This window comes from Centroberyx gerrardi, chromosome 12, assembly GCF_048128805.1.
Source record: "Centroberyx gerrardi isolate f3 chromosome 12, fCenGer3.hap1.cur.20231027, whole genome shotgun sequence".
NCBI lineage: Eukaryota > Metazoa > Chordata > Actinopteri > Beryciformes > Berycidae > Centroberyx > Centroberyx gerrardi.
Window position 1 is genome coordinate 28133366 of NC_136008.1, and position 114335 is coordinate 28247700.

Here is a 114335-nt window from a genome sequence, read left to right on the forward strand (position 1 = left end):
CCCTAATCTAATCTTAACCCTAAACTAAACCCCCGTGTAGACATCTATCTTTCTGTCTGACTTCTGTTGTTCGTTCTTCTGGGGTTGGCTGAGGAAGGCGCGGCAGCTCCGCCGTGGTCCTGGGAGGCCGCAGGGCTTCGAGGGCTTCGGTTGGTTCCCCTCATCCTCTTGCTGGCCCCCTCCTGGCTCTTCCCAGAGCTGGCCTTCCTCTTGCTCCTCCTCCTCTCTGCTCCCGCATCCTCCACCAGTAGGTTGCTGGGCTTGTTGCACCTGTTGATGACTGCTGGGCTGCTGTGGTTGCCTAAAAATGGGGGGAAAGAGTTGTAGTGTTGTATGGCACAGCCCTCCTATCACCTTATCATGATGAGAAAAACAGCAAAACAACAGGAATCACAGCTGTAACTTGAGGTACTGAACTGGGATTAGTGCCCATCCTACCTGATAAATCATATGAATTAACATGTAAGAGGGACTGCAGGTTTTTGCCAGGATGCCATACTCACCTTGATGTCTCTCGGAGCCCAGAGACTTGAATTCCTGCATAGACCGACAGGCCATGGTGCAGTTGATGCCTGTTACAACAGGACTTTTGACAATATCGACGGAAATCCAAATAAGCAAAGCTTGTAGAGTGTATTTCTCTGTGTGTCTTAGTCTTGCAGTGTTCTCGTTCGTGCTCTGCTGTCTGCAAACGGTGACCAGTGGCTCCAGACCTGCTTGGATTCTATGATGCCAGTTGTGACTTCACAAAGCTGACAGAATGTTCAGCAATCAATACAATTAAATACTAAACATACTAAACCTGCCTAATGGCAGGTTTAGTATGTTTCTCTAGATATTTCTAAGATGTTTTGACCCAAGTTATTTTTTTTTTTCTTCCATTTTTGCAGCTCAGTCTTGAATAAATCAATGGTTCCCCCCTGATCCCCCCTCTAATCTATGGCACATTGAGCATGTTAAAATGCACAGTAAGCACATGTTTACATGTGGATATCCTGATTACAAATATACCCATATAAATTAAATGAATTAATGAATTTAAAAAATCAATGACCAAATGACCATGGAAACTGGGCTTACACTGACTGCCATAAAAAACAGTTCATGAGTTCAGGACCACACCATCAACTGGCTGAAGGTTCAGATCTGACACATTGGTGCCATCTGTCCCGTTCCAGAAGGAAGTTCTTGTTGACAGGCAGGTTCCTGGGTGGGCACTGTCAGACACAAGCTTCTCTTCCTCTTACTTCACCCAGGCATGCACAGCTTTTGTTTTTTTTTAGCTAACAGCCAGCTACCCACTTTTTCTCCAAGGATTTACCTTGGGATGGCAGCAGGCAGAGCTGTAGCAGACAGTGCTGCAGGATACTTTCTATAATGGATGTGCACAATTGTACCAGGATGAGTTGTGGCACATTGAATTTCCTCAGTTGCCTCAGCAAGGTTTCCGAGGATCCTTAAATCCTTAAATTTAAGGCCTTAAAAAGTATGAAAATGTCTTAAATATAGTAAATAAAGTCTTGTTTATTCACCAAGTAATGCTGGTTAATTTGCAATTACTTTATACCCCTTGCACCCTGAGTTTCCCCTTAAATATCCTCTTAAGTGGGTTCAAAGTTAGAATTTCTTTTTTTTTTTTCCATACTGTCACATACATATTCTGTATCTGCTCGTTCTACCGCTTCATTGAAGCTATGGCACGCTTATATTGAGTGAAATATTCAAACCCAAGATGCCATTTCTTATGGCTGCACCATTACATCAAATGGAAAAAATGTAGATGTCTTGTGCATCATTTTATACACATTTAACTGTAATTCAGACATGTTTGGTATCTTTGGAAACCTTGGGATCTTGACTAGAATTTGAAATAAAGTTCTGAGGCTATTTAGCTTGGCTGGGAAATGTGTTTGTATTGATATATGCGGTACCGACATGTTTTATTGTTTTGCATGCACCACATGCATGGGACGGGATTAATAGAGAACAGGGTTAATACAGTAGGCCAAACAGGTTTTGTTATTATCACATGTGCTTAAAGGTTCCATATGGTGTAAAACAGGATTTCCCTTGCCTCTTTGATTCTAAAGGAGTTGGATGTGCTATCTAAACATGGTGAAAGTATCAAAACGCACTTCGGTCGGCAACTAAATCCACACAGTCCATATTAGAAAAGCGAGCCTCTAAACGAGCCGTTTGGACTTCCGTAACTTTGTGGCGTCACAAAGGTTCGCTCATTATCATTTTTGTAAGAAATAATAGACTAACACATTTTTCTTTTCAAAGCGGTTGAGCGGTTGTCATTGTTTATTACCGGAGAGTTTTCCCTACCTGTAGCTGCCGGGCTGCGGTGTCTCACATTTCACTCTTGAAACGGTTAGCCAATCAGAACAGAGGGTTGTTAATATTAATGAGTCTTAAAGACACAGCGACAGAACCAGCCTGTTCTTGGTAAGGCTCAGAGAGATGCTGGAAAATGAACGTGTAAAAATAGATTGAGAGTGTTTTTGGTACATGACACCACACACACAGCTTTGAATGGACTTCAAGACAGAAAATAAAACACTGGAAAGTGGAGAATATGGGACCTTTAAATAGACATAATTGGACATCATATCCCTGAACGGTTCATTTCCTGGTGTCCCTATTCATATATTATCCTTTTACAGTTGCAAAACCTTCATTAGCTATGTTCAATCAGAAACAGCATTTTTATTTTAGTCAGATACCCTGCTCAAGTGAAACTCATGTTTTGGGTGCTCATGATTAAACAGTTTGTAGGAGCTGCTGCTTCCTAGGAACTTGAAAGACTTGGCCGTGTTCACAGCGGCACTGTTGATTTCAAGAGGGAGGAGAGCAGGCAGGACCATGCACAAGTCAAATCCTCATTTCCTGTCCTGAGGGGGTGTGTGTGTGTGTGTGTGTGTGTGTGTGTGTGTGTGTGTGTGTGTGTGTGTGCGTGTGCTCTGAGGCCAGACCTATCTGAATAAAGATGAGTCAACTTACCTCAGAGGTTCAGCCATCAAAATCTATCTCTCCCTCCAGACTTTCTTCTGTCCAACTCTCTCCATTTCTCTCTTCTCTCTGTCTGTCCTGCCTCCCATCCCCCCCCCCCCCACACACACACACACACACACACACACACAGCAATCAAGAGTTCATTTAACAAGCGTTGCACTCTGACACCCACTACAATTGAGATCTTAAGTTACAGTCTCACTTTGTTCATGTATTAAGATCCACAGCCTTCATATTCTTTTGATTTTTTTTAAATTTAGCATTAGGCTAATTTATTCATTTGAAGCAAAAAGCATGTTATTCTGAAGCCAGTTTAGATTGAGACGTCTAATTGGCTTTTTCTCTGAATCCATTCTCCTGTTACTTTCCATTTCCTTTTCATTACAGAAGTAGAGGAAATCATAATCTCTATTCAAATATTCACATGCTGTTTTTGAATATGCATAATGGAAAAGAATCCTTGAAATGAATGGGATATGCATGGTAGCAAATGAGATATCTGTGTTGGAAATTGTGAATGAATATATCAAGAAATAGCACAAGTGCGTTGTATTTCATGTGTATCTCTCTCTCTCTCTCTCTCTCTCTCTCTCTCTCTGTCTCTCTCTCTCTCTCTCTCTCTCTCTCTCTCTCTCTCTCTCTCTCTCTCTCTCTCTGTCCATCAGGAACTTCACCATTCGTTTCATGCCCATCCCTATCATTGATGCCTCCCAGGCTCTGAAGGCCAGTCCTGAGAAGACCGAGGACGCGTTGCTCAAGGTTTATTCTTTATTCTTTATCAGGATTTTAAAAATAAAATCCTTCTTTTGGGTGGAACAACAGTGCAGCAAACATATAAAAAGTATGAAACCTACAATGGCTACACCTATAGTACAGAAAAAAAATGAAAAACTAAAAAAAAACACAATTGGATCTATGATCTTAGATTAGTAACACTGTTTTACATCATTATATTATTTATGGTTATGAAAATGAACTTGTGTCCCCCCCCCCCAGATTGAGAACTATCTATACAGGAACCATGAAACCAGGAAGTACCTCCAGGAACAGGCCTATCGGCTTCAGCAGGGCATCGTCACCACGACCACACAGCAGGTGCACGCACACGCACACGCAAACACACACACACACACTCACACACAAGCATCACCGTGCGACAACAGATTTACATTTTCTGTCTCTCTCTCTCTCTCTCTCTCTCTCTCTCTGTCTCTCTCTCTCTCTCTCTTTCTCTCTCTCATTAATGACTTCATTTGCACTTCAGTTCTTGTGTTTTTGACCAATTATTAATTCATTATTAATTCATTAATTATTGACAAATACATTGTGTAGGATATTTGATGAAACCATTGTTTTTTTCATTGAAGCCACTTTGAGGTCCCACTGTGTTGCTTTTCTTTCTTTTAAATGTTTTTCCTCTGGAAATAGACAGGGAGATTTGCCTTCTGAGGAGGTATTAAGCTGTTCTATATTGTGCCCATTTCTCACTTTGGCATATCTGTTAAACTGCATTTATATTCTGCCCAGAGGAAAACATTTTTCACTAACCAGGGCTGAAATGTCTAGCCACTAAGCCAGTGGGCTAGTAAAATGTTCTATTCTAGGCAGGGAGTACACTGTAAATGTTACTGTTTAGGTAAAAACAGTAGTTTGCCTCCACAGTGTCAAAACGGTGCGAGTGCCTGGCCATAGAATTGACATTACTTCTAATTTGACTTCTAGCTGTTGTTGAATTTTATATTAGGTATTGAAGTTTATGTCCATTGATGCCAAACGTAAGGCAACCCATAAAACCTCCTGCCACCCGCCCTGCCTGTGTGCCTGTTGAGAAGTGTCACATCCACATTCTCATGCCTTGTCGTTGTCTCCCAGATGATTGACAGGATCTGTGTGAAGGTGCAGGACCACCTGAACTCTCTGAGGAACTCGGAGGCAGACGCCATCATGGAGGATGTCAGGTCAGCAGAGAACCTCATCAAAGACGCCAGGAACTCTAAAACGGTGAGGAGAGACGCATCAGACGTCTGTACCTGTATGTCATCGAATACATGGTTCAGCCAAAGAATGATTTTCCCTTTTCAGGTCGCTTCATTTGATTCATTATCAGAGGCCTAGATGAAAACGTTTCAGTATTTCAGAAGGAAAAAAAACTAAAATTAGAGAAGAATCAGAAAAAATAGGCATGATAATACATTCGTATAGTAGAAATATGTTTTTGCCTATCTCAAAAATCATCTCGGGACCCCCCAAAATAATCTTGCGATACCCTTGGGGGTCCCGACCCCCAGGTTAAGAACCACTGATCTAATAGACTTAAAGTAACAGCCAAAAAATAGTTTTAATATATTGTGAATTTCTCTCAACAAGATTATTATCCTGGGATTGTATTGCTGATGAATGCAAATGAATATGGTCCATCATTTTTTATATTTTGAAGTATAGTTTTGGTCTCTATACCCCACCTGGTCCAATCTCAAAGGTTTTACTACAACAGAAATATATGGACATGCATAGAAGCACAAGTAAATGAATTATTTTAATATATATAATTATCATGATGAGCTTTGCATGCACGACTTTGCATGCAAACAGAACTGTAATTCTGTATGCCTTCCTGTTTCTCCCCTATAATTGTCTCCTCATCCTCCTCCATGTGTCTCCGCAGCTCCTCCCTAACCTGTACCACCTAGGAGCCGCTTCCAGAGAGGAGGTGAACGGCTCCTCAGTGGGACCCATCCAGGAGAAGCTGGAGTCCATGGCCGGGGAGGTGACTTCTGTCATGGACCAGCAACTACAGGTGAGCTGATCATTTCTACTTCAGTGACGAAGTGGTCAAATAAAAGATGGCTAAACTATGAATTGACATTGATAAAACTTTCATCAAACATTAGTTGAATGTCCTTATACTACCAAGGGTTCAAAGGTTAAAGTAGCTGTGATATTTTCAAATAAATATTAAATTTCACATGTTTTGTTACACTCTCCCTGATTGATATAACACAATATTGATTCATCCTATATCCAGTTCATGAAAGCTTTAACATTTGCTGTTCTAAACAGCTGCTGTCTGGTAGCTCTTTCCTCTGGTGCACAGGAAGTGATGCATTTTACGTTTTGTTTGGAATAAACAGTAGAAGAACTGGGTAGTCAGCATGAGCAGTGATAGCCACCATGGCTGAACAGACAAAGAAAAGAGAAACTCAAACTGCATCAACAGAAAATCCAAGCTCCGCCCACACTGTATGATTGACAGGTGATCTCTGGGAAGTGTGGTGCAGCACTAAAGATGTCAACAAAATCAAAATGCAAGGATTTTGCAGATTGCCACTTTAAGTGTATGACATATTTATGAACATTTTAGATTTCATACACACCTCATGTACTGCAGGTGGGTTTATGTAATCAATCCTCTCACACACACACACACACATAAATATCTCAGTGACTCACTTTTACATATACATAGGACCATATAACCCTCATCCCCACCACACACACACACACGCACACACACGCACACACACACACACACATATCCACTCAGCCCTTGTCTTGTCTCTCCTTCCAGACTCTGTTGGAATCGATGGTGGACGCAGCAGAGGCTCTGTGTCCCCATGTGATGAAGAGGATCAGCCTTCGTCAGGAGCTGATAAAGGCCAGCACCACCAAGATGGTCGTACCCAGGAGCTTCGTCACCAAAACCCTCCTGGAGCAGTCTGGGGTGGATATCATCAACAAGATCAGGTGCGTGTGTGTGTGTGTGTCTGTGTCACTGTCTCTGCCTTTACAGTGATATGCTGCCCATTCTCTCTCTATGTTTTTCCCATGAGCCAAATTCAGGTCAGTCAGTCAGTCAGTCAGTCAGTCAGGCAGTCAGTCAGTCAGTCAGTCAGTCAGTCAGACAGTCAGTCAGTCAGGCAGGCAGACAGTCAGTCAGTCAGACAGTCAGTCAGTCAGTCAGACAGTCAGTCAGACAGTCAGTCAGTCAGGCAGGCAGACAGTCAGTCAGGCAGGCAGTCAGTCAGTCAGTCAGACAGTCAGTCAGGCAGTCAGTCAGGCAGTCAGCCAGTCAGCCAGTCAGACAGTCAGTCAGGCAGTCAGTCAGACAGTCAGTCAGTCAGACAGTCAGTCAGTCAGTCAGGCAGTCAGTCAGACAGTCAGTCAGTCAGTCAGGCAGGCAGACAGTCAGTCAGGCAGGCAGTCAGTCAGGCAGTCAGTCAGTCAGTCAGTCAGTCAGGCAGTCAGTCAGGCAGTCAGACAGTCAGCCAGTCAGACAGTCAGTCAGGCAGTCAGTCAGGCAGTCAGTCAGTCAGTCAGTCAGTCAGTCAGACAGTCAGTCAGGCAGGCAGTCAGTCAGTCAGTCAGGCAGTCAGGCAGTCAGTCAGACAGTCAGTCAGACAGTCAGTCAGGCAGTCAGGCAGTCAGGCAGTCAGTCAGTCAGTCAGGCAGTCAGTCAGACAGTCAGTCAGTCAGACAGTCAGTCAGTCAGTCAGGCAGTCAGTCAGACAGTCAGTCAGTCAGTCAGGCAGGCAGACAGTCAGTCAGGCAGGCAGTCAGTCAGGCAGTCAGTCAGTCAGTCAGTCAGTCAGGCAGTCAGTCAGGCAGTCAGACAGTCAGCCAGTCAGACAGTCAGTCAGGCAGTCAGTCAGGCAGTCAGTCAGTCAGTCAGTCAGTCAGTCAGACAGTCAGTCAGGCAGGCAGTCAGTCAGTCAGTCAGGCAGTCAGGCAGTCAGTCAGACAGTCAGTCAGTCAGTCAGTCAGTCAGACAGTCAGTCAGGCAGTCAGGCAGTCAGTCAGTCAGTCAGTCAGTCAGTCAGACAGTCAGTCAGGCAGTCAGGCAGTCAGTCAGTCAGTCAGTCAGATAGTGAGATGTCGCCTATGGGCTAAATGCCACTACACTGCAACTAAATACAGTTCACACCTCATTGGAGCTTATGCTTGTTATGCTTGTTAAATTCACACAGTTCAGTTATTAAGGAGAGAACCGCATTCTACAACCAAGCTCACTACCTGAAAATTCAGGTATTGACAACCGAATTTGAGAGCGGATTCGGTTAGTCCGAGTAGTGTGAACCAGAACTGGACTAGACACGCGCAACACTCGTTACGCTACATAAAAATTAGCACCATTAATTTGAAAGAGACGGAGGTAAGTGTTGTCGACATTCTAAAATTTTCTATCCAGTCTATTTCCTCAACATTGCGGTTGTTCCTACCAGTTCTGCTGTCTTGGGCCCATTAAAAGTATCAAGTCCATGCGGTGGAAAAAGAGAATATGACGCCGCTGTCAGTGGTGGTTTATTAAGATCTTATGGATACATTGACGACTCTGGTTACTGGTGTTACTGGTGTCAAGTAAACCGAAAATACACAGGTGAAACACAGGCGATGGTAGTCGCCATGTTGGTCAGAAGTAAACGTTACAATGGTTACAGACATTATTTACAGCCATGGCAAGGTTGGAGGAGTGGACTGACTCCTTCCTGTACATACAGTTTGGTAATTTTACTCCGCTCTGCTCCAGTGTAAACCAGACATATGCAAATTCACTCTCATTCATCAATTCGGTTGGCACTATGTATTTTACTAGTTTGCATCAAGTCCCACTCTCTTCCGTTAATTTACATAGACGTCTTCTGTGGCCCTATAAACTTTATGGTTAGGTAACGTTATTACCTGTGGTATTTAAATGACGTTCGTGGAATTATTTAACCAATAACAGTGTCATGATGCTTCAGTGCATTGGATTGAATTGAACACACGCTCCGTGGGTCATCTCTTTCCTCTAGATTTCAACTGTTGTATAATGTTTCTTCCCTTTCTCCTTCCCCCTCTCTCTCTCTCTCTCTCTCTCTCTCCCTCTCTCTCTCTCTCTCTCAGTGAGGTGAAGCTGAGTCTAGCGTCCTTCCTGTCCGACCGGATCGTCGATGAGATCTTGGAAGCTCTCTCCAGTTCACAACACACTCTGGTAAGACTAGAATCACTACAGCCCTTCACCACTGGTTCAGTGTGTGTCTCAATCATTCATTCTTTCATTGATCTCATTTGTTTTCACTCATTCGCTTACTGATATTTGCACATTTGTTCCTTCATTCTCTCAGCTGGCCAGTCACTTCATGTTGTTTTTTTAGCGTTTTGGTTAGATCTAGACCCGCTTTCCTTTTAGGCTTGGGCCGATGTTCGATAATATAGAATATTGCGATATATGGTGAATGACGATATTTTCTGCAGTATCGAATATCCCCCCTTCCCCCACCGCGCCCGGCTGCTGCACTATGTGTTGCTTAGATCACAATTGTACAAACTTTTAAACTTATAAACCTATAATCTATTAGTGGTAAAAAAAAACAACAACAACACCCCTTCTCCTCTCCTTTCCTCTCCTCCTGGTCTCCTCTCCTCTCTCCTCCCTCCAGGCAGACCACCTGGTGCGTCGAGGTCGCCCCCTGGTGCAGCAGGAGTCTGTGGATCTGGACGTCCCAGAGGAGAAGGTTCCTAAACGGGCCTCGACCGAGATACTGGAGGCCGAGAGGCTGGAGGATCTGGAGTCATGCATGGTACAGTTGGGGGCAGGAGTGTGTGTGTGTGTGTGTGTGTGTGTGTGTATGTGTATGTGCACGCACTTGGAGTTGGGCCTAACCTATGTGGGATTTTTCCGTTGATACAGGTAATTGGGAGCTTTATTTTCTCATAACTGATACATCTACCAGTATATTCACTGGGTTTCATAAGTTTCTGCACATCTTTTTGGTGTTTTGGCGCTGTTAAATTACACAATGAATATGAAGTTAAATTACAGACTGTCTAAACTGTTATTTATAACCATTCCAGCAGTTTGAGAAGTGCAGCACCTTTTGTTCCTGATCCCAAGCTTATATCAAATGAGGCAGTCATCCTTTTGACAGATTTTTGGTTTTCAATGTGTTCAGCTGTGGACTACACTAAGCTCTAAAATGCTCTGGTATAGTATGGAGGGCAATGGGTTAAATGTCAACAGGTAAACAAGAACCTGGTTAATCACATCCGGCATGAGTCATTGTGCTCTTGCAACCAAACTTGAAGATAGCAAGGATTGTTTCAGCAGTTGTTTTCTTCCAAATTTATCCATAGAGCTCTATGGAAAGTTAGCACTCACAGCTGGATTTGACTGTCCATGATTTATATTTGGAAAGAAGAAGAAGAACTGTTGTGTGAAAAGGTAGTAACCTAGTCAGGGTGTTGGAGTGATTCTGTTTTGTGACTTGTAAACAGGCAATCAGATTAGTGACATTAAAGACATTTGATTGTTGACAAGAAAAAGTAAATGAAAAGCCCAGTCATATTTAGTTGCATTATACATACTGGCAAGCAATTCACTCTGGCCATCACTGAGCGAAAAATGTGTTTACATCTGACTTAATATTACCCTCTGCTGGACAAATCAGTTATTGCCAATTCTGAAAATGCCACAGACGCTTCAAGGCTTGATTGTGTTGGATATTACAAAATAAGTGTGTCATATTGAATAGAATCCTGTGATAGAAGATTATCAGAAGAAAAACATGTGCCATTAACAATATTAGTAAGCTGTAGGGTAAGTTCTATCCTCCAGGACTAGGAAGATGACGGAGAGTGAGATGGTTCAAAATAAAGAAAGGAATGGAATGAGAAAAGGATGTAAAGAGAGGTTGTTAAGACGGTTGGAGGGGAATATGGTGCAAAATCATTGAAAGAAGACTGGAGGGAAGATGTTGGGGCGGGGAGACTGGAAACGTTTGGGGAAAGAGAGCAAGATGGTTCAAAAGAAAGCTTGGGTCGGAATGGTATTTTATAGAGAAAGGCATAACCAGGAATATAGAAATATTAGATTGAACAGTAGAACACAGCTGCCTGTCAGGTGTGGTTAAGTTCACACAACACGCATACACACACATTCACATAATAGCACAAATACACTCAGGCACACACACATGCATCTGCACAAACACAAACTCATACACTACCTGTCAGGTGTGATTAGGCTAGACTGGTATGTAATTTTAAACCGGCGAGACATGGGAGACATCAGGGTCTCTGTGTCTGCACGCAAGGGTGTGTGTGTGTGTGTGTGTGTGTGTGTGTGTGTTCCAATACATCTGACTAACCTCTTGTCCAGACCTGGACATAAACAAATTAAGCATTATGTAATATTTCACCAACTTGAGTGGTGCTTAATTTAACCTGCCACAACATTTAAACAACCTTGGAAGTGCTGATATCACTATGAGCTGAGATGAGCTAAATCTTGCTCCTCAACTCCTATTTGGCTATACAGTACATAGGGGAGAGTGGGGTAAGATGAGCCAGTTTTTACTCAAAATGTTATCTTGGCAAGGAGAAATGAGACAGAACTAAAACAAATGCTTCCACCCATATTTCAGGATGTTGACTTTCAAATTAACTGGTAAGAATACAGCTAAACAGAAGAAATACAACTTAAAAAAAAAGTGGTCCCTTGGCTCAGTTTGCCCCAGGGTAGGGGTAAGTTGATCCTAGCAAATGTACTTACTACTTGTCCTATGTGGCTGGTTCCATCACAGCCATGTTGAAATGAAAGTCTCTTCCTAAATGCCTGGTCACATGACACATAGTGCTTACCATTGCTGGGATACAGGGGGCGGCTCAACTTACCCACTGGCTCATCTTACCCTGCTCTCCCCTACATAGATATTTTCTAGGCACGCTTTTTTTTTTTTCCCTAAGGCTTTTTTTGAGAGGGAGGACACAAATGTTACAAAGACTCTAGTACATATTGGGCCTTAATCAGTGACCGTCTGTACAATAATCCCAAAACTTGCTCAATATATTTCACAAAAGTGTTAAACGATGTCTGTATGTTTTGGGTTTTTTGTTTTTTTTTACATCGGCCAATAAAATGCATGAATGCAGCAGTGAGATGCATCATTCAAGTTTAGTCAATATTTGATCAGTGGTGTCTGAGATATCAGGCGTGACAGCACACATGCAAACACACAAAGATTATACTCTATAATACACAAGCATGGGTATCATAATTTACAATGATAAGCCCAAACAATGACTGCATCATGTTTGGGGGACGACATGTTTACTGTTGCCTTGTTTATAGGGATGGGACACAGCGAGACACAGTGTGATGGATAGGTGTTGTACAGTAAATGCAGGCCACAGTCAACAGGAATCTGCATGTTCTCGTCTGTGTCGCTGTTTGTTTCTCTGCTCTTCTTTGTCCATTGGAACTGCTGCTCCTTTCTTTTCATCTTTTACCCTCCTCTAATGTCTATACCTCCCTTTCTCCTGTTTTGCATAGGCTGCTTTTAGAGTACGTGGCTGTCTCTTTCATTTCCCCTCTTTTCTCTCTTCGTTAGGCCTCACTGTGTGTTCTCTTTCTTTTCTCTTCCGTCTTCTTTTCCTCCGTTCCTCCTTCTCTTTCGACATGGAGACTCTGTGCTGCACCAGTGTAAGTAATTCTGGACTGCCCCTCTATCCTCTCATTCCAGTCCACTTTTCCTTCTGTCTTCCCGTACTTTTCCTGCTCTCTCTCTCTCTCTCTCCTCACTGTGCCTGCCTGCTGTACTGTCCACTGTGCTGTAGCTTTATATAAAGAGCCTCATGTGTTCACATACTTGATTCCCTACAAGACACTGAAAACCCCTTTGGAAATGTAGCAAAAGGAGTTTCAGTTATTAGACAAAACTATAGTATGAGAGTATAGTAGTGCTTTATCTCTCTCTCTCTCTCTCTCTCTCTATCTCTCTCTCTCTCTCATTCCATCTCCTTATTTCACTCAATAATATTTGACACTGTTGAATGTATAAGTTGTAAGTAAAATACATCTTTCCAATTGCATCCAGCCACACTGCACTCCTCCTCCCCCTACTCAGTGTGTCATCACCACCTTGTAAATATGGACCAAAGTCCCATGTAATATAAAAGAAATGTGTTAGGATGATATTATGTTTACTACCATGCGGACACTAGAATCAGGTGGTATGCCTTCATAACCCCAACAGGTTTACCAACACTTTACATTTTAGGAGAAAATGAGGAAGCTGTAACTCCACCATGTGCCTTGTTAAATTTGAACAAATCAAGCACTGTTTAAATATAATGTCTATGTCATTCTGAAGTGGTTGACCCCTCTAGCTTATGGGTCTAATTAAGTGTTGCTGCCATGCCTGCTCACACAGCTTCACCAGGAAGCAATTTAAAACCTGACATCCCAGATATTACCTCATTACTGTCCCTGCAGAATCCTGGGAGAATTTACTGACATTATCTTATTTATTTACCAGCATATCGTTTTTAATGACCAGAGGAGAAAGTACTGCAAGAAATAGTGTATGTGATTGTGGAAATAAATAGAGATCATAACCTCTTCAGTGTGCTAAGAATTCACTTTGACAGCATGTGAGAAAGATTGATTTTTTTTGTCTTCGCACAAACTGGTAGGCTTTAATATTCACTCCTATGCAGGTACAAGTAGACAGAATCCGTGTGTGTGTGTGTGTGTGTGCGTGTGCGTGCGCATAAAAGAAGTGCATTCATGCCTATACAGTTCATGAAAACCTCAAAATTCATCCAGTCCTCTCCAGTTAATTGAGCGGTGATGGAATGGCAGTCTCAGGATTATGTTAACAATTTCATTTGAATTAAAATTTGATTTGAATGTCTCTGCTCCTCTCTTCAGATGACTCCTAAATCCAAGAGGAAAAGCATCCACAGCAGAATGCTGAGGCCAGTGTCTCGTGCCTTTGGTGAGCGATTTAGATGTTTTTTTCACTTCACTCTTTGTATGACATTGTCGTATGCTGTCTTTCTGCTTCATACTGTAAGAACCTTGCTTGATGATCTTGTTGCATGTTTTAGATATCCTGCATTTTGTCAGTAATAATAGTAATAATTCTTTAGTTTTGATGCAACGTAGACCTGATCAAGGGTGATACTACACAAGAAGGAGTGTTGTTATACTGTATATCAGTATAACAGCAGTATAACCGTTCTATAAACAAAGCTATTTATCAAGTAATGGTAATTTGTGACAACAGATTAGGATTTTTGTCTTTTATTCGTCTCCACCAAACAAAAACAGTGATGAGTGATCAGCACTCCCTCTCGTGTGATATTGCTTTAAACAATTGCAACCCTCCTAATGACCCTCCAACCAACAGAGATGGAGTTTGACCTGGACAAGGCCCTGGAGGACATCCCGGTCCATATAGACGACACACCCACTTCATCTCAAACCCCGCCCACCCCGTCTCAGGCCCCGCCCAAGCTGGAGAAGCGTCCGTCAGGAGCGATGGGAGAGCTGCCGTCTGAGGAGGGAAAGAAGCTGCAGCACTTCACCAAACTGCGACCCCGCCGGAACAAGAAAACACAGTCCAGCAAAATACCTGTGAGTAATGCTGGGAGGCAAATAAGGTGGCAAAGCAGTTTCCGTGAATACAATAAGGTTAACAGGGGGAGTAACTCTTGAGTATGCGTAGACCAGAGTGGTTTTGGGCAATGATCATGTGCTTAAAGATGGTGGCTTCCTGGATGAATGGATGTCAGTTAATCCTCCCCTTACCTAGATGATATCCCAAGATGCCCCTGGTTTATTTATTTGTCCTTGGCCTACCTGAGTGAAAATGGATTTTAAAATGGACTCAAATATTTGATCTACTTGAGGAATAAATGTAATTTGACAAACAAATGAACAGCCACAAAAGATAAGATAAAATAAAAAAGGATGTCTTTTTTCCTCAAAATAATATATTCCGTTTTTTGTTTTTTTTCAAAGATTGGTACTTATTGGATTGGCAGATTTCAAATTCATATGAGATTTTTTCTACACATAGAATCAAGGTCTGAAACCTGACATGACCACATACCAAAGGTTCACACTTGCATAAAAAACAGCAGATCTATGTCAGATACTAGAAAAAGTAATGGAATAGAAAGATTCCGGCTGGTCTACGCACAGCTTCAGATTCTCCAAGTTATACTGGATATTTCTTGATCTTTCTTAGCAAATTAGCAATGCCCCATCTCAAGATGGGGAGCAGAACGGCCTCATGGGAAGAGTGGATGAGGGTGTGGACGAGTTTTTCTCCAAGAAAGTCACCAAGATGGAGTCCAAGTAAGTATTTTAATTTTTGTTCCAGTACAGGCATATTCCAGTATACTCTATGCTCCATAATCCACTCACTTGTTAAATCTGACTCTCTTTCTCCCTTCTGTCCCTCTGTCTGTCTCTCTCTGTCTGTCTCTCGTCTCTCTTCTCAGACGTTCTTTCATGAGGAGCTCGGACTCTCAGGACGGAGAGAAGAAGAAGAGTAAAGGAGGATTCCTCAACCTCATCAAATCACGCTCCTCCAAATCTGACAAATCGGATAAATCGGACAAATCGGACAAATCGGATAAGTCAGAGAAAAGCCAGGGTGGTCCTCCGTCCTCAGGCCCGTCCTCAGCCTCGGCCCCGGCCTCCACCATCCCAGAGGAGCCCTCCTCACCCAAGGTGGCAGTGAAGAGCCCAGCGCCCGAGCCAAAGTCCAGGTATAGCTGAGCAGGGTTTGGCGCCGTTCTGCTGCCCCGCAGAAGACATTTGTCTGTTTGAGAACAATACATTTTCCACCAATCAAATTGAAAGTGCTCTTACTCCAAATCCAAGAGATAGTCCAGAGAAACATGCACCAGCTTAGATTTGGGAAAGATCCAAGCCTCCCTATAATATCTAGACACACAGTGGGACACACCTCACTTTTCTTAGTAAAATTCTTGAGAAGGTTGTATATAAGCAATTGGATTATTACTTAATAACTAATAATATATATGATAAGTTCCAGTCACACTGGATCATAACACTTTAATAGACAGGCATAAGACCTGGGTTGGTCATGTGGCTCAGTTCTTACTTTGAATCCTATTTGCAAGACCAGAATTTAATTGTCTCCCTTGGTGATATATTGTGTGGAGTGGGTCAATTCTTGGGCCTCTTCTGTTTAATCTTTACATGCTTCCCCTTGGTTATGTTATCAGTAAACACAAGATCTGTTACCGCAGTTATGCTGACGACACACAACTCTTTATTGCATTGTAGTTTAGTTCACTAGTATGTCCTGTCTCCACTCCAGAGAGTCCAAAGACGCCTCCAGTCGGTCGCAGCCTGCGGATTACAGCAGCAGTTCGGACCGGTCGGAGGAGCTGAGGACGCCGGACTCCATGGACGAGCCCTGGGAGGGTTCGGACGGCAGGGGCAGCCCCCAGGGGGGCAGGCGCTACCCGGGGGTCCAGGTGATGGGCAGCGGCCTCCTGGCTGAGATGAAGGCCAAGCAGGAGAGGAGAGCATACAAGGTGAAACCCTGGAGTCACAGGAATCGTGGGAGAGAGGGAGAGATGGGAAAGCGTGACATTCAACATAGGTCATGTGCAAAATTTGAACCCACAGTGTATATGTTTGTATGTGCACACTGATTTTGGTTGTTTATTTGCTTTTAATCTAAATGCAAGTTTGTTTTGCAAATAGGTTTTACACCATAATCTTCAACAACCTTCAGGGAATTTGAGGCAAATTCATTATATTTATGAGAAGAAGAATCATCATAAGAATTAGAATACTAAACTTTATTCGTATAGCACTTTTCAAAACTAGGTTCCAAAGTGCAACAAACAATTGACCCTATTGGGACTACCGGCCACTCAATTTATATAGCAACATCATAATATTTGCAGTTAGACTCAAGTTTCTAAAAATGATTTTTTAGTTGTGCGTCATAGAGAGTTCCTTCCCTTTTCAGATTTCCTCAGAGTTGTTCCAAAGTTTAGGGATTGCAAATGCTCATCACATTTTGACTGTAGTCTAGATATGGGAACAGTCAAAAGAGCCTCATCTCTAGATCTGAGACTGCACTTTTGTACATCAGGAGATAAAAGCTCCATACTGTGAGCTGGGGCCAAGCCATTTATTGCTTTAAAAGCAATCAATAAAATCTTAAAATCGATTCTAAAATCAACTGGAAGATGATGTAAGTTGGCTAGAATGGGAGTTGTATCATCTCTCCTTTTAGTTCTAGGTAAAAGCCTGGCTGCTGCATTTTGGACTAGTTGCAGACGACAAAGAGTTTTTTGATTGGGACAAGAATGCATGAGATGATATGAATGAATAAAAGCGCTGCAGGTGTTTAATCTCCACTTGTCAAAGCTGTTTTGAGAGAGAATAGGAAGATTGTCATGTTTTTTTCTTTCAAACAACAGGTTTTATATCCCATAAATCCACCCAGCACCACCCAGTGTTAGTGTGATTCTAGGGGAAGTGAACACTTATCCCCAGGGTTTAATAAGCGCAATTTGTGTGTGTGTGTGTGTGTGTGTGTGTGTGTGTGTGTGTGTGTGCGTGTTTGTCTGTGAAATGTGAGTTAGTGTCTGCATTTGCATGAGTGTGTGTTCACTACATTAGTAGCTGTTCAGTAGGACTGACTATTCTATGTAACTGGTCACCACCCTGTTTACTGTGTGTGCGTGTGTGTGTGTGTGTGTGTGTGTGTGTGAGGGTGAGAATGTGGTAAGAGGTTTATGGTTTTTGCAGCATTGGGCTTTTTCTGACCTTGTATCAGTGGCCCTAAAGCTTCTACTGCCATCTGCTTGTTCTGGCTAGCTGCCAGGCGTGTGTGTGTGTGTGTGTGTGTGTGTAAATAGATCGATAGAGAGAGCTACGCAGGAGGCAGGCTATGAATACAAGGCTTGAGTGCGCAAGCTGCGCCTAAGGAATTTCTAACACAAAAGTGCCCCCTTCTGTTAAAATGTTGTCTTGCAGTTTACACTCAGTATCACAACTGCACCTCTGCTCTCATTGTTGCTGCTTCAATCTCAAACGAAAATTATTTTTTCAGAAACAAAGAGCAAACTGAGTATCTAGGTGAAATCATGAATTTTTCCTGTTAAATTTTTAATTGTGAAGGGGAGGAGATGGGTTAGACAATTGAGACATACTGTATATAATATTAGAATAATATTAGGAAAGTGGTCCCAACACTTTGTACACTCTGGCCCAGATTACCTAAAACCTTTAATGGATACAAAAATCTTTGCAATGTTCAAAGTCAGTAAGACAATTTGTTTGGCCATGATATGACATGCTAAAAGGTGTTGACTGACTATTGTTTCACTCTTCACCCATCTGCACTGATGCATATAATAACCCAACATTTTCTTGTATCCTCCAGTCTTCCAGCCCTGACCGACCTGACAGCAATGCAACAGGTGAGCTGATAGGATTTTTTGAATTTTTTTTAATCATTTTTATTTACCCAGGTTAGTCTCTTAGGATAAAATATACTAGAAAAATACAGAGAGGGAAACTACTTCTAATGCAAAAGGAGCACTATATTTTTTTCAACATAATTGTCACAAAGATGACAATGCATATGTAGGCCATGAAATAATAAATATGGCTGTGCAATACATGCACACTTTAGATACACTCTTCCTCAGGCAGCAGTGCATTGGAACATAATGTTCTGCAGCCTATGTATGCACAGAGACAAGTTTAGTAATGCTATAGCTACTGTGACTGTGCATGTTGTCTGGGCTCATGCCTGTGTGTGTGTGTGTGTGTCCCTTGGACGGGTGCATCTCTGCCTGTGTCTTCCTCACTCTGTGTGTGAGCAGCCAAGCCCCAGCCCGGCCCTGCAGAAAGCAGGTCTCCCAGCGGCTCCACTAATAAACCCGACCCTCCGACCTGCGGTTCTCCGGAGAAGACCCCGCCCCGCGGCGAGGCCAAGCCTGACACGGCACCTCGTCTCCGGGCCACCTCCTCCTCGACTTCCCCCGGGGGACCGGTCGGCCCCAAACCCCCGGTGCCCCAGGGAGCGAAGCCCGCCCTGGCTGCCCGACCCTCCATCCCACAGAAGCCGAGGACTGCCAGTAGCAGGAGCATAGGTACTGTCAAAGCCTTGGGTCTAAACCAGTTGGTACACTGAGTTTTTACCTGCTGGATCTCAAATATCTCTAGAGTATGGTGCTAGATGTTTCTGGTAGGATGCCTAGGCCTAGATATTATGAGAGATAAGACAGTATAGTTCTGAGTTGTTTGTCTGATCGTCTCCCTGATAGACGAGAGCTCCGACTCCCCCAGCAGTGGCGGGGTGTCTCCCAAGGTGGCAGTTCTCCCTCCCACCCTGAAGAGGGCGCTGTCAGAGAAAGACAAGGAGGGCTCTGCCACCAAGAACACTTCAGCTGCTCAGGAAGGTGGGTTACTAGCTCTATAATATTTGAAGTGAATGGTTTCACCCGTGTGTGTCTCTGCTGAGACCTTGTAAGCCTACTCATGCCATGGTGTAAATAAATACATTGGATAGTGACTAAATGAACCAACCCATTTCATTGACATCCACTGTATAAGCTGTATCTCCTTTCCCTGGTGAGATTTTTACTTTGAATTTAAATCAGAATTACTTTCCCAGTCCTTCCTAAGTGAGTCCACTATTGCAGTGATGCTTTGGCAAACTTGGATTCCCCCGTGGTTCGATGGTTTTGCATTATTCCCATAGAAGCTGACTGTTGTCTGTCTAGGTGTGTAGTATGACAGAGCTCATACTGACAGATTGGGGTCACAGCTCTCTCTCTGAGCTCCACAGTCTGTCATCTATTATGTAACAGGCAGACTGGCAGCTCAGTGATTTATTTATTTGTTTATATGGATCCAGCTCTTTTGAAATCCGAGTGCTACAAATGGACGGTCAAAACAGTCCTGGAGCCTCGATGACGTCGGGATTACCTTGTGACTAGCCGGCTCCCTGCCCTCCCTCTTTCCCAGTTGGCTGTTTTTTCATCATCCGTCGGTCCATCCCCAAAATTTGTGCTGCTTTTCATCATCTATATCTATTGATCCCAAAGTCATACTGACATGAGTGATGGTTCCTCAGACTCAGGAGAGAGTTTCCTATTAATTGTTGATGTTATATGGCTGATGGCTGGTCAGACTCAAGAGAGAGTTTCCTATTGATTTTCTATTTCTGTTCATCCCAAAGTGGCATTGACATGAATGATGGCATGACTCGGGACAGGGATTCGTTTTGATTGGACAGGGAGTCGTTTTGATTGGTGATGTCATTTAAGCCTCTCTCCCTCTCCTGATTGGCTGTTTTTCCTTTCTTTGTTTTTATTAATCTCAAATTCACATTAAGATGTGCGATGGCTCATTGAACTCAGGAGAGAATTCCCTGCCCAGTCGTGATGGTTGGACTCAGGACAGAGAGTCCTATTGATTGGTGATGTCATTTAAGCCCCTCCCCCTTTCTTGATTGGCTGTTTTTTTAATCTATATCTATTGATTGTGAAACTATATTGAGATGTGTGACGGCTCATTGGACTCAAGAGTTTCCTGTCGACTGGTGATGTCATGGAAGCCCCTCCCCCTTTCATGATCATCTTTCTTGATCATCTATATCTATTGATCCCAAAGTCACATTGAGACTCAGGAGAGAGGTTCCTATTGATTGGTATGTCATTAATGACCGTCCCTCTCTGATTGGCTGTTTTTCATTGTCTATATCCATTGATCCCAAAGTTGTTCATGATAACTCTGATGAACCCAGTATGCAGGACTTCACTGATCACTGTATCTTCATGCTGTATCAAAAAGTTGAAGAGCTAACAGTTATACGATGGGAGTGGGATGCATTGTTAAGTAACCAATAAGCCGTATTAGACTTTTGCACTTCATAGAGCCAAGCTTATCACGAGTGTGTTTTTTTTATGTGCTTATTATTTTCACTGACCAATTGACTTTTACAATGTTGACTTTTCCAGTTAAAGTCAATATATTTTAATAAATGTCAGGACAAACACCACAGACAGGATGTTGACCAAACAAGTGACCAATCGATCTAGGGAAATCACCCCTTATCTGTATAAATGCAAAAAGCAGCATAAAATACACTAGCAGGGTACACACTGGAACCCTTAGTTTTCCATCCAACCCCATATTTTTAGATGGCAGGTAAGTCTAAACACCTCCTGAATTTTGTATTTTTGTTCTTCTTTCCTTCTTTCACAATGCTAACCATGTTGACCTTTGCACATTTGGTTCTTCTGTCAAGAGACTTTGAACAGACATAATAGAGACAAATAGCATCACTAATGAGTTTGCTGCATCCACAAGTATCAGGATGACTCATGTGTGTGTTATCTAGCTGGTAGGTTGGCTGATTGGGTAGGAAGCCTGTCTAGTAGTCAAGGGCTGCTGTTTGGATCCCCAATAGTGACAATGCCCAGAATACCCAGAATTACACTCATCCTCTCTCTCTCTCTCTCTCTCTCTCTCTCTCTCTCTCTCTCTCTCTCTGTGTCTCTCTCTCTCTCAGTGAGGACGGCGTCTGTGTCGGAACCGGCCCAGCGGCCCGGCCCCCTCCGTACCAACTCCGAGGATCACGGCCCCTTCAGGACCAAGGATCAATCGCCCAACCCAGACAAGGACAAGGGAGCGGGCACTAAATCGTCGGACTCTGGGGAAGAGGTGGACAAAGACTTCATTTTAATATGAGTAAAATGAATTTACAGCAAAAAAGGCCTGTGGACAGGCCTCATGTGTTTTCCTGGGAAATAGAATTGTTTTCTCTCTTTATGTTGAGGTATTACATCTTGAGGTCTTTACGTAGGTCTGGTATGACCCACAAACCTCAAGGTAGACCTCATGTTTGGGTCACAGCGAGACCAGCTGTGGTATCAGGTAATATCATACGGATCCTAATTAAATTCAATTTGATTATATACAGTATGGTATACCCTCATTCAATTCCCCTGTAAACACTAACTGAGCTAGAGCTTCCTTCTCACAAAGAGCCTTTTTCTCTTCGTCTAGTATCCACCCTGTTCCTTCTCTCTGCTGTCAGGTGAAAACCTCATATCTCCAAATGAATCATCTTTTCAGGATTTAAGAAAACAGAAAGTTCAGATTGGGCATATATTTTTGCAATACCCATAAAACCCATAAAAAACCCATAAAATGTCCATGGTATCAAACCTAAAAGACTGTGTGAAACTCTAAAGTCACTTTCTCTAACCTAAAGAAACTAACTTTTCGTCACCTACAGCCTGCAGTAGCTTGTCTCCCAGGGGCCAAACACATAATAACAACACCACTATCACTGTACTGTACTTGAACTCTAATATACAACCAGACCTGGGCCCAATAGGATTTTCCTTCCTTCTATATATTTGTATAGAAGTTTTCTATTGCTATAGAAGCGTCAGTTCCTTTTTGCTTTGTATACTCTTTTTCTTCTGTCTTCGGGGGTTTCTGAAGCCATTATGCAATTCATCTTTTTTACAGGAAAATACAGGTTCAGCTGAGAATCTCAGTGCTCGCAGAAATCAAACACACAGATGAAATCCGTTTGATATAGCTTGCCTGAATCGGAGTCATTTGGGGGGTTGATTGGACTATTCACTCCAGGACTTTTTGTTGCCAGACCAGCAATAATGTCCTCATGGACACTGTTGGCAACTTTTCTGAGCTTCTGCGTTATTTCAAACAGGTATGTTCCCCATTCATGACCTTTTGAATGGAGTAATGAAAACAGTGCAAACCCCACCCTTTGGCTCTCCAGGCAAACTAAATCAAACACCCCTATTGGACTCAAGTTTGTCTGTCTTTCTACGTGTGAGGGAGTTGGAGTGACCATATGAAGTGTTGCTTTGAGAGGACTGTGGTACACCTGAACTGACTTTATAGAACCAATCAATAAGGCTTCAGTACTGTTAACTCGCACTCTTCTCTGTGTTCAGACACTGTGGAAGAAACAACCTTTAACCTGTGTGTTGTGTTAACCTTTAACTGCTGGGGTCCGTCTAACAGAGAAACATTAACATATTAAAATAGGGTCAAGGAATATATGTCTGTCGTTAAAGTGCAATACAGAGTGCCAGCACTCAGTATTTCTCTGATGTCATTGGGTCAGTGGCCATGATGTCTGCCTGTATATGTGGCATTTCACTGTAGCGTACTAAATCGGTTTTGCCATAATTTGCATAACAGTTTAATTGGCTAAACTATGCATGACACCTGTTGGTATCTTCCGTATTTGCTGCAGCGTTCAAAGTTGTTCTAGCATGCCACTGCTTGTCATGTAGGCACACAGACTCTGAATTGCTCTTAAAGACAGGTGACTTCTCTGATGACATCACACATGTACGAATATACCCCTAATGTACTGATGGTCCAATGAAAGCAAGGAACCTTTTGACAGCAGCCTCTTCAGTATGTTCCTTGTGTGAAAGCAGGACACTGAGGGAACTCCAGCCCGAATACTCTTCTTCCTCTGCATTCCTTAATCTACTGTATAACAAAGGTGATAGAGACTGTCAATCAGGGCTCTACAGTTCAATTCACTTTGCTCGATTCAGGAAGAGAGTTTTCTTCAAAAATTCAAACGGCAAAATAGGGATGGGACGATATATCGAAATTCAATGTATCACGATACAAAAAAGCGACGATACGTATCGCGGGCCAGAAAATGAATCGTATCATATCGTGAGATAAACAGATCGTCCCATCCCTAGTAGAAAACTTTCGGCATGAGATCATAATCATATTGCATCCATAAAGAAGTCATTGAGAATGCATTGACTGAGCTGAAAGTGAATTGAGGCCAGCCATGTCCTCTGGGTTGTACTGTAAATACTACTTTCAGGACCTGAATGCTTCATTCAACGCAGCTCTCTGATTCCTCTTCTATTCCTCTTTAAGGCCAATAAATGCCCTTTTCACACTGTGATACAGACCTGCAGCCAGTTTCTCAAAAGGATCTTGACACCAAAATCATCTTTATTTGTCGACAAAGGTAAAAAATAATAACCTGAGCGCTGATTTTGGAGTAACTCACACCCATATCTACAGTCAATATGCTAAGTATTGGCTTAGTGGTCTTCTTTGATATAGATTCATACATACTATACATTCTGTTGTTCTGTGCCAATCTGTACTGACTTCCAGCATTAATGGTGGATGTGCAACCAGCCCAGTAACAGTCCACCTGCAGTGTGAAGGGGGCACAGCTTGTATTGAACTGGGTCTAATCCAAGTCAGGGCCAAAGGTCTTACTGTTGCACCTTTTCCTGTGGTGTCTATCAATGTCTGTCTGTAGGTTTTACGATTCGTTTTTTTCTGCTTCTTCAGTAATCACGGCTTTGAAAAAAAAAAAAACGTTCCTGTTGTACATAGTTTACCTGTCTCTGATGTCAATGAATGCTTAGATTTAACAAAACTCAGATCACTTTTTGTCGGGAAATGATGTTCCGGGACACTGAAATAGTTTGCCATATTTTGCAATACGTTTAAAGCAAACATCCATGTATGTTTGTAGACATTTTGAAGCATTTTCCCGATGTGAGGAAATGATCCGACACACTCCTTCCTTTCTCTCTCTGCTTTCCCTGTGGAATTTTCAAAGCAGCTGGCTGTGTTTCTGTCGTGTGAAAGGCTAGTTCCAATCCTGAAGAATGACAAAAAACAAAAGAAAAAAAAAGAGGAGGAATCCATGTTCTTGTTCATATCCCGATCCTTTGCTTTGGCTTCATGACGCTGCTCCTTTCTGTAACCAGTCCTGTCCCTTCTTCATTTTTGGGGGGGGGCGGGGCAAGTGAAAATAACCAATAGCATCGAGTCCAGACTCTTATGTGTGTGTGACTGCATGATACGACTGTGAGCTGTACTGTTATGTATATATGTGCTTTCATACATGTAGGTATGTGTGTGTATATATGTATGTGTAATATATGCACATGTAATATATACACCGTGATATATTCACACGCCTATGTGAACACAGCAAATCCTATATTGTTTTGGTACTAAGTACACTACTCTACTAGGGGTTTGTATGTAACTTATTTGGAATAAAAAAAAAAAAAATGCAAACAGTGAGCCGGTGACGTCTTGATCCTTTGTTGGCTTTTTCCATTTCCATGTACATTGTGTTTATAATAATACAGAAATTAATTGTTTTGTTAAAGTTGGTTTGTTAAAAAAAAAATGACTCAAAACAATGACTAATTTTTTTTTACTCATCATCAGTCTTGTTATGCAGTTTATTATTTGTTCCATTTTGTCATGGACCGACATGTTTTCACTAAGTCATTCTACTGGTGTTGGACATTTCTTCATGTGAATATTAATATTGATTAAAAATAATTTTACAGGCTTTAAAACGTCTGGATTGTGTGTTTTCTCACATCTTCAGTATAATGACTATACTAGAAAGTTTTTGCACTTGTTTGCAATGTAATAATACAGCCACCAGATGGCAAATACAATGTCTCTCTCTCTCTCTCTCTCTCTCTCTCTCTCTCTCTCTCTCTCTCTCTCTCTCTCTCTCTCTGTCACACACACACACACACACACACTCTCTCACACACAGAGTAGGTGGGGTTTCTACTAAGTCAGGAGGAAGCATATGTTAAACAACCAGGCAAGTGAGCAGTGCACAGCAGGCTGTCACCAGAGCCTTTATTGTATTTATGAGTAAAAGTTGACAGCATAATAGGCTTGTGTTTATTGCAATGGAGAGCGCTTTTGATAACCTGGACGCAGCTGGTTTCCTGGAGATCTGGCAACACTTTGATGCAGACGGTGAGGACAGTTGATGACATGATCATTAGATATTTTTTCCATAAACATGCAATATAGAGAGATAAGTCTAGGGACACATGCAGGATTTATGGAGTTATGTTTTATTTCCCTGTTAGTAGGCCATGTGTAAAAAGGCCATGCATATTTGCGATGAGAACAAATTGGTGTCTCATGCGTGTCTCAAGTAATATGACTTTTTTTATATTTCATTACAAAAGAAAGCATATATCTGAAAAAAACAGTATTTCTATGTGTCTAATGACTAACTTTTAATCTAATTCATGAGTAAAAAGGTGTCATTTCACATAACTAATATCTCAGTATAATAAGCAGCTATGGTTTCACACATATCACACAGCAGATCAGGGTCGACATGTAAAAAGATACAGCATTCATTCACAGTCATTTTTAATAGGTTGGGTATATGACAATTTTTTTTCAGTACTGGGATTTGAAAGAAATTCCACTTCCTAAATTGATTCAGATTATAAATTGAATCCAAACTTAGACAACCAAAGAACTAGTATGAATGTGATTTATATTTGACAGATAATGGCTACATTGAGGACAAAGAGCTTGACGACTTTTTCCGTCACATGATGAAGAGACTGGGTCCACAGGTGAGTCAATATTTTATATGTGGATGAAATCATCCATAACTTGACGTGGAGGTTCACTGAACTCCAGATGACAGATGACAGCCAGGAATAAAAGCACACATGGCGACATCATTTCCATTTAAAATTGACAATAGATGATGTTATTGGAAAGCTACATGTCTATAATCTGTACGCTGCATCAATGATGACACTAGAAGAAGAAATCCATGCACATCTGCAGCTCTACAGATAGTGTATTTCTTATTTGGTGTATTGTACTGCAGGTTTCTGCATAGGCAAGTGCAAGTGTTTCTTCTTCCTTTGCAATTTGACACTTTTCTTATTGTTTCTTTATTATTTCTTAAGTTGCTGTTTTCATGTCTTCCAGCAAGTGCAATTGGCTTTGGAGCCAGACTTTGTGCCACTATGTTTTTTCTCCTTTGTGTGTAACTGAGCCTTGTTTAGCCTCTATGCAGTTATCTGGATGGGTGGGGTGACGCTAAGGATGTTAGATACAACGCAATTAAAGAGCTCTGTTCACTGTCAGAGTGGGTGGGCAGAGTGAAAACATTGCACACACACTGTTCTGGAAAAACCTGTGTTGTATGTGTGTGTGCTAATGAAATGATGATGATCATGCTTTTTTTAAACAATGTTAAAATATTAGGCTGTTTAAATGTATCCTCGACCAAATGTACACACGGTCATTTGTGTGTGTTCTAGTGTGTTTTCTAGTGTGTGTGTGTGTGTTTGTGTGTGTGTGGACTCCCTAGGATACTAATGGGGTTGTAGTAAAGCAAACAGACCACCGACCACAGTTCACTTTGTCTTTCTGATCTGTAATCTTTGCTTTCTGCACCACTCATGCCCCAGGATACGTATTGTTTTCATTAGGATTCTATTCTATTCGATTAAATTCTATACCATGTATTCCTACCTACTTAAATATGTTCCATTAAAGCTCAACCACTGTATGTATAAGAACATGTTCCTCCATGTCATTTCCCAGCTGATGTGAGTTTTGTCCCCTGTGGGCTCCAGTATGTCCCTATAGTAAAAACCAATTGTTTAACTTTGCTCTGAACTGTTTATACTGTCTATTTTGTTCTATTCTATTATATTCTATATTGTAAGTATTCTCTATTCAAGCTAAGTGCAGTTAGCATTCACCAGATGCTTGTTCTCTATTGATTCGTCCTTTTTCTCCTCTAGGGCATTCTGCTTCCCCATCATTTAAAATGCTATGAGGAAATACATTAGAGGCTGTTTAAGCCAGTGATGGCTTGATCTGAACTGGCGGACCAAATTTATGCATCACCAGTATTTATGCAGATTTTTCCTACATGAGCTCACAATTATTAGATCAATTACTTCTAATATGATACATGCAGGTTTCATATGCGAGCTGGACGTCCCGGCCCCTTTGCAGAGAATACATAGGCTTTGTGATGCCAAAGCTGTCCATCCCATGGGCGAACTGTACATGCTTCTCAATTTGTGAATACATCAAATCAAATATTAATATGTGCTTAAACAGTCTTTGCTTAGCAACAACAGCGTCAAACATGAGCGCATGATGACAAGGTGATGCTAAAGACAAACACTTGTCTTTCTATAATGAGGCTCTGGCACCTTATAGTCTGCGGACTGTGTGCTCTGTACTGTATGACATGATGCTTCAGACTTCAGCACCGTAGATCAACAGGTTACTATAGTTACAGTGACCGGGGATGAACAGAGAGACAGAACAGAGAGACACGGGAAAATTAGCAGCTGGATTGATTTTGAAGTAAAAAAACAAACAAACATGAAAAGCTCAGATTTGAAAACCATGTTGAGGCTGAGGCCTGGTGGAGAAAGAGATTGATTGATTCGTACATGCAAGAAAATGTCATCTATATTGCCAACTGCATCCAGCATCATGTACTATAAAACTAGTTCCTAACTCTACATTGCAGCTACAGTCAAATGTGCAGCACAGTGGAGTAAAATGTGGTACAGATCAGCTCAAGTTGCAGACCGGAATAGACAAGATTCCTATCTTTCTTTCTAGAGAGGCTTTCGTAGACTGCTTGCATCATCACTCAGCCTGTTACAGTCAAGTGAATGACTGCTGCTGTGCATGTGGAATGGGAAAGTACCACTAATTACTTTGCTAGTGGGGATAGCCAGGGCTCGGACCAACGCAACATGGCAACAACACACAGGATCGTGACACCATTCATTAGAAATGACTCTGGCAAATGTTGGAGGCAAAAAGGATCATACATTTTGTTTTGGCTTGCAGACTTGCAGTGTCAGAAATAACGAGTAAGCCCTATCCAACACAAATTTGACATGTAGCGTCAACCAGGCAATTCATTAACAGTTAGCCTGGAGTTGAGAAAGCAGACTTTGAAAGAAGGAAAAAGAAAGAAGTAGTATCCATGGTGACCATTGCCTAAAATAACTGTGATTCAGCTAGTATTGCTCCGTGAATATCATGTTACATTTTTCAAATAGAATCATATGCTTGATTTTGAAAATAAATAATGCCTGTTTGTGTCTGGTGTCGTGTTTTTGTAGTTGTGGCACTGAGGTAAGAAATCAATGTTCTGTTCTATTCTATTCTATTCTATTCTATTCTATTCTAGGAGAAAGTGACAGAAGAGAGAGTCCAGAAACTGAAGCAGAGGTTCATGTCAGCATACGATGTCACTGCTGATGGAAAGCTACAGATCCAGGAGGTACAGCACAGTCTCTTTTACAGTCTGTCTCCTTCTATCTGTGTGTGTGTGTGTGTGTGTGTGTGTGTGTGTGTGTGTGTGTGTGTGTGTGTGTATGCACATACTTACAGGTGTGTTTCTTTTACACCATTTTATCCCCCAAAAATCTCTCCTGCCCTATTTAAACTGGCTCATCTCTATACTCTTAACCTGCCATACTGGACTTTTACCCTATTTTTTAAGTGTGGTCTCCCAACACATTGTCATATCAAATATAGAAGGGTAATTTCATTACACGCAGCATCACATCAGACTGCTCTGTAGGGGAGAACGGGGCAAGTTGTCACATGAGTAAGTTGTCTCAGTTGCTTTATTTCTGAAACTAAATATTTTACAGCCAAAAGTCCAATCCAACACTCTAACATAAAAGCAATTTGTATACCTGAAAGTAAACAATAAAAATCTTCTTCTTCTTCTTCTTCTTCTTCCTCTTCTTCTAATCTTCTGATCCTATAATCATCATAAAACATCAAATTAAATGAGTATATAGTACATATAGTATTTATACCTCAAAGGAAATGAAATTGAGTGCATAAACACAGCACACTTGACACGTGGGTCAAATTGTCACAAGTTGTCAAGTGGTATTTCATCAGTAATAACTAAATTATTCAAAATGAAAGAGAGAGGACCTTAGCTAGAAAAATATATATTGTATCTCATTGCTCTTTCTCCTCCTTCCCCTCTCTCCACCTCATCCTTTCTATCTCTCTTCTTTCCTCTCACCTTCTCCTCTGTCTTCATCTCCTTCCCCTCTCGCTCTCCTTCCGCTCCCTTTCTCCTCCGTCTTTTATTCGTTTCGTGTCACCCATGACAATGATGCAGCGAGCACCGTCTTCAGTGGAGAATGAAAACTCATTTCCGAGGCGGCCGGAGGTCATGCTAAGCTGTCCTGCTGCACAGAGGGGATGTGAAGGGAAGCTGTCAGCCAGAACAGAGCAGCGCTCGGCCCGCTCGCTCAGCAGAACAGACCTGTTGACATCATGCTCGGATCTGTCTGCCTCGGATCTGTCTGTCATGAAATAACATTTTCAGGCAGTCAGTCCAAAAAGGACCAGGCTCCTAATTTGAATCTTTGAGGACTGAATAAATCCCCTTGTGCTGTTGGATAATGATCCAATCTGAATGATCCAGCAATCCAGCTGAGTCTTATAGGAGACCAAAAAGTCCTCTTCAGTGAGAAGAATCTAATGGTCCTATTGGATTGTCTGATGGGACTCTAAAAAATTTAGGCACTTTTTGACTAGAGTCAATTTCTTTAATTAAACCAAACTTGACTGGCAGCTTAACAGGCAGTAGCTCTTTAAAAAAATATACAGTATATATATATTTTTTTCTTTTTTGATGACATTGCATTCTCAATCTCCACTGTGGAATTGATGAGGCTCTTGGCTGAATGAATCATAACTGGCACAGTGCCAGCTGTGCTCCATCAGAGCAATAGCGTGCATTTTCTTCAATTCTGGAAAAAAAAAGAAACTTCACCCATTCATTTGGCCAAACCCTCAATGCATTACATCTACAGACTCAAAATCCATTGGTTTTTATTCATAAAGCAGAAAATCAATACACGTCTCCCAGTAAGTGGCCTGCTGAACGGCACTGATTTACTGCAGCTGATGTAGGAGTGGCCCAGTGCAGTCAAAGCACTTTCATTTGAAGCTGCCAAGCTCAGCCTACAGTGGGAATGTACGCTTTTTATAGTGAACCTAGTAATGGATGTGTAGTAATGACTGCAGAGAGGGACCAAGGTGCACTACTGCACTGTACAGTTAGCCAAGAGAAATCAGAACTAGCATGAAATAATATGTCCCTTTAAGTGTGCTTATACCAACACAATGACCATAGATACATGTTTTACTAACAAATTGTTGACATCAAAAGCAATTTGTATTGCAGCTGCCTCATACATACTCTACAGTTGGTATAAGGAAGGAAATCAGCGAGCCTATCTGAAAGCCACAGTATCCTGTGTGACTGCTGCATAGAGTGCTGCTGAGTTCAGTACGATACGGCTGCATCAAATTGCAAATTGCATCAACTGGTGTATTTAGCATCGGCAATTCTAACTTTATTCACTATTGCACACTTATCACTGAGTAAGCAACCCTGCAATGTGTTTCACCATGCATTCATTGGTCATTGGTCACCCATATTTTTACTGTACATACTGTTCTGTACATAAATGCTGTAGATCTGACTTTTGGCCAGTGGACCTCCATCTCGATAATTGACGATTGATAGCAATGGGGAGAGTGAAACCATTATCAGAATGTGTCTCTCACTCAGTGGCTCTCTCAAGGATCTTGGGGTCCTGGGTCCCCACTTTAGGATCTTCAGCAGGAGAGCAATGTTCTTGTTACAATAGCTCAAACGGAGACGTGCACAGCCCTCCAATGGTAAGACATTTCTCTGAGTTTGATGACCGTGATTTGATTCCTGAATGCCTTGCACTTTTGCTGTTGGCATAGCTGCTGCTGCATTGCGCTTTTTCTGTCTGTTCTAGCGAGCTTTACCTCAGCTTTGTGGCCCACATGGCTGCAGTGTCGTCTTGTATTTTAATAGGATTGCTGATGGGGTTCCAGTTTAATCTTCTAATGTAAGGCTGATATCATTAAAGGGGGAGAGGTGAGGGGAAGGCGGCAGAGAGGCGTGGAGAGGAGCCAGGAGGAGCTGGTGTTTATTTGGCATGTCTGATCGAGAGACATCGCAAGACTGGACTGGACTAGACTAGATTACACTGGACTGGACTTGGGTGGCTGGGGTTGGCTCGGTGGTTACTGCTACTCTCAGTCTACTGTCCACAAATGAGATTGGCTAGACTAGACTGGGCTAGACTGGAATAGAATGCACTGGACTGGCATAGACAGAACAGGAATCAAATGTAGTGGGTAGGATTAGAAAAGAACTAGGTCTTGACTGGACTACACTGGACTGGACCGGAATCAGCTGGACTAGACTGAACTAGACTTGACTGGACTTTGTCAGGGATGCAAGGGCTTCTCTTGCACACACTCACAAACATTTACCCTTTCTTTACAAATGTGAACATTCTTACAAACAACTTGCCTTTTGCCTTTATGGAATCCTTTTTATCCAAATGGCAGGATTTGATCCAAGGCCAAGGGGACAAGAAAAATGTATCACTCAACTACCTCTGGGCATACATCATTATTCAATCACTGCTCTCTCTCTCTGTCTGTGTTCCAGTTGGCCAATATGATCCTTCCTGAAGATGAGAACTTTCTGTTAGTGTTCCGTAGAGAAGCTCCTCTGGACAACAGCGTCGACTTCATGAAGGTGAGCGGTTACGGTTTAGGCTATACCAAATCTTATTAAAAAGGTTGCATGAGTTTACCCTCTTTTCCCTCTTATATGATGAGATAAGATGAATTGTCAATGAAAAGTAAGAGAAAAAATATGGATTATGGAAAGAATGTTCTCTCTGTGCAACCTTTTCTTCCATATCAGTCAATCAATCAGTCAATAGTAGGGTTAGGGTTAGGTTGGACAGTAAGATCCGCGTTGTGCACGGTCCTTCACATTGGCTTTACAGTCTGTAAATACATAATTAGCTGGGTTCATGTTAATAGGAGGGCAAAGGTGGGTCCCCTATAAAACATTTAATCCTAAATAAAGACCAACAAGGAGATGTTGAACCAAACAGACCGATGGTCAGTTATTTATGTCAATTTATTGGTAACAATAGGCCTATTCATCCACCAGTTAGGATTGACATAAGTACAATCAGACAGAAAAATAAAACAGTCTGTATCTTTAAGGGCCAGTCCATTGGCAAAGTCCCAATTACTGACTTGTTAAACCCTTAGAAAAACATGTAAAACCAACGAAGAATGTCCTGCTTTAACATAAATACAGTTTAAGTAGCAGGTGAAAAGAGGTGCAAAATTAAATGGCTATCTTAGCCATAATAACAATATCCATCTAAACAAAATTGTTTTTCTCTAAACAATGAACTCAAATTGGCAAGATAAAATATGCTGCTCAATAATTCAAGAATAAATTATAAATTCTGATCCAAAAAACCTGGAGGCCAACAGAATAAAATAAAATAAAGCAGACAGTGACCTGTATATGGGGCCTGGATGGATTAGGTTGTGGAGGTTGTGTCTCCTCATCCTCCACCCAGGAGATGGAGAAGGCTGCACCTACAGGTTCAGGCGAGGTCTGGATCGCCACATCCTAAGGTTTGGAGTGGACGTGTTTGGTAGATGACCTGGAACCAAAGTGGGTCTCCAGCATTATCTTCACTGAATCGAGGTTCTGAGATTCCTCTGAGCCCATCTGACCGCCACCTCGTAGAGGGCCAGTCTGCAGAGTCCAGTGAATCCAGTTGTCAGAGTAGCTGCTGGATGTCGGTGTTGTAATGGTCAACCAGGATCTGCTGCGTGGAAGATGCCCAGTGTTTGGCATTATCTTCCAGTCGTTGAAGCAGGTTGGGAGTAGGTAAAACCGGTTTGATGGACGTACTCAACAGCTGAACAAAACGCTGGAGACCGTGGAAGACCAGCGGTTGGGACCGGCCGAGGCTCACACGTCTGGTCGAAAGGCTGAACGCTCTCTTCCCGTCCACATTTGGGGCAGCTGGAGTGTGAGGTAGATGTCAGTCTAGATTGACTCACGTTTGATGGTGGTCGAAACCCAGTATGGTTCCCACCGGAGATCGCAGGTCCTTTATTCTGGTTTGGTAGGCCTGCCTTCATCGGTGGTTGAAGCCCAAACAGGTTCCCACCAGGGTTCGGTTGAAGCCCACTCCGGGGACTCGATTTCTCGATTGGTAAATCCCTCAGATCCGTAATCCATCATAAAATCCGGGTAGATTATCGGCTGCAATTAAGATCCAAATATTCAACTCCAAATAGGGTGTGAACATTTCGGCTACAAGCTCTAAAGCAAGGAATAAATTATAAAAGTGTTATATGCTAAGAAGCCACAAGCTATCGGTGATGTAGTTACTAAATAAATAGTTAATAAATGTCTTTTGAAAACGCTGGAAATCGAACGCCGGTCGCTGGCGTCAAAGGCAAACGTATAAGCCCGTCCACCACCCCGACAACAAAACCGTTACTGGCCACCGTGCTACTTCAATGTCACACTAGTTCCTGTTTATAGTTGTGTCTCCTTCATGTAACCGTTTCCTGCTGGGAAAATGTAAATTTAACACTTTACTTTACGTTCCACCAACACGTAATTAGCTGTTAACAAGTCGTGTTCATTTCATGTTTTTCTGTGAGATCAGTCTGGCATTTTGCGTTAATTTAACAACAAAGCCCAATTTATAGGCCTGTTATGGGTAAATTAACATGTAGAACGATCAAATTATATGGATCAGAATAAAATAGGGAATGTGATTTCCAAGGGTTAGGGTTAGGTTTATATCTGTGTCAGGCTGAAAATAATTACCAGTTCTGGCTGTTTTTGACCTTGTTTCAGTCAACTGCATTTTGCACCTGAAGTAGTTTTTTTTATTTTGCACCTGTAGTGAAACTGGATCAGTACATCAGCGTTGATAAAATGATTGTAATACAAGACACTCTGCGTTAACCTTTTCCTGCCTAGTTAGTCCAACCGGACAGGCTGGCAAGCAGGAATGAGGTTTCTCTACATTGACTCTGCTGCTACTTCCTTGATGATGACTAGGAGAGGAGGAGGAGGGGGCATTTCTATCCTTTAAGCCCAGAACTGGGGTTATGACACATACAAAATATGAAGTAGTCTTACAAATAACTCAGAAGTGTGAATTTTCAAACTTGAGAGCAGGACAGCATCATTCTGAGAGCCTGAACTGCTCTGATGAAAACACTGTCCTCTGCTTGCGCTTCCTTTTAGCTTGGATAGCATTTTGACATTTTGAGAGCATCTTGCTTCCTTAATGTGATGTATTTCCTGTTGAAACAGGATATTGGGGCGGGGCATTACACGGAGGGGATCATTCAAAAGTGTAAAGCAATGAGAGATCAGGAAGAGATAGACAGGTTTATTGGATGGGAAGGACAGAGGAGCATTATTCAAAAATGTGTGATTTTATTGGTTGGAATTTTTATGTACACCTCCTGGTGCAGCATGAAGTTACTGCTATAGATTTCTCATTTTCCAGGAAGTAAAAGTAATGAGATGTTGAGATAAAAATAGAGGAAAATATTTTTTTTGTCATTTTTTTGGCATAATTTGCCAAAGGTGTATGGTATGATAGAACAAGCAAAAAAGGGGGGAAATTAATTTTTCATTTCAGTGTGACTTTAGATTTGAGTCATTTTAATCCATTACTACATTGCATTTAAACAGTCACTGATTGTTGCCCTCTCCTTCCCACTATAGATATGGAGGAAGTACGATATTGACTGCAGTGGCTACATATCAGCTCAGGAGCTCAAGGTAAGGTTGTAAGCACAAGCACACACACCCATGAAAACACCTACACACACACACACACACACACACACACACACACACACACACACACACACACACAAACAAATACATACATCTCTTTTTTGACAAAGGAACAGCCTTCACTAGTGGCCTTCAGTAGGTTTGGGCAAAGAATGAACCGTACAGTATGAGTCAGATGTTTTGCCCTTTTGAGCTTATGTCAAGAAAAGCTATTTTACAATGAAAAGTTCTCAATTGGTGTCGGGGGAGAGTGTTCTAATAAAGTGTTAATTATTGTGGTCAATGTGGGTGAAGAGAGTATTAGGAAAGTTTCCTTCATTTATGCTTAAATTTCACAGTTAATAGGAATGCATTTCATAATTTGACTATTGTCATATCCTCTTTTATCCCCTCTAATAACATCCTGGTTGAATAGATAAGGTGTTAGAAACATAAATTCTATAGTTGACATGGAAGATGTATTTCCAAGTTAGTTTTAACAAGCTGGATGCCAGTGTAGTGTGCACCAGTGGAATATCCTTTCTAATGATATAAAAGAGGACATTTGTCTCCCTTGGTCAGGCTGGGTCTTTTGTAGTATTAATAAATTCTGTGTAACAATAATGTGTCACACGTTGGAAACGTTACACCATGCTGTCTTTCCTCCCAGGCTTTCCTGAAGGACCTTTTCCAGCTGCACCACAAAGAAGTATCGCCGGACAAGCTGGAGGAGTACACTGACGCCATGGTAGGAACACAGCTCTGCACACACATTCTATAAAACTCTGAGTAAAACTGACACACACAGACACATATATATAACTAAGGCATAACAGTATGCTAATTTGTGGTAAATCCAATAATATGAGGGGGTTATGTTTTCACCCCATTCTGTTTGTCTGTTAGGTACAAAGTTTGAACAGCTTCCATAACATTATATTGTTTTGATGAGTTAACATAGATAACTAGCAAGCGCTATTTAGGTAGCATTAATTGAAAATCAACAGAAAAAAACCCAACCGTTCTCCAAGCATCGTTTTTGAGAAATGTATTCCTGTAGTCTTTCAAATACAAGTTTTGAATGGCTCTCGTCCATTTTGCGCTTGCCAGGTGGAAGCATGCTTCATGAAAAGAAATTGGTAGGGAAACAGGAAAGCGCGGAAATCTGATTGGCTGTTGGTGGCTGATTACTGCGAAAAGTTCAGCCGCGGCCAACTTTTCTTGGCCGACAGGCTTGTTATGCCGTCTGCATATCAGCTGAGTTTGCCTGGTCGCTCAGCTCTATAGGAAATGAATGGAGTTCTAGGGACTTGTTGACTTGACAGTGTGGAAGCTTGGTAACAGTGCCATGAGTCCATACATTTTCAGTAGGGAATGGCTGCAAACCAATAGTCTTAGCAGTGTCAGTGCCATGTCATAGTCAGAATTGTAGAAGTGTTCAATTCCTCTTTTTCAGTGTATGCTCTGTTTTTGCTCCTTTTTTGAGGTGCTATGTCTGTCAAGATGCTGAATAAAGCACAACTCACATCGTTCAATCAACTGAAGTCATAGTATTCAAGGGATTCAACAGATGTAACTTGTTGCCGCAGCTGTCAAAAGCAAGAGAGAGGCACAGAAGGCAGCTCTGATTTCCAATTCATCGTCCGTCTGAGACTGGCTCGATTCTGTGAAAGCTCCTAACTTCAGACAGGCTATTCACACTGTGTTATAGATTTCCATTTGGAAGAGATTGGTTCACATCTCCAGCGAGATAGCATGATGGGCTGGCTGTAGAGTCGCAGGTGGTGTGAGGAAATTGCGATCAAAAGGATGACACTCAACTGCAAACAGTAGAGAGAGAGAGAGAGAGAGAGAGAAATTCAAATTGTCTGCAGTTCTTTTCACGCTTTTCAATACACCCTCTTTTTCTTGCAGATGAAAATCTTTGACAAAAACAAGGACGGCCGTTTGGATTTGAACGACTTGGCCAGGTATTTTTCAAACTGCCTGCAGTTCATTCTTACAATTCATACCAAAAAATAAAAAGGTTGGTGTTGAGCAATACAGGTAATGGACGTTTGAATACCTCAGAGAAAAAGGAATGTCTGGAACTCATCTTTGGTCAGTGACTAGACCCACAAATCAAAGTATGTCTTTGTAGGTTTTCTTTGAGCGCATCAGAACATTATCTTTTTTGAGAAAAATTATTATCACCTTAGAGGCTTATTTGTGTTGTTGATGTACCTTTATCTGTTTGGTACTCAGTTTTCTGTCTTCTAAAGTAGGATTGTGTGGAGGGAGGAGAGTTTTCACAACTAGTTAAACTCCTCTTTATAATGTTCCTCCAAGAAATAAGCAAGAGTTGCTTTAGGCAGGTTTTAATATGAAAGACTGTGAAGCTGCAGTATGCAAAGGAGAACAAATATGTTTCAGGTGGATCTTCAACTAAATGGAATTAGGTAGGCCATAAACAGGTAAGTATTAGATGTAAGGCAGACAAATAAGCCAGTAAATGTGCATTAAGTATTCAATAGTGCCGTTGTACAAATTCAATATTGATCCATTTGATAATGTTGACGAGTTAAAGGTCCTGGAAGAACAGCTGGAAGAACCGTTTTGTGCCGTAAAGCAATCCAGCAGATTTCCCATGATTTCCCAGATTTCCCACAAGTAAAATCCAGTTTAGAGGCCAGTAGAGACTGCCAATAATCTCAACGATGGTCTGGTTTGTTTATGGTAATTATACTAATATCTCCAAATTAATGATTTATTGATGTTAAAATACTACATATGGCATCTTTAAGCTTGTAGCATGCTTGAATCATATGTTCCATCAGACTGCACAAAATGAAATAATCGGGGTGTATAATACTTCCAAAACTTTCAAAGAACTGTAAACGAAAACTTGGCAGTGGATTCACACTAAGATATCTAATTACTGCTAAAAGGGAGTCTGTCTCTGCCACTTCTTTAATTTGACAGTTTAATAATTTAATGCAGTATCATTACATTACAGCATTTTTTTTTGTCTATTAGAATCCTGGCTCTACAAGAGAATTTCCTGCTCCAGTTCCAGATGGATGTGAGTGTATTGTTCATGTTGCAGTTAATAAAGCTTTTGCAGATGACCAACCGTTAAATAAGGTCTCCTCTGCTGTTTTCATCTCATTTCTCTCCTCTTCTCTTCTTAACTGCTCCTCTCCTCTCCTCTCCTCTCCACCAGGCCTCCAGTAAAGACGAGAGGAAGAGAGACTTTGAGAAGATCTTTGCTCATTATGACGTTGTAAGTACTGCACTGGGAGGCAGATGGGGATTTGATCTCATAATATCAAAGCTGATTGTTCACTAACAATGAGCATTTCCTCCAGGATTTTATGTAAGAATGAGGACAGAGGATATTTCGGTTTAGGATCCAGCTCCAAAATGTAGTCATCATCCCATTTCCAGTTGCAGAGACTGATGCACTTCCAAAACACTTAGCGTCATTGATGTGGGTGGTGATGATAGTCTAGTTATCAGAACAGCTGGCTTGTGACCAAAAGGTTGCAGGTTTGAATCCCCAGCCTGCCTGGGAAATTCAATGTTGGGGAGATGATCAACTAACACTGGGTGGTAACACTTTACATTAAGTGTTCATGAACTAATGTTAACTAATGCATTTACTAACATAAATTACACATGAATAGCAACATTAACAAAGATTAGTTAATGCTAAATGCACATAAACAACTGCGTTAATTAATGTTGTTATACATCTTTATTAATAATGTTAACTAATGTGTTGACTAACATGAATTAAGCATGAACAGTGACATTAACAAAGATGAGTTCATATTAAATGCACAATAAACAACTGCATTAAGTAATGCTGTTCTACATGTTTGTTAATGCCAATGTATTGTCTAAACTGAAACCCTAACTCTTCATGTATAACTGAAACATATCCTGACATTAACTAAAGTGATTAAGTCACAACAAGCATTATGTAACATGAATAGAGTGTTATTCATATAATTTGGTATGTTGTTTTAAAGTGTGAAGTCTTCATGTATTACTTAAAGAAACATTACTTATTAATGCCAGGATATGTTTAAGTAATTCATAAGTTAATTCATGTTAGTAATTTAAGTTAATTCATGTTAGTAAATGCATTAGTTAACATTAGTTAATGAACACTTAATGTTAAGTGTTACCACCTGCTAAATAGCAGTTGAAGGTAAGAACACATCCTTAACACTGACCCTTTGTTTGTTTTTTAGGGGAAATAAAATGAGATAGGGATTAACTTTTATATTGTAATGCTTTTACAGCAGTAATGACTCTCCAGCCGAGGGGGACATCACTTCTGCTGCATGTCAAGGAAAACCCTTCTAATAAAATAAAACATGAGTTTCAATAGCCATGCACCAATGATAAATGTTGTTTTTCCATTCCATTCCATTATGTGTATCAGAGTTTATTAGTGTGTGTGTGTGTGTGTGTGTGCGCGTTCGTGTGCACATGCTTGATGTTTGCATGCATTTACATACCTGCGTGTGTGTCAGAGGAGATGGTACAGCAACAGCCAATCCAATTAGCTCCCTTGCCTCTGTAATGAAACATAATGAAATGAAGCGGCCATTATGTTGTCAAGTCACTCTCTGGGATGATGAGTTAACACTGACCAGCTTAGTCACTATGCAGCTCTAGAGAGGAGTCAGTAATTCTGATCAAGAATCACTGACAAGCTCCCTCTAGTCTGTATAATCATATTTATTATCTTGCCTATACTGTTAAGTAGTGTCTGAAATGTCAAAGTACTAGCATGGTTTACTGAGAAGAGACTATACACTTCCCATGTTGGGGCCAAGCTCAAAAAGTTTAAGAACCTTTCTAGTCAGTTCAGCATGACAGCTATCTTTCTTTCTTTCTTTCTTTCTTTCTTTCTTTCTTTCTTTCTTTCTTTCTTTCTTTCTTTCTTTCTTTCTTGTGCAGAGTAAGACGGGAGCGTTGGAGGGTCCTGAGGTGGACGGCTTTGTCAAAGACATGATGGAGCTGGTCAGGGTGAGATACTGTGCTGCTATTCTTTGGTCCAGCTGAGTTAAGACAAGATAAGATAAGATAAGATAAGATAAGATATACTTTATTGTCCCGCAGGGAAACTTGTCTTGGGCTCTAAGCCACTGCATCACACAACACATTTGTCAACAACATCACAATGCACATGCACGCAAGTACATAGATCATACATACAAACTCATGCAAAACGTGCTTCAATTCACATGTTGAGTGTGAGACAGTAGTTCTTTAAAATAATAAAAGGTAATAAAAAAGACAGTAGTTTCAAATAACAAAACCAGGTATAATCAACCAGTGGTTAAAATAATAAAATATAATATAGTACTCCTACTTGTTGCTATTTAATATCTTGATGGAGGATGGAATAAATTCATTCTTGTACCGGTTCAGTCTGCAATTTGGCATCCTGAACCGTCGGCCTGGGGGCAACACCTCGAATTCTGGGTTCAGGATGTGTGTTGGGTCATTCAGAATCTGCTGTGCCTCCCTGAGCACAGATTTTTCATATAAAGACTGAAGATAGTGATGTTCTTTTTTCCCTATGAGCTTCATGGTTTGGATGAGACGTGCGAGCTTAGACTTTAACTGTGCTGACAGGTTACCATACCATACTTGTATGCCATATCGAATTACACTCTCTAAAATCATTTGATAAAACAAGAACATAAGTTTACTATTTACACCATAGAGTCTAAGCCTTCTCAAAAAGTACATCCTCTGTTGTAGCCTAGAACAAAGGTTTTCAACATGAACATGCCATGTGAGCGAACTGTCAATGTGGACACCAAGATATTTATATGAAGGAACCTGATTTATGGGTACATTGTGAATGAGTACTGGACTGTGGTCACCAATTGACTTTGGGTCGAATATCATCTCCTCAGTTTTTTTCACATTCACAATAAGGTGGTGAGCATCACACCAATCCACAAACTGTTTGATTTCGGAGTGGTAAAGTGATGTGTCTTGATCTCTGTATAATAAGCCAAGAATGGCGGTGTCATCAGAGAATTTCACAATGGAATTTTGTGCGTTTTTGCTCACACACCCATTCGTGTATAATGTGAAGAGAACTGGGGAGCTCACACACCCTTGGGGGGCCCCTGTACTAATAAGATATTGCCTTATTTACCTTTACATGTTGGACTCTGTTAGTTAAAAAAGAAAAATACCATTTGATAATAAAATAATTTACATTCATCTGTTTCAATTTGTCCAGTAATAAATACGGCTGAAGAGTATGAAAAGCTGAACTAAAATCAATGAAAAGTAAGCGTGCATATGCCTTAGTGTCCTCCAAGTGTTTAAGGGCTAAGTGGGTGGTACTGCTGACTGCATCATCTGTGCTCCTTCCTTGTCTATAAGCAAACTGCCAAGGGTCTAACTCTGGGTTTAGACCCTTGGCAGTTGTGTTGAAAGTACTTAGTGCTGGGATTCAAATAGGCTTTGTGGTGTTTGTGGAACCCTACTAATGAGAGGACTAATGGCATGACATAGTATTGTGTGTGTGGTGTGTGTGTGTGTGTGTGTGTGTGTGTGTGTGTGGAGGGGGGAAAGGGGAAGGGGGAAGAGGGAAGAGGGGAGTGGAGCTCAATGTGAGAATTGTTGCCATGCATTCCCACTACAACGATAACTATAAAAACATCCAAAACAATACTATATACTATATATAAATATAACTATATTTTTGGTTCGATCTAAGAGCTATTTTTTTGGGATGCAGAGAAAACAATAAATATTTTCAACCAATCAAAAATTGTAAGAAAAAAGGGGGACTGAATTTGCTGAGGAAATGATCACTGATATCATTGTGGTGTGAATGCTTGAGAAGTAATGTATCGTTATAGTTTATAGTTATCTTTATAGTTATTGTTCTAGATGTGAATGGGCCTTTATGAACACTGGAAAATGTGTTGTTTTCATGACTTTTAGGCGTGATTTAGCATCATGACTGATTTTCCAGATCGTGCCAAACCTCATTAAATATTCCACAAACTAGTGCTTAACAGACAGAAACAACTTGATTACAAGCAAAAAAACTGCTTCTTCCGTGAATTTACCCCCCTCCTTCTCTCCCTCCAGCCCAGTATCACGGGTCCGGAGCTGGACAAGCTGCGGGCCGTCCTGCTGGGCCACTGTGACGTCAACAACGACGGGAAGATCCAGAAAAATGAGCTAGCTCTGTGTCTGGGAGTCAGGCCTAAGCCTTAGTCACAGAGCTGCGGGTTGACGGTGTAAAGGCTTGGACACACTGGCTCTACATCTGCTGTATAGTCAATAGCCTAAGTACTGGGAGTGAGCTAATGTTAAAGTCTTATTGACGTGGATTGATCCGCAGCGGACAGTCTGGAAACAAGCTCGTCACAGGCCACTATTGAAAAAGGGTCATTCGATATGATACATGATATTATATATAAAGAAATATAAGGGAAAAATAGACTGTCAGCTTTTGACTTTGTTGGCCTCTGTTGAAACCCAATGCTTACACTACTGTCTGTGCATCTCCTCTGACTGTAAATGATAGACAGTGTTTCTTGCATGTTAGAACGACTCAGCTATAAAGTGAACTTCTGTGTTACTGGGTTTGTGGCGTATTAATCCATTTATTAGTCAGTGGATATGAAAGAGAACCATACAGTATCAATGTGTTATCACTGTGATATAAAGTCTCTTTCTTTCAGTTTGTAGCTGCAGTCGCATCGGCCATGACTGACTTTTGGCCACTCGCATGTTTCTCTGTCTGGAATGGCTGAAGTATGTCATTCATTTTAATTCTGATATAATGTGCTGTTCGGAAATTAAAAAACGATGACAAATGATGAGTGGCATTGTTTGCTTTTGTTGACAAAATGTAATAAAATGTCCCTCTAAATGGGTCAAAAATGTAATAAAACTGGTAATAATTTGCCTGATGATGCAATAACGTTACATTATTACATTATTTATTATGTGATTATTATTTTATATGCATTGAAACATTTTTAACTGATGATGTAATAATACTATTGACTAATAATGAGTTATTACATTCTTCTTATTCTTATCAGATATTGCATTATTAATCTATATTTTTATTGTATTATGTTAAACCTCCATAATTAAGTAGTAATTGCCAGTCAGTGTAATAATGGGATGGTATTACATTATCCAAGTATTTATCACATTAACTGGTTTTATTACATATTCAACTTATTATTATTACATTTAGACAAGTTATTACATTATCAGCTGCTACAGAGCATAAATACTGTAGATAATTTAAAAAAAAAGAAAAGAACTGTATAGCCTCTTCTCTTTGATAGCCTTTTCAAAACTTGTCATTTTCATCACATTGCACACTATACATACTGTTTGGCCAAAAGCATGGAGGGAGTTTTGAAGAATTAGAATTGTTCACTCTCTTCCTGCAATAACTCCAGATGAAATACGTCCTTCAACCATGTTTCTACAGGAAAACAACACAGTATGATGACTCACCAGCAGTGAGAGACCACATTATATTCTGATTGTATGGTACTATAATGTGCAATTTAACGGACAATACCACTGTTTTTCACTTGCTGGCCTTACTGTTTGTCATTCTTGCCTTGAGGAGGAACTATGACCTCAGCAATCTTTCTCTGATAGATTTTTGTCATTTGGTGCTGATTCATCACTACCACCAATTTACATTCTATCTGAAAATGTACCCTAAACACCTCAATATAGGAAAACGATGCCAAGCAATAGTTTATGGCAGTGATTCTCAACCTTTTTCATATCAAGGGCCCTAATTTAGTCCACATTAGAGCCACAAACCCCCATTTGATGAGATTTTGTCTCTCAGACCCAAATCTGAGAATATTTTTATTGTTAGATATGATTTTGTCCAGAATTCCATGACTATCTGTTGTAGGTAGAGAGATAACAGTGAAACTATGATCAAAACAGTCATTCTTCTACATTCTCTAATGGTGTTAACTTCTTGTAAATTAAATAATGCTGAAGTTTAACAATTCATCAATTTGCTGGGGACCTCCTGGAACCTCCTCAAGGACCCCTGGTGGTCCCCGGACCCCACGTTGAGAACCACTGCTCTAAAGTATTCCTCACATCTTAAAAATTCTGTCCTTTAGAGATGAACATTTGAACTGAACTGTCTCGTCTCTACCACATACCCTGGGCTGGTCACTGTGAACCTTCCGTCTAAAGACACACAAGGAGCTGACAGGGCGAGTCTTTGTTAAGTAGGAGCCAGAGAGAGAACGCAATTAAAGAGGTGGAAACCCCTCCGGCCACTAAAAGGGAGCTAATGGTGCGGACCTAAAAGCTTTCCTCCGCCTCAGACCGCCTAATTGAACCTCTGAGTCTTCACAGAGCTGGAGTGTTTGGTTTGTTATTGTCTCTGCCTGTGTGTGTGTGAGAGGGGGGTAAACACACACAATGAAAAGAGAGACTTTATACTGTATGTATGCATGTATATATATAGTAAATATGCTCTTGTGTGAGAGTTTGCGTGTGTATACTGTAAGTGCTTATGATTGTGTGTATTTGTGTGAGTGGAGCAGCTGCTGTGCGGCTGTTGCAGGACAAACACTTTCCCATCAGAGCTAAAAGCTTTGCTCTCTATTGCCTCACTGGCCTTGTTTACACTGGCTGTTACAAAGACATTGTGCTGCAACAGTAGCAGGACACTATATATGTTTCAATCCGTTTTAACACCAGGATTAATACACAAAACTACTATTAAACTATCTGACTTGGATGCAAGATCAGTTTTATATAGGTAAGCCCAAAATTCAGTTTTTATTTTTAGCATTCTCTACAAACCAGTAATCCCTTAAAATAACCTTATATTTTCATGAATTCACCCCTTAATTCATGCAAAATCCCCTTAAAAATAATTAAGGGAGTTATTAATGAAGGAGATCCCATCGAAATCTCCTTAAACACCCCTTTAATCTTGACTCCTCCTTTTCTAATTTAATGAAAAATTCAGGGAGACTGGACCTTTCCTATTAATTTCCACTTAATAAACCTGCACAAAAGGCATGAAAAATCCCTTAATTAGTGTCTCTATGAACCAACCCATGAATAAATCCCTTATAAACCCATGATACTAACCTTACTTTTTTAAAGCTATGTTATTTTTGATGGATAATTCATGTTTATGTACTGGAGAAATTAAGGGCATTTCAGGGATAAAATTAAGGGGTTTGGTTTCGTAGTGATTGGTAATGGAACAGTGAAAGCATTACCAGAATGTAAGTTTCCCTCTGATATTACTCTCCTTCAATGAAAAACTCCTATCTTCGTAAAAACAAGTTTTTATTGATTTATGAGAGGTTTCACGAGTTATATACAAGCTGTCTGCTTCCTTTGAACTAAATTCTTAATTGTGTTACTCTCTGGCTTCAAGATTCTTTGGTATCATTGAATCTGGACTATGCTCCCTTCATTTCCCTTGCATCCGCTAATATACTTTTTTGATTGCCTAGCTTTTTATTTGATTGCCACACAGTAAGCCTCGCCTTTGAGTCACTTCAGCCCCACAGTGAAGGAAAATAGACTCTATAATTAAAAGCCTATTGTCATTATAATGTACAGACAGCAAGTGGGTGCATGGGTAGAAATGAAAGCTGCATGTACAGAAAAACTCCTTGTTTAAACAGCATGGAACAAATAGACCAAGGCCACCAAGGGTTCCTGCATGTATAACATGAGTGACGTCCAGATTATATGCAGGTTTCCATAGAAACCAAGCTATTTCCATTCAGCCAGGAGTGATGTGGTACGTCTTGAACTATGGCCTCACACCGGAACAGCGCTGTTCCATTGATCCTGCATGAAGAGCTTCTGAATGGGTTATCAGCAGTTTTAGTGGTGTTCCATTGTCACATGACCAAGAGCTTCACCTGAGTCTTTATGGCTCCAGTGCGTGATCTGTTGCAGGTAAAGCTGGGAACACAAGACGCAAAACAAGGAACACAACTCATAAAATGTTAAAGGGGAAATCCACTGTCAAGCAGGAATGGCGCGGCATCATTCTACTGCCAAAGACTAAATGCATCTGTAGTTTAGCTTCTGTACACTGGTTGGCTGTTAGTTTTGGAAGTGATTTATAAATTATTTTTAAAGCTTGACAAGGTCTAACATCTAGCTACATCCCAGATCATTTAACCCCTTATGAGCTGGTGCATTTGGGAATACCCTGTCTGATTGGATTAGGGTGACAAAATCTGTGTCAGAAATGGTCTTACAAACAATAATATCTTTTTTTTTTTATACCTGCTGTTTTATTTGTCTGTAAAAACCTTGTTGGGTAAATGACATGGCCAACTCATGTGCAACTCACTTCCAAAACTACTAGGCAAGGGAACTGAATTGGTGGACAACTTTAAATATCTGGGAATCATTTTGGATAGTAAACTCTCCTTTGACACAAATACAGATGCAATCTTTACGAAGGTAGAGCAGAGTATTTCCCCACAGAAAATTAACTCTTTAATGTGTGGTTTTATTGATTCTCTTTATTCTTTTGTATTGTAGCCTGGTTTAAAAGCTTGCACAAGAAACTTTTTGTTGCTATAGACTCCCTGTCTTATCAAGTGATGTTTGTTGGTATGGTGCAGTATGCATTTTGGTGATCGCTTAATTGTGTTTTTATGTGTATGTGTTTTATGTGTATATGTATTGTGTTTTATTGTGTTTTTATTATGCATTTTCATCAATTGTAAACCAAATTCCCTTGATTGAATTGAATTATTTTTTCATTAATGTCTGTCATTTTTATTACTTGTCTTATTGGCTTTATGTATTGTTGTATTATTGCATTGTAAATCACTTTGTAACTATTTTTGAATGAGTAACAAGTATGATCAAATTGCCTCTTGCTGGTACTTGAATGAACAATGGATCACTTGTCTTAGATCATCAACAAAATGGACTTGGATATAATAAGAACATAAAGTGATGAAAAAAAACTGTTTTCTGCGTTTTAGGATATGGCCTTTAACTAAGAGAGAGAGAATTGTCAGTCTTTTTCATATTAATACATCTGCTGAACTAACAATGCTTCACCTGCACCAGCTGCTCTGACTCTGTTACATGAATTATATCTAAACTACTGCAGCGACACTTGATATCTCAATTATCTTCAACCTCTGAATAGACAATTTATTGCTAGAGGCTATTTTAATATTAAGGCTCCACCTGGTGCTGTGGCATACGTCCTTTGTGTGTGTGTGTGTGTGTGTGTGTGTGTGTAAAACTTCTCCCCATGTACAACATCGTTTATGGTATTCGATTTCTCATGCTGCTCTCTAGTGGTCAGGTTGAGGCATTGCAGTCCTTCTTGAATTCTAGCAGCACTGATCCTCTCTGCAAAAATCATAGTGATAAAACATAAAACAATAGTCATTGACAGAGTAAAGCAGTATCAAAATGTGAACTGAAAAACAAATTTATTTTCTGAAAGTGGATTTTCTGCTGAGGATACATTAAAATTCTTGAAGTTTTCTCACTATTCCTGCTCACAAAAGCAAAATATTAAATGATACAATAAGAGATATTGTCCAAAATGTTGTGTCAGTGTCACCTTATTGTGGAAGTATGGGTCACATATCGATCAAATATGATTAACCCTATGAGTTAGGGTGAGGATTATCAGCATTTTTTTGGGCATATAGTTGATGTTCAAATCCCTTCCCTTAGACTATTTTGCTCTTGTGTTAAAACTAGCTGCATTTGTCCTTTACACTTGGATTGTGTCATTTCACCTTCCCCTCAGAAGAGGGTAGTATACTCCTAACCTTTTACTGTATGGCAATTTTATGGGAACGAGAAAAAACTGATAATAAACTGGATCCATCATTACAAAACAGCACTTCTTCAACAGATATTTCTGTCATTATTGTCCTCAAACTCAACAAAATCTTTTACCCACAGATGTAGATGCACATACAGCCAATCGTAGTTCAATTATATAACATGTGAAAAACAATTGCCCACTCATCCTGAACCAGAAAATATGTCCGTTTCTACATTGTATTGGATGCTACAATTCATTTGACATGATAACTATTGCTTCAAAATGATCGTAAACATTGCTTTTGGCCAGGAACAGACATTACTTCATTACACACTGATGTATAAGCATTGGTACACACAAATACTGTAAGACTACATGCATTCAAGTAAACACACACCCAAGTCAGTTTGCAACCAATACCAAAGAATATAGCTTGTTTGCAGCACCAGGTTCTTCCCAGGGTCAGCAGACTCTCTCCCTCTTCCTTTTCATTTCTTTTCCCTCCCTTCTTCTTCTTTTCTTCTCTTTCACCCGAAGATGCCGACTGAGTAAACAGCAAATAAGGCAGGTGTTGTAAATTTGTAACCCTTAAAAGTCTCCTCGCTGCGTTTTTCTGGCCCTCTCCTAGGTGAAACTTAACTTTCCCACTCCCCAAAATGCCACAGAGCTAAGTGCGGTTCACATGGACCTATAGGCTGAATAGTAAAGGTAACTCACATTGTATGGATCTGGTTTCCATGGTCTCATCTGAGAGCTTTGGTGACCTTTACAGTAGGAGCACAGTAAAAACACAAGACTCCAGCTGCATCATTTATCTTAAACAAAAGTAACATATAAACAGACAGGAAAGTGAGACAGAAAAAGGGACTGCACTGCTTTATTCATGTAAGAAATCTTTCATTATTTCAGTATTTAATAGCCATGTATTCGCATTAATTTCTTAAGCTCTACAGCTCTACTTGAGAGCTGATCCACTGTCTATTTACTAAATGATGTGGAGTCTACTGCAGATTGCAGTCATTTTCCTAGCTGCTTTTAACCAGCATGTGCTGCACCTTTCTGATATTTTGGCACGATCATTAAAAACGAATGGTCATTTTTATTGTCTCCATTATTATATCTGATGTATGTGAAGCAAAATGCAACATAAGAGCCATAATATATCCAATGGAAGAGTTTTATAGTAAGTGCCAAGAAAGTGTAAATAAAAAAATGCAGAGACAAGACTTTAGATCCCCTGTTTGTGAGCGACAACTCAATAAAAAACATGACGTACAAGTGCGTCACACGGCACTTTAACACTGTGACAATGTGTGAACTGACCAAAGGGGACCTGTATTTACGAAGGTGTTGGGTAAATATGCTAAAATGTGCGCTCACGGTGGTTTAAGTCTCCTAACTCACGTCACTTTCTATAGAAATGGGCTTTTCTGTTGCGGTTGACAAACACTGAAGATGTACATTGCCCCATATGCAGCAGGCTGTGTGGCGTGCCATCTCAAGAATTAGGTAGTGATTGCAGTTGTGGAACTTATCCTTAAAACACCAACATATCCTTATATTTGACACAATGTGAAAATCTGGGTCACGAAATGCCATGGTTTTATGCTAAAATCCATAATGGATACTATCATTTTTCAAAAAAGGAACATTCCTTAAGAATACATTTACAAGACCGTTATTCATTGAATGCCTTATTAATACACTTGTGTGAATCATATTTCTTAAATATGTGTAAATTAAGTGGTTATTCGGGTCAAATTATGGAGGTCTTAACACTAGAATGGAGCTTAAAAAGCTGTTGAGCAAGGTGGTAACTGCATCCAAAAATTCCTCAAAGTTGCATATAACATCACAAATACAGAAAACTATTCTCAGACATTTCTAACTCATCCAAAGAGTGATAATCTGTAGGCTAAATTTAATTCACACCCTCCAAAATCTATGGTTCAGGCTGCGGTTTGATACCCATTCCTCTATGAAATATTTGTGTTTCATCTCTCCAGTAAGACCTCCCTGGGTTTCTTCTGTTTTTAGTGCGCAGCTAAAAATAATACCTGTAAAAATGTGGTCATAAATTTGAATGTTTTTTGTTTTCATAGCAGATGTGCCCCAAGTGGCCGCCATGTGTCGAGTTCTCCGGCCCAGCAGAAGTTAAAACAAACGTCTCCATGGAGTAGATGCTGTCCCTGCTGCTGTAGCACTGTGTCAGGCCGTGAACACCCAGCAGGGTGTCGGTCCTGACAAATAAGCAAAGAAGAGCCTGAGGGGGTGGTGTTGCCCTTGATGGCCTGTGGCCACTGAGCGGTAGCAACTCTAAATATTCATTTTAATAATCATGTTTGGGTAACTGAAGGCTGCTGTATCAGGGTAGAACCTTTCCTCCACAATGTGACTGTTGGGTGGACGAAACTGAAGGAAATATAATATGATTGTGAACAACAGTTTACTTACCCATCTTTGACTTTGTTCAATTTTGACAGTTTTCCCACTGAAAATAAGACCAATTCCTTGGTTGGACAACTGCAGGTAGAGCAGTGATATTGATCTTGTCATCTCATACACCAAATCCATAGAGTGGGAGATGTGACAAAGTCCACTGAACAAATCAAACCCACAACATACAGAACATAGATTACATGTGGGTTATCCCACTGAGACACCAGGATGCCCTATGGTTCTCTGTAAATTTAACCCATGTACGTGGCCCCCAGCTGCTCCTGCTGTATACAGTCTCAGATACAGTATAAGATTAAAATGCCTCCAACAGAACATTGATAGGAATGATGCAACTCTCTATAGAAGTGGGACTCAACAGAAACTACATTATGCATCAAAAATATCAGACATAAGATGAAATTAATCAGATTCTGGCAACATTTTTATTCATTCAGCAGTAAATGTATACGAGCCCTCTGAGAATCTGAAAATTCAAAGAATGGAGCCTCTAAATTTGGGGGGAAATGTCAGCTAACTGAAGTATTAATTTGGAAAACAGAACTCACACATAAAGAAGTTAAAGACAGAGAGAGCTACAAATAATTAGTAGCTGGAGTCGTACCTAAACGTAGAAATTTGAAACCACAAGTGAACCACAAGTACAAATTTAAAAGACTTGGATATTCCCTGATAACTATAGTGCCACAGAATTCAATTTCCTGTGGTATTTACATTCCTAATCCCCTAAAATAGCATAAGATTGCTCGCTAGCTAGGCTATCACTAGCTCGATTGCTAACGTTAGCCTAGAAGGCTGGCAGTGTGTATAAACGCTCTCCAACTTTCCGACCATAAAGCACGTGAACGCAAACTACTCAGATGGTCGAGATGTGGGAGATTGCACTGGTGGCCGTCTAGTCACAAGCCTGTGTTACTAACCTTGTGTTTACCTCCTCTTCCATACAGTATGCCACCAGGTCTCTCTGTGTATAAAGCCTTTTGACATCCTCTTGAAATGCATCCCGTGTGTTTTTCCACAGTACCTGTTTTCATTAGCGGAAGCTCCATATTGTGTCCATCCACCACCACCCACCAGAAGACAGAGCTCCCACTGTCCCAGTCTCTCAGGTCTTGTAGCTCACAAAGTGGCGTTACCACAAATAAATCCTGAGTGAGAGATTTGTGGTGGCCTCCCAAGCTGTTAAACCCACTGCTCCACTGTCACTTGGGTAGAAAATGGATTTATGAAGAGCCCACCACTGTATATGTGAATTTGTGGAGGAGGTAAACGGACAAAATGTTATTATTATTTCCTTTATTTAAGCCGGAAGTCTCATTGAGATCAAGATCTCTTTTTCAAGAGACAACAGTACAGATAGAAAAAAGACACAGAAGTTCATTCACATGTTGCCACACAGCAAAGACAAATCAGTGGAAAAAGTTACAGTCAGCGTTAACAATCACGGTTTAAGAATTTGAACTTATCTAAAGAAACAACGAAGACTTTTGCAAATGGTTCCATTTGTAAGGCGCATAGTATCGAAAATCATTTTTGACACGCTCTGTTTACATATGGAATATCTAAGGTTAGGTAATCCTGAGACCTGGTTCCATATTTACTGGATTTAAATTTGATTAAAGAAGAGAGGTAATGGGGTAATTTCCCAAGCACAGCCTTATAAATGAACAAAATGCATTTCCCTTGTTTTTATCAAAGACCATCACAATTTTTCATACAGGACACAGTGGTGAGTATGAAATTTATCACCAGTAATAAAACTGGTTAAAAATGGTTTTAACGTGGAAGGGGCAGCATGTGAATAGAGTGTCTCCATAATCAAAGACACACATGACTGTAGATTGTACACTAATTTTCCTATTGGGCATCGAAAAGCATGCTTTATTTCTAATCCAGTTTTAACTTTCAGCCTGTAAGAGAGGTGTTCTACATGGGTCTTAAAGAATAGTTTAGTATCCAGTCAAATTCCTACGTATTTATAAGAATCTACAGTTTCAATTTGGGTCCCATTTAGAGTGTGAATACCAATATTAGCGAGAAAAAGAGAAAGATACATTGACAAAGCACAAGAAAGAGCGAGTTAGAGAGAAAGAGAGTGAGAGAAAGTGAATGAGAGAGAGAGATCCTGACAGTGGCATCCCTCCTCCACCTCCTCCCAGCACCTACAGTATGTGGTACTGAGCAAACATGCCAACGTTGGGGGGCCAAGCACCCAGCCGCCTATTTCAGGACCTTTCAACTCTGTCTGAACCCAACCAGAGCCTGAGATGAACTCCACTGTCTCCAAACAATCCCTGTTAGCAACATCTGCAATGCTTTACCTCCGGTTGTATAGCCCATTAAGTTGACATGTCTATTTTGTGTCTAGCAACACGGACGGATCAACAGTGATTAAAATTCCGTTCAGTACATGTCATGTGTAAACCAATAGCAGTGCTGCGGGGTTACATGCCAGTAGTTATTTCTAATTAAGTCTGCAAGCCAGGGTTTAATGATCGGAAAGAAACAATATTTTCTCAAAAGGAAGCGCTCCTTTGTGAGCCGTGTGAAATTATTTGAGTTATTTGACCGGGTTTCCTTTGGAAGAGCGCTGATCAAACCCACAATTCCTCGTGTTCATGAATTTGTTGATTTGCTTCACCCATGATTCTGCAAGCGCATGTGCTGCTGCTTCATCATAGCAGTGACTGAAGGAGTGCTTAAGATGGACTGTCAGAAATAAGCTTATACTGGCATCCAGATTTTTAAAAAAAATGCATTACTGAAGACTTTATATAACATTTATAAAGTATTCGTATTGTATTTATACCTATTTGTACAGAGTCTGCATACAGCTCGTGTTTTACTAATCCTAGAGGGTAAAAGAAACATTGCATTAGACAATGAGCTATTGATATTCCATCAAAAGCTTTGCCAAATCATTCAAGCTATTTTTTTATGAACACTACATGAATAGCATATGATGCATTAAACGTCAAAAGTCAGCTCATCATGGCATCTCACAAAATAATGGCATAAATGTCAGTTTTGAAGCATGCGCTAATCCAAACCTTTTGTGATTATTTGTCAAAAGCATTTGTAGATTTAATTACAGATACTTGATACTTGTTATGCCCTACAAATTGTCTAGCATCAGGGGAGGGAGAAAAAATAAGTTTGTATGACATGTCATCATAGCTTTATGTAGTGATCAAGCTAATTACAAAGAGCGTGTAACCATCATAACGTCCCTATTTTAACGTAACATCCTCGAAAGCCATGGCCAAGCAAACCAGAAGTCTAACATTGTTTTTTTCAGTAGCTGCCAAAGTAGAGTATAGACTATTTGTACAAACAGAACTCCCTATGCTCAGCTAATCATTTTTATGAAACCATAGAAAAGCATGATGTCATGTCTGAAGCTCTTAGGAGAAATAAGCGTCTCATATGGTATGTCAACACAAGTGTAGGTAGTGCTCAAACACAGTTATTACAAACAAGAACATGCACCCAATGACATCACTTTTTACAGAACATCCAGTCTTTGTTGAAAGCCAAATTTGCACTTTGGGTCGTAACTGTTTAGACCCATATGATTAGTAACAGATGGTTTTCAGAACCAAATTTTATGTGTCGTTGGTCTTCACCAGACCATTAGCCATTAACTATACAGACAAACTCCAATGCTGACAACATTGTGGATCAGAAGTAATGAGAGTGTAATGAAGAAATATTGTTAGTCATAAATTGTGGTACAACTGCTCATTTAAAATGCTGTTTGTGTGTCATGGCCATAGACATGAGCTCATTATTAGCTTGACGGGTTGCTGTGTCTCTGTAATGTCTGTTTTCCCTTTTGTGATTAATTGACTTTGACACCCCAAAACTACATGAAAGCAAAGGTGTAATGCCTCGTAATCTCCCACACCCATCCCACCAAAACTAAATCTGTACTGTAGAACCGGCCCTGACATTCAGCTCTACTTTAGTGGACTGAGAAAGTCTGGTGCAACATGAAGATCATGGTTTGAAACTTTTTTTAAATTAACATCCATGTTCTCTTGGGATTAGCATGGGTTTGCTTATACAATAGCTGTGTTTGGAAAGTCCTCAAAACTAATTGACCAAATACTTCCTAAAATCTACACAAGTACTCAGCCAAGACTAGCATCTCAGACTAGATTTTATAAACTAACAGCCCAAAATCTGTTTTGATGAAAGGCTTCAGCTTCAACTAAACCAGATTTCTACCATATTGCGGGTCCAGTTCCCACTACATCTGTAACAATGTGAAACACAAATCTGTCAGTTGCCTGACATGCAACATTTAAATGATTCAAATGGGGTGAGGTAGTAATTGCGACCATGAGATGTTTGGCAGTGATTTCTTCTTTATCTTTCCATGGACTAATAGGCATGGATTCATGAATGAATATGTGCCTCCATTTACTGGTAACAACAGTAAATGGCATCTGCCAAGAGAAGCAGTTTTTTGTGTCTCGTCCTGCGACTAATGATGGATAATGAATGTATACTGTCACTCTTGTCTTGGACTCATCAGGAAAGGCCCACAACCCATTTTGGCTCCTAACCCATAGTTTAAGAAATCAGAATATTGACCCCAAAAGAAAGATACAAAGACAGCTTCAACATCCAGTCATCCTGAAAGTGAACAGAACACGTGCCATATTCTGATTTATGTGTTTTCTCACATTCGGATCCTCTCTGCGAAGAGACAAGGTCAAAGAAGAGGCTGAATCCACCACCTACCACACAGACTGTCGGTCAGACAGTTTTATTGTCTGCTGCGGCTTTGTTGTGAAAACAATGTTTCTTACCGCTGTATCAATGTGAGTTCTCATGGGGGGGCATCGAGCGTGTGGCCTGACCACTTGGCATAAGGCTAGCAGCCCTACAGCAGAGTCCGACAGCAACAGCTACCAGACCGACAGACAGACTGTTAGTCAAAGGTTTTCACTGGGTGATCCGACTTTGTTTAGAAATGTGTGTGTGTCAAACCTCAATTTAAAGTGAGACATTTCCTACCACTGGAGAGCGGAGTGCATTTCAGGGTACACAATAATTGAAGCTGAGAATAACACAAGGTGTCATATCGTAACAACCAGTGGTGCTGCCACAGACCCCCTCTGGGCTAAAGGAACAGACAGACAGACAGCTAGAGAGACAGACAGGCATGTGGGCAGAAAAGCAGGAAGGTTGGCAAACAGACAGTCGTACAGACAAAGGTAGACAGTTAAGACACAGCCAGAAACATCAGCTCTTACAACTTTGTTGTTCTGTGTCACGTTCTCCATCCATCTCTCCTTCCGCCATCTGTCCCTCTCTTCGCCAACCGAGCGGCAACTGCCTGTCTTCTTCGCGTCACGCTCCACCTCCACCTCCCTGTTGGTCTTCTTCCATATGTTCTCCTCTCCTCCCCGCCTCCTTCCGCCTACCTTGGGTTGCAGAGTAGAGTGGAAATATTTCACAGATACCATAAATGTGCGTAGGTAGACTTCCCACCTCATTCCCGGGAGATATCCCACCTGGTCGGGTACACAATCTTTCCATTTCTTTCCATTTTTCCACTCGTGCCTTACTGTAGGACAAAACATTTGAGTGTGAGCAGCAAGACAAGTTGACACGTGGCAGATAAGCCCACAGTGTAGTTTAGTATCTAGACTGTATATTTGCATTTTGCATTTTAACTTCCAAATCCCTACATCACCAACATTATAAGCAACCAATACTAAGAAGCACAGACAGACTATTATGCTTGACAATATATTCATTGAAGATATTCGTGTGACCTTATCATGCTCATGTATGATAGAGAATTCCTAGGAAAAGAAATAAGAGTTTAGGAAAGAAGTAGAAGGGATTTTTTACACTTTATTACAACAGCATATAAGAGCAAGTAGTGGAGGAATGTAACGAAGAGGAGGATGGTTCAGGGGGAGAGGGGGGCATGAAGTATTTCTTAACGAGATGGGTTTTCAGAGAAGAGAGGGGACCCCAGGATTGAGCCGTGGGGAACCCCAGGGGAGAGGGTATGCTGTGAAGACAGAGACCCTGGCTATGATAAAAGTGCAGACACAGCAATCCGAGGTTGGGGTAGCCTTGAATCAAGACTACAGGGGCCCAAAAGGCTATTCTGCAAGAAATATGGACAGAGTTGATTAGAGGCAGCAAATTCAAGGGATGAATAAATGAAAGGAGCAGTATTGGGTCATAGTTTTTGATGTCAGTGAGTGACTTAGGGGAAATGCTAGGGTATCCGGGAGAAGGAGCCTTGGATGCTGTCAACCTTCCAGCTATCCTTGGTGGAAAGAGAGGAGAGTGGAGAAGGTGGAGGATTGAGGAGAGAGGAGAAGATAAAGAAAAGTCTAGTCCAGCACAGTGTTAATTTTCAGGAGATGTAGAATGACACAGGATAGGGAGGAAATAGTGGAAATGAACATCTCTGTGGTAAGGTTTAAGTCAGCTAGGACAGTAAGAGGTGTCCCATCTTCAGTAAATGTGCTGAGAAGAGTGTCAAGCCCTTCTGGGAAATCAAGTAGTCTTGGGGGGCGATCAAGAGAATTATAAGGATACCATGGAATTCAAATGAAGAAACAGTGTGAGAGTGGAGAAACAAGAGATTTCCACTTAGGAGATGTGAGCAAACCTGTGCCAACAGCATAGCTTATTGGAGGCCAAGGAGATTGGCTGCAGTAGATGGCAGTGGGCATTTTCATGATCTCCAGAGTGATCCATGTCTCAGTGAGAGCAAGTAAATGCAGAGACAGGGGAAACTAATAGACTGAGACAAACGGACCGATAGTTTCACAGCCCTCTCTCCGTGATGGTGTGAGGGGGATGAATAGGTAGATACAGTGTGATGAAGAGGTGGACAACAGACTGTGTGAAGTAAGCTTAAAGCTTTTAAATGAAAGAGTTTAGATGCTGCACCACTGCTTAGCTACCCAGTTTAGTTACCCAGAATGGCACATGGGTTTGTTTTTGTTGGGTGGCTTATATGGGTTCCATATCACCCGTAGACCATATATGTAACGGAGGATGTGGGGCTAAATGCCTCAGTCAAGGGCATAAGGTCTTGACTAGATTAATGATGCACATTGTGATTTGAACTTGCAACCCATGTGTTCTCTGTTAAGGTCACCAAAATCATTCCTGTAAATGAAAATGTCCTATGGTACTGTCCCATGGTATGGTGCGACATATACACTGTGCAATCTCCACTGAATGATTGGTCTTTGGAAGTAAATAGGGATTGGATACACAATACGATTCAATATGTGATATGGGCTTCACAATTCTATACAACCACGATGTAATAAATAAAAGTTCAGTGACAACAAATTATGGCTGTGCGGGATTATGTTTATTTCTGTGCCACTAATCTTTCTAGCGATGGCATTGGCTGCTACAATGTAAACAACAATTTAAAAATGTCATTACAAAGTGCAAATAATATAATTTGGATGGAGAGCTTGTGAAATTGTGATGGTCAAGCGTCTCATTTGTGATTACTACAGCAGAATAAAATGGAGCTAATATTGTGATTTATTTTTCTGCCCCATAATACGTATTGTCATATTTTTGTATTGCAATATATTGAATTTCGATATATCGATATGTCCCATGCCTAGTAAAGAGCCTATTGACTGGACCCATTGGGACAAAGAATACACTCCTTGTGTTTTTACATTCCAACAACATTCGGTTTACCCAACACTTGTACCTCCACTCCCAATCCCTCAAAAAAAAAAGAGTCAAACACTTTTTAATCTCCTGGTCTCTGTCTCTACATAGCAGCGGAACACAAAGAAAGATTTTGCTTGAAAAAGAAAGAAGTAGAAGGAGCAGAAGAACAGAAGAGACCCAGACAGAGTCGGCAAACACTGCCAAGCTGTGAAGTCTGACATTCTTCAACTTCCACTATCAAGCTGTTTGAGCAGCACTGAATCAAGACTTTGGCAGAGCTATCCACCACAAGTCATTTAGAAATATTTCTCTGTCCCTCTCTCTCTCTCTCTCTCTCTCTCTCTCACACTGGATGAGGGAGCATAGATCGTGGATGGACAGAAAGTCCAGGCCAAGCATTCTTTGAGGTGTTTGGAGGTGAGATCTTTCATTGATGTTCAGGAAGATGGAAAATCAGGGGAGGGATTGGAATGTGAGGAAGCAAGTTGGAAGGAATTTGAGTTGGATATCAAACTTGGACCTGCAACAAAATGTTATCCAAAGCAGCTGGATTGATCTTTCTAGTTGTAATAGTTTCTAGGTCACATATTTTAGATGTTTGTCTCTGCTGAGAATAAAAATCAAAAGTTATATAGTAATAGAAAACATATGATAAAGCCTGAAAGTTGTGGCTGTAAGTGTAACTAAATGCTACATGTTTTTAAATATGGATGGAAAAATATTGTACACTGCACTCCTACAACATATTAGTTAACCAACCATTCAGTTTCAAAGGAATTCCAATGTAGTTTTCCAAACCACTGAGTTCCAGTGATGTAGTTCCCAAACCCGCTTAGCTTCCTCACATTTTACAGCCTAATACATCTCCAACTGCACACATGCTTGGTTTGAAGGTCACGCTCATATCTGTAACCCAGGTTTCTCACTCTTCCAAAGTAATTCAACAGGGCAAAGGTGAACCTACAGTGATAAAACGTGTCAGTGAACCTCCAGCTTTGGTCTGCACGCTGCCCCAGATTCACTGACTGATGGTTCAGACAGGGAGGCGTCAAAGAAAACATGGTCTAAACACACAGACTAACCAGAGAGACTCACTCAGTCAAGATGTCAGGGCTGTTTGAGCTTCAGCTGCTCAGCTAGTTTGACTGCTGTCAGCCAGTTGGCCAGTCAGTAAGGCTGTCAGTCAGTTAGCAGTCAGTCCATCAGTCATCTCAGTCAGTGGCACTCAGTCAGCTAGACAACATAATATCACACACACACGCATAAATGTTGGTTTTCCTCCTAGACAGCCAGATAACCCTTTGTATCCTGACCTCAATGTTCACTTCATTCTGCTCAGAAAAGCAAGAATATGATTAAGGCGACACCCTACAACACATTACATGTGTTTCAATAGTGGATTGAGACCCAATGTTAGATTACAGCAAGTATAAAATACATTGCCAAATTATTTTGAAACAACAGCTGATGATTTTTTTGACTGAAAAATTATAATTTTGTATGAAGCTACCAGTTATGCTATCTTGCCATAGCATCTCCAAGTCCCTGCAATGTGAAATAGGCTCAGTAAACTATTGCTACAGGCTACAAACCAGTTTTGCTTCATAAGCCTCAAAATCATTTTGGGTTCTGTGAACTTATGAAATTATGAGAAACGATTGCATTATACATTAAGGGCTGGTTTCGCGGACAGGGATTAAACCTAGTCCTAGACTAAGGACTTTTTCAATGGATATCTCCATTGAATTTTGTCTTTAGTCTAGGACTAGCCTTAATCCCTGTCCACAAAACCACCCCTATATGTACAAAATATTAGGATCACCTTCCTGATATTGAGTTGCAGCCCCTTTCTGCACAATCCACATCTCAATTGTGTCAAAGCTTAAAACCCCTTCTCTAACTCTTCTGCTTCTCTTTATCTACACCTCCGCTGTTGTGATCGGTATAGATTTAATAAGGGAAATCAATAAGGGATAATGGATTTTACCTGGATTCACCTCATCGGAATACTTCATGGAAAGAGTAAGTGGCCCTAATAGTTTGATAATGTGTATAATCCAAGGTGTGGTCACTTCAGTAAGTGGCCACTAGGCAGGCAGCACGGAGAACCTTTTCAATTTTCATTATCATTCTGGGCATTCCACTATTTATAGGGTGAGTTATGTGCAAACAGCAGAATAAGTCAGCAAGTGTCCCAAGTTAGTAGCCCAAAAATAAAGAATTGCAAAGGGCAGCACTGGCACAAAATCACAATAGCATTTTTCATGATAAATAAATCATAATACCCTTATTATACTTTTATGATAGACCGATAGTATTGTTGATTTTTACTGTGTAATGCTGGTATCTTGCTGTTATTAATTGTGCTGTGATGTAATGTCTTCTTCCTATCTTTTGGTGACAAATTTATCAGGTTAGAGATTTCACTGATAATAATATAATCTTATCCAATTTCTAGTCCATATTCTTAATAAAAAGTCACTGCTGCTATATGCACAAATGTATGTCGGTATTGTGACAATGCAACAGAATTTTTGAAAACACCCAAATATACCTCAAAGCATGGTAACCTTTTCATGATCTTTCTATTCGTGGCTCCAGTTAGCTTTACCAAGTCCATCCATACACACAAGAAACCATCATAACATAGAGGCCAGATGTGCTCACTACAGTGCCAGTCCCCCATTGATTCAGGCTACTGATGAGCCTCAGTTTCCACTGTGTAGCTATTTAAGGAAACAGTAACGACCCTACAGGGAATATTAGGGTTTTCCACTGTGACCTCCCAGGTAGGGTTCAGGGAGAGAGGTCAAAGGTCACTGCCCACTGTCAGCGGGGCTCAGAGGGCTTGGGAACCCCCAGGTCCCACATGATAACATGAACATCCTGGACCACACCATGGAACCAAACCCCTTCATTTTACCCCTTAAATGTCCTTAATTTCTCCATTACACTAGATTTACATTTTAGATTTAGATTTATTGGTCTCCAAGACATTTGTCTTGGACCATAAAAATGTTGCAGTCATTCCATTTCATTCCATTGCACACTACATATTTAAACAACACATTAACACACACATAAGCATGTATATCACATATCCACAATAGGCTACAACAATTGCATTGCATATCAGTCATCTAAAGAGAATACAGGCACATCAATGTAAAGTTCATATAAATCATGTACATGATTCAAAAGAATAATATAGCATGTACCCATGGGCTTCATCAAATGCATCCCTCCCCTCATATCAAGTAGGAGTCAGTTAAGGGGGTGTTTAAGGGGGTTTCGATGGGGTCTCCTCCATTAATCACTCCCTTAACTTGAATTTTAAGGGGATTTTGCATGAATTAAGGGGTGAATTAATGTAAATGTAAGGCTATTTTAAGGGATTAGTGGTTCCTACTATGGCCAATGTTGGAACAATAAGCAAAAAAGAATCCCCATTAAGTGTGTGTGAGAAGTGAAAGAAAGTGTGTGTGTGTGTGTGTGTGTGTGTGTGTGTGTGTAATCAGATTTGTGACACCAGATTTATTTTATTTATTTGATTAATAATGCCTAAAATACACAGCATAAACCGAGTATAATCAAGTATTGTTTGCAGAATCCCATTTATAAAGGCTGAAACCTCTCTCTCTCTCTTTCTCTCTCTATCTCTCTCTCTCTCTGTCAGGATCTCACAGTAAAATGTGACTCTCGTCTTCCTCCAGAAACTCTGGGCGATCGCTCCAACATTCCTTCCTGTTTGTTGTCATGGTGCCAGCGGAGCAGCTCTGCTATAAAAGCCGCTCTCCTCCAGAGTCTTCAGCCAGAACGACAAAGAGCTTCCAACCTTCTGCAGCACCACAGCCAGAGAGGAGAGGAGAGGAGGGACAGTTCAGCCTCAGCCAAAGGAGCCCGCTCAACTCAAGACAACTGAAGTGAAGACGACTGAACGCTATCTGACTTGACTCTACTTTTTGTGATTCTGCTCGACTCAACAGAGACTTACAGACTCAAGATGAAGATGTCCAACCTGGCAGAGAGAGCCCTTCTTGTCTTCTGCTTTTCTGCAGAGGTATGCATTACAACAATGACATTTAAATGTTGCAGTGATTTCTGTTGAATTGTCCATTTGTCATCAGACAATGTCTTATTTCCATCAGCTCAGGGATTCTTGAGAACATGGAAGAAAGATGTTTTAAATGAACAGAAAGATCATAGTTTCAAAAATGAACACATTTATTCACAGACCAAGCTCTTAGTTATCAAACAGTGCAATTCATAATTTTAAGAATACCCATGCTTCGAATACATTGTTTTTTTTCCATAATTTGAACAGATAAAAAAGCTGAAGAAACCAAGCACTAAAAGATAATTTGCTATAATGATAAATCGTATTTACACAATTACAAACGATTGCCACTTCACATACAAATGAGGACAAAAATTCAATGAGCAGAGCTTATTCTGTTTACAATTTGCTGTTTGGCATACTGCTGATGCCACTTTTTAAAAAATAAAATAAAATTATACTAGAAAATGTTAACCCTTTTTTGTACCTTGTGAAACTGTGATCAGTTGCCTCAGGAGAAGAAGTTTTCTAAATATCTAAGTATCTTTTTATAATAGATAGATAGATATATGTCACTAAAAGACATTTTTGGTTCCCTCCCCCAGATGTTTCCACTAGTCTGGTCCCAGGTGTGTCCTCAGAGGTGCCACTGTCCTCAGGAACCCCCCATGTGTCGCCCCGGGGTGCCCCTGATCCTGGACGACTGCGCCTGCTGCCTGGTGTGCGCCCGTCAGAAAGGACAGGTCTGCTCTGAAACGGATCCCTGCGACACTCGTAAAGGACTGCAGTGTGACTACACAGCCGACATCCACAAGAGGAGCGGAGTCTGTGTGGGTGAGTGGGCTGCTGCTACTGACCGCATGCAGGACTCTCCTGCAACCTGCTGGCTTAGCAGGCTGAAGTGTATCTGTATACATGGTCTGTTAGTTCAAATCTGGATCATCATCATCAGCATCTTTGTTGCTTGTCATAGTCTCTTTATTCTCCCTCTTACCTGCCTCTAGTCCACAGGTGTTGGTGCATGTTTCTCAGTCAATCAGAGTTGCAGTAGTTGAATTTGCAAGATTTTGGATCAGTAATCTGTTTAATTGTGAAGCTTTATCTCACGTTAGTTTTTATTCAAATCCAAGTTAAGAAGTATGGTGTAGCTGACTGCTACCCGATCAGAGAAAAGCTTTCTTCAGCATTATATATGTCTTGATAGATGTATGTTGCAATTATTGTGATGTATAATGTTGGCCATTTGTAAAAAAAACTTTTTATTAGTCTATACAAGACATTTTAGCTAGTTGTATATTTGTAGTCTATTTAAAAGCTAGGGACTAGGGTTAGAAATTAGTAGTAGCTAGTGTAACCCTAACCCTACAAACTCCATGTGCATGTACATGTTTTATATTTCAATTGTGAAGTGTAATTATGTTAACTACATTGTCCCTATCAAATAGACTACTAAATAAAATAAATAAATAATGCTTAAACATATTTTTCTGAACTAGCTAACCGAGCTAATTTCTTTAGGGAGATGTTTAAAAAATCAACATAAAATCAATAGATCCTATATGAGCAACCAAACTATATTCTCTGTTCTCTCTGTATTCCCCTACTCACCTTCTCTCCTCAAGCTCATGAGGGAAATGTTTTTGTTGTAAAATCAGTTTGACCCCTATGACTGAGATAAAACCCTTCAACTGTCTCTCCCTTCTCTCTCTCTCTCTCTCCTCCAGCTCCTGAGGGAGACGTGTGTGTTCTGGACGGCTCTGTCTACCAGAACGGCCAGACGTTCTTCCCCAGCTGTAAGTACCAGTGCACGTGTCGTGACGGGCAGGTGGCCTGCGTGCCGCGCTGCAACGTGGACGTGATGCTGCCCGGGCCGGACTGCCCCGTGCCCAGGAGGGTCCAGGTGCCGGGGGAGTGCTGCGAGAAGTGGGTGTGTGAGCCCCAGGCTGAGGCCAGCGCACTGGGGGGCTTCGCCATGGCTGGTGAGTCCACTGGACAGATGCTGTAGATGGGACAAGCAGACACACACACATTTTTTACAATGCTGTTAACCCTCCTGCTTCTAAAGTTCTAAACAGCAATTTGAATCCCATCTTTTTGCATTTATCATCAAATGTTTTATGTGTTCTTTCTACCTCCTAACCCACCCTCCTGTCTCCATGTCTCTGTGTGACCCTCCAGCCTTCCGTCAGGAGGAGGCGGTGAGTTTCGACGCCTGGGACCCCAGCCTGAACTGCATCGAGCAGACCACAGAGTGGGGCGCCTGCTCTCGAACCTGCGGCATGGGTCTGTCCACCAGAGTGACCAATAAGAACCGTCGCTGTGAGATGGTGAAGCAGAGCCGGCTCTGTATGGTCCGACCCTGTGACGAGCAGCAGGAGCAGACGCAGCTCACACAGCTTGCACCCAAGGTACTTTGAGTTTAGAGTTCCTAAGGTACTTTGAGGTTTTACCAGTAGGTGATTTGTTCACATTTAATGAGTAATACGTTTGCCCTTAAAGTCTCAAGTCATGTAGGGGGGATCAAACAGGATGCCATCTCTTTGGTCCTCTGGTTTCTACCTTAGCTTTAGCTTCATTAGATGTCTTTACCCTGAGAATAGTGAATGTCTATGCTACTTTAATCATTATGATAGCTGGATTCTTTTTAACGCTAGAATATCAGCACATAGAGCATATTTTATAGCCCTTACTCATAAAATGCAAAATTAGACAAACTCAAGGTAGTAGAATAGTATTTAATTGTATAAACATATACATGTACTCAGTGAATACAGTGCCTCTAACTTTCCATCTATTAGAACTATTTCCTTTGCTGGGATCTACATTGAAAACACTCTTGTTTCCCCTGCAGAGAGGCAGTAAGTGCCAGAGGATGGTGAAGAGCACCAAAGCCGTCCAGCTCTCCTATAAGAACTGCACCAGCGTCCAGGCGTACAAGCCTCGCTACTGCGGCTCCTGTACGGACGGCCGCTGCTGCACCCCCCACAGCACCAAGACCGCCCTGCTGGAGTTCCGCTGTGCCAACGGCAAAACCAGCAGGAGGCCGGTCATGGTGATCCAGAGCTGCGCCTGCCACCACCACTGCCCCCGAGACAACGCTGTGTGGCAGCCCTCAGACCCGGGATACAGCGGCATGAGGTTATAGGCCCACATTACACACTGTGAGGTTAAAGGCCACAGCTCATACCATGGCATTATGATGAGGTTAGAATAAATGCAAGTCTGGGTTACAGCTGGAAAATTAGAATCCATCAATGAGTTGAGTAATTCAGTATATCTGTATGTCCAGGAATTGATTTAAGTTGGCAGTGGCAGCCCCTTTAATATAAATTATGGGATGCTTCGCTTTCGTTAACTATAGATTTTAGATAAAAAGCCAGGGGAAGCAACACTTAAACTGTCCACTATTCCCTGTGAAACTCGCTTATGTGCTTATAGATGTACAATGCTTACTCATCTGCATATGATCAGAATCACGCTCGCATGTACAGTATGAGACTCCTCTCTTGAGGTTGTGTATGTAGGGAATCAAATAGCTCTCTATCTCCCTCTCCTGGAGAGGGATTTTACTGTGCAGCATCCTGTGTGCACAGTAGTGTCGTCTTCACTATGGCCAAATCCAACCTAAGCACTTAAATCTTGTGATAGATATTGATACGGACTTCGTTTCTAGGTTTGCTCGAGGCTGAACTCAGATATTTAGAGGAGATTGTGAAGAGTTCATAGGTTAACTTTAAACAGCCTCTATTCAAGAGGTCAACTAGTATGAAGGTGTAGTGCAGACTGGAATGTGCCCTAAGACATACAGGAGTGCAATGTTGGCATCTGGCCTACTAACCAACTGGTTTGGTTGACAATTGGGTTGGCTAATCAAGCAGAATTTACCCTCTTCTTAGGCCATGAACATATAAACAGAGTATTTTATTCAGCCTACATTGCGTCGCTAGGAAAGCTTAGGCAACGTAACCTAGCCAGTAGCTTCAAATACTTCTTCATTCAAAGTAATTCCAGCACCTATTGTACTTTTTTGTGACCTTTGGATCCTGACCCAGTTAAAAGAAAATAATCAAACGGTCATTCCATTATTTTCACTCTGATATAAGGAAGACATGGAAAATGAGAATTATATGCCGAGCTGTTACCTTTTAGGGGCGCTGCCATGGAGATTTTGCAACTATAGCACACATTTTTGAAATAACTATAATTGTGGACTTTGACCCGCTCCAAAGCAAGGGCTCGACCCACAGAGGAGAGGTCATTCTTGTGACTTAGTGGCATTTTTTACATCTGCCTGAAATCCTGCCCCTGATGCCTCATGCATAATGTATATTTCCCCATCACTACGTGCAAATGTATATTTTCTGGGATATAAAAATGATGTTATTTCTTTAGTATTGCAAAAACAAAAGTTGTTTTGTAGAATGACAAAAGTTATGTAAATACTTGCTGTATAGTTTGTACGATTAAGTGTGTATCAAATACACAATGTTTTCAGTAACGATGTAAATATGAATTGTATATATTTGTATCAATTCCCTTTATTATTTGAATTGTATTTCACACTGCTTCTTCCTGTAATTGTATGAGCAATATTGCACAAACTCAATATTTGAAAATAAATTTGTATTTTTTTGTATAAAAGTTTTATGGACATTTTGCTTAATTAGTGCCACTTTAACTCCTTATGGCACAGATCTAATCAGCAAAGGACACATGGGGTCTTATTTGTCCCTGTTCATGGAACTATGAAAAGATCAGATCCATATCAAAAAGCTGCACTAGGCAAGATTTCAATGCAAAAATACAGCTGTCTTACCAGCATAAATCACAAAGTGGGGCTGCAACAGAGAAGAGCGTCCCATCCCCACTAATTGAGACCATAACTTTCCATAAGATTTGCCCTACATGCCCAAATTAAATTCTGATGTATGCACGCATGCATGTGAGCGCTCTGTCCAGAGAAAGTTGGACTCACCAACATTAGACCTTTTGCTTCTTTTGTCCCTTTGGTTTCCTTTGGTATAAAACATGACAGACTGGCTGGATTGGGAATTGAAGTCAAATAATTGAAACAGTTGCCTCTCGCTGCCATTTGGTGCCTCCAACGTGTGAAGCCCGGTTCAGACTTAAATGCAGCCAAACAATACAGCTATAGCTGAGCTGAAATTGTTTTCTTGCAAATAATTCATTGTCTAGTGGGAAAGTGGACATGTTTTGTTTTATTTGATTACAGATATGCATGTGTGCTTTATAAAGGCTTGACCAACTAACCAGCCTGTCTTGCTTTGGTTTCCTACAACAAAATGTTCTGAGGTGAAATTAGGATATGTCTTGTCTATCACACAGCAAAGTCCCAGGGCAGCCTCTCAATTAGCTCAGTTGGGAGAGCACTCGCTTTAATATCAATGCCTGCACTCCCCAAAGGAGGATTCTTAAGGGATCTTAAAGAAAATTAGAGGATATATGGAAGGAGATATGAGAGCGTAAAGTATGTGATATCAATGAAGAAATCCCAGAGTATACTGTAGACAAAAGTGCATGAAGTGGACAGTGAAGTCTACGAGTCAACAAGCCTCAAACAATAAAACATAGATTTTTTGTGCCTGTTGAGTAAGATCCTTGCCCTACATCACACAGCCATCAACTATCCTGAATGACAGCTGTTATGCTATTTTCATTGGTGTGTTATATAGGTTTTAGGTCAGTCAATTGTATGCTGTTATCTAACAATATAGCTGCTCTACATTTATCTGTCTGAGATTGTTTTAGCCAATATCTTTGGTTTTAGCATTTGATAATAAAGAGATAATAAAGCACAATGATAATAAAGAGACTAAAACTGTTGTATAAAAAAATAATGATTTATTTGCAAATATAGAATATCCACATATTGTACGCATAATTCATAATGAGAAGTGTGAAAATACACTATAAATGAAAGGTAAACAATACATATATATATATATATATATATAAATCATATCCACATAGCTATTGAAAACATTGTGTATTTGATACACAATTATTTACTAACTGTACAGCAAGTATTTATATAACTTTTAAAAAATCACACAGGAATAGAAAATACACATTTTCATTTCTAGACTGGGGGGATTTACATTGGGTGTTAGGGATGAGAGGTGCGATTTCCGGCAGCTGTAGAAACTGCCACTATGTGATGAGAATGACCTTCCACCTTTGTAGATCATGATCTCCTCTGAGAACTTAATTGCCATTTTATGCTGTACTAGCCAAATGACCATGGCAAACAGTGGAAGGACTGTCCTAACCATTCAAGTTCTGTGATGCCAGCACTGCACTCTCCTCTATGATTGGGTGACATTGCACTCTGCATTACCCTGTTACTATACACCTGCACACTAGTCCACCTCCTGAACAAACAGAGGCTGTTTAAAGGTAACTATGAACTCTTCAGAAATTCTTCTATCGTCGTCTTCATTCTTCCACAAACTTAAAAAACAATGGCTAGCTTTACACTTTCTATTGATATTTTCTCCCTGCAGTCTTTAGCATCTGACAGCATCAGTATATATCAATAAGTGCTTATATTCTATTTGACCCATAGATAGTTGCAATCTGATTCCCTACTATCAAAACCTGTAGGGAAGCGTCTGATACCTACAAGCATCATTCTGACCATTTTAAGCAAAGATGCAAGTATAGTACATTTATATCACATTCTTTTCCTCTAAAACTTTTCTTTTTGCCGTGGATATGTACCACAGTGGAGGTGTACCAAAAGGGTTAGTTTAGCTTAGTCCTAGCTTTAACCTAGGACAACTTTATTCTAACCTCATCATAATGCCATGGTATGAGCTGTGACCTTTAACCTCACAGTGTGTAATGTGGGCCTATAACCTCATGCCGCTGTATCCCGGGTCTGAGGGCTGCCACACAGCGTTGTCTCGGGGGCAGTGGTGGTGGCAGGCGCAGCTCTGGATCACCATGACCGGCCTCCTGCTGGTTTTGCCGTTGGCACAGCGGAACTCCAGCAGGGCGGTCTTGGTGCTGTGGGGGGTGCAGCAGCGGCCGTCCGTACAGGAGCCGCAGTAGCGAGGCTTGTACGCCTGGACGCTGGTGCAGTTCTTATAGGAGAGCTGGACGGCTTTGGTGCTCTTCACCATCCTCTGGCACTTACTGCCTCTCTGCAGGGGAAACAAGAGTGTTTTCAATGTAGATCCCAGCAAAGGAAATAGTTCTAATAGATGGAAAGTTAGAGGCACTGTATTCACTGAGTACATGTATATGTTTATACAATTAAATACTATTCTACTACCTTGAGTTTGTCTAATTTTGCATTTTATGAGTAAGGGCTATAAAATATGCTCTATGTGCTGATATGCTAGTGTTAAAAAGAATCCAGCTATCATAATGACTAAAGTAGCATATATACTTACTGTTCTCAGGGTAAAGACATCTAATGAAGCTAAAGCTAAGGTAAAAACCAGAGGACCAAAGAGATGGCATCCTGTTTGATCCCCCCTACATGACTTAAGACTTTAAGGGCAAACGTAAGGGAAAACCTAATTAAATGTGAACAAATCACCTACTGGTAAAACCTCAAAGTACCTTAGGAACTCTAAACTCAAAGTACCTTGGGTGCAAGCTGTGTGAGCTGCGTCTGCTCCTGCTGCTCGTCACAGGGTCGGACCATACAGAGCCGGCTCTGCTTCACCATCTCACAGCGACGGTTCTTATTGGTCACTCTGGTGGACAGACCCATGCCGCAGGTTCGAGAGCAGGCGCCCCACTCTGTGGTCTGCTCGATGCAGTTCAGGCTGGGGTCCCAGGCGTCGAAACTCACCGCCTCCTCCTGACGGAAGGCTGGAGGGTCACACAGAGACATGGAGACAGGAGGGTGGGTTAGGAGGTAGAAAGAAGTAGGATATTATTACAATATTAAAGAGTGGAAATTATGTGGAAAATTGTCATGTGAGGAGGTTTCCTAGTTGTCATTCGTTACTTTAGGTTTTTAACCCAAAGTGAAGTTTGAACTTGCCAGTCTTTCAAATTTCTAACTGCCATGTATTAAGAGGGATCATCTGTCAAATGTGACACAGTCTGGATATGATTTGAATAAGCCCATCCGTTCACATACTTGTGTGTTTGGATTCAACTGACTGCAGAATGATCTATCACGTCGCTGCTTAACATTCCAGACTGGAGAGGCAACACTGTCTCTTTCCTGTGTGTTTCCTCCTCTCTCTCCTTATCCCCTCCTTCCCTCCTTCCTTCCTCCTTCCCTCCACCCTCTCCCTAGACAGGTCAGAGGAATGTAGCTGTCTGTTGACTCTATGTCTCGCACCAGAGTGACACCAACGTCAGAGAGGAACCTCTTATTGTATGTGTATATGGTTTAGTTTATTTACTGCTCGCTCTCTCTCGTGAGTAGAGTGTGTGTGTGTCTGCTTGTCCCATCTACAGCATCTGTCCAGTGGACTCACCAGCCATGGCGAAGCCCCCCAGTGCGCTGGCCTCAGCCTGGGGTTCACACACCCACTTCTCGCAGCACTCCCCCGGCACCTGGACCCTCCTGGGCACGGGGCAGTCCGGCCCGGGCAGCATCACGTCCACGTTGCAGCGCGGCACGCAGGCCACCTGCCCGTCACGACACGTGCACTGGTACTTACAGCTGGGGAAGAACGTCTGGCCGTTCTGGTAGACAGAGCCGTCCAGAACACACACGTCTCCCTCAGGAGCTGGAGGAGAGAGAGAGAGAGAGAGAGAGAGAGAGAGAAGGGAGAGACAGTTGAAGGGTTTTATCTCAGTCATAGGGGTCAAACTGATTTTACAACAAAAACATTTCCCTCATGAGCTTGAGGAGAGAAGGTGAGTAGGGGAATACAGAGAGAACAGAGAATATCATTTGGTTGCTCATATAGGATCTACTGATTTCAGAGATGGAAAGTAACTAAGTACATTTACTCAAGCACTGTACCTGAGTACAATTTTGAAGTACTGGCACTTGAGTATTTCCATTTTGTGAGACTTTCTACTTTTCCTCCACTACATTTCAGAGGGAAATCTTGTACTTCTTCCTCCACTGCATTTATCTGACGGCTGGAGTTACTAGTTACTTTGCAGAATAAGGTTTTACATGCTAAATATATAATAAGCTCATAAAATATGTTGCATTGTTAGAGTTTAAACTCCCCAACAGTATATGGAACAGTTAGACCGACAACATTAAAATACTTCTTACAGGTTATTGCATCAATACTTTAACACTCTGAAAGGGACCGTTCTTCAGAATGAGTACTTTTACTTTTGATAATATAGTAAACTTTGCGTCTATACTTTTATGTAAGTAAACTTCTGAATGCAGAACTTTTACTTTAATGAAGTATTTTTCCATCATGGTATTGCTACTTTTACTTAAGTAAAGTACTTTTTCCACCACTGATTGATTATATGTGTATAAACATCTTCCAGGTTAGCTGGTTGAGAAACATATGTTTAAGCATTGTAACATACAACTATCAAGACTGCTGAAGAAAGCTTTTCTTTGATGGTGTCAAAACATAGTAGCAGTCAGCTACACAATACATATTAATTTGAGTATAAACTAACATGAGATAAAGCTTCACAGTTAAACAGATCACTAGTCTAAACATCTTGCAAATTCAACTGCTGCAACTCTGATTGACTGTGCAACATGCACCAACACCTGTGGACTAGAGGCAGGTAAGAGGGAGAATAAAGAGACTATGACAAGCAACAAAGATGCTGATGATGATGATCCAGATTTGAACTAACAGACCATGTATACAGATACACTTCAGCCTGCTAAGCCAGCAGGTTGCAGGAGAGTCCTGCATGCGGTCAGTAGCAGCAGCCCACTCACCCACACAGACTCCGCTCCTCTTGTGGATGTCGGCTGTGTAGTCACACTGCAGTCCTTTACGAGTGTCGCAGGGATCCGTTTCAGAGCAGACCTGTCCTTTCTGACGGGCGCACACCAGGCAGCAGGCGCAGTCGTCCAGGATCAGGGGCACCCCGGGGCGACACATGGGGGGTTCCTGAGGACAGTGGCACCTCTGAGGACACACCTGGGACCAGACTAGTGGAAACAGCTGGGGGAGGGAACCAAAAATGTCTTTTAGTGTTTAAATATTTATGACCAGAGAGTACACAAGGGAGAGGCCGAGGGTAGATATAATTGTCTCATGAGGTGATAATATTCACATTCAATAATCTGTTGGGGAAGGAATCACTTTTCTAGGACAAACAAAAATTATTATAATAAGCATATTAATCATGTGAGATATATGAAAGATCATATATCAAATCTGAAGTTTCAACTGATTACAAAAGAAATCTTCATATATCTAGAACAGTAGTCTTCTAGAACTTCAGCAAACCTACCTGTGTTGAAATGCAGAAAAAGAAAAGCGCAGCGAGCTCGGACATCCTCATTGCGAGTTTAAGCCTTTGTTGGATTGAGTAGAATCAAATAAAGTCAAGTAGAGTGTAACAGTTAACTTGTTGAGCGGGCTCCTTTGGTTGAGGCTGAACTGTCCCTCCTCTCCTCTCCTCTCCGGCTGTGGTGTTGCAGAAGGTTGGAAGCTCTTTGTCGTTCTGGCTGAAGACTCTGGAGGAGAGCGGCTTTTATAGCAGAGCTGCTCCGCTGGCACCATGACAACAAACAGGAAGGAATGTTGGAGCGATCGCCCAGAGTTTCTGGAGGAAGACGAGAGTCACATTTTACTGTGAGATCCTGACAGAGAGAGAGAGAGAGGTTTCAGCCTTTACATATGGAATTCATCAATTGATCCACTGTAATCAAACACTTAAATAACCCCTATGTGATTTTTAACCACACAAATGAAATATATCTAGTATCGTAAATCTCATTAAATTGATTATTGATTGCCCTCCCTCCCTCCCACACACACACATATAGACCTTTCAGTTTTCCCACATCTGCTATTGAGGTAGCCTTGCTGGGGATTCCCTTTTTCCTTATTGTTCCAACATTGCTCCAGGATGTTCATGTTATCACATGGGACCTGGGGGTTCCCAAGCCCAGCAGGCAGTGACCTTTTGACCTCTGTCCCTGAACCCTACCTGGGAGGTCACAGTGGAAAACCCTAATATTCCCTGTAGGATTGTTACGGTTTCCTTAAATAGCTATACAGTGGAAACTTCAATGGGGGACAGACATTGAAGACCACATCTGGCCTCAGCTAATCTATTGGCTGATGGTTTCTTCTGAGCAGGGGTGTGTGGATAGATTGATGGGAAGGTTGACATGCTGGTAATGTTTGGTGATCTAGGATTTTAAGCTTATTCTACTCTTGCACTCACTAAGCTGCTCTTGATAAGTGTGTCAGCTAAATGGCTAAAATGTAATGTACTGTAAATGTACTGTAATGGTTAACTAGGTCCCTAAATAGAAAGGTATTATGATTTTGTCCTGAACAAGTTTTGCTGCCTCTTATAATTCATTTCTTGTGATGATGATAACACAACATTACTAATTTACTAAACAACTGACAATTGATCCAGCGTGCTTCAGCCACTCTTTTGTTATGGATAGGTGCTCACAGACATGGACAATACTTGCAGGTCTATTTTACTAAGGGCAAAACATGCTAGATGCATTGAGTGCTCCAGCTGCTTTGGGTAGTCATTACCTGGCAAATTGCCCTTAGTAAAATAGACCTATTACCAATTTACTCTTAGTTTGTAACTCTGAATATGAGCATCACACAAAATGGCTAAAATATAAATGCAAAGAAAGAATATAGTGAGATGGTGTGCAGAAAGCTGGTGGAAACCACATGGTATCTCTTACTGAAGTGAACCACATCTTGGGTTATCAAATGCATATCCCTATTCTTTAGGCTAAATGTGTCAGTGTGTGTTATGTTCTGTCTCACCCTACTCAACTGGAAAACTGACTGTCAGATTGGTGATTGAGTGAGTGGCTGTCTAGTTGACTGACAAACTGGATGACTGGTTGTCTAGTTGACTGTTGGACAGACTTACTGACTGGCCAACTGGCTGACAGCAGTCAAACTAGCTGAGCAGCTGAAGCTCAAACAGCCCTGACATCTTGACTGAGTGAGTCTCTCTGGTTAGTCTGTGTGTTTAGACCATGTTTTCTTTGACGCCTCCCTGTCTGAACCATCGGTCAGTGAATCTGGGGCAGCGTGCAGACCAAACCTGGAGGCTCACTGACACGTTTTATCATTGATATGAGCGTGACCCTCAAACCAAGGATGTGTGCAGTTGGAGAAGTATTGGGCTGTAAAATGGGAGGAAACTAAGCGGGTTTGGGAAGTACACCACTAAAACTCAGTGGTTTGGAAAACAACAGAACACTGGGATGAAACTGAATGGTTGGTTAACTAATATGTTGTAGGAGTGCAGTGTACAATATTTTTCCATCCCTGACATTTAAAAACATGAATCATTTGGTTACACCCATTGCCACAGCTTTTAGGCTTTATCATACTGATCATACTATATGTTCTAAGGTTTTATTCTCAGGAGAAACAAACGTGACCTTGAAAGTATTACAACACAAACGATCGCGAATAACATTTTGATGCACGTTTGAGTTTAATATCTACCTCAAATTCCTTCCAACTTGATATACTGATATACTTGAATGACTTGTGGTGGATAGCTCTGCCAAAGTCTTGATTCAGTGATGCTCAAACAGTTTGCTAGTGGAAGTTGAAGAATGTCAGACTTCACAGCTTGGCTGTTGTTTGCCGACTCTGTCTGGGTCTCTGCTCTTTTACGCTGCTCTTTCCAGCAAAGTCTGTCTCTCTCTGACCTACCGCGATGAAGAGACAGTCAGAAACCTGGAGAGTGAAAAGGGTTTGACTGACAAACCATTTTCTTCGGGGGTGGAAACTGCTGAGCTTGAAAAATGTTGGAATGGAAAAACACGTTATTCTCGTCAAAAAACAGGTTACTTGCATCCAAAGATCATTTCAATCAGTATAGACTGTAGATTCCATATTTCATTTGCTTGTCTATGGCTCTTACAATATAAACCATCTCCAGTCATAGGAATGATTTTAGTAGCCTTTATCAGAGAATGTGTTGGTTCCATGGCATCAAGCCCCACATTGTTCTTAATGAATATGAACAAATTCAGTCCCACCCTGAGATGCAGGCTGATTACAGTAATAGATGCCCAACAAAAAAAAAAAACTACAAAAACTAAGCAGTGTTGTAGTGCTGTTTTTAGAGGTGGAGCAGACGGTTATATACAGTATATACTGTATATATAGTTATATATCAAGAGGTGTGTCTATTACAATATATACCTCCGCTACAATATGCTACTACAAACATTATGTTGCTGTTTTATTTTATTTTTCTTGCATGTATGCAGTTAAAAAAAACTTTCTCTTGAAAGCCGAAGCAAAAGTCATGATTTGAAAAAACTAAAAAGTGAGGGAGTGTTAGCATGGCGCACCATAGCAAATGATCTACCGGGGACACATGGATGATTTTGGTTTCTATATTCTCATAACGTATGGACTGGACCAATGAGCCAATCTACCAAAAACTCGGTGTATTTGTTTAATAACCATTTATCTAGCATCTAGTTTCTAGATAGTAAAACTCAATCAGTGAAAGCCTGCATGGTTCATCTCCTTAAAGTGGTTTCTCCAACACCAACGCTAGAGAAAACAAAAGGGAAAAAAAGAAAAATGAAAGGTTGAGGGTCAGGCAGGTGGGAAGTCTACCTACGCACATTCACGACACCTGTGAAATATTTCCACTCTACTCTGCAATCCAAGACCTCCAAGGTAGGATCACTGGAGTGTGGAAGGGGGAGGAGAAAAGAACATATGGGAAGAGGTGGAGTGCAAGAAAGAGCTACAGTATCTGTGGAAAGGACAGATAGAGAAGGGAGAGATGGAGGAAAAGTCTATCTATGCATCTGTCTCTTTGTCTTGTCATCCATCTGCCTGTCGGTCTACCTGTTTGTTTGTCTTCCTGTCTGTCTCTGTGTCTACTTGACCATTTAAATGACCATTTATTGCCTCCATCAATTGAATTGAAATGTTTAAATTTGATTATTAGTTATATATGTTTTCATTTATAATATTTCATTAAACTGGAGATTCACATTAGGAAAAAAAAAGTATATATTTTACAAGTGTGTTTTGTTTTCATAAGAAAATATTTAATAAAGCACAATATGAACAAAAATGTGCACAAATTGGGAATACATAGAAATCATTGAACAAAAGCACTAGAAAACAGTGCAGCAGCTCTTCAAAATTGATGTTTATAAAGACAAGGAACTGGAACCTCCAGGAGCAACTTATTGGTTGTTGCTGTGAGCACCGTTGCAGACTCGGCTTTCCTCTTTCGAGGTCTAGCTGTCTGAATCCTCGGCTGAGGTAACAGTTCCATGATAAGCCTTCGGGATCATGATGGCTGGGGATCCATTGTCTCTGCATGATATAATAAAACAATACCATACAGAAATGGTGTGGCAGTCATGAATAACATGAGATATGCTTTTCATTCCTTTTTGTTATACCCCATGTTTCAACAATTTCCCCTTTACAGTGAGTACCGTTGCTGGTGCGCCTTTCAGAAGGATATCACTCATCCTTTTTCTGGGAAAAATAAACAGGGGGGACATAGCTCCCTGCAACACTCATGGCACAGGCCACAGTAAAGTTAAAACCACGTTCAGCACTGGTCATCCTCCCTACCTGCCGAGCTCCCTTTGTAGCGACCACTGGCTGGGGTCGTTGCACATTCTGGATGCCTGTTTCATCCATATTCCAAAGATGGGATGGCAGATGTCAACCACAGTCAACCTCAGCTGCTCTTCAAATACATTGAAAAACAGATCAACTTTTGGCCTGTTAAAGCCCACTGCACGGGCAATGCTTGTTGCTTGGGGGGTGTGCACAGACAACTCAACAACAGGTTTCTCCTCATGAAGGCATAGAACCAATCAATCCCAGCCATCTTCTTATCCAACTTGAATGGATGTCTGATCACCATACTTTCTGCTAGATCGAAAGCCAATTTCCACACATCCGTGGTTGTAAGGCCAAAAAGTGCCCTCTCCATCCTCTGGATGTGGCACACCAGATACATTTCGAAGGTGGAGGAAAATACACCCTCTCCCCCAGGTGGGTATTACCAGGCTTCAGGAGGAATGTTACAAATTTTAGCTACTCCCTTCAAAGATAGCTATTTTCAATGGCTCTGAGAACATCTTTCAATGCTTGCTCTCCATAGCTGCCTCTGGTGCTAATTTGTTTGTATTGCCTCATCTAAAATAAAAAACACACACAGAGTTAGAGTTATAGCCTATTACCTCCAACTCATACACCCATCTTCCCTCCCCCAACACAGACTCACACACACGCGATCCCACACACATGCAAGCATGCACGGGCGCACACACACACACACACACACGCACACACACACTCTCACACTAGCTTTAGTTGTAGCTAAAGTAGCAAGCTAGCTAGCTAGATAGCTAGCAAAGGGAAAATCAGATCATGTGCCAGCAAAGCACTATTCTGTGGATAAAATAGATATAAACTGAAATAAGAAGATTTTCTTTCATTTGTACTAGGGTAAACATCCCTATTAAGCCCACCAAATCCGCTTTTCAGACATTTTTAATATATACTGCCCCAATTTAAGTGAGAACATTTTAGTTAAATGAAAGTCTAATCTCTCATTTGAAGTGTCAATAATTCATTTATACCAATTTCTAATGTTTTTATTGTTTAATTTGTCAAAATATGTCAAAAGACTGGCATGGGCTTAATGGGTACCTAACGTACCCTTTAAACCCATGGGTGTTCCAAATAAGCCTACTTCATGATTTGTTGTTAAATAAATATATATATTTAAAAAATCTTAACAATACAACTTCAGTATTTTTCAACCTAGACCCTATTTTCCATCTTTTTGTGTCTAAGTGACTAAAGGGGACAGCAATTTTTGACCGTCTGTGTGTAACTTCCTGCAACAACTCAACTCTTGCAAGACTTGAGCGAGACTCAAGCGAAAGGTAAAGAAAAACTTTTCATTTCTCTGTAGGGTCCTTTCCATAATGTTGTCAGATACTTATAATAACAATCTGAGCCTGTCAGTGGCAAAAACAAGCACTTTTAGTGGACGTACATTGACGGTGTGATTTGCCCCGTCGGATTACATTGCAGCTCGTTTCGCAGCTGCCGGCTGAAGCGATCTCGCTCAATACTGGACCAATTTCAAAAATTGTTGTCCCCTTTAGTCACTTAGACACAACAAGATGGGAAAATAGGGTCCAGGTTGAAAAATACCGAAGTTACCCTTTTAATACGTTTACCCTACACAAAAATCTTTTTTTTTTCTTTGTAACTTTGTTGTGGGGCAAGATGCAAGATTTTGTTAATAAATGAATGAAGTCTTCTCATGAATCTCCTTTTTAGATCTCTTAAATGATTTTTGTGTATACCTGTTCAGAATTCACAAACACTTATTTCCCAGTGGATAAAAATTACATCAACTTACCTCCAAACAGTTGGCTTCGAATAACTCCTCAACAAGGACAAGTATGAAGGCAATTAAAAAAGAGAGGGACTTGCTAGATGACAGAAACAAGCTAATCAAATTTGGCTGCTGTTCAGAAAATAAAACTGTAAAGATACTGAGAAAAAATACGCCAATGCAGATGTGCGAGTGACACACAGTATATGCTGCATTAACTCACACAGAAAGAGTAAAAAAGCACCATTTCTACATTCAATTAGTGTGGCTGGGAACACGTACAAATTGTGTCTCCTTGAAGGGGTGAAATTGAATCTGCAGTAAGAGAGGAATAAGAAAATGCAGAGATATTAAGAAACCTATTGTCACTGTTACAGCTGGGGTAGGCAAGCTTGGAAAAATGAGGTTAGAAACACATTGCTACGAACCTTGGTAGAGCGAGGTTCATTCCACATGGAGAGAGAGAGAGAGCACCGACTGCTTAGCATTGGCCAAACTTGATAAATTCCAAACCTTTTATATTAAAACAGTTAGCTCAGTGTAGTTGTAACTAAAACATTCGCCAGCAAAAATTATTTTTATCAGCATATATTCGTCATTGCGGTTAGAAACACACATTGCTACAAACATAGCTAGGTTCACTCTGTACTAGAGAGAGAGCAGCATCTGGGCAAACTTGATAAATTCTACACATTTTACACAAAACACAGTTCTGCTAGCTCAATCTAGTTGCTACTGAAATAGTCGCCGTCAAAAAAAAATGTTTTGTCACACATAGCTTAGCTACCACAGTTACAAAGCCATAGTTACCTAAGACTGGGTGACTGACCTGAATGTGGCTCCTTGCTGATCAAGTCTTGTGCAGTGGGGAAAATAACTGGCTTTCTTACACAAGTTTATTCCAGTCATAGTATTCAGTGTGGATTATGGCTGTTATGTCGTCTCTTATTAGGCTTCTCTCTGCCGTTTGCAGGGCAAGCAGGACTAGTATTACAATACACGTTTTACTTGTACTTTATCAGCTGTTACGTTTTTAAATCCAGGCCATCTTTTATTTGCAGGTATGCCATCCCAGTCAGTCATCCAATCAGCATGTAACAGCAGCCATTGGTGGCCCTTTTGTATACCATTGAATGCTTTTTTATATATGTATATATATATACAATATATATATATATATACACAATATATATATATATATATATATATATATATATATATATATATATATATATATGTATATAAAATCTTAAACGCATATTCTCTAAAGTGTTTTTGTCTAACCCCAAACTGCAGAAATCACTACAGAGCAACTGGAAACAGTTGTCCACATGGAATTCGATAGGGATACAACTGTGTAGGGCTGTACTGAATGTAATTTTTTTTACATTCGAAGCTTCTATTGAGGTTTTCGAATGAAGCTTCGAATGTCTGCCATCATATTTTATGATGTCATAAAAAATAAAAATAAATCCTCGAACAAAATCCTCAATTTGAATAAAGTGATTCATCGGATTAAATATGAGTTGGTCTTTTTTTTTATTAAATCAACTTTCTTTAATGAATATAACTCGTCAGTTTCGTCAACATAAATACATGTAGGCTAATCCAATAAGGGCATAAAATAATGAAGAAATAATAATCGCGCCCATAGGCTTATAGCAACACTATGCTACGACAGAAATGGCAATGAACAATGAAAATGACTTTTACAAGCTGACTTAAACCAAACATGTTAAAACAAAAGATATATTCACAATTTTTCAAGTCTGTCTTAATAGTCAGGTACCCATATGTAGACTTACGGCATACACACCCAACAAAACAAAGAGAATATGTGGAAACATAGGGAACATCAGGAAAAGTGGAATTTCAGCCAGAAGATATTAATATATAGGAATAGCCAAAGATCCTTGACTTTGACACAAAATCAGAACATTTCAAATTAAAGTCTGAACAGCTCAGTAGATGAGGAAGCACCAGAGACAGGTTGAGGCAGAGGTAGAAAGATCAGAGGATGATGTCAGAGGAAGAGCAGGAGGAAGAGTATCATCCACGATGGGCCATGACATGTGTAGCCCTGTTGAAGTTTGTTTATTGCCCCTTATTCTAGTTTGATAAAGTTCCAAAGAGTTGTATAGTTTGGTAGTAACATACATGCCTTGCACGTGTAAAAATGTGTACAACCTACCTTGTTCTCATGTATGCAGCCTTTTATTCGTTAGATGACAGTCACTTACCTTTTTCCTGTAATGCTATTGGTGGAGGCGGGACTTACAGAGAGAGCAGGCTAGAGTTTGAGGAGAGGCCGACAGACAGCGAGAGAGCGACAGAGAGAGAGACGGAGTTCGGAGGCTGAGCGAGTAGAGGCTGAGACGAGAGTCAGAAGCTGCTAGAGACAATCCAGACGAAGAGTCTAAACTGTCAGTGTTTAATAGTATTTTGTCTAAGTGAGTTGGTAACGTGATATGCTCACAGAGAGCCCGTTTTGTTGCCGCTTATTACTGCGTGAATATACTAAAAAAATACTTGTTAGCACCAGCACCGAAGCTAAGTAGCCTCCTAGCTAACACCAGTACCGAAGCTAAACAGCTAACTAGCTAACACCAGCGCTGAAGCTAAGTGATTTTCGTTAGTGAGCAGCAGACCTGCCAACCTGTATGCATTTTGCATAGCAGGTACGCATTTTGACATGAAAGTACGCTGGTACGATTTGTCACTCTAAAGTATGCAAAAAGCCAGCTGGTGACGCCTTGTGAGTTTGACCAATTGTGCAGTACTCAAGTCTAACAGCAAGAGGCAGCAGCGTCTAGCCTGCCGAAAAGCAAAAGAAGAAGAAGAGTTCAACCAATCATAATGCCGGATTCGTTCCCCTTACCTTCACCCAAATCAAGCGGGGATGATTGACAAATGCATAATGTCACTAGGATCCGCAAATTAATCGACAGCAACACTCTTGACCTCGATTTTATCCCTCTCGTTCCCCCTCCTCACTCCGGCTGGCTGGTTCCTCAAGTGAGGACAGTTCTTTGAACTCCTTTGCAAAGGTAAACGGACTGGGGGGATGTGGAAAGTTGAGATTGTGAATTGAGTTAACTTAAGTTAACATTAGCCTAACGTTACATAATTTGCAAACTAGCTTGCTTGTTCACCAGTCATTTAAGTTGGCAAAGTAAATTATATTGTTAAACGTGACTTTTTATAGTATTCATAATATTAATTATTATTGCAGCCAAACCCGTAACCGTAATGAGAGGAGCAGATCATGGCACCCCCGGCTGGAAAAAAAAAGCGAGTGCACGCGCCGCAGAAATACCTACAAAGTTACCGGGAGAGATGGCCATGCCTCCGCATCTCCAGACTTCCCCACCATACATTCTGCACAGTCTGCAATACTGATATTGACATCAGATCCAGTCAAACTGCACACATACACGCTCCCACATAGGCTACATGCAACACACTTAACTATAAATAATTCAACTAGCACTTGTCTTGGGCAATGAAATTTATAACAGCTCCTTAGATTCATTCAAGACAAATAGCATCATCCAAACCAACACTGGATTTTTTATTTTCAGGTATAAATTCGAATTTAGATTTTAATTAAGCAATATCACACGAGAGGGAGTGCTGTTGTACTGTATATCAGCACGGCTGTGATTCGGTCGTAGGCACGAGGCCGAGTGCCGAAGATATATCAGTGCTGTTGTACTGATATACAGTACAACAGCACGACCTCTCGTGTGATATTGCTTTTATACAACAGTTGTATAAACAAAGCTATTCATCAAGTAATGGTAATTTGAGACAACAGATGATTTTTGTCTTTTATTCGTCTCCGCCAACAAAAACAGTTCCCTCAGGATTCCACTACCAAGTGTTGCCAAGCAACACGTAAACTGTTTCCCGACCGCAGGCTAGCTAGCTACTTTGTATCATACACATTGATCTGCACATTTCCATTGATTGTGCAGCCAGTGAAATAAGAGTCTGTTGACTGTCGCTTTACAGACATGTCCGATTCTGATGAGTTTGTTTGTTCTGATGAGTTTGTTTGATCCGACAGTATGTTGCTCCATTGTTTCCTGCTCCCCAGGGATGGTCTCCAATAACTTTCTAGCGAGCTTTCAGACCTGCAAGACAAATAAGTTAACTTTTTAAGGGTGCAACGAATTATCATAAATCACAGTCCTCATCGTCGTTACGACTCTCTATATATTTAGGCTACATTAAGCAACATCTTACCTGTGCCCACTCACTGCCATGATCTCCCTCGTTTCGAGTTCTGCATCAGACAGTTTCTGTATGGCAGTGGCCCTCAGGCAGTGGTTGGTGTAAGAAGATCGGGTCCCTGCCTCTTTGCACATCCTGGGTAACATCTGAGACAGCTGATTTACTCCTAGCGGAACTGCGGTATACCAGACGCTATCTGTGACAGCTGCTATCTTCCTGGGCTGCAGATAGAGGGCTTTTGCATCGGGTGGAAGTTTGCTAAAGTACTTTTCAAGAGATGCAACTGGACAGAGGGGGTTTCCTGGCTCCTCAAACGGGTCTTTGTGATTTTTTGTTTCTTCATTAAATGTCATTGTGAAAAACTTTGCTCCATTCTCATCGCATTTTAGGGTGAATGAATCAGGCTTAAGAGCCCGATTCCCCTCTTTGCCCCTGCGTCCAAAATGCAACTGAATATCATACCAGACCTTGTTCAGTAAACTTTTTGGATTGTCTGGACGTAGTGCTGCAGAATGCTTTAAGATGAGCTGGTCTTCAGGTGAAATCGGGGGATGGTGTGTTGTTCTGTCTTTCCCAGCTCTTCTAATGTTTCACAACGCCTTTGAAAACGTTATTAGCTGATATGAATTCTGGGTCCTGCATCAAATTCCATCAACGGCTGAGAGGGGGCTCGTTGATATAGCGATTTAAACCAGCGCAAAGCCCGAGATAACTACTTATCCCATAGAGCTCCCCTTTGGTCGTCCGTATTGATCCGTAAAACTGCCTCAAAACTGCATTCAGCTCGGTCTTCTCAGTGGACTGGAAGTCAATGTTGATATTTTTCAAATGTAGCCAAGTTTGAAAGCAGTTCACAGCCCATACTGTTTGCCTTGCAGTGTTTGCTTCATTTTTGTTTTTCTCTAATTCATCAAGGTCTGCTGATGTAATATTAGCAAACCTGGAGGTTTGCACAGACGAATTCCGCTTACTTTCCTCCCCCTCGTCCTCCTCTGACGAGTTGGCGATTGTTGAATGAAGTTCGAATTTTGTGTAATCAACGGTTACATTAGAACACCTGTGAAGCGGAGTGATTCATACAGTACAGTGTCCCAGTGCTGTTATACTGTATATCAGCACTCATGGAATGCCTCTTGTCCAATCAAATTGCTCGACCGGAACTAACTGTTGTCTAATTGTTTAATTTATTTAAATTTTAATTGTTTGATTTATTTATTCATTAAACCTTTTACTGCCAGACTTTATATTAAGCTACTGTAAATGGGTCACTTTATTTTCAGGTGCATGCTCAGTCAGAAATTATTTTTTTCCTCAAGGTCATGCTTACAGTCAGAATTTTATTCATTAAACCTTTTCCTGCCAGAGTTTATATTGAGCTACTGTAAATGGTTCAGTTTTTATTTTCAGGTACACAGTTCGAATTTAGATTTCTGACATTAATAAATGAGTCGGCTATATATACTATGTGTTATGTCTGTTTTTGGCCGCACACATGTACATGAGCTGAACATTTTTTCGGCATAAGGTGGTACTCCAAGACTTTCTTCAAGGTTGGCAGGTCTGCTGCTGTTCTCTTTCAGGCACCACAAGAGGAATTCCTGACGATTCAGAGGTCAGTTAAACAATTCATTTCAATTCATTATCATAACCATTCATTGTTTAAAGTAATTAATAAAGTAATTTCTGCAACAGCAGTGGAGCCTTGTGATTTTATCCATTTTCAACTCATGGTAAAGCACAAGAAAAAAAGTCCTGATTTGTTTCATTTCTGTAGCTCCATTTCAGATCAGTAAAGTTTAACACCAAACTTCAAAATGTTTCCTAATTTGTTATGATCGCAGGAAATTGAATTCACCCTTATCCTGTAATCACTTAATGAAATACTAAGCTCAAACTTGAATATCCTGGGAGAATAAATTAGGAAATAGCAAATACAGAAAGTAAAGCATCACTTTCAGCTGCAGAACCCTGACAAAAGTATACAGAAGTCCAATTGATTAGGTCAATCAAGTATGTACATTTCAGACAAAATACATGCCAGAAATTTGATGAACTCAGACAAGGTAATATGATGTGAAATGAAATGTAGAATGACCAAAAAGTACATGTGTGAACATGAACGGCATGTTGGTCCAAGTCAGCAGAGTGGTATTTCCTTTACTTTTCCATATTCCAGTGTTGTAGACTCTCATACTGAACTCCATACTGCAGAGAGTTGAACATTAGGAGTCCTGCTGTCTGATAGGAAAGACCAACTGGGAGGTTTTTTTTTTTTTTTCATAAAAATAATAACAATCTGTGAGATTCTTATTTTTCTTGATTTTGGCAACAGTTTTGATGATAGGCAGAAAATGGAGGATTAGATAAGATTAAGAAATTAAGAAGGGTAGTCTTCAAACAGTCCTTACGCACATCCCACTTCTTTGGTGTTGAGCCAAACTGTGTATCACATGCATTGGTTTTGGATCCACCCCTCCGCCACCAGGTGGAATTGATTAGTCATATGGGTGTGTGTATATATGTAGTCACCCTGCCAATGTTCTGGTTTACCTGACAAAGGTCTAGGTATAAATGTGACTAGGGTAGCCCATCCTGTCAGATAGGAAAATGCATGGCTACAAAATCCGGTCTCAGGCTGTCCCAGGCCCTGTAATTAGCCACTCCAAAATCTCAGGACTGGAGAGGGACAACCAATCAGGACAGCTCTTCTCTCTTCGTTCCGCCCCCGCCTGTCAATCATACATGTGCAGACAGTCTAGTCCTGCCTGCCCTGCAAACTGCAGAGAAAACAAATATAGCCACAGAAGAGATGAGGTGAAACGGCCATAATCCAAACTGAATACTGGGACTGGAATATAGGCTACTTGTTGTGTACGGCAACAGTCCAGCATCAGTGTGTTGTTGAGTTGTAATCGCAGCCTTTCAACAACTTCTTGCAAAATGGTAATTACCGTATTTCCTCTAATATTGGCCCGGGCCTTTATTTACCTCAACTGCAGAGGGTACCAGGCCTTTATTGGAAGCAGGCTTATATTAGAGACAGGCCTTTATTTCTAATTCCCTCTGCTTGATAAGTATATTTGCTCCTATTTTAGTACGAAGCCTCCTTGTTTTCTGATCTGCTTCTGTTACGGTACGTTAGGTAGACGTTTTTTTGTTACTGCAATGCATTACGATAATTACGGTAATCGACGACGGCATGCTCCAGAGACTTCCGCCGGCCGAGCCGTCTTGTGGCACTTGTACGTTACTACAAACTACAGTTACAAACAGGCACCAGGAGTTTACCAGTATCCACCGTTGTTTGCATGTAAGCTGAAGCTAACTGAAGCTAACTGAACCTGGGCGCCGATGTGTTCCCGGTGATCCGGCCGAGATTTCGGCGGGGGTCCGGGGCTTGGATCGGGAGGATCAATGCGGGCCGTGGGCGCGGTGGAGAGGCAGCGGCGGAGAGAGGAGACGGACACAGTCCAGCCATGTACTAGGTTTTGACCTAGTTTTTTCCTCCGGCCTGTATTTGAGGCCGGCCTTTATTTGTTCGTGTCGACCACGGCCCCGGCCATTATCGGCTTTTAATTGACTACAGGCCACTATTAGAGGAAATACGGTAACACAATATTTACATCGCTGTCAGTGAGGGCAGCAAATTCTCCCAACGGATCTAATTCTACATGAAAAATAACAAAATCTGGATCAATCATATCATTTTCCACATGATCAGCCAAGGTTAAAAGGTCTCGCTCAAGTTTTCACATTTGGTCAGCAAACTGCATATCAAACTGTCCAGCACCTGATAGCTAGCTGCCTGGGTTTAAGAGCACATGGTGGAATGGTGGAAGGGTGTCATGGACGGGTCAACCAATCGGATTTTAGATCCCGCCCACTGATTTTGATGGGTGATTTTGACAGATTTAAGAATTTCAAGGTGCAGAGCCTGAAATTAAATAAATAAATAAATTGGAATTGACACATTGAGATTTCAAACTAAAGCAACAAAGACGCTATGTAGTTGTTGCCTAGACATTCTTCTGAAAAGGTTATTTTTGCTTTATTTCACTACACTGCCATCTAAGTTGCAGTTTCCCACTGTCTCCAAAATGTGAGCACACATGCATAAACGTTTCCATAGCAGTACGCACATTCTCATGCCAAGTTTATCCGAAATCCGAAAATCCCCATGATACCCACAATAATAACCATACTTTTTTGAAGCTATATCTTTAAAAAAGTAAGGTTAGTATCGTGGGTTTCATGGGTTGATTCACAGAAACACTAGTAATTAAGGGATTTCAGTCTGCCAACTCACGTAAACAGAATGAATGCAAATATGGCGTCTAGGCTCTGATCTGAAATGCCAGGTGATGCTTACATTACATATTTTATTTGTGTAATGTTCGAGAGAGATTTATTTGTGAGTGCATAAACATATTTGTGAACCAATTATTTTGTTTGTAAGATACAAAACGTGGATCTCATTTTATTTGTGTCGTTCATGTTACTTATTTGTGGATTTTATTTTAGTTGTGACATGTTCACACTATTTATTAATTTTATTTTGAAACAATAATACCCCCATAGGCGAGTCACGTTGGACGCCCCTAATTTGCATAAAGTAAACTAGACCCTACTTTCTGCAAATGTGGCGCAGCAACGTGACCGCCTCTGGAAAATCACTGTGTCGCTACCAGAATGCATCTCACGGCTGCTAAGTATAATTTAACATAGAAATTGAATGGGGAGCGTGGAAATGACACCTCTCACCGGTTTTGGTCAAAACGTCCCATAAGACAGCGCGGAGGGCTTCAACGCCCTTTGAATCACTAACTGTAAGACAGCGCTGAGGGCCCACGCCCTCTGAGTCCCTCCCTCCCTCCCTCTACCGTGACTCTGACACGTCACTGAGGTCAGACTGGAGGAAAGATGGCGAACGCCTACGAGAGCTTCAACCTGTAAGTCCCATTGAACATTAATTATGTTATTGTAGCGTCAGGTAACTTTATTTTATGTTCACAAACTGGTGCAGGGACCTCTCTAATGACTTAATATGAGACAGGTAAATCAGCTAAACAAGTAAACTCTACGTAGCTAGCAGTACAGACCGCTAGTGAGCTGCTATCTATAGTTAGCTAACGTTAGTTAGCTCGTAACTAACTTGCATCTAATGCTAGAGAAACTCTTTATAAATCATCAGTTCTCACCCACAATAAATGAAGTTGGTTTTGATAGCATGAAAGCTCTGCTTTCATGAAATATGATATGGCGTAAGTGCAGTTAACGATAGCTAGATGTTAGACATATAAGTGCAGTGTAATGAATGCCACCATGTTACGGAACTGTGCAGGAACAAGTCGAAGCAGGTAACGCAGAGAACGGACAGTCTTTGACAGCAGGCTTAACCCTTTCTTTTCTGAGTACTCTTTTGTAGTAACACCGGTGCACTGACTTGGTTATTACTGCACCTCACGGCTGCTGGGGTTAGGGGATTTGAAACACCTCTTATCTTTGTCACAACAGGCGCACCACACCAGAGAAGTTTTACATCGAAGCTTGTGATCATGGCGCCACTGATGTCCTGGCTATTGACAGGGTGTCAACTGAAATGACCCTCACCGGTAAGAATTGGCTATGTTGGTGACTTTAAGTTTCCATGCACATATAGTTGAATGAGAACATGTTGATTATTGGCAGGATTGTCAGCTCCATATCTCTAGCAGTCAGCATAACCACATGCACAGAAACCACACTCATATGTTGTCAGGACGATCCACAGCTACATTTAGTTGCATTTACGTATTATCAACCCAATAGTCCCACTCGACTCCAATCCAGTCACACACACACACACACACACACACACACACACACACAGATAAAAGAGATGGAGAACTTCCTCAGGATGTAACTGAGGCATGCTGAAGTGCTCAGGTGTGATTGGTGATCAGGTTCAGGTGATTTATGATGACAAGAACTGATCAATAATACATTAGCACAGTCCAAATTAATATTCCATCCACTCCCTTTTTTAAATTTGTTGGATTAGATTTTTTACAGCCCAGGATATAGCGGCTAGGCAGCATCAACTAGTTTCAGCTGTTTTTTTGATGGACTGGGTTGTGACATTTTCACGCACTGCACTCCGTCAATCCATATCATCCGTCAACACATAGCTCTCATTGAAATACATGGGATATTGTCTGTTTTTGACGTATCACAAATGCTCATGTGAACGCCACCTTTGCAGGAAGGTTAGTCATGCTAATCTGGTTCCATTGTTATCTGTCTGTTGTGGTTCTTAGTGAGGCGGGACATCCCTCCATCTGCTGTGACCCGGCCAATATGTGGAGTCATGGGGACTATCCGCTTGGTGGCAGGTAGGCTCACTTGACCTGTTTAATATGGGGGTTTCTCATAATCAGAGTATGGGCTTAGAGGGTTATTTTAAGATAGTTACTACATCATCTGTTTTTTTAGGCATGTACCTGGTTGTTATCACGAAGAAGAAGAAGGTGGGAGATCTGCTGGGCCACGCTGTGTGGAAGGCCCTGGACTTTGACGTGATCTCTTATAAGAAGACAGTGTTACACCTGACAGACAACCAGGTAGGCCTTCCTTCTCTTACCGTTATGGCTCCTGACTATACTTGTGGCAGGCTTAATTCATGAATGAACTCATCAATTCCAATTCAGCTGATGAATTGGAAGTGGAATTTGAAAAAAACCTACATGAAACAGAATTGGAATTGAATTGGAATTTCAGGAAGTGGAATTTAATTCAATGATATTCTGTTAAATTCTGTGTTTTCTTGTTTTTTCTTACCACATAATCTGAGATTACATGTAGTATTATATATTATCAATACTGAATATCATAAAATGTTAAATGTACCTTTCAGGTGCTATTTGATGTATAACGTGTAATCCTAAGTATACATTATGATTGAATGTATTTGATTTGTCTTTTGTTTGATTCATAATATAAGGTTGAGCAAATCAACACAACCTCTCTTAGAAGTGCTTTCCTGTCATTCCAATTCAATTCCAATTCTGTTTCCTTAGAGCTGGGTGCAATTCCAATTCCAACTTGAATTGGATTTTACATGCATTCTCAATTCGATTCATAAATGGCCCCAACCCTGGTGTGGTGCAAGGCTTTCTTGTTACAACAGAAGTAAATTGTTTTGTGATTTGTGATTTAAAAAAATTATTATTATACTTTACCGCGGTCATTTGCTGCATGTCCTCCCCTTTCTCTCCTATACCTTCCTGTCTATCTCTCTCACACTGTCTCTATCTAATAAAGCATAAAAATGCCTAAAAAAAAAAAAAGAATGCCTGTCATCTGGGTTGACGTGAAATGAGTGGTGAGGTGTCTGGATTAGGGTTTGGCCAATGTGGGTTTTTCAAAGACAATTCTGATGTTGAGAAACAGACATACTGATAGAAAACAATGTTTATGTTAAAAACAAATGATAAAAAAAATGATGACGCCTTCTGAATAACATTTGTTTTTAGCAAACACTATACAGTTTGGATCAGTATTCTGACAGGATTATAATTTTGACCCCAGGTAGTTAGCCCAGACCACATCAGAATCCCGGTTATGGGCATATACTCCACTGGTGCAGCACAGAAATGAATGTGTCGATGTGATCCTGCTGTTTGTTGTGTTTCAACACAGATGTAAACTGCAAGCTTCATACAGTGGTTTAGTTCGCATTTTTCATTCAGCCTACAGCCATTATCATGGTGGTTTGCTTACCAGGCAACAGCAGGCTATAAGCCCTAAAACATTATCATGTGTGTGTGTTAATAGCTGTAATGATGTCTTTAAAACTGACTTTTTCTCTGCACCTGCAAAGAACTGCCAAATGCACAGTGACCTGCCGTAGTTCCCCTTATCTTAGTAATTACTTTATGAACTAATGTCATGAACTTATCACAAAACTTGATTATCAGGCAGTATGCCTGATAGTCCACTAGAGGGCAGGCAGGGTACAAAACTCTGCATTAAAATGATCATCACTGCCTTGGTCAGAAATTGACAATTGTTAGCTGCACACCAATTATTTCCAACAATTCAGAACATGCCACAACTGTGAAAAAATTGGCAAAATGAATGGAAACACTGCTGTAGATTTATGATTTATGATATTTGCTGTGGTACTCATTTGCATAGGAGTGTATCATTCTGTTAAATTCTGAATTGGGCCTCTATCTCACCTTGGATTATGGCACAAGAGATAGTAACATAACATCATATCCTGTGTATTGATAAATGTCTGTGTTTCCCCCAGAACTTTATTCTTATCAGGGTGGAAAAGCCTCTGAAACAGCATTTAGACCTTCATGGGACACTAAAACTTTCCATTGAAACCCAGACTAATGAAATGGCAGGGTGACCCCCACCTATTCAGTGGTAGAGAAACTCTGGGCTACAGTACTTTCTGACTGCTAACTAGTGAAATTGAATATGCTGTAAAATTATATTTTACCTCACTGCTCTAGGCTTACCAGCTGTGTCATCCTGTACTTGCCATTTTATAGCACATACAGCCAATTTCCATCCCATTTGCTTTTTAGCTTCTCCTCCCATATACTGCATTTCCAAATATATGGCATACATTTTCTGTTCCCACCAGAAAACAACCCCCACTGTAGTTAACACCTTATGCTACCTACTGAGTCCCATATGACCACTTTCTCTCTTTCTCTCTCCAGTCAGTGTTTTAATCTTCCATCTGATCTCTCTGAATCTCCTCTCAGATGCAAGACAACAAAGCTTTCCTGTCCATGATCAACAACGTGCTTCATACAGACGGCTTCTACTTTGCCACAGACTACGACCTGACCCACACTCTGCAGCGCCTGGCCAACACCAGCCCCGAGTTTCAGGAGATGAGCCTGCTGGAGAGGGTGAGGGAATCACCTTCATTTATAGACAAAGTGCTTCACAACATCAATGAAAACCTAATAAATAAAATGTAAACGATAATGTCCTACCCAAATAAATCAAAGCTACTTTGCCTTTCAGAGGTTGATGTTTTCTTTAGATAACAGTCGATTGTGTTCTCAGTGATGATCTTTATGCAATAAGAATGAGGAAGAATCAGCAGAATTTGATTTACTCTGCTGGTTTAGACACAGTAGTAACAGCTAATAGTAACTTCCCACTCTGGCTACAATGTACATTTTCTGTTTGAACTCTTCATATAAGACCTCATATAAGACCCTAAGCACAAGATAATTGTCCTTCTTCCTTTAGGCAGATCAACGGTTTGTCTGGAACGGTCACCTCCTGAGGGAATTCATTACACAGCCAGAGGTGAACAGAAATGAACACTTTTCTCCAGGAAGGTTGTATACAGAATCCTAATAACATAGCAACATGATAAAGCAATTAATCATCTAACACTGGTCTCTTCTTGCAGCTGCACAAGTTTGTGTATCCCGTTGTTCATGGCTGTATCCTTTCCTAGTGCTACTCCGACTGGCACTCTCTGTTATTTTCCACCTCATAAGAAGGAAAGTATTGTTGTAGGGAATCAGTGTTAGATCTATCATGTCACTATCATGTTCACATCTTGGGTTCCCAGTTTAAAATCTTCTTTGTTAAATTGTTCTGATCATATTGATTTAGTTTTTCATCTTGTGTTGGTGTTAAAACTGTGGATATGGATTGATGCAGTGTATTTCAACTTTTTTTTCTACATTGTTAAATTTTTCCTTTGATCATTACATCACCGTTCTTGCTTTCTCCATGAGGCTTTATGATTCTGAGCCGTAGTATTAAATGATAGATTTTCTGCTGTTTTCACTTTGAGCCACCAGAGAGAGCCAGAGACTAGAATTAAACTGGCAGGTGTTTTGCAGACAACAGCTTTCCTTCCAAGGTGCAGAATTAAGCAATATCACACGGGATGCAGTGCTGTTATACTATATATCAGCACGGCTGTGATTCGGTTATTGATAATCAATTACTGATCGGAACTAACTGTTCTATAATGTCAGATAGATGTTGTAGAATTTAGATAAATGAAGGCTTTACTGCTGGTGTAAACAGAGATTATAAACCAGAATTAACTTTCAGTGCCTTTTGTTGTTTTATCAGTCCCCAGTATGGCTGGTAAAGTGTTTGGGTGCAAATTGTCCTCATTTTACTACCATGTTATCTTACTATAAATATGATTTAGCATCATGATGGACTCTTTAATCTCTTCCTCTCTCTCTGTACTTAACACCAGCCAACATGGACTTTAATTTGTCCATTCAAACCATAAATGGCTTTATTTGTAGATTTATGACTGTTGAATTGCTCCACATGTTTGATATTGGTCCAAAGGAGTATTGGATGATAAGAGTATTGTTTTGTCACTGGACGGACAAACCCCATCTTTATTTGGTCACATGCAACCATCTACAACGCATGCACACACGTGCACGGCGGCCGGCACACACACACACGCGCTTTCAATGGCGCCGTGAAATTTATCCTCTGCATTTTCCCATCTTGGCCCATCCTTCCTCCACGGGGCAGGCCAGGAGCTATGAAGTGCCCATCAAATGTAAAAAAAAAATAAATAAAAAACAAGTCTTCAGAATATATCCTTGGAAGCGTCTATATAGTGTGTGTAGCACTGAATCCTGCCTGTTCCACTTCACAAAATTTGATTCTTTAACTCGCATGTCGACCAGACATCACCATGAAGTCGTGCTGCATCAATGGAAAGGTGTTTGAATGGAACATTATCTCTAGGAGGAGCTGTTTCAGAGCCGGTGTCCGCTACTATGTCCGAGGTAACACTACTGTCTACTTAAGCCTAGGTCACACTAGGTGATTTAAACGCTGATTCTAAGCCTGTTTGGAATTGGGAGGATGGGGGCACTCGGGGCCCGACAGTCAGCGCAGATTATCCTGTACATTACATTTGTAATGTAAATGTAATCTGTAGCTTCTGTACCACGGAGCAAGAAACAAAAGAACACGTATTTTGCAATTGTATTTACAGTGAACTGTTTTAAACAAATGGTTAAATGTTTTTGAATGACAGAAGTAGTGTGTGATCCCTCGTCTTCATGGTGTGAACAGGTTCCCGTCAGGACCGCAACAGACCAGTCCTTTTCTTAGCTGCCTTAGTCGGGCAAGACTTGAACAGTCTTGTAGTGTGACCTAGGCTTTAGTCGCCATCTCTGCACTAGTGAGGCTTTTTGGCCATTAGATAAAGTCAACTTTTCAAGTAGTGGTACATGTTTTTGTCTTCAGGCATCGATTCAGAGGGCCATGCAGCTAACTTTGTTGAAACGGAGCAGATAGTGCAGTACAACGGCGGCAAGGCTTCATTTGTACAGGTGAGCAAAGCACTAATCCTGCGTTCCAGACATGTCGGAAAGTCATGACCTACCAGCTGGGAATTTCTGACTTCAAACTGAATGAAACGCAGCATAACACATTTATGGTCGAGAGAAGAACTTGGGCATTCAGCCCTTCAGATGCAGTGGTCTAACCCCGCAGGACTAGCACTGTGTGTCAATATGTATAAGTTATGTGTGACACTCTAAATGCTTCTTACAGAAGTTTGATAGCATGTTTTGTGGGGAGTGTGCTAGGAAAGGTTTGTACATAATATAATTAATGGATGCATGCGTGAATGAAGGAGGGATGAATGGTACCTTAATGTAATATGCATGCAATAAGTGGCTATTTATTGTTTTGACTCTGTTTTCATTCACAGACCCGAGGCTCAATTCCTTTTTACTGGTCCCAGAGGCCCAATCTCAAGTACAAACCAAAACCACAGATTAGCAAAACAGTCAGTCATGTAAGTTGTCTTTGAATTTACTGTATTTAATGTATCCCCTTTTTGTATTTGTATTCACATTTTTATCTTTCTCATACAATTTTCGTCTTCACTATATGTTTAACTCTATAGTTGGATGGATTCCAGAGACATTTTGACTCCCAGATTATTCTCTATGGAAGACAAGTGATTTTGAATTTGGTAAGATTAAAAAACGGCTTTATTTATTACATTTGGAAGGAGATTATTTGTTGGTACAGTGACATCTTTGGGCTGTTTGGGCTGTCAGATGAAAAACTTTGCACATTGTTCATTGTGTGTTGTGTGTGTAGGAGGGAGGGAAAGTGGGAGGCAGGTGTTTTTTTATTTTTTTTTATTTGTTGTTTTCGTCTTTTTCTCACAGATTAACCAAAAAGGCTCAGAGAAACCACTGGAGCTTGCATTTGACAAGATGGTGACCAGTTTGGCTAACGGCATGGTCAAGTAAGGAGCCCTTACACTCTCACACTCTTTTATCCCTGTACGAGGCGACCTCCCACTTGGTTGGGTCCATGGGATTTTTGGTAAACACTTGCTCTCTCTTCAGGTACATAGCGTTTGACTTCCATAAGGAGTGCAGTCGGATGAGGTGGCACCGCCTGCAGATCTTGGTCGACATGGTTGCAGAGATGCAGGATGAATTTGGGTCGGTGTGCCTTTTGCATTTTGTGCAAGTTCATATACACCAAGCTTTGTATTCCACTGTGTCAGTAGTAATGGTGTGCGATGGGATGCAGGTACTTCCTGGTGGATGCAGATGGGAAGGTGCTACTGCAGCAGGAGGGGACGTTTCGTAGCAACTGCATGGACTGTCTGGACCGAACCAACGTCATCCAGAGCCTGCTGGCCAGACGCTCGCTGCAGTCACAGCTACAGGTAGGAACTCCATTTTATCCTCATCTTATTCACACCATACTACAGTTAAGCTGGGCTCAGTTTACAGGAGTTTTAAAATCCTAACCGATTTTGAAATCAGGTTGCATCACGCACATAAGGAGAAACTTAACCGATTTTCTTCTCTCATATAGCAAACAAGCTCACAAACAAACTAACTACAAGTTTAGAAAATGACGGTGCATCACACACTACAAGATATTATTAAGATTAATTATCTTGCCCGACGGAGCTGCTGTACGCAACAAGTCACGTGACCATGGAGAGGCAGGAGGCAGATGTTTACAAACATGGAGGCGGAACAGCTGCTTTGGTGTGTTCAGTAGTTTGCAGTGCCAAAGAAAAGCTATAGGCCAGAAGAATTTGGATGAGGAAATGGTTCGAGAGACATAGGCAATACAGGCTGTCCATTCTTCAGCGAGAACAGGAGGTGAGAATTTAACTGGCAGTTTTAATATCTGTTTGTTATAACGTTGATACGCTATCGCTAGCCTAGTGCTAAAAGTGCTAAAAGGTTTACCGTTGCTAGGCAATACTGTCAGCTGTCCCGGCCGGGACGTTAAAGTTGTATTGTCCAATGTCGAAAGGCATAATCATGTGATGTCACCGTGCAGATTTTAACTCGCAAATATCAAACAGGTTAGAAATTATCGGGGTGGCTCTGATGCGTCTTCAAACAGTTCGGGAGGGTTAAGATTTGATCTGTAAACAGCTCACATTACCAGATATTCTGTGCCGAACATCGGTTCCGACCAAGACACAGATCCAGATTTCTCCCCCGATTGTCGGGAGGGGCAAATCGGGGATAAATTGGTGAAAAACTCTAAAACTGTAATCTGAGCCCGGCATTAGACCGCTAAATGGGGCCGATATTGTCCTTTTCTTAAAAATCACATCTGGTTCAGTCAGTGTCGTCTTCCTCTGATGTTATGGATATGATGCATTGATTGATTACTTATTTATTGTAGCATTGATCATGTCATATTGTAATTCATACCACACTGGTTGTCTATGGGAAGCCTTTAAGATAAAGGTTTCGCAATATGAACTTCTGCAGTTTCCAAATTGCGAGGCAGCAATTAATTGCTTAAGAGAGAGAGGCATCTAAAATGGACTCATGAACGAGGTATTTTAGTGCTGCAGGTAACCTTTGGTCCATCAATAAAGTACAATGAAAACCTTTCATCATACTCAATCAAACTCAGTAAATTCTGCACACTGACTCTATTTATCTTTAAACAATTTCAAAGTTCTAAAAAATTAATGACAAGACATCGCAGTTTAAATTACAATTGCAATAGTCGTAATTTGATTTTTGTCAATATCTTTCAGCCCTAGTATGCATGACATTATTTTTGGAATTTTGGTATGAAAATAGTCAAATGTAAAGATATTAGATATGGGCATAACATATCAGCTATCAGCAGCATACCAGTGTAACCTTACACCATACACCCCGCTTACTGTGTATATGTTCAGTGATCTACAGACAACATCGACATATTGGTGCATCTCTTTTGATTATCATATATATAGATATATATATCGCAGGCCTATATCTTTTAACCCTGCACACATTTATGAGGACACGGATACAGAACCATTATCTGTAAAGACTGTGTGGCAAATCTGATGCTCCTGTTTGCCAAGCCCCTTCCTGTTCAATAAAGATTAGACACTGATCAGTAGTAGCTTCTCCCATGAACTGTTAAATCAAAGGTTAACATGTTATTTTGCCGTACAGGGGAGAGTGGGGTAAGATGAGCCAGTTTTTACTCAAAATGTTTTCTTGTCAAGGACAAATGAGACAAAACTAAAACAAGTGCTTCCACCCATATTTCAGGATGTTGACTTTGAAATTAACTGGTAACAATGCAGCTAAATGAAAGAAGAATGAAAATACAACTTCTTAAAAAAAAAAGTGGTCCCTTGGCCCAATTTTCCCCAGGTTGGGGGTAATTTGAGACGCTTGGGGGCAAACTGAGCCACTGAATTGTTCATGTTGGAGTCTGGATAAAATACAAATATACTATTTCTGTTTCAAATGAGATTGAAGACAGTGTTGTCACTTTAAATCATCATGCAAGAGTAGAGTTGGAGCTAAAAGTTGCAGGACAGGAAACACTGCTCTATATTGTTCAAGATACAAAACAAATAAATCAATAAATTGCACAGTTATTCATTAAAGTACTATTGTTAATATCACAAATCAACAAGGGGGTAAGTTGAACCCGTGGCTCAATTTATCCATTGGCCTTTGGTTCAATTTACCCCATAGCCACCTTTTTGAAGAAAAAAAAAATGGTCTGCACACTAGTTCACTGCTAACCTTTTGCTTATTAATTCATGTGGTTTTAGTCCTTGGTAGTAGACTAATATTTATTGTATATATGTTTGAATGTAGCTAAATTGGTATTGAGACAACAGCCATTAAACAATGAATGTAAAAAAAAGACTTTTTGTTGCACTCGTTGTTTTATGAGCATAAATGTACTCACTACATTTGAGGAAGTTTCTTCCTAAATGCCTGGACATATGACACATAGTGTTTATCATTGCTAGGATATCATTGCTAGGATTTGGCTGCAACAACTTGGCAAGAGGATGTTTTTGCTAGTGTTTGCAACTGTGGACTTTGAATGCATGCACTTTGTGACCTGGGGGGTCGTAAAAAGTCAAGATTTTATGGTCTGGCCACAGGTACCATAAATGCTGCAGGTATCCCGGTGTGTCTTTCTCAGGACCTATAAGGTCTTGAGAAAGGAGTGAGATACTGGATAAATGTTTGTGTAGGGAAGGTGAATGTTGGACTAGTTTGGCCCTCAGTGGTATAATGATGATTAAGCAAAAAGGCCATGGTGCGGTTTACTTAAGCAATAGAACACAAGGAGTGCGGCTCATGCCGGTGACCAAATCACAGCCATGATGTTATTTATATATAGCACACAATCTTGAGTGTTCTATTGCTTCTTTACAACAGTTTTATACAATATCCACAAAGGTGGTATATATTTTGCTAAGCCACATAAATAAACAGCATTGGTCGGCAACAAGTGTTGGCCTAGGCTAAGTCACTGCTACTGAAACACATGTATTTGTACGCCATTATGTGTACAGTTGTTGAACAATGTGTCCAGTCACTGTGCATTTGAATTATTAGTCTGTCTATTGTTATTACCTGTGCCCACTGACAGCCATGATTTCCCTCGGCATCAGAGACTCACTGTGTAGTGGTGCTCCGTAGGCAGTGGTTTGTATAGATTTTGCTGATACCGGTTTCTTTGCACATTCGGGGGAGCATAGATGCAAGATGATTTACTCCAGGTGGACTGGCAGAGTTCCATAAGGTGTCTGTTGATCAGAACCAATTGTTGTATACAGTGTTGTTGGTTCTATTGGTTTTGTATGGTCAGCCCTCAAAACTCCTTGTGACTGCACCAAGTGTCTTTTATAATGAACCAGTAGGGGATTACAGGCCGCTAACTTTTTGAGGCGACAACATTTGAACATCTCGGTTATATACAGTCTTAAGTTTTTGTATTTTTGTCTCTGCTGGCTACCGTAGACTAACATTGGTTTAGACTTCTCGTTATTCCTATGTGGTGAGTCACTTCATGATGAATTGTAAACTTGAAACTTGAAATGAGTGAGCAAGATTTAAATGAAAACTCAAAATCTGCTCTTTACTTTTTATTGAATGTTTCACACAGTGATTCTACACACAGAACAGCATTGAAAATGGGTCGAGTGATATTTCTATGAAAATGTATATTAAATATTTTGGCCAGTAAAAATGATTCTTGAGTCCACATGTCCTATCTGCTTGCAGAGAATGGGAGTCCTCCATATGGGCCAGCAGATTGAAGACCAGGCAGACTTCGAGAAGATATACAAGAACGGTGGGCTCTCGGGTTTCACATACTGCATCTATTCACCCACTTTTCAGGTCATGTTGCCCTCCTCACTTGTCAACCTTCTCTCCCTCTTTCCCTCCCTGTCTGTTCATTTGCAGCCTGGGCAGACAATGCCAATGCCTGTGCCAAGCAGTACGCCGGTACTGGAGCCTTGAAGACCGACTTCACAAGGTCCGTTTCCACACACACACACACACAAACACACACACACACGCAATAAGTAAATCCATACATATAAGTAATCCATACACTTTTCCATACCTCCCACTCTGCAGTCTACCTAAGTGTTGAAATTGTCAGCAGCATATGTTTACATAACCCCACAATTGTTATATTCTGTTTTTGTGCTTTTATTGTGTTATTTTTTACTACTCTCTTTGTTTCTATGTTTTTTTTTTACTATTTTGTAATTGGGGTTCGACCAATATATCAGGCTGATATTGGCCTTTTTATGAAATATCGGATATGGTCCAGTCAGTGTCATCCACCTCTGATATGATAGCGGTTCCTCCCTGGCCACAGATAAAGAAAAAACACTCTATAAACTAGGGCTGGGTATCGCCACTGATTTCCCGAATCGATTCGATTCCGATTCACAAGGTCCCGATTCGATTCGATTCGATTCGATTTTCGATTCGATTCAATATCGATTCGGTTAGGGATATTTCAGTTACAATATCAATTTTGCTTGGATATGAAAGAGATTCTTAGAGAACTAATGCTGTAAATTGTACAAGGAACCCTCTAACCTGGTGCATTATTAAAAATATTAATGTTTACATTAAGAATTGACCCCAAAGCAGTTACATTAATGTACTTTTTATTTAACATGACCAACACACTACAGCAGTCAACACAATATAGTGCAAGCAGGGGGTTCCCCAAATTTTTGAGTAGCCAGCCAGATGGGAAAAGTAGCCGGCTAAGGGATGTTTGCGATGGCAAGATACATTTTTCCGGTGATGCATTTTTACCGAATTAATAAACAAACCTTAAATATGTTTATGAAAGCATGACTTAAAATAACATAAATAAACATTTTTATTACAGGATCAATGCTCGATTGAAAAATAAACTGATAATGTTTGACAATGTTTAATTGTGAATGTTTAATGTACTTTCTTCAGTCAGTGCAGAAGAAATAAGTAGTCTAAAACTAAAATATTATTACAAATAGTAATAAATATAATACTAAAGTGCATATTGTAGTCTTCTCAGAGCAAGACTAGATCTCTCTCCTGAGTACTACTGCACTCACAGAACTGAGATCCAATAATGATGGAAACATAAATCAGTTTAAATAATGATTTTACATGGTCATGGTAATGAAGCCCCTAAAATGATCTCCTCAGCTAAGGCCTTGTATTTAGCGTTATACAGCAGTTTCAGCTGTAACACTTCAGTTGAGTCCGTCGTTACCATGGCAACCGTTCGCTGCGCGTTGCACAGAGGCTCGGCAGAGATCGCTATTATTTTGAAACATCTAAAAAAACGTACAACTCCCCTTGCAATTTCACACACAGTTCAGTTATTAAGGAGAGTGACAACCGCATTCTATAACCAAACTCACTACCTGAAAAATTCAGGTACTGATACTGAATTTGAGAGTGGATTCGGTTAGTCCGAATAGTGTGAACCAGAACGGGACTGGACAGCTCGTTGTTACGTGACGTTAAGGCTCAACACTCGTTATGTTATGTAACATTATCATCCTTAATTTGAAAGAGACGGAGGTAAGTGTTGTGAGACATTCTCAATTTTTCGATCCAGTCTGTTTCCTCAACATTGCAGTTGTTTCAGTTCTGCGGCCTTCAGCCCAAATGTTGCTGTTAAAAGTATGAAGTTCCTGTGATGGAAAAAGAGAATATGATGCCGCTGTCAGTGGCGGTTTATTAAGATCTTATGGATAAACTGACGCCTGTGGTTACTGGTGTTACTGGTGTCAAATAAACTGAAAATACAGGCGATGGTAGCCGCCATATTGGTCTGAAGTAAACTTTACTATGGTTACAGACATTATTTCCAGCCATCGTGAGATCGGAGGAGTGGAGTGACTCTTGTTACCCGTACAGACAGTCTGAGTCTAGTTATTTTACTTCAGTCTGCTCCAGTATGTAGGCTACCAGACATGCGCAGTCACTCTCATTCAAAAATTCTGTTGTCACTACCAAATTCTGGTAGTGTGAACATTTAGTGACATTCAGTTATAAAAGCAGCCGGCCAGACAGATGTGAGTAGATGGCTAAATAGCCGGCAGCCGGCGCTAGCAGGTTGTGCGACTCTACAGACTCTACAGGCATATATTGGGCATATATTAAAAGATCACCCAAAACTCTCACCACGATCTTTACTTACACTTTTTTGTTTATATGGGACGTCCTGCCTTAGAGAGCTTTTTACCAACAGCTAACGTCCTCCATGGTTATATCCTACCTCATTTCAAGTCGCTCAGCTGAGGAAGAGTTTTCTGCCAGTAAGTAGTTCCTATGAAATGGATAAGGTGTTAAGTAAGCAAGATTTATTCTTCAACATGGAAACACACAAATCAGTCAGACCTGATAATTAAACGCTTGTTTCTTATCCGCTACGAGATCCATTTAAAAGTTTAGAAAATATAGGTACAATTTAGTACATCTGTGAAATCCCTCTAGCTGCAGGTTACCACAAAAACAAACAAACACAGGAAGGGAGAGAGGGGCTTCAGTGGAGAGTTTTGGTGTCCCATGATGGTCTAAATGGTGTTTCAGAGGGTAAAATTCAGAGGGTAAAAAGAGTAAAATTCTGGGTGGGAAACAATGAATACTGTATGAAAATGGTGAGATTTAAAGATGGGCATAAAATCCAAAAGGCAGCTTCAATCCAAAAATATTGGTCAGTATCAACCTTCAAAGCCCCATATTGGTTGAACCCTATTTTATTATGTATACTGTATTTGTATGCTTATATTCTATTTCCTTTTCATTGCTGAATCCTATTACCTCTGCTGCTGTCCAGTAGCTAATTTCTCTACAGGGATCAATAGTTTAGTTTTATCATCTTATCTTAATACACACACCCACTCACACACACCATACAGTCTACTCACAGCGACATTGGATAAACATTGGATAAATGTAACAAAAACAAAAGACTGCTTGTCTGATCACAAGCTCATCTTTCAGAACAGGGAAGAGAACACAGTGGGGGCTGCTGATGGACGGCTGGAACTCCATGATCAGATACTACAAGAACAACTTTTCAGATGGCTTTAGACAGGTGTGTGTGTGTATCTCTTTATGCATCTGCGTACACCTCCATGAATGTGTCACAGTGGTTGTGTATATCAGTGATCAGTATTTCCCATATAATGTTAATGCACTGAGTGTACAAAATATTAGGAACATCTTTCTGATATTGAGTTGCCCCTTTTGCACAATCCACACCTCAGTTTTATTTTTTTGTTTTTTTACAAATGTATAGTTTCAGTTTAGTTTTCATTGTTTAGAAATATATAGTTTTAGTTTTTAGGTGATATTTGATTTTAAATGCATAATGATAGGAACTGGAATTTTGTATGTTTGTGACAGGTACTGTGTAATACAAACGATCTTCAGATTTGGTCGAGTGATTCGCAGTCTGGTGTTGCTCTGTTCAAAGGCGATTTCTTGATCAGAGAAACGATCAGGCCAATCAGTGTCTTTGTGGGTGGGACTAAAGTTTGAACCGTTCGTGCAACAGTTTTTCATTGGTAACTGAAAATAACATCAGAGCGGCCGGATACGTCAGTCTCTAGTGATTGGTTTTGGGAAAATCAACACCCCCCAACATAGAAAACGGCTCACATGGAGGCAATGTCAGACTGAATAATGGAGTGGTAACGAAATGGCCACTCAGTCTGAATATCAGGCTAGTACTTTGCACTCAATTGAAAAAATGACATCAAGTTTGGAGAGAGGAAAGTGGGGAACAATAAGTGTTTTTTGATGCAGGACTCCATCGATCTGTTCCTGGGAAACTACGCGGTGGATGAGGCCGATATGACCACACCTCTCCGCGAACCCAAAGACTGGAAGTTCCTGACGGTAAGCGGTGCTGTGGATCATCCAATTCTGCTTCTCTCTGCCCTGATGTGTGAAATGTGACTCTAGTCCCTCTTCCCTTCCAGTTGCCCATCATCATGGTGGTAGCGTTCTCCATGTGCATCATCTGCCTGCTGATGGCTGGTAAGACATTTCCGGTGGTTTCACATTTTACAGTGCCACCAGGATTTCACTGTTCTTTGAGTGTTTTTGTCATTATTGCGACCAAAAATGCTTGATTTTGCGAGAGGTTTGTTTTAGGTGTTTTTGAAGTAAAATTGCAGGAATTGGTAAAAACTGCAGGGAGGAAATTGGTACTAAAGTGACACTAAACAGAAACCAAAAATTGGATGTTTATAACTGCCTCCCCATAAGAAAGAGTCATATAATCACCTCTTATGATAATAAGTGTAATGCATATCACAGAAACTACTGGTTATAGGCTCAAAGTTACAACAAAGGAAAATAGTAAATACTGTGCTTGGATTCCAGTTCTCCAGACGTTCTCTAGAACTTTGTTAATAGCATCATCCATGTCTGCCATAATGGATACAGTTTGGGCTTTTTTCTAAAAACGAACTTTTGACATCTCCTTCACCATTGGTTTTGCGACCAAACTTCGCAGAAACCATCTAAGGAAGAACCTGATCGAAAAATGCATTCTGTGTTTTGGTATTTTATGTGGTTTGGCTGATATTAGCCAATGAAGTTTCTAGCAAAAAAGTGTCCATAACTTATTGTGTGTCTGATCTTCATAGACACACAATTCTTCTCTGCGACTTCTAGCTGCTTGAACCTTTTAATCATTGCTTGCGGCTATACATATTATTATTATATTCTTCTTATTATACCTCCTGTAGGGTGAATAAAGCTCTGAATCCTCCTCCACCTCCTCCCCTTACAAAGCTACACTGAGTCATTGGTTGTTGAGGACCAAAGTAGACATAGTCGCTTAATGAGTCATTTGATTGGACCATTTTATGTGAAAAAATGCAACGATAGGACAAAATTACAAGAACTCTGTTGAAAATTGCAAATATTACGGGGATTAGTTGAATTTTCACTAATTATCGTGATCGCAAAACCAGGAAATCTTGAAGGGATTGGTATTAGAGCATTCATGGCTCCACTTTCATAATGCAGTATGTACTCAGCATGACCTACCTCTCACCCCGCCAGGCGACACGTGGACAGAGACGCTGGCCTACGTCCTGTTCTGGGGAACGGCCAGCGTGGTGACGGCCGGCGTCATCCTCTTCAACGGGCGGGACTTCGTCGACGCTCCCAAGCTGGTCCAGAAGGAGAAGCTGGACTGAATGTGTGCGTGTGGAAAGCAGCTTGGCCCTGCCGACCTCTCCTTCTCCTCCTCCTCATCCTCCGCGTCGTCATCACTCTACCCCCAGCATCAGCATCAGCGGGCCTGGAGCCTGTACTAGCGGCCCGAGGGTGGAGGCGGGACGGGGTGGGGAGAGGGGGGAGGTGCGGCAAGGCGAGGCCGTGCGTACGACATTGCTGTAAAGCTCAGACTGGGAGTGCACGAGCCTGCTGCTGTCCACACCACTGCTACACTGTTTTGGATGGGACTGGCCTGTCCACATGTTTTACTGTATACGCCGAACCTCTGGGGTTTCATATTATGAGATGTCACTGTTCCCCATTTCAATGGAACGCTTCCAAATGCACAAGGACAATGCAGAACGGCTGCTGTCATGCCACAGCACAACTGTAAGGGAACTATGTATTGCCTTTTGTCTCTTCGTCTACCGTTGCCAATATGATATATATGTGTATAGATATATATATATGTATGGATGATACATATATAGTATATACATACATCCACCCATTGCCCCTGAGTGGCTGATTGAAACCAAACTGCTGTGTCTTAAGAGGGCAGCTGCTCTACTACCGCCAGTCTGTCAGCCATGCTCTCATGAAAATGAACTGTCCAATTGTTGGGGGGGAAATTTCCTCAGCTGTTTTTTATTATTAGTCTGTTTTGTGTACTACCACCAAACATTATATATACTATACACTGAATGTACAAACCGTTAGGGACACACTGATGAGGTAAGTCCAGGGAAAAGACATGTTTGTTCATTCGTGTGTTCGCGTGTAACGTGTGTGTGTTCTAAGTCAACGCATGAATTCATATTTTGTTCAGCAACTCTGACAACCACGCATACAAGCACTTAAATTTATACCAATCACAAAGGAAGAGCTGTAGATAAAGAGAAGCAGACAAAGTTAGAGAATGATTTTTAAGCTTTGAGACAATTGTGATGTGGATCGTGCAAAAGGTGCTACAGCTCGATATCAAGATATCCCTAATGTTTTGTACATTCAGTGTGTAGTGCTGCAATTGTTTTTTTCAATGCTCATTTTAAGTACATAAATGAAGAGTTTCAGACAAGTATGCCTGGAGTGGAAAGACACTAAGAGGTGTCTGGTAGATTTTTTGAACTAATTCCCTTGAAAAGTTCCCTAGAAAATCATTAGGATTTTAACCCTGATCTTGAACATCTTCATGACTGTTCAATTGGGTCAAAAGTTGACTATCACCACCATGTGGCATCCCACACAAATTTTGAAGATCAGGATGGAAAAGTTGTCATAGATATTGTCAAAGCTCTCACATCCCTTGACAGGGCTGATCCTTAACTGTTGATTGGGATGCCATCTTTGTTGCTTGATTAATTTAAGAAATCTTCATCCTTTAGCTCCTGGGAGGGAAGTGTGTCCACTCTTCTAATGGAAATCTTTATGAAAAATTCTGAATAGAAAATTCACCTCTATTGTTAGAACAGCTATGCAGACTGTTTGGAATATCAGTTATCAACGCTAAAGTCTAATGAGCAGAGTAATCTTTGACCAGTAGACTAGAGTCAGAACTCTGGTGCTGACAAACGCATTAAACAGGACCAACCTTGATGACATCTGTATTATTCTGCGTTGCATTCAAAGTCATAAGTCGAAGTGGTAAATTCCCAGCTGGTAAGTTGTAATTCCAGCCTCGGCACGTTCCAGTGGTTCTGCTTGGAAAAACCAGAGAGAAACATGGACGCCCTTGAGATTGTCTTTGCCTAATGTACTATACTGTTTCAACAGCTTATCGATGATGCCGATGATATTTGGCAATGTTAGATAGCTAGTTGGCATTGAATGTTAGCAACTGTAGGTGCAACTCTACATTTAAAATTTGTTTTCCTTTTTTTGTAAAGATTATTTTTTTGCCATTTTCGTCTTTGACAGTTCAAAGCAGAGTCACTGTGACTCGAGTTGCAGTTTTAATTGCTTGAGACTTGACTTGATGCATGAAGAGAAGACTTGAGACTTGACTTGACTTGGGTTCTGGTGACTTGGGACTTGACTCTGACTTGTACTTTGATGACTTGAAAAGGTTTCTAAAGTCTTGACAAAAGATCTTGTGCTTGTATAAATGACTTGGATTTAAATTCTGTTTTCTTTGTATGGAATGATTGAATTTATTGAAGTTGAAACTGATTATAGAAATGAAACTCATGATGCTCTTACCAAGTTTTTATTCTATTAAAACCATATTGCATTGAAAAGTCCTAGATATTTAGTTTTCTTTAAGATATTGATTTGTTCTGACTTTAATTATTAATGACATTAGACATTAATGACATGGACTTGACTTGGTAATCACATTTAGACTTTGGACTTGTGCCTCAAGACTTGAGACTGACTTGGGCCTTGAGCAAAGTTGACTTGGTCACACCTCTGGTTCAAAGTAAAGAAACCGGAAACATTGGGAGAGAGAGGGGGATGACATGCGACAAAGGTCCTGGGCCAGATTCAAACCCAGGACATTGTGTTTACATGGTACGCGCCTTAGACCACTGATCCACTAGGATGCCCCAAATGTCTGTGTTTAATGATTTACCACACAGGTGTTTTTCCATGTATTATGAGGATTATAAACATGTTAAAAGTGATGCTGTGTAGCATTTATGGTGTATGCTACCATGTTGACATGACATCAGATAACTGCATCTCAGAAACCTCAGGGCTGAGAAATGTGGACCAAGTTTCCTACTTGGAATTCTGACTTGAATGGCCGTTCCATTGCATTTTCCCTACAAGGATGCTGGAATTCCCGACTTTCTGACATTGTTGGAATGCAGCATTAGTTAGATGCCATTGACCCACCGTAGAACCAGGGTTTGATTGTTGCAGGGGAATAAACTGTCACCGACTATATCTCCTGTCATTCCACCCCATCCTGTTCTGTTTTCTCTGTTCTTCTTGTCTTTAAATCATTGTCTTTCCAGCTTTCATTTGTGCTGTAGCTGCTAGGTCAGACTGCTGCCTTAAACTGGTTAATGAGGGAAAGGCTGGCTGTGTGTACATAATCATTAACAGCAGTCATTATAGGATCTCCCTCTGATGCTTCTTTACTGTCAGAATGACATCTGCTGATCTGAGAATGTAAAAAAAAAGAAAGAATAAGTAATATTGATATAATTATAGGATTATCTTGCTGCCTGATGTTTCTTTCCACTCCAATTGTCCAAACTGCCAATGACATGGCTCCTTTCACGTCAAATGAAGTGGTGCTGTAATAAACAAGGCAGATGATTGCTATTGTAATGTGTAATGTGTTTTGTGTGGTTGCTTGTCGTTATTGTGCAGATTTCCACTCTTCCACTGTTATATATTATTAATCTGTGATGTTCAGTGCATTCCAGGAGTTATTTTGTGATGTTGTAATTGACTTTTCTGTCAATGTGCCATGTCATCTACTTCTACTTAGTGATTTCCTGTGTTTCCCAGAATGCATTTTGACAAATGCCACGGAAGGGATTTTCCTTTAAAAGAGGTGTGACAAGCACCACTTATATTTCAAAGCAACATGAGGCAACTAACAGACTAACAGAGAGGACAAAATAGACCGTTTACATGCACATTAATATTCCAATAATGGTCCGAATATAAGTATTCTGAAGTGATTATGTAAACACTATATTCCATTTATATTTGTCATATGAATATTCAGGTATGTGGGATATACATACCTATCATATTATGGATATGATGGCATGTAAACAACTAATTTGCGATATTCCTTCAATTGCTGTTTGCACACGCTTGAGTTTGACAGCTGTTATTTACCTCAGCATCATATTTTGCGACAGCAAGCTGATGCTAGCTTGCCTGGTTTATTCAGCAACAGTGCCGCTGTGAAACAAGAAAGCTGAACGGCTTGCATTGCCTGGGTGTTAGTCAAAAATGTTGATAAAATTACACAAAAACATCTTAATTGGCTACGACACGAATTAGGACACCACACAGTTTCATAAAGCTGGTATTAATTGAAGGGCTGCCATTCAGAAACCACTTGGATCAAAGATGCATAACCAGGTGTAAGGAGCACAAAACCTGGAGCGCTGAGCAAGGGGAAAAACTAATGTGGTCTGATCCAGATGGGTTTATTTTTGGAGAAAGACAAAAAAAAGCTTTCAACCCATAATGTTAGATCTGATGATTCCTCTGCATGGTTGTATAACAGATAAGGAATAGCCCATTTTACATTATTAGCTATTTCAGTTACTTTGTCAACTTCCTTTTACATTGAAGAGTTTCTGCTTCCTAGAACAGTGAGCCATTTCTGTTATTGGAGTCAATTTCAACATCCCTTTATTAGATGATGTCAGATATTGGTGGTTAATAATGATCTTATTTGTTCTTATCAGATTATTAACAGTAATGATAACAGTGGCGTAAGAATCCTGACAACACTCATCTTACGATATACAATGAACAAGCGTTTTTCCTAGTTGACGCTCAGAGTAGCACCACCCAGCTGATATGATGTATGATCACTCATGAGCCTTATATCATGTTCCTGACAAGGGAGCGGTTTTGTTATGTAACGTTATGTAGTGCTTTACCACAAACATCTTGTTGAGCACATTATCTAACCCCAAGTCCCCCCACATTGTATATATAGCTGTGTTACACATATTTACATCATACTTATTTTCTCAGCAAATTACGACAACTGCCTCGTGATTCTTCATGAGGCACTTCAGTGATGTTGGCCCGTTTGTAGCCATTCTTGACATGGAAATACCATAATTATTTGCTAGCTTGTTTTCTGGCTTTGGGATCAGACTTTAAGGGAAAAAACAAGCTTAAAATACCATTTCAGATTAGCCTTAGTGAGCAGGCAAACAGGGAGAGAGACCTGCTGGCTGAGCAGCCGGAGGTTGTCCAATTAAGACTGAAAGGAATGTCACTTCATCCTCGGTAAGGTTGCATCAAAATGACTTCTTCAAATCATTTTCGACTATCAAGGGAACATATGTGGAAGTATGTATTGAGCCATCAAAAATCATTAGTCTGTATATGTATATGTTCACTCCTCCCTCCTCTCTCCCTTGTCATGCAGGATCTTGTAACCACCCTTGGCCCTGTTTATGAACAGGCAGCACTAAGTTGCCACTACTTAACAGTGTCCTTGGGTGTCTATAGTCTCTCCAACCAAGAGTCATTTAGGGTGGCAGACAGGTTTAACATGAACAAATCCACCGTGTCTCTGCATGAGTTCTGTGCTCTTGTCGATGCACACCTGTCACACCACCATGGGTGAAATGGTTATTAGATTTAAACCTGCAATAAGCAATGTCAGACCCTATAACCAATCCTGAAGCTAATGTGTGCTAGGTGGAGACTTTTTTGAGACGTAATGATATAAACAAATTGCACACACGTGGGCCAGCTGTGTTGCTGTTCTCACCTCTTTTCTAAAGCTTGTTGTCAAAAGTTGGACCGAATCGAAGCTCCTCCTGACCCATTCAGTAGCTTTTAATTTTTTTAAAACTAGCTTGTCTCCCTATCTGTTTGAAAGTGGCGCTCTCCCCCTCCCATCCCTGACAAAAATTATCGTAATGGCGGAATGGATGATTCGATGAAACAATTTTGGGGCTTCCGTTGTCCAGCAGCTTTGCTGTGGGTTCATTTACAAATGTGTTGCGGTTTCTGTCACCCTCTAGTGGTCAGAAAATCGCTTAGTGTAGCTTTAAGTGCTGCCTTTGACACCATTGATCATGCTGATATTAAATATTATGCTATAAATTATGAGAATTGAAAAATGCATTACCAAACTAGTACAAATCGACAAACAATATCTACCATCTTTTACATTATTGATAGCCAGTCAAGGAACACCCTGAGCAGTACTGTCCCTGGAGGCAGAAAAAGCATTTGACCGCCTGGAGTGGCCATTTCTCTGGGAGGTTTTAAGACAGTTTGGTTTTGGTTCATCTTTCATCCATATGGTCAAAACCTTGTGAAATGATCCATCGGCTTAGGTTAGTCTATGTCTCCTTCTTTTCCCATTCTCAGAGGGAAACGTCAAGGATGTCCACTTTCCCCTCATCCCTTCATCCTTTCCCTTGGGCCCCTCTCTCTGGTTGTTAAGCAATCTATCCATCTATCTCCTGTCACTATAAAAGCTTCCACTCAGTATATATCATTCTATACGGATGACATTTTACTTTTTGTTTCTGTTATGGTAAACTCTCTTCCTCATGCGCTGCCCTTATTTGACTCCTGTGGTTTGTTTTCTGGGTATATGATTAATTGGGCCAAATCTATTTTAATTCCCCTCAATAAAGTAGCCTTTGATGTCAAGTCTTGTCCTACATCCCCTCTTCAATTCCAACCAAGTGGTTTCACTTAATTGGGCATCAAACTACGGCCTCCTCTTTACCAGCTGATTAGAGGCAATTATACATCTGCCACACAAAATTAAGGATGATTTGGCTCACTGGTCACCCCTTCGTATCTCATTACATACAAGAATCGAAGTTACTAAAATTAATATCTTACCATGTCTAAACGTATTGTTCTTAATGCAGTCGCGATCAGTGGCATAGGCAATATAGGCAGTTGTCTAGGCTGGCTAAGAGCAGCAGAGCGCTGCACTCAACACTAGTGTGCACTGCGCCACAAAGGTGAGCCTCCGCCTTTTCTAATCTCTCCTCAGGATGGCCTCACTTGAGTCCTCAGTCAGTCAAGCAGCCAAGCACATTGGAGAGTGACAGGTCTGAGAGCAAGGTAAGCTAGTGTTGATGTCTTGTGTTCAAGAAGAACAGGTGACAAGGTGCCAGTGTGACTTTTGCTTTTTCAGTGGTTTGTTTACTCACTAAAGTAGACCCAATCTTAAATGTATTTCTAGTCAGACCTCTGTTTAAGTTGCAGTTGCCTTATAAAACCCACCACAGAAAAAAGGTCATATCAAAAGTCATCAAAACACAACATGCAAGCAGGTAACAAAATGCGCCCTCTCGTTTGTGGAGTGGGCCATCTTCATGATCATGCCTAGGGCACCAAATATACCAGGACTGCCACTGTCTCTATGCTCGTTGTTTGTCCTCCACTCAATCTGCAGAGCTTTCATTCGGAAACAGAAATGTACACAAGCCTCTCAACCTTACAGTGACCAAGAACACTGGGAGGTCTATCCTTTCCACATTTTAGGTTTTATTAATGGTCATTTCTTTTGAGATCTGTAAAGAGCTGGCTAGACCATAATTGCCAGTCAACTTGGCGCCCAATTGAAGAGGTATTGATATACCCAATAAGACTCCAAGATGTTCTATTGTCTGGCTGTAAAAGTTTTATCAATCAATCTTCATATTGGTCCCATAAAGATAAATACAATAGAGACATGGAACCAGGTAAATAAGTATCTGGGCATCATAATACATTTACATGCTCACTTTAAAAGCATACAGAGTCCCTTGGGATTCTTCTGTCCCTACCCACCCTCTGGTTCTGGCTCTACTGAACACAAATCTAAATCTTCTGGATTAGTGTCCATTATACATACTAAGCTGGTGCTCTCACAGGTGACTATCACTTCCTTTACTGCAGTTTGGAATAGAGAACTCTCATTTTATAGAGCACAGCGTAATTGGAAACTATTTTGAATAATGTATGTATTTAATCTAAAAATCTTTCCCACCAAATGATCCATTTCAAATTCATTCAGAAATTATACTTTACCCAGGGCATAGTTTTAAAGCAAAAACGTCTGATGATGATCTATGTCACTTTTTCTCTCTTGGCTCTAAAGGATATATGTATATGCTGAGAATGTCCCATAACATATGACCTTTGGGTCTTTGTTAAAAATTCCCCATATACACTCATAGATCTCAACTTGCCCATCTTCCCACCTTTCTCTTAGGTGGCACATCTAACCTAAATGTGAAACTAAACATGATGCAATTAAGATTTATCATGTGCACCCTCACTGCAGCTAAAAAGAACTGGTTTGACCCTGCTGATCAACCTTAGATCCATTTGGCAATCCTATTATCTTGACATAGTTATTGAAAACAATGCTAGGGAACTATGTTCACCTGACACATGTTATAACCTTGTAAGTGAACTCTGATTGATCTTATTCTAACAAATAGTCCACATAAATCTGGTGTACTCCCGTTGGATATAAGTGATCATTGCCCAATAATATGTATTAGAGACACCCATCTGCCCAAATCTAAGTCTCACACAGTCGTCAGAACATTAGAAATGCCAAATTTTGAAATGGCATTAAACCATTTTGTAAACTCTTTTAATTCTATAGTTAATAAACATGCACCCTTTAAAAAGCTAAGACTAAAGGGTAGATCCAGCCCCTGGTTCACTTCCGATCTATCTAAATTGTTTCATTCAAGGAACAAAGCTTGGGCCTTAGCTAGACAGACTGGGGACCCTTCTCACTGGCTTGCCTTTAGACAGCTCATCAGTGCTCATCAGACAGGAATCAGTGTACCTCAGTGGTAAGAAAAGCCAAGTCAAACTACTACTTAGACTATCTCCAACACAAGGTCTAACCCAGCTAAATTTTGGAAACTGGTTAATTCCACTAAGAATAAAAATGTGAATTCTTTACCATCTCATATTGTTTACAGAGACACTGTGCTAACAGGGGAAAGTGAAATATGCACTGCCTTTAACAAACATTTTGCTGCTGCTGGTTACCTTTTTGAAAATGTATGCTCAGGGTCTACTAAGAGAGTGTAAGTAAGTAAGTAAGTAAGATTTTATTTATATAGCACCTTTTTAAAACAAAGTTACAAAGTGCTTCACAGGATACAGAAATACAAAAATACAATACAGAAAAATAAGCAACATACATATACAGCAATATACAAAAAGATAAATTACAGCCCCTTTACAGGGAAGGCAAGTCGGTAAAAATGGGTTTTGAGAAGTTTTTTGAAGCTGTTTACAGATTCAGCTGATCTAACAGAGGGGGGGAGACAGTTCCAGAGGGACGGGGCCCTAACGGCAATCACCCTTGGATTTGCGGAGGGAGCGGGGTATAAATAAGAGACCTTGGTCAGATGATCTGAGTGGCGTAGAGGTGGAATACGGATGCAAAAGTTCGGAAATGTATGAAGGGGCGAGACCATGTAGGGCCTTGTATGTGATAAGTAGTATCT

The 114335-nt window shown here is 40.8% G+C and overlaps 6 protein-coding genes across 6 annotated transcripts in view; 4 read left to right on the forward strand and 2 right to left on the reverse strand.

Annotated features, from left to right (window-relative positions):
* The window catches only part of LOC139922570 (serine/threonine-protein kinase pim-2-like), a 2037-nt gene extending 1479 nt beyond the window's left edge, over window positions 1–558 (reverse strand). The window contains exons 1-2 of the mRNA XM_071913095.2: window positions 504–558; window positions 62–301 (exon numbers count right to left, since the gene is read on the reverse strand). Of these exons, the coding sequence (XP_071769196.2) occupies window positions 62–301; window positions 504–558 (295 nt within the window). The remainder of the gene's footprint in view (window positions 1–61; window positions 302–503) is intronic.
* LOC139922562 (F-actin-uncapping protein LRRC16A-like) overlaps window positions 1–21541 on the forward strand; it is a 102386-nt gene extending 80845 nt beyond the window's left edge. The window contains exons 24-40 of the mRNA XM_071913085.2: window positions 3684–3777; window positions 4015–4113; window positions 4891–5019; window positions 5684–5815; window positions 6587–6762; window positions 8899–8986; window positions 9435–9575; window positions 12458–12475; window positions 13706–13772; window positions 14187–14413; window positions 15030–15139; window positions 15286–15555; window positions 16134–16353; window positions 18222–18258; window positions 18667–18936; window positions 19111–19245; window positions 21363–21541. Coding sequence (XP_071769186.2) covers window positions 3684–3777; window positions 4015–4113; window positions 4891–5019; window positions 5684–5815; window positions 6587–6762; window positions 8899–8986; window positions 9435–9575; window positions 12458–12475; window positions 13706–13772; window positions 14187–14413; window positions 15030–15139; window positions 15286–15555; window positions 16134–16353; window positions 18222–18258; window positions 18667–18936; window positions 19111–19245; window positions 21363–21541 — 2392 coding nt within the window. The remainder of the gene's footprint in view (window positions 1–3683; window positions 3778–4014; window positions 4114–4890; window positions 5020–5683; window positions 5816–6586; window positions 6763–8898; window positions 8987–9434; window positions 9576–12457; window positions 12476–13705; window positions 13773–14186; window positions 14414–15029; window positions 15140–15285; window positions 15556–16133; window positions 16354–18221; window positions 18259–18666; window positions 18937–19110; window positions 19246–21362) is intronic.
* A 3898-nt stretch (window positions 21542–25439) lies between these two features.
* LOC139922558 (secretagogin-like) lies at window positions 25440–43240 on the forward strand. The gene is made up of 11 exons (XM_071913071.2): window positions 25440–25627; window positions 26177–26247; window positions 28860–28952; window positions 32202–32291; window positions 35331–35387; window positions 36055–36132; window positions 37299–37354; window positions 38400–38445; window positions 38587–38646; window positions 40338–40406; window positions 42504–43240. Exons 1-11 carry the CDS (start codon window positions 25558–25560, stop codon window positions 42630–42632), a joined length of 819 nt encoding a protein of 272 aa, XP_071769172.1. The 5' UTR covers window positions 25440–25557; the 3' UTR covers window positions 42633–43240.
* A 19092-nt stretch (window positions 43241–62332) lies between these two features.
* On the forward strand, window positions 62333–65555 carry LOC139922557 (CCN family member 3-like). The gene is made up of 5 exons (XM_071913070.2): window positions 62333–62413; window positions 63016–63244; window positions 64135–64389; window positions 64589–64818; window positions 65262–65555. The coding sequence occupies exons 1-5, from the start codon at window positions 62357–62359 to the stop codon at window positions 65553–65555; spliced, it is 1065 nt and encodes a 354-aa protein (XP_071769171.2). The 5' UTR covers window positions 62333–62356.
* A 3678-nt stretch (window positions 65556–69233) lies between these two features.
* Window positions 69234–72853, reverse strand: LOC139922556 (CCN family member 3-like). Its single transcript, XM_071913068.2, has 5 exons — window positions 72797–72853; window positions 72276–72504; window positions 70876–71130; window positions 70026–70255; window positions 69234–69576 (listed from the first exon to the last, which is right to left on the reverse strand). Exons 1-5 carry the CDS (start codon window positions 72845–72847, stop codon window positions 69283–69285), a joined length of 1059 nt encoding a protein of 352 aa, XP_071769169.2. The 5' UTR covers window positions 72848–72853; the 3' UTR covers window positions 69234–69282.
* Window positions 72854–88065: 15212 nt separating this feature from the next.
* Window positions 88066–105291, forward strand: sacm1lb (SAC1 like phosphatidylinositide phosphatase b). The gene is made up of 20 exons (XM_071913086.2): window positions 88066–88101; window positions 88667–88764; window positions 89449–89523; window positions 89624–89751; window positions 91915–92064; window positions 92414–92473; window positions 92580–92613; window positions 93844–93945; window positions 94412–94497; window positions 94881–94967; window positions 95079–95147; window positions 95350–95429; window positions 95533–95631; window positions 95723–95861; window positions 99709–99778; window positions 99892–99964; window positions 102955–103048; window positions 103762–103854; window positions 103938–103995; window positions 105031–105291. Exons 1-20 carry the CDS (start codon window positions 88073–88075, stop codon window positions 105165–105167), a joined length of 1761 nt encoding a protein of 586 aa, XP_071769187.1. The 5' UTR covers window positions 88066–88072; the 3' UTR covers window positions 105168–105291.
* The last annotated feature ends 9044 nt before the right edge of the window (window positions 105292–114335 follow it).

Excerpts from the sequence above, each read along its gene's own strand:
- LOC139922558 (XM_071913071.2), top strand. The coding sequence starts at position 25,558 with ATGGAGAGCGCTTTTGATAACCTGGACGCAGCTGGTTTCCTGGAGATC. Across the intron at positions 35,388-36,054 it reads TATCAGCTCAGGAGCTCAAG|GCTTTCCTGAAGGACCTTTT; the intron begins GTAAGGTTGTAA and ends CTTTCCTCCCAG. Across the intron at positions 40,407-42,503 it reads ACATGATGGAGCTGGTCAGG|CCCAGTATCACGGGTCCGGA; the intron begins GTGAGATACTGT and ends CTCTCCCTCCAG.
- LOC139922557 (XM_071913070.2), top strand. The coding sequence starts at position 62,357 with ATGAAGATGTCCAACCTGGCAGAGAGAGCCCTTCTTGTCTTCTGCTTT. Across the intron at positions 62,414-63,015 it reads TCTTCTGCTTTTCTGCAGAG|ATGTTTCCACTAGTCTGGTC; the intron begins GTATGCATTACA and ends TCCCTCCCCCAG. Across the intron at positions 64,819-65,261 it reads TCACACAGCTTGCACCCAAG|AGAGGCAGTAAGTGCCAGAG; the intron begins GTACTTTGAGTT and ends TTTCCCCTGCAG.
- LOC139922556 (XM_071913068.2), bottom strand. The coding sequence starts at position 72,847 with ATGAGGATGTCCGAGCTCGCTGCGCTTTTCTTTTTCTGCATTTCAACA. Across the intron at positions 71,131-72,275 it reads GAGGAGCGGAGTCTGTGTGG|CTCCTGAGGGAGACGTGTGT; the intron begins GTGAGTGGGCTG and ends TCTCTCCTCCAG. Across the intron at positions 70,256-70,875 it reads GGGGGGCTTCGCCATGGCTG|CCTTCCGTCAGGAGGAGGCG; the intron begins GTGAGTCCACTG and ends GTGACCCTCCAG.
- sacm1lb (XM_071913086.2), top strand. The coding sequence starts at position 88,073 with ATGGCGAACGCCTACGAGAGCTTCAACCT. Across the intron at positions 89,752-91,914 it reads TACACCTGACAGACAACCAG|ATGCAAGACAACAAAGCTTT; the intron begins GTAGGCCTTCCT and ends ATCTCCTCTCAG. Across the intron at positions 93,946-94,411 it reads TGTCCGCTACTATGTCCGAG|GCATCGATTCAGAGGGCCAT; the intron begins GTAACACTACTG and ends TTTTGTCTTCAG.